At 45.0% G+C, this 108,361-nt stretch overlaps 1 protein-coding gene across 1 annotated transcript; it reads right to left on the bottom strand.

Moving 5' to 3' along the window:
• Positions 1-10,189: 10,189 nt before the first annotated feature.
• On the bottom strand, positions 10,190-92,324 carry SIK2 (salt inducible kinase 2). Its single transcript, XM_070765624.1, has 15 exons — positions 92,038-92,324; positions 67,164-67,280; positions 63,757-63,820; positions 37,039-37,200; positions 29,849-29,973; positions 27,187-27,310; positions 26,714-26,934; positions 21,320-21,472; positions 20,955-21,107; positions 20,427-20,655; positions 19,028-19,312; positions 16,539-16,702; positions 15,184-15,297; positions 14,415-14,506; positions 10,190-14,062 (listed from the first exon to the last, which is right to left on the bottom strand). Exons 1-15 carry the CDS (start codon positions 92,263-92,265, stop codon positions 13,483-13,485), a joined length of 2,811 nt encoding a protein of 936 aa, XP_070621725.1. The 5' UTR covers positions 92,266-92,324; the 3' UTR covers positions 10,190-13,482.
• Between the last annotated feature and the right edge of the window lie 16,037 nt (positions 92,325-108,361).

Below are 108,361 nucleotides of genomic sequence, written 5' to 3'. Positions count from 1 at the left end.
TTAACAGTTGCAATCCCGTGATTTGTCTGTTTGGCCAGCGGCCAGCCAGATTTGGCACAACCGGTCCTGGGTGGCAAGGAAGTTGGCTTCTCATTCTCATTTGTCGCCAGTCACAAGATCTCATTCCCACACGCAAAAGACAAGTAAGCCTTCTAGCCAGCAAGGCTGTTTTTGCCAACAAGAGGTTGGCTCTTGCCAACAGATTATCTCTTGGATCTACCAGTCCAATATGGTGCCAAGTTGGAGAAGACAAAGCCACATGGTCCCTGCAAGACCAAAGCAGAGCAGAGAGCTTTGAAGGCAGAAATAGTAGGAGGAAAGGTTGCTGGTACTATGTACATAACTAATTGGGTTTCGCAATACAGTACAGTGTTCCCTCGATTTTCGCGGGTTCGAACTTCGCGGAAAGTATACCACGGTTTTTCAAAAATATTAATTAAAAAATACTTTGCGGGTTTTTTCCCTATACCACGGTTTTTCCCACCCGATGACGTCATATGTCATCGCCAAACTTTCGTCTGCCTTTAATAAATATATTTTTTAATAAACTTTAATAAATAAACATGGTGAGTAATAATCTAAATGGTTGCTAAGGGAATGGGAAATTGCAATTTAGGGGTTTAAAGTGTTAAGGGAAGGCTTGTGATACTGTTCATAGCCAAAAATAGTGTATTTATTTCCGCATCTCTACTTCGCGGAAATTCAACTTTCGCGGGCGGTCTCGGAACGCATCCCCCGCGAAAAGCGAGGGAACACTGTATATAGAATTAACCAACAATGTATGCCTACATGTATTGGAACATTATTGCTTTAAGAGCTAGTGTTACGGATTGCCACAAGAGGGAGCCAGAAGCGTGATTCACTCTCGGCTACTCTGCTATTTCTCTTTTGTCTTTGTGACTATGCTGTAGTAAGAACTGTGTGTTCGAATGATGGTTTATGTATTTGTAGGCTGGAAAAGTAAGCTTATGGTATTGTAAATTTAGTGAGATATATTAACTGATTTAAATGTGTATGACTAGGACTGTTTTTTATATTTGCCAAAGTAAATAACATTTTATGCACTCAACGTATCTGGATTGTATTACTGAATTATTACTCATATATCTGCGCTACCCGATGGATATCTACAAGACCTCCATGTTTCCTCTGTGTACATGTATCTTTCTCCATTCAGATATAACTCTGCACTTAATAAATATCGCACAATGTTTTAAGTTGATGAAATTCCTACCTACCCTGTGTAGGGCTGCAAAAGGTTTTACTACCACACGGTGGGCGTGGTTTATTTTGTGGGTGTGGTTTGCCAGCCATGTGACCAGGTGGGAGTGGCTTGACGATCATGTGACCAGGGTGTGGCTTAAAGGTCATGTGACTGGCTTAAAGGTGGCCAACTTGATGTCACTCACATCAAGGGTTTGGGTTAGAGTGCCTGGCCTCTCCTGGCCTCAAAGAGAGACAATTTCCCTCCCTATTTACTATTACTGAACATCCAAAATATACTATTTAGTTCTATGTATACTGCTCAGAAAAATAAAGGGAACACTCTAAGAACACAATATACCTCCAAGTAAATCAAACTTCCGTGAAATCAAACTGTCCACTTAGAAAGCAACACTGATTGACAATCAATTTCACCTGCTGTTGTGCACATTCAACTTTGTACAGAACAAAGTATTCAAGGAGAATATTTCATGCATTCAGATCTAGGATGGGTTCTTGGAGTGGTCCCTTTATTCTTTTGAGTAGTGTATAATGCCATATGTGTACATACATATTACACACAAGCACTCACAAAAATATACATTATCTATTATATAAACTGTATGTGAATGTACGCACATGCACGCACAGCTCTTCTAAAATTATACACATTCAACCTCATTTACAGCGGTAGGAAAAACATGCCCAGAGCCCAGAACGGCAAAAAAAGAAAAAAGAAAATCAAACTTTTTGTACCGATACTGCGTACCTGATCATATCCCTAGGAGCCCATCACTGCGCACAAACACACCCAAAAAAAGCTTTTTGAAGCAACCATCTCTTTGACGGAATCAGCACCATCCTTACAGACCCTGGGAAAACCTGCTGTCAAAGAAGTGGGAAGCGGGCTTTGATCCCCGGGGGAAGAACTGTTGGGCAGCCGAGGTATCTCGGCAAGAGGCTAAAGTCCGCTTTTGCCCGGCGCGTGGTCAGATTGTGAATGGGGAACCCACAAAACCAGCTGGTGCCAATGTTGGCAGCCATTGAGGGCCTTGCGTTCCAAGTGCGTCGGTGGAGCAATTTGAGCAGCTGCGGAAGACAATTATCTGCCTATTTCCAGAAGATGGAGAGACCCAACCATTCGCAGTCAAGGACTAGAGCCAAAAAAAGAGGGGAGGGATGCTGGATCCTGGAAGCAATTTCTTAATGTAATAAGAGTTTGGTACTTTGGGTTGATGTTGATTCACGCTGCCTTTGTATAAGTCAGGTGGGTCGCTCCAAGTCACCGGAAAATTGGCTGAAGACGTGGTAATTTCCAGGGCTCCCACCCTCTTCTGCTCACCACTGATTGCCCCGTAGACCCCAAAGGTCATTTTGGGGAAGTGGGAGAAGCAAGGAAGAGATCCCGGAATTTAGCCCGAAGCTTTTGGGCTGAAACTGACCCAATTTCTCTTAGACAAAGTGTGTTTTACAGCAAGAAAAGTTGCAAATGTTTTTGGGCTTTTTTGCAGCCAGGAAGGTATTTTTCTCAGCAAGAAAAGTTGCAAAGAATTTTTTATTTTAGCAAGAAAAGTTTTCATGCACACAGAACGGGGCAAGGCACAAAAAGCAGAGGAGCAGCGAGGAAATCAGCAACTTGCAAAGATGCAGAACTTCAACTCCTAGAATTCCCCAGCCAACTATAACCAGCTAATTCTGGGAGTTGAGAATTTATCCCACTGTTTAGGAGCCAAACCTGAGTTCAACACAAAGAAGCTGCCAAATTCTTTTGCTACACAACCTTTGTTAAGGAGTGTGCAGAGTTATCTCTGAATGATTAAAGATACATGAACTCAGAGGAAACCTGGAGGTCTTGTAGATATCCAGCTGATAGCCCAGAGATACGAGTAATAATTCAGTAATACAATCCACATATATTAAGTGTATAAAATATTATTTACTTTGGCAAGCATCTTAGTGAAAAACAGTCCTAGTCAAACACAGTTAATCTGTCAATACATCTCAATCAATAAACAATAAGCTTACTTTTCCAGCTTACAAATACATAAACCATCATTTGAACACACAGTTCTTACTACAGCATAGTCACAGAGACAAAAGAGAAATAGCCGAGAGTAGCTGAGAGTGAATCACGCTTCTGGCTCCCTCTTGTGGCCATCCGTAACACTAGCTCTTAAAGCAATAGTGTTCCAATACATGTAAGCATACATTGTTGGTTTATTCTATATATTGCCAAGCCCAACTAGCTATGTACATAGTGCTAACAAGGTGCATTAACTAGCTAGCAATCCACCACTGAGGAACTAAATACAGGGGAAAACTCATCTCTCATCGCTCCATTGCTGGAGGTTTTAATAATAATAATTAATAATAGACTCAGGGTGGCTAACAACAATAATAAAAACAACATGTACAATCCAATAATAAAAAAACAACTAAAACCCCTATTATAAAACCAAACATACACACAAACATACCATGCATAACTTGTAGTGGCCTAGAGGGAAGGGCTATCTCAACTCCCCCATGCCTGGCGGTATAAATGAGTCTTGAGTAGTTTACGAAAGACAGGGAGGGTGGGGGCAGTTCTAATCTCCGGGGGGGGAACAGGTTCCAGAGGGCCGGAGCCGCCACAGAGAAGGCTCTCTCCCTGGGGCCCGCCAAACGACATTTTAAAGAAGAGAATGGACAGCCATTTGTCTGGAATGATTTAAGGTCTCCAATCTTGGTAACTTTAAGCCTGGAGGACTTCCACTCCCAGCTGGCTAGGGAATTCTGGGTATTGAAGTCCACCAGGCTTAAAGTTGCCAAGGTTGGAGATACCTGGTTTAGGGTTTCCTGTTTGAGCAGGGGGTTGGACTAGAAGTCCTCGAAGGTCCCTTGTTATTCTGAGCCTAGAAAACACGTGACTTCTCATCCTCCTGTAGACCAGAAGTGAATTTGTGCAGGGTGTCATTTTCTGCAAACAAAAGTCCTCTCTAGCCGCCTCCCATGTATTTCTTTCTCACGAATCAACGTGGAGTTCTTCCCCATCATAAGAAAGTCTTCTCTAAGCCCTCCATAAACAAACTGCTAGATCCGGACTCCAGGGCTGGGTTCCAGCAGGTAGAAACGCCATCCAAACAAACGCAAGCGAAATAAAGCAAAACAATGAAAATGTCCTGCAGAAATGCTAACAGCTTGTTCGGAACAGCAAATATTGATGGATTAAACTCCAGAAAAAAAGAAAGAGAAAGAGAGAAAGAAAAAAAGAAAGAGAGAGAAAGAGAAGAAAGAGAAAAAGAGAGAGAAAGAGAAAAAAGAAAGAAAAGAGGAAAAAGAAAAAAAGAGAGAAAGAGAGAGAAAAAGAAAAAAGAGAGAGAGATAGGGATTATCTTTTTCTGTATCTCATGCACAACTTGAAATGCATCCCATGGTCTCTCCCCCCTCCCTTCAATACCAACAGCCAGAAAACAGGCAGCCCAACCCTGCTGGACACTTACCAAAAATGTGCTTGGTTTTTGTTTTGTTCTTTTTTAAAATGTGGCAGGATTTGGACTTTGAATAAGAACAAGGGGGAATAAATAGTGGATAACGGAACAGGAGGGGCTGCTGGAAAGCTTTGAAAGGGTCCCCAGGCATCGGCAGAGGGAGAGAGAAAGAGGCGAGGCAAGAGAGAGGCTGTCAAAATATTTTGCATGCACAATTAGAAGACTGTTTCACACACATACACACCCCAACACACCCACACACACTCAAAATAAGAAAATACCCTTGCTTCTTTTGGCCTCAGAAAAGATCCCAAGTAGTTTAGGAAATACAGTGGTACCTCTACCTAAGAATGCTTCTACTTACAAACTTTTCTAGATAAGAACCGGGTGTTCAAGATTTTTTTGCCTCTTCTCAAGAACCATTTTCCACTTACAAATCCGATCCTCCGAAACTGTAACCGGAAAAGGCAGGGAGAAGCCTCCGTGGGGCCTCTCTAGGAATCTGCTGGGAGGAAACAGGGCCTTCACCCTCCCTGTGGTTTCCCCAATCGCACGCATTATTTGCTTTTACATTGATTCTTATGGGAAAAATAGCCTCTTCTTATTTATTAGATTTGTATGCCGCCCCTCTCCGAAGACTCTGCAAAGTCTGGTAGTGAGTTCCATGCATCAACTACTACTACTTGGTTACTAAAGTCGTATTTCCTGCAGTCGAGTTTACTTTGAGTTTGTATCTGTTTTAGTGCTTGTGTGTTGTTGTGGTTGAAGCCGAAGTAGTCTTTGACAGTAAGGACGTTGTAGCAGATGATTTCATGGGCGACGTAGTTGAAGGCGACGTAGTTCTAAGCTTTCTAAACCTAGGATTGTGAGTCTAGCTGCGTAGGGGATTCTGTTGCGAGTGGAGGAGTGGAGGGCTCTTCTGGTAAGGTATCTCTGGAGGCTGAGGACAGGTCGGGTTCTGCAGCTCGAAAGCAGGAGAGCGGGGGCTGAACTCGAACCCAGAACCTCTGGTTCCTCCAAGAAGCCCGCCCTGTGGGGAAGGTATCGGAGCTCCTTTTCTTTGGCACGCAGAGTGGCAGAAAGGGCAAGAAGAATGAATAATAATTCTAATAATAATAATAAAATCAATTTGTGGGGGGAGGATGGAGCAGGAGGGGAGGATGGCATCCCACCCCACCCCCATTCCAGGTGATGACGGGCACATGCCCTGCGGTCTCCTTGGAGATGTTGCCATGCCAACGCCTCCGCTCGGCTGATGTGTCACTTGCTGAAAGTTTGGACCTCTGGAGGAGCCCAAAAGCTACGCATGAAGGGTATTGGATGCTCACCATTGGCAAAGGGATTGCGCACATCATCTCACCCTGGCCAGGGCTTAACACACCGATGGCAAACCTATGGCACGGGTGCCACAGGTGGCACGCGGAGCCACATCTGCTGGCACGCGAGCCGTTGCCCTAGTTCTGCTCCAACATGCATGTGTGTGCCAGCCAGCTAATTTGTGGCTCACAGAGGCTCTGGGAGGCCGTTTTTGGCTTCCAGAGAGCCTCCAGGAAGATGGGGAAGGGCGATTTTGCCCTCCCCCATCTCCAGGGAAGCCTTGGGAACCTGGGGAGGGTAAAACACAAGCCTACTGGACCCACCAGAAATTGGCAAACAGGCCGTTTCCAGCCTCCAGAGGGTCTTTCGGGGTGCGGGGGAAGCTGTTTTCACCCTCCCCAAGCATTGAATTATCAGTGTGGCTCTCGTGCATACACTCTTTCGGAAAAAAAGGTTTGCCATCACTGGCTTAAGAGGCAGTTGCTTCACTCACACACAAATGTCAAGGGGGTTTCTAACACAGGAACATGCCCAGGAAATGTGCCAATGAGCATCATGTCCAAACTCTCAGGATCAAACCCAAACCTTCAGCACTTCTCATCTTTTGCCATCGGTCCAAGGGGCCCATTTGAGCTTTGCCAGCTGCCCATCCTGATGGTTTATTTTTTTTATTTTTTGTCAAGTACCGGTGTTGTGGTTAGTTCTGGCCCAGCTCCTGCCCCAAGGACTGTGGATGTGGGGGAGACATCCACATGCTGCAGGCCTGTTTTGCCCCCGGTGGAATCTGCTGATGAAGGCTCCTGTGACCAAGAAGACATGAGTGACAGGGAGGAGGAGAGTGTGGCAGACAGCTCAGAAGGAGATCAATTATCTAGCTCCTCCTTGGATTCAGAACCAGAGTTAATGATACAGCCACGCATGCGGAGAGCGACGCATAGGCAGCAACAACTGAGAGATTATTATCAAAGAAAATTAGGCCACCTGTGGTTGGGTGGGGCTGTGGTCATTAGTGAGGCTGCTATAAAGAGCAGCCTGTGGGTTTGGCCATTGTGGAGGATTATCTGAACGTTGTGTTTCGTGACTGCTTTACTGACTTTGACCTTTTGTGTGCTGATTTTCCCCCGCTTTGAAACTAAACCAGAGCAAAGTGTGTTTCACTTTGTGAAAGAAGAAGGACTGTGAATTGCCTCACAGCTGCAAGCTAAGTATCACAGAACTGATAAGGGACTTGTACAAATTATCAGTTTGTTTGGAGACAAGTGCTCTTTGCTATACAAAGAGTGCTCTGTTTATTTGCATTTTTGGTATAAAGAATATTGTTTTGAATTTTCAAACATGTGTGTGTCTGAAATTGTATCTGTGCATTTTTGGGAGGATTCTACCAGAGAGCCCGACAGAACAACCTATTGGTAGTGTACAAAGATATAACTATGTTTATATACATGATACTAGTAAAAGAGAAACATTAGGACAGGGGACAGAAGGTACGCTGGTGCACTTATGCACACCCCTTACTGACCTCTTAGGAATCGGGTGAGGTCAACAGTGGACAGTCTAAGGGGAATGTTTTGGGGGTTTGATGATGATACTATAAGGGAGTGAGTTCCAGGCATCAACTACTCGGTTGCTAAAGTCGTATTTCCTGCACTCATGTTTGGAGCGGTTTACTTTGAGTTTACATCTGTTGTGTGCTTGTGTGTTGTTGTGGTTGAAGCTGAAGTAGTCATTGACCATAAGGACGTTGTAGCAGATGATTTTATGGGCTGTGCTTAGGTCGTGTTTAAGGCGACTTAGTTCTAAGCTTTCTAAGCCTAGGATTTCAAGTCCGGTTGTGTTGAGTATTCTGTTGTGAGGATCTGCATCAGTAGGGGGTCTTTTTTAACCCCCCCAGCCCACCCCGCGATAAAGGGTCAGAGGATGCTCAGCAGAGGAGCAGCTATGTCCAAAGGGAAGAGTCACCTCCGGCCAAAATCACACCTTTTGCCAATTCAACCTTCCCTAAATGCCTTTAGCTTGCAGCTCAAATGTGCCTTTCCTATTCAGGGATTAAAATGCAGTTGCGGATGTGTGTGTATATATGTGCGCGCACTGGTTTACCCATCACGCAAAGCCACAATCCAGAGCCTTCTCAAAACAGGGGAAGCCTCTTCCAGGCTTGGAGGGAGGGAGTTCAAAAGCCATTCTTGGTGCGTTATTTCCCTCTTCTTTTTTCCCCTTCTGCAGTTCTCTTTCTGCCTTGTTTTATGCACGTTTTTGCAGGCGCCAAAATTTGCAAAAACATGATTAGGAAGGAAAGAGCAGGAAAAACTGACACAGCCAGGCAATGACTTCATGCAGCGCGAGAACAAAAGCCATTGGTTGTCGCTAAGCTTCCTTTCCACACTCGGCCTATTTCTCTCTCTCTCTCTCTCTCTGTGTCTTGATCGCTGGCAACGGCCTGAACAAGTTCCTGCATTTTTGGAAGCGTTTGCCTTGGCTTTCGGAGAGAGAAGAGCCGCAAACTAGGGGGCTGGAGGCTAAAACATACGAAGAACGTTTGCAGGAACTGGGCCTGGCTGGTTTAATGAAGAGAAGGACCAGGGGAGACATGATAGCAGTCTTCCAATATCTCAGGGGTTGCCACAAAGAAGGAGGAGTCCACTTATTTTCCAAAGCAGCTGAGGGTAGAACAAGAAGCGATGGATGGAAACTAAACAAGGAGAGAAGCGACTTAGAACTAAGGAGAAATTTCCTGGCAGTCAGAATTGTTGATCAGTGGAACAGAAGTTGCCTCCAGAAGTTGTGAAAGCTCCAACACTGGAAGTTTTTAAGGAGATGTTGGATAACCATCTGTCTGAAGTAGTGTAGGGTTTCCTGCCTAGGCAGGGGGTTGGACTAGAAGACCTCCAAGGTCCCTTCTAACTCTGCTGTTATCATCATCAAGACACGAACTCTCCTCCCATCTTTTATGTACACTGAGAGCATCTGCACCAAAGACAAATTCTTTCTGTGTCCAATCCCACTTGGCCTATAAAGAATTCTATTCTATTCTATTCTAAAGCACTGCGAAGTGGTATATAAGTCTAAGTGCTATTGCTATTTCCCTTCCCTTCACAGTGGTTAGAACGTAGTATTGCAGGGTAACTCTGCCCACCGCCAGGAGTTTGATCCTGACCGGCTTGAGGTTGACTCAGAGGTGGGTCAAATGAGGACCCAGATTGTTGGGGGCAAGAGGCTGCCTCTGTAAACCACTCAGAGAGGGCTGGAAAGCAGTGTAAAGCAGTATATAAGTCTACGTGCTATTGCTTCCCAAATCAGAATCTTAATCCACCTGCAACAATGGGCCTTCACAGCGGTCACGGCATCAAGGTGGGGACCTGTTGCTTCTTGCTGCTGGACCTTTGATTTATAACTTTGGTTTATAATTTACAACTGCCTCTGTGAGCAGATTCTGTAAGATCTGTAAGAGGGAGGCTGCCGATGTCACGGAGCTCGCCGAAAAAATGTATATATAGAAACATAGAAGACTGACGGCAGAAAAAGACCTCATGGTCCATCTAGTCTGCCCTTATACTATTTCCTGTATTTTATCTTAGGATGGATCTATGTTTATCCCAGGCATGTTTCAATTCAGTTACTGTGGATTTACCAACCACGTCTGCTGGAAGTTTGTTCCAAGGATCTACTACTCTTTCAGGCAAATAATATTTTCTCACGTTGCTTTTGATCTTTCCCCCAACTAACTTCAGATTGTGTCGCCTTGTTCTTGGGTTCACTTTCCTATTAAAAACACTTCCCTTATTTAACATATTTAAATGTTTCAATCATGTCCCCCCTTTTCCTTCTGTTCTCCAGACTATACAGATGGAGTTCATGAAGTCTTTCTTGATACGTTTTATGCTTAAGACCTTCCACCATTCTTGTAGCCCGTCTTTGGACCCGTTCAATTTTGTCAATATCTTTTTTGTAGGTGAGGTCTCCAGAACTGAACACAGTATTATTCCAAATGGGGTCTCACCAGCGCTCTATATAGCGGGATCATAATCTCCCTCTTCCTGCTTGTTATACCTCTAGCTATGCAGCCAAGCATCCTACTTGCTTTTCCTACCGCCCGACCACACTGCTCACCCATTTTGAGACTGTTGGAAATCACGACCCCTAAACCCTTCTCTTCTGAAGTTTTTGCTAACACAGAACTGCCAATGCAAAAGGGAGGGGGGGAAGGTCCAAGTTCTTTATTCTGCATTAATACATTGCAATTGCTTTGACAGAGTCCGGCACGTAAATACTACGAGGGGAGGGAGGCCCCTTAAAAGAGGCGTCTGCAACCTTTGGAGAGGTTCCCCCCCCAAAGCAAAGGCTAAATCCTTTAAACTCTTTTTGTTTTGTTTTGTTTCCTTAAAAAATACATTAAAGAACGTACCACACACATATTGCACTTGTCTCCAGAGTAAAAGGTTGTGGGAAACGCACACCCCCCCCAAACCCCCCCCCTCACCAAAGTCTCTTCAGAGGGACCTGCGTTTTTCAACAGATAAAGCTAGTCGTTTCCTAAAAAAAAAAATAAGGAGAAACCCCCACTGTAGCGTTCACATGAAACCCCCTCGGATAGGACCCACGCGGTCGACTGGACGAAAAGCGGCTAGCGGGAACACGGGAGGGGTGAGAGGCGGCGTTGGCGTCCTGCAGGCAGGGGTGAGCCCGCCTGGGAAAATGCCCGTTCCTTGGATCGCTGTTGTTGGGGGGGAAAACACACCAAGGGGTGAAGAAACAGGCTGTCCAAGCAGATATGGGAGGAGAGAGATGTCTGGACTAGCTTTGCATTCAGAAGCTCGGTCCCAACACGGGTGGGGAGGAAAGCAACCCCTCCCGACAAGGGAATGAGGATGGGTCACTCGGTGTGGCCCCTGAATCTGCTCCAGATGACCACAAGCTGGGTCCTTGGGAGCACAATTGGGAGCCAGACGAAGCTTGGTTGCCTGGTCTTGGGCAAACCCATGGTTCCCTTCCTGCGAGCCCTGGTGGAATAGATCTCTAGTAGCCTGTCGCAGGTTTGCTACCTCTAGACAGGGAGTGGTGTGTGTGTGTGAGATTTGCACGACACCAGCAGCCTTCCGCACCCAGGGAAGCCCCTACCTGGATGCCATAAGAAAGTGTGTTGGCTCCACAGAAGGCCGGACAGCAACAGAGCTGCCGAGTCCAGCCCAGGAAGGATTCTTGCTACTCAACCCGGTCTGCTGTGAAGGGACCAGCTACGGGGGGTCTTCCTCCAGGGTTCAAAGAGGGGAGGAAGGGCTGACCTGGGCTACGTTCACCCCACCACTATCCCTGTTCCACCTGAGCCCCCCCCCCCCCCAAGACGGCGAGCTGGGAAAGGCTGATGGGTTTCCTTAGGCTGGAGCGGTGTCTCCTCACTTGTGAAACATTGACCTCTACAGAAGGAGTGGGGTGGTGGTGGTGGTCAAAAATTGACCAAGGAAGAAGAGGAGGGGGACAGGTGGCTTTCATGCTCCATTGGGCGTGAAAATGCCTAGGAAGGAGAAGGGAAGCGCCTTCCAAAGCCACTGGCCCAGCACCATGGGGGCACAGATTCTTTCTCCAGGGGGTTTTGGAGCTGAGGAGGAAAGGAAGCCACATTGCCATGAATATGGGTCCTCCGTCCACTCCGGGGATTTCCCCATTTCAAGTCGTCCCCCGTGAGATCCGGTGGCCGGCGTTAATGCTTATGGGACCGATTTCTTATTGCAGGTTTTGGGAGACAAACTCCAGGGCCGATTGTCGCTGCCGGTGGACATCGTCTTCCCCAAATTTTATTGCGGTTACCCTACAGTTAGATTTTTCAACCTTGGTCCATTTCAAGATGGGTGGACTTCAACTCCCAGAATCCCTAGCCAGCTTCTGGCTAGGGGGAGTTCTGGGAGTTGGAGTCCACCCATCTTAGAAGAGACCAAGATTTGAGATATGCTGTCACTACGGCATCAAATGGGCCAGAAGATCCCCGGGATGGATCCCCAGAACGAAACCAGAGGCCTCTTCCCCTTGCTAATTTTGCCGAGTTACCCTTTTTTTTGTGCTTAAAACAATTGGAGGTTGTGCTTCAATTTTTAACCAGGTTCCAACCCTCCCCAAGGCTGAGCCCCTCCCTCCTTCTGAAACAAATCCGAAGTATATTTGTGTCTTTCCTAGAGAGGCAAATGCTTTTTATACAACAGACGCCCGTTGAAGGGATGGACAGGTCAGTGGTTACCCATCCTAAATATTGCTGTAATACTTCTTCCCCCCCCCCAAGGAAAATTAAAACCAGGACTATAGAAGGAGCGAGTGAGAAAGAATTATGGGAGGCAAAGAAACACGAAACCCGCATTCCACATGGTGGAACTCGGTCTCCGAAGGGACTTTGGTGTCAGCCTAGAGAAGAGATGGGGGTGGTTTAAAAAAAGGGGGGAAAAAAAGAAAAACTTCAGAATTATTATTTTTTTTTAAAAAAAGGAGAGAAAAGGGTCTTAGGGGGGAAAAAAAAGGCACACCACTATCACTTCACATGGGTTTTCTGATAAGCTTTGTCCTTAAAACACTACACCCCTAAATAGTTGCCCAAATATGCAAAGCCTAAGAACAACCATCAACACACGCTCTCGAAGTCCGAGTAAATTTGCTTCCTCTAAAAAAGGAAAGGAAAAAAAGGCTACAAAAGGGCAGCTTAGAAGAATTCAGTGTCCAGGGATCACGTTCTTCCCAAAGGTGGCTTGGAGGCTGCTTTCAGACTCTCGGGTCGCCTTCCTTGTTGATTGGTTGACCCCGAAATGGATTCCAAGGTGGACCGAGGAGGGGAGTCCTCAAGATGTGCAAAGGTTCAGCCTTCCCTGCAAGTCATCGGGTCAACAGAAAAAGTCCAAAGCGTTCCTGCAAGTCCTTCTGGAGAACATCTACACGGGGTTAAGAGACGATGGCCCTTTTGTAGACTGGTGGACTTGCCACTCCCAGGAAGTCCACAGGTCCTCAGAGAGCCACGTCTCCCCACCGCTGATCTACAGCCTAGCTTAGCAGGCCAACATCTCGAGCCCTGGGCATCCTACATTCCTGACCGGCTTTCCGTGCCGACATTGTCTCGGCCAAATTTCCAACGGGGGAAATAAAAATTAAAAAAACAAAACAAGGTATTGCTTTTATTGCCAAGTAGAGTAAATCCGCTCCTCCTTCCTGAATTCTCCCTCTGACGGAGGAGGATCGGAGCGGCGAGTCGGACACCCAGGTTTCCTGGAAGGACTTCCTGCTTTCTCGGACGCGGTCTGCCTCCTTCCCTACGGGAGAGTTCGTTGTTCTGTGCGCAAAGGTGCAGGGCCTTCCTTCAGCCCTCCTGCCCCGTCTTCTCCGCTAGTACCAGTTCAGAGCGATGGGATCCAAAAACCGGAGAAGCGGCTGTGGAGCCCAGATGGAGATCCGCAGCCACGGGGGGCGACTGGACTTCGAGCCAACGTTCACCAGTTCTCCCACCACCACCACCACAACGCCACTAGTTCACCAGGACGTAGCCTCCGTGTTGGGGATCCACCGTCTCCATCATTTCACAATCCAAGAGCCCGGGCAACTGGGCCAGGTTTAAGGTGTCGTAGGTGGGGTGAGAACCGGGGGGTTCCGAGCCCCTCTGGATGCTGGCCATGGCTACTACGGTGCTCTGCTGGGTGGTGGGGTCCAGGGGATACGGAGGTTGGCCGGCGTAATCGAGGTCGGGCGAGAGGCCCAGCGGCCCTTCGTGAGTCTGGTAGGGGTATTGCTGCTGGGGGGGAACCTGCGGGGGTCCGTGGAGGGTGGCAGGGGGCTGGAGGTCGAGCTGCAGCTTCTGATACTGGCAGAGGAAAGGGTCGTATTGCATGTCTTCGGCGGATGGCGGCTCCAGCACGGGGCTCAAGGGCTGCACCAAGCCGAACTGGGAAGGAGTTGGGGCAGGAGGAAGAGGAGGAGAGGGGGGTTCCTCGTGGCAAGGGAGGGGCAGCTGGCTGGGCCGGGGGTAGGTGCTCTCGGCGATCTGCATCTGGTTGAAGTAGGTCTGCAGCTGGGACTGCTTCTGCAGGAAGATGTGCTTCTGATACAACCTAAACCCAGAGGTGGAGAACAGAACAGTCAGTCGGCCCGCTTTCCCATAAGCCACCTGTGGTTGTGGACTTCAACGCCCAGAATTCCCCGGCCCAGGTTGGCAAGAGAATTCTGTTACTTCAGGACGTACTGATTGGGAAGGGAAGATCGGCCCCACAGAGTCGGCCTTCTCCGGGTCCCATCAGCAAGACAGTGTCGGCTGGCGGGGCCTAGGGGAAGAGCCTTCTCTGTGGCGTCCCCGGCCCTCTGGAACGAACTCCCTCTGGGGTCCTCCTGACCTTGTGCCGCTTATTCAGTCTTTGCAAAGGGGGCTTTCTGGGATCCTGACCCTTCCCCGAGCTTAGGGCTCACCTGTGCTCCTGCAGCTGCTGTTCCAGGCTCCGAGGTAGCTCCTTGCAAAACATCTGGCAGGCGTGCTGGGCTTTGGAAAGCAGGCTGGGCTTCTGGCAGGAGAGAGGAGGGGGAGAGAGAGAGTGAGCTGGGCCCAGGCGCAATACAGGACACTTCGATTCTGTCATTGGAGGTCTTGACAAGTTTTGACAAGGGAGGGGGAAGCAGGGGCAAAATCCAGCAGGATCTCACAGGTTCTGGCGAACCGGTAGTGGAAATTTTGAGTAGTTCGGAGAACCGGCAAATATCGCCTCTGGCTGGCCCTAGGAATGGGGATTTTGCAGTATCCTCCCCCCTGGAGTAGGGAGGGAAGGGGGATTTTGCAGTATCCTTCCCCCAGGAATGAGGGGGGAAGGGGGATTTTGCAGTATCCTTCCCCTGGAGTAGGGAGGGAAGGGGGATTTTGCAGTATCCTTCCCCCAGGAATGAGGAGGGAATGGGCATTTTGCAGTATCCTTACCCTGCCCCACCCTCCAAGCCCCGCCCACAGAACCGGTAGTAAACAAAAATTGGATTTCACCACTGGGAAGACTGAATTTGTGTGCTGGATTTATGTTCCCCTTCCACCCGGCCTTCTGACATGGGGAGGAAGCAACGGGCTTTGCAGTGAAGACCCGACCCCTCCCCTCCTGCCCTTTCCCCCTAAGTGGGTCTGAGCAGGAGGGGCAGCCTTCTCCCACTGAACCCCTCATTCCCGTTGAATTTACGGATTTCCGGGAAGGCAGCCTACCTGAAGGCGGTGCTGCAGATACTGCGTTTCTAGGCTCTGGCGCCTGGAGAGCAATGGAGGATGGAGGCCGCTGGGGAAGGTGGAAGCCCCCTCGTGGGGCAAGGACGCCTCTTCCTTCAGAGATAAAGAAGGGGGAGAAGAACAGCTTATCGGTCAAATGATCTCCCTGCGGTTGGGAGGCAAAAGTGCAGGAAAGCAAATGGCTACGACGCCGGACGACCGTTTGGATTTTTTCTTTAGTTCTCTAATTCTGTTGCGGATTTCAACTTATTTGTCTTCAATAAAATATCATTGTATCTCAGAATATTATTCCAGTCTATTCTGCTTGGGTGTGTCAATATCTCTATTATCGATATCCAAGGGGGTGTTTTAGAATAGTGTTTAGTTTTTAGTCTTTCCCAAAGTCCTTATACTATGTCTCTGGAAGTAGCTATGTTATTTTATATCCTCCATACCAAACAAATATGTGCCATCCAATTTGCAAACCATGTCCTTCCTGTATCAGAAGTCTTTTATTTCTAAGCATGTCATTCGCTGTTGCTTGATACAACTCCCAATTAGGGAGAGCATTCTTGCCTCTTGTAAGAATTTCAAACTACCGGTAATCCTCGGTCTTTTCCCATTCCCAATAAATCTCGTCACTATCGTATTAATCTGACTTTTTAAAAAATTCTATTTTTATTATTGAAAATAAAAAATGTTCATCTTAGTTTATGCAATTCTGCCCATCAATGATAACAGAAGATTTTTCCGTTTCTCCAAGCCGTTTTTTTAAAGTATAAAGTGTTGATCAGACTCCTTCCAAGGTAGGCTTCAGGGACAGCGTAGGACAGTGATGGCGAACCTATAGCACATCTACCACAGGTGGCACACAGAGCCATATTTGAGGGTACGCGAGGCACTGCTCTGTGTTAGCTCCAGTGCACATGCTGCCCAGCTGATTTTGGGGGCTTCTTTTCAGCCGTTTTTGTTCTCCCCAGGCTTCTCTGAGACCGCCTTCTGCCGCATGAATACCAGCGACCGCTAAGGTCCCATGGAGTTGGCCTCTGTAGGATCCCGTCGACCAAACAATGTCGTCTGGCGGGACCTAGGGGAAGAGCCTTCTCTGTGGGGGCCCCGGCCCTCTGGAATCAGCTCCCCACGGAGATTCCTACTGCCCCCACCCTCCTTGTCTTCCGAAAGAGTTTAAAAACTCATCTTTGCCCCCAGGCCTGGGGTTCCTTAGACCTTCCCCCTGGACCAATGAATGCTTTAGTTTGATTGTTGAATGAATGGTATTGATACTTTTTTTAAAAAATTAGAATTTTAAGATTATTTTTTAATGTATTGATTGGATTGTTATTGTATTTCTGTACCTGCTGAGAACCGCTCTCAAGGTCTTGCAAGTGAGGAGAAGCGGATTCCAGAGAAGGTTCGTCTTCTGGCCTCATCTGACCGTACAACAACTGGACTTTGTTCAGCTCCAGGATGCCTTTGGTTCTCGCCAGGTTCTGGAGGTGCTGCCTGAAGGCTACAATTCCTGTTGGAAGGTCAAAGAGCACAACGTCTAATGGAGATGGTCAATCATCCATTTCCCAAAGGTGCCTTTTTCGGGGGGCAAAATTGACTTTCTTTGAAGATGTTTTGCTTCAAATCCAAGAAGCGTCTTCAGTTCACTGAGCTGAAGAAGGTCTTGGATGAGAAACGAAACAACTTCAGAGAAAAACCAGAAAATCCAGTTGCCTCTTGAAAAAAAAAATCCACCTTTGAGTAAAGAGCAGAGCAAATGTGGGACCACCTTCTGCCACACGAATCCCAGCAACAGGTGAGGTCCCACAGAGTCGGCCTTCTCCAAGTCCCATCAACTAGACAATGTCGTTTGGCTGGACCTGGGGAAGAGCCTTCTCTGTGGGGGCCCCGGCCCTCTGGAATCAGCTCCCCCCAGAGATTCACACTGCCCCACCCTCCTCGCCTTTCGTAAGAGTCTTAAGACTTATTTATGGGCTTGGGCCAATTAGATCTCAGCCTCCTAGCCAACAAATGATTGTATGATTGCTGTACGAATGGGTGCGATTCATTTTTTAAAAATATAATTAGAGATTTTAGATTCCTATGCAATTTTAATTTAATTGGATTGATTTTATTGTAGTTTACTAGTTTTGAGTCTTTGTAGAGAGGCGGTATAGAAATCCAATTAATAAACAAATAATAAATAAATAATTCCAAGCGATTTAAAGATTAGAAACATAGAAACATAGAAGTCTGACGGCAGAAAAAGACCTCCTGGTCCATCTAGTCTGCCCTTATACTATTTTCTCTATTTTATCTTAGGATGGATCTATGTTTATCCCAGGCATGTTTAAATTCAGTTCCTGTGGATTTATCTACCACGCCTGCTGGAAGTTTGTTCCAAGGATCTACTACACTTTCAGTAAAATAATATTTTCTCATGTTGATTTTGATCTTTCCCCCCAACTAACTTCTTCTTTCGCAAGCAAGTCATGATGTTGACCAATGTCCAAATTCACTTTTGATTCCTAGCTGCGAGTTTGCAAGAGACAATTCCCAACCCGGTTTGGCCAAGTCAACCCATCGTGGCCCCCAAATCCTGCAGCCAAGGGCAACAAATCCTTTGGCCATCCAAGGCTGCCTGTCCAGAGAAAACTCCAGAAGGCTTTTTGCTGGGAATATTCCACCGAAACCTAGAAAAATGTCAGGTATATTTGGTTATCCATATAACTACGGCGGCTAGGTTAATATATGCCCAACACTGGAAAAAGGAAACGATAACCTCAGGAGGGAAGAGATTATAGAAAAGATTACAACTTGTGTGGAGATGGATAAATCAACGATGGAAATTAAAAACAAAGAAGAGTCTGATTTTTATAAATGTTGGGATATGGTTCTACCCGGTGGTTAGGAAAAAGGACAAAGTAATTTAATGTACATTGGAATAATACTTAATTGATACAGTTATTGCCTGGTAATTGAATCTATAGTTAAATGTAAAGATATAAGATGATATATATGTGTTCGGAAACTTCAGATCGTGCAGAATGCAGCTGCGAGAGCAATCATGGGCTTCCCTAAATATGCCCATGTCACACCAACACTCCGCAGTCTGCATTGGTTGCCGATCAGTTTCCGGTCACAATTCAAAGTGTTGGTTCTGACCTATAAAGCCCTTCATGGCACCGGACCAGAATATCTCTGGGACCGCCTTCTGCCACACGAATCTCAGTGACCAGTTAGGTCCCACAGAGTGGGTCTTCTCCGGGTCCCATCGACTAAACAATGCCGTTTGGCGGGACCCAGGGGAAGAGCCTTTTCTGTGGTGGCCCCGACCCTTTGGAACCAACTCTCCCCAGATATCAGAGTTGCCCTTAAAACCCACCTCTGTCGTCAGGCATGGGGGAATTGAGACTTTCCCTCCCCCTAGGCTTATAAAATGTATGCATGGTATGTTAGTATGTATGATTGGTTTTTAAATTGGGGTTTTAAATTAGCTTAAACTTAAATATTGGATTTGTTTATATTGTATTATTATTGCTGTGAGCCGCCCCAAGTCTGCGGAGAGGGGCGGCATACAAATCTGATTAATAAATAAATAAATAAATGACTATACATATGAAAAGATTTGTATTTTTTTTCTTAAAATCTGACATATATGACTAATTTAAGAATGTCAACATAGTTAGAACCGTTTTTTAAAATATGCTACATTTTCGTCAAATTTTCTGGTTTTTTAAGAAATGTCTTTCTGCTGTTGTATTGTATTTTTTTACGTATTTAAATAAAAGTTAAATTTTAAAACAAAACGACCGCCTGTCCCCCTCTTGACGCCCCTCAACCCTTGTGCAGTTACCTTGGGTCAGGGACGTGTCGGATGCCCTGCGCCCCTCTCGGAAGCTGACCGGGGAACGGTTGTGGGCTTCCCGTTTGTGGGCCGCCAATGCCTGCATGGCCGGATTCGGCGGTCTCAGGCCGATGAAAGGGGGGGTCATCCTGGGCACTGGCGGGTTGGCCAGAACCATTTCCTTCAAGGAGGAGGTGTCTTCCAGGAAGTTCAGATCCCTCTGGATGGATCCCATGTCGTATTCCGAGTCAACGCTGCTCAAGGATTGGTTCTCACCCACCGAGAAGACTTTTCCTTCGGGACCCGAGAGGAAACAAGACAAGGGACAGGATTAGCCACTGCCCACCAGGATGGTTGGGCCTGAAGTCCTAGAAGGTGGAAGAGATCACTCTGTGGGGCCTACAGAATGCGGCCAAGGTTGCTCCTCTATGGCTTCCTCTAGTGCAGGGTTGTCCGACCTTGGCAAGTTGAAGACTTGTGGACTTCAACTCCCAGAATTCCCCTGCAAGTCCTGCTTCCTCCTGAATAGAGCAGAGAGCAGCAGGCTTCCACCTGCTCATCCTGCATCCTCTGGAGCTGTCTCTCTCCACCGGGACTTTTCAACCTGGCTTTAGTTTCCACCCTCTGTGACCGGACATCCCGTTCCAGTCGGCTCTTCTCTCTCTGGGGCCTGGAAAATCCAGAGTCTACAGGAAACGCAATAGACACCCATGGATTGCTTTGGAGGAACGGCCCTCCCAAAGGAGTCATTGATTCCTTTAGGAGAGTGATTTTGGTAACTCCTTCCTTCCTTCCCTCCCTTCCTCTTCCTTTTCTTTCTTTCTTTCTCTTTCTCTTTCTCTCCTTCCTTCCCTCCCTTTCTCTTTCTTCTGATTCTTTCTTTCTTTCACTTTCTCTCCTTCCTTTGTTCTTTCTCTCTCCTTCCTTCCCTCCCTTTTTCTTCCTTCTCATTCTTTCTTTCTTTCTTTCACTTTCTCCTTCCTTTCTTCCTCTCCCTCCCTTTCTCACTCCTCTCTTTCTTTTTTCCTGTTTTTCTCCTTCCTTCCTTTTTTCTTCCTTCTTTCTCTTTCCTCCCTTCTCTTTCTCTCTTCCTTTCCTTCCTCCCTCCCCTCCTCTCTCTCTCTCTCCTTCCTTCCTCCCTACCATCCACCCCCCTCACTGGACCCTTTTAAGAAGAGATTGGCTGGAATGGACTAAGATCTCCTGCTTGAACAGGGGGTTGGACTAGAAGACCTCCAAGGTCCCTCCCGACTCTGTGGGTTCTGTTATCAACCTTCCTCAACCTGGTGTGGTGGGATCATCCCTCCAGAACTTCCCAGGGAGCAATGGGGGGGGGGGAAGGTTGGATCAGAAACGACCCCTTTGTCTGATCCGCAGCCTGGACCCTCGCAGCCCCCCCATTGCCTACCTGGGCCCGGCATGGCCAAGAGGGGGTTGGTCACTTCCGCCAGGGTGTGTCGCCTCTTCCCACTGCGAGATCCTTGCAGCGCCGCAAAAGCCTGAGCGGGATCGGCCTCGGATTCCCCTTCGCCTTCGATCCCTTCGTCGATGGAGGTCTCCATCATGCTGGTCGGGAGTGACTGGCACCCCTTCCTCACCATCATGGGGGGCACGGGATCCAGCAGGCAGCCGTCCACCTGGTCCGGAGGAGAAAAGAAACCGGGGTGGGGCTGCGAACCCAAACGCAGGTCGTTCCTTTAGTGACCAGGTGACCACTGACAAGTCGCTCATTTAGTGGCCGAACTTAAAAAACGGCACCGAAAAGAAGAAACATAGAATATTGACAGCCAAAAAAGACCTCATGGTCCATCTAGTCTGCCCTTATCAGTCACTGTGGATTTACCAACCATGTCTACTGGAAGTTTGTTCCCGGGGACCAAAGCATCACGCCCCACACACCCTCCCCCTGCAGAGAGAAAAGGCGAGGGGCCCTTACTTTGGGGGTGTCGATTCTCTCTTCCTCCATGAAGGCCGTTTCCGCCTGGCAGACGGATCTGGGAAAGGAGAAGGTCTCTGCTGTGGGTGGGAGGCCAGGAGACCTTCGGAGGCGGACGTTTTGAGAGTGCAGGTTTACGGGCGCAACAGAAGCCTGCGAAGGGCGAGAGAAGAGGATGGTCAAAAGAGGCAGGAGATTTTCACGAGACAATCGCGACAGATATTTGAGTCAGATCTGTTGTTTCCTGCAGCCTTTCAGCTGCCTCTTATCCCCCAGTTTTACTCCCAAGGAGACCTCCTCGGGAGTAAACCATTCCTGTCTCTAGAACAGAACCCATTGTGTGTGTGTGTGTGTGTGTGTTTTACCTTGGCAACTGTTTGCTCAGCGATGGTGCTGGGTCGTCGCTGGCGGGAGTCCAACCGCTGATCGATGGGGAAGCTACTGCGGTGGGACTTCAGCCTCTCTACCAGCAGGTAGTAGATAGCAGCAAAGTGGTTGTAACTCTTATCCTGCAGAGACTGAGAAGGAAACAAGCACCCGAGAGTTAATTCAGGGCATCGGTTCATCCCCGGCGTCCTTTGGGGCAGTGATTTTCAACCTTTTTTGAGCCGCGGCACATTTTTTACATTTACAAAACCATGGGGCACATTGAGGGGGGGGGGGGTTTAAAAAAGTTTGGACAAAAAAATTATCTCTCTCTTCCTCCCTTTTGCTCTATTTCTCTCTCCCTCCCTCTTTCTCTCCCTTTTTTTTTCTCTCTCTCCGTTTCTTTCTCTCTTCCTTCCTTCCTCTTTTTTGCTCTTTCTCTCCCTACCTCCCTGTCTTTCTCTCTCCCACCTTCCCTCCCTCTCTCTCTTCCTTCTCTCTTTCTCTTTCTCTCTCTCATTCTCTTTCTTTTTCTTTCTTGCTTTCTTTCTCTTTCTCTCGTTTTCTTTCTTTCTCTCTCTTTCTCTCTCTCTCTCTCTTGCTTTCTTTCTCTCTCTCTTGTTTTCTTTCTCTCTCTGAGCTTCGCGGCACACCTGACCATGTCTCACGGCACACTAGTGTGCTGCGGCACACTGGTTGAAAAACACTGCTTTGGGGCATCAGATCCTGCCCCAATGCTTTGCCCCCTCTGGATGGTGCAGAATTGCCCTGAATCAGGGTGTAGTCCTCAAGATACAACCATCCATTTAGTGACTGTTGGAAGTTGCTGAGAGAACATGACTCATCCACGAAGCTTCTTCAGCTCTGACTGGGGAAGGATTTATATTCCTTGCAAGACAGCATGTCACCTATATCCTTTTAGAGGGTCCTAGAAGCACCTGGAGGTTTATCAATGTCCATTCCTATTCCCATGCCATTCAAAGGGGCTCAGAGTAGGAATAGGTTTCCAGAGGAAAAACAAATGCACATTACAGTTACCAGGTGAGCCTGAGGATACAGATAAATTTATTTATTTATCCGGAGAAGACCCACTCTGTAGGACCTAACTGGTTGCTGGGATTCGTGCAGCAGAAGGCGGACCCTGAGATAATCTGGTCCGGTGCCATGAAGGGCTTTATAGGTCATAGCCAACCCTTTGAATTGTGACCGGAAACTGATCAGCAACCAATGCAGACTGCGGAGTGTTGGTGTGACATGGGCATAAACCTCCAAGAGCTTCAATGAACATCTAAGACAGTGGTTCTCAACCTGGGGGTCGGGACCCCTTTGGGGGGGGATCGAAAGTCCGTTTCACAGGGGTCGCCTAAAACCACGGGAAAAGACACATTTCCTATGGTGTTAGGAATAGAATTCTGGGGCCTTGGAACATATTTTTACAATCTAGAGTTGCATGGACATTGCTGTTTTTTCTACTGGTGCGCAACGTGGCTAGTTTCCGGTCACAATTCAAAGGGTTGGTTATGACCTATAAAGCCCTTCATGGCACCGGACCAGATTATCTCAGGGACCGCCTTCTGCCGCACGAATCCCAGCGACCAGTTAGGTCCCACAGAGTTGGCCTTCTCCGGGTCCCGTCAACTAAACAATGCCGTTTGGCGGGACCCAGGGGAAGAGCCTTCTCTGTGGCGGCCCCGACCCTTTGGAACCAACTCCCCCCAAAGATTAGAATTGCCCCCACCCTCCTTGCATTTCGTAAGCTGCTTAAAACCCACCTCCGCCGCCAGGCATGGGGGAATTGAGATACTCTTTCCCCCTAGGCCTTTACAATTGTATGCATGGTATGTTTGTATGTATCATTGGTTTTTATATAATGGGTTTTTAACTGTTTTTAGTATTGGATTATTGTCATATACTGTTTTATTACATAGAAACATAGAAGTCTGACGGCAGAAAAAGACCTCATGGTCCATCTAGTCTGCCCTTATACTATTTCCTGTATTTTATCTTAGGATGGATATATGTTTATCCCAGGCATGTTTAAATTCAGTTACTGTGGATTTATCTACCACGTCTGCTGGAAGTTTGTTCCAAGGATCTACTACTCTTTCAGTCAAATAATATTTTCTCATGTTGCTTTTGATCTTTCCCCCAACTGACTTCAGATTGTGTCCCCTTGTTCTTGTGTTCACTTTCCTATTAAAAACACTTCCCTCCTGGACCTTATTTAACCCTTTAATATATTTAAATGTTTCAATCATGTCCCCCCTTTCCCTTCTGTCCTCCAGACTCTACAGATGGAGTTCATGAAGTCTTTCCTGATACGTTTGATGCTTAAGACCTTCCACCATTCTTGTAGCCCGTCTTTGGACCCGTTCAATTTTGTCAATATCTTTTTGTAGGTGAGGTCTCCAGAACTGAACACAGGATTCCAAATGTGGTCTCACCAGCGCTCTATATAGCGGGATCATAATCTCAATAATTGAGATTATTTTAAGAGAGATTATTTTTAATTGAGATTATAATCATTACTGTTGTTAGCCGCCCCGAGTCTGCGGAGAGGGGCGGCATACAAATCCAATAAATGAATGAATGAATGAATGAATGAATGAATGAATAAACCCAGTACTGCCCCCACTTAAAAAACCCTAACCTTTTGCAGAAGGGAGTTCAACCCCACCAACTCAGGCCTTCTGGTCTCTGCGAAAGCGAAACCCAACTCCGTCTGTGTCTTTCCCATTCTGAGGCCCGGAGAGAAGCGAAACTCCAAGTTTCATTGACGTACATCCTCCCACCCACCCCTACTAACCTCTCCCACCCCCCCACAACCCCCTGCTGGAGTTAGCTGGCAGGAAGCATTAATATCGCAGGCTCCACACCAGCTAAAAATACCGGCCGCTCTTAGGAAGCGATGGCGCTGCAGTCCAGAGGGAGCAGTTGGAGCATTTATTTCTGGAAAGGAGCTCTGCTTGGAATCGTAGCCCAGAAGAGACCGAAAATGTTTAAAAAAGGGCGACTCTGGATGCTTTTTAAGCGGACGGTCCCGTTCTCGGGCCGGGCCGGAGCTTCGATGCGAAAAGAAGGTTTGGATTTCCTGTTTTCGATGCGCAACTTTCCAGAACTTCCCCAAACTTCCTGGACAAACAATGCCCCGCTTGTCCTTTGGATGCTAAACCTTGGAATGTGGAACTTTTAAAGAAGCGTTTCTGCGTTTAAGCGGGAGGGATAAATGTTTATTTATTTGTTTGTTTATTTATTTGCTTACTTACTTAGTTATTTGACTCAGGGCAGCTTACAATGGTATAAAATGAAAAAAACAGTAAAAGAAGAATCCAAATATAGAACCTGAACTCTAAAGCCATAATTAGAAGCCATAGTAAACTAACCCAAATGTTCCTGCAATAATGAGAATCGGCTCTTTTGAAAGGAAGCAAATAGCGATGGGTGGAGGGAATTTCCAAAAGATGTAGGAGTTTTTTGGTGTGTGTGTGGGGGGGAAGTGAAAGGAAAATCACCTCCCCCTCCCCATTTCAATATATTTCCCTCCCCACCCCAGAATTGCACCTTAAAATAGAAGCAACAATGGAAACCCACAGTATTAAACCAACCTGTCAAGGTTCCAGGTAGCATCCAAACTAAATCGGAGCCCGACTCAAAGTGCTCCTCAAAATTCCAATTTATTGCCCGAGCCATCCTGGCACCCACACTGGGAAAACTGGATCTGAGCTTCCCACCCAGTTGAAAGTTCACATTCCTTGTTCCCCCACTCACGAACTTGTCACGCTGCCCACTCAGATTGTGCCAGCGTGGCCAGTCCTCCTTCCACTTCCGCCCAGGTGGGTGGGCCTAGGATGGCCTTGAACCAAAGAATGCTTTGTATCTGCTCCTTCATGAAAATCCCCCCTCCCAAGTCCCCATAAACATCAGGCCTTCTATAGATAACATTAATTTATCACCAATTTCTGCACTGACTTGACACAAACCCTCTTCCCTGACAGGACCTGATTACTTGTGGGACCGCCTCCTGCCGCATGAATCCCAGCGACCGGTGAGGTCTCACAGAGTCGGCCTTCTCCAGGTCCCATCGACTAGATAATCTCGCTTGGCAGGGCCTAGGAGAAGAGCCTTCTCTGTGGTGGCCCCGGCCCTCTGGAATCAGCTCCCCCCGGAGATTCGCACTGCTCCCACCCTCCTCGCCTTCTATTAAAGTTTAAAAGACCTATCTGTGCCACCAGGCTTGGGGCCATTAGACCCTCGCCCCCCTGGCCGATGAGTGTAGTATCTCTTGCCGTGTGAATGAATGATTTTGATTCTTGTTAGAGTTTTAAAAAGTTTTTTAGCTGTATTAATTGGATTTTTCAGATATGTATATTTTATATAGTTTTGATATGTTGTGGGCCACCTCAAGTCCTCAGAGAGGGGCGGCATACAAACCCAATAAATAGATAGATGGATGGATGGAGATAGATAGATAGATAGATAGATAGAGAGACAGACAGACAGACAGACAGACAGACAGACAGACAGACAGACAGAAAGACAGATAGTGTTGTGGTTAGCTCTGGCCCAGCTCCTGCCCCAAGGACTGTGGATGTGGGGGAGACATCCACATGCTGCAGGCCTGTTTTGCCCCCGGTGGAATCTGATGATGAAGGCTCCTCTGACCAAGAAGACATGAGTGACAGGGAGGAGGAGAGTGGGGCAGACAGCTCAGAAGGAGATCAGTTATCTAGCTCCTCCTTGGATTCAGAACAAGAGTTAATGATACAGCCACGCATGCGGAGAGCGATGCAGAGGCAGCAACAACTGAGAGATTATTATCAAAGAAAATGAGGCCACCTGTGGTTGGGTGGGGCTGTGGTCATTAGTGAGGCTGCTATAAAGAGCAGCCTGTGGGTTTGGCCATTGTGGAGGATTATCTGATCCTTGTGTTTCGTGCCTGCTTTACTGACTTTGACCTTTTGTGTGCTGCTTTTTCCCTGCTTTGAAACTAAACCAGAGCAAAGTGTGTTTCACTTTGTGAAAGAAGAAGGACTGTGAATTGCCTCACAGCTGCAAGCAAAGTATCGCAGAACTGATAAGGGACTTGTACAAATTACCAGTTTGTTTGGAGACGAGTGCTCTTGGCTATACCAAAAGAGGGCTTGGTTTAAGTGAATTTTCATTATAAAGAACATTGTTTTGAATTTTCAAACGTGTGTGTGTGTGTGTCTGAAATTTGTACCTGTGAATTTTTGGGAGGAGTCTACCAGAGAGCTCGACAGAACAGATAGATAGATAGATAGATAGATAGATAGATAGATAGACAGACAGACAGACAGACAGACAGACAGACAGACAGACAGACAGACGGACGGACGGATAAATCAACCAGGAATGCTGGAGATGGCCGTTACCTCGATGGTCTTTTGCTGGTCAATTCCCAAACTGTGCATCAACCTCAGGACCTGCTCGTTGTATTCTCCGATGGGAGGTCCATTCTCTTGCCCCTGGGAATAGAGAGTGGGTCTTTGGACCGGAACCTCTATTAGCATCCACTTGTGCTCCTTAATCTGAGCAATGCTCAGCCGCTTGGATGGATCCAGAACCAGCATCCTCCGGATGAGATGCTCGCACTCTGCGCGGGCCCCAAAAACGAGAAAGAGAGTTGGATACAGGAAAAGGGAGCGTCCCGATATCATATAGAATCATAACTTTGCTGGGCTTCATTTCCTTTTCAACGTTGTTTTTAAAATGTAAATAAATTCAATAAAAATAAAAAAAGAATCATAACTTTGCTGTGCTTCGTTTTCTTTTCAATGTTGTTTTTAAAAGTAAATAGAGCAAAGAGCGGAGAGAGCCCGAAAGGAAGGAGGGGAGGGGGCTGTACCTTCAGACATGAAATAGGGGATGCGGAACCTCCCTTCCAGAACTCTCTGGCGCAGGATGGGGAGGGTCGGTCCGTCGAAGGGCAAAGCTCCACACACCAAGACGTAAAGGACCACGCCCATGCTCTGCAAAAGAGGACGGGGTGGTCTCAGATTGGGGGGACACACACACAAGATGTCTTCACCACAACCCTGCTCCAAGCACAGGAGTCATTGTTACATGCTTTCCTTCCTTCCTTCCTTCCTTCCTCTCCTTCTGTCCCCTTTCTCTCCTATTCTCATCCCCTTCCTTCCTTTCCTCTCCCCCATTTTTCCTTTATTTCTCCCCCTCCCATCTCCTTCCTTTTCTTTCCCTCCCTCCCTTCAACCCCCATCAATTTCTTTTCTTTCACTCTTCTTTCCTTCCTCCCCTCCCATTTTCCCTCCCCTTCTCTCCCTCTCCTTCCTTCCTATTTCCCTCCCATTCTCATCTCCTTCCTTCCCTTCCTCCCCGTCCCACCTCCTTCTTTTCCTCTCCCTTCCTCCCACTCCCACCATTTTCCTTTCCTTTATTCTTTCTTCCTTCCTTTCTTCCCAATTTTTCTTTCCTTCCCTCTCCTTTCCTTTTTTCTTCTCCCCTCCTTCCGTTTCCTTCTTTCCTCATCTCTCCTCTCCTTCTGTTTCTTTTCCCCTCCTCTCCTTTCCTTCCTTCCCAATTTTACAACATCCTGTCGAGTCCTTCTCTGACCAGCTCTGGTTCATCTCAAAGCCACCATTAGGGACCAAATGTCCACAGATTTTGTCAGCAAAGCCTGCCCGGTCCCACCGATGATGATCTCCTCTCCATGCACATTCTTTCCTTCTGGGAGCCACAGGCAGGATGTTTTCGTTAGCAGCCCGGCCGGAGTCAACAGCTCCTGCCATCAATCCCCGTTGTTTTAGCACGTTCGAGCCCTTGGGTGTGTGTGTGTGTGTGCAGAGGGTTTATTTGCAAGTGTGGGGTGGGAGGGAGGGGCAGCTGCTGCTCATTACGGAGCCCAGCTGGATGAAAGTGGGAGGGGAGGGGCCGCTGATGTTGGGACCCTGCCATGCATCCGGAGGAGGAACTTCAAAGGAGGCCTTCGGTCCTTAGGGGACCCTCCCTACATCCGCCCGTCCAGGCTTGAGATCGCATGAGCAGATAGGCCTGACCCCTTCCTGTCCTTCTGTTCTTCTCCCCTCGCCTTGCCTGACCCAAAAGCAGAGGTCTTCAAACTTGGCCACTTTAAGAGGTGTGGACTTCAACTCCCAGAATTCTCCAGGCAGCTAAAGTTGCCAAGTTTGAGGACCCCTGGATTTAGCCTCCAAACCCACAAGAGTCCTGCAGAAGCAGTTGCAGAAACCTTGCTAATCCCAGCAGCCCTCTTTCAACGCACTGTTTTCAACGCACTGTTTTTGTTACCACGATATTAAAAAACGGGGTGACCAGGGGGGAAAGCATTTTGAAATTCCCTGACATTTCCCTGTAACTTGCGACCTAGTTAACTTGCGCGGTCATAGATGACATCATACCAAACGGCTAAGCCATGGAGAAGTATCGGTAGCTGAGGATGTGAGTTGTGGCCATAGTTATGCTCGTTTTTGCTTGACTCTGCCAGGCAGCGCGATCCAGTTTTTTTTTTAACATGGTTTTCCCCTGACTTTTAAACAGTTTGGGTTTCCCCCCTTGATTTATTCCGGGTTTTCTTCACAAATTCCCTAATAATTCCCTGACATATCCCGAACTGATTTCCCTGATAATTCTCTGATGGACACCCTGGAAGAAAGAGAGAGAGAGAGCGCAGGAGAGAGAGAAAGAAAGAAAGAGAAAAAGAAAAAGAAGGAAAGAAAGAAAAAGAGAAAGAAAAAGAGAGAGAAAAAAGAAAGAAAAAGAAAAAGAAAGAATGAAAGAGAAAGAGGGGAAGAAAGATAATGAAAGAAAGAAGAGAGAAAGAAAGAAAAAAGAGATGAAGAGGGAGAGAGAAAAAATTAAGAAAGGAAGAGAGAAAGAGAGACAGAAAGAGAGATGAAGAGGGAGAGAGAGAAAAAAAAAAGAGAGAGAGAGAATGAAAGAAAGGGAGAAAGAAAAAGAAAGAGAAAGAAAAAGATAGACGAAAAGAAAGAGAGAGAGAAAGAGAGAAAGAAAAAGAAAGGATGAAAGAGAAAGAGAGAGAAAGAAAATGAAAGAAAGAAGAGAGAAAGAAAGAAAGAAAAAAGAGATGAAGAGGGAGAGAGAAAAAATTAAGAAAGGAAGAGAGAAAGAGACAGAAAGAGAGATGAAGAGGGAGAGAGAGAGAAAAAAAGAGAGAGAGAGAATGAAAGAAAGGGAGAAAGAAAAAGAAAGAGAGAGAAAGAAAAAGAAAGGATGAAAGAGAAAGAGAGAGAGAAAGAGAGAAAGAAAAAGAAAGGATGAAAGAGAAAGAAAGAAAGAAAGAAGGAAAGAGGAAAACTGGAGTCCGTTTTCTGCATCAGCTGAGTTGCTTCCTTTCTTGCAGCTTTCAGCAGGGGATCATTTTTTCGGACTCCGAGCTCTCCCCTTGCGACATGAAGGTGGTATTTTTAGCAAGTTAGAAAAACAAAAGTACACAGAAAAGAAGGAACAGGGTGGTGGGTTTTTTTAAAAAAAAGAAGAAGAAGAAAGTGCTTTGTTTAACATTCTGCAGATACCCAAATGTCCAGCTGCGGCCCCTCGTACTGCTGGCCTTCAAAGACTTCGGGGGCTGCGTAAGGGGGGCTTCCACACCACGTGGTCAGAGGTTCGCCGCTTTTGTAGAAGTTTCCAAACCCAAAATCTGCAGAGGAAGAAGAAGGAGGAGGAGAAAGTAAACCCAGATGGACCGATAGAGAACTGCTGTTTTACCAGGCGGGTGTCAAGTGAAAACACACGGAGAAGATGACACCGAATTGATGTCCTAGTGAGGTTCTTCTCAGGGCTGCTGGCTTAGGTGCCGGGAGAAACAGAAGGAGGCTGGTTCAGAAGAACCTTTCGTGGACCCAGCCCAACTCCTGGGCTCTGGATTAGTTTTGTGGAAAGAGGCTCCTTCCCTTCCTTCCCTCCCTCCCTTCTTTCCAATTCCATTTCCTCCCTCCCTCCTTCCCATTTTTCTCCTTCCTTCCTTCCCATTTTTCTCCTTCCTTCCTTTCCTCCCTCCCTCCCTTCTTTCCAATTCCATTTCCTCCCTCCCTCCCTCCTTCCCATCTTTTTCTTTTCCTTTACTCTTCCTTCCCTCTCTCCCTCTGATTTTTCTCCTTCCTTCCTTTCCTCCCTCCCTTCTTTCCAATTCCATTTCCTCCCTCCCTCCTTCCAATCTTTTTCCTTTCCTTTTCCTTCCCTCTCTCCCTCCCATTTTTCTCCTTCCTTCCTTTCCTCCCTCCCATTTTTTCTCCTTCCTTCTTTTCCTCCCTCCCATTTTTTCTCCTTCCTTCTTTTCCTCCCTCCCATTTTTCTCTTCCTTCCTTTCCTCCCTCCCATTTTTTCTTCTTCCCTCCCTCCCATTTTTCTCCTTCTTTCCTTCCCTCCCGTATTTCTCCTTCCTTCCTTCCTTTCCTCCCTCCCATTTTTTCTCCTTCCCTCCCTCCCTCCCATTTTTCTCCTTCTTTCCTTCCCTCCCGTATTTCTCCTTCCTTTCCTCCCTCCCATTTTTTCTCCTTCCTTCCCTCCCATATTTCTCCTTCCTTCCTTCCCTCCCATTTTTTCTCCTTTCTTCCTTTCCTCCCTCCCATTTTTCCTTCCTTCCTCCCTCCCATTTTTCTTTCCTCCCTTCCTCCCATTTTTCCTTCCTTCCTTCCTTCCTCCCTCCCTCCCTCCCTCCCTGAATAATTTTGTGAAAAAAGCCTTTCCTTTCTAAACTTTGGCACGTCCTGGGTTTTTTTTGAACCTCTGGGATTTTTGAAGCCTTTCCTAATTGCAGCCAAACTGCTGCTTTATGACTGGTGGAGCTTACGCTCAGTAGACTTCAGCAAAGCTGGCTGAGGACTTCTGGGCGTTGAAGTCCCCAAGTCTTAAAAGTTTGCCGAGGTTGCAGACCCCCCTGGTTTAGCAGACCTGAACTGACCCCTCGTCCTTCCTCTTCCCTCCCCCTCGCTATTGGATTCCAAAAGCTAAGCCCAGCCCAGCTGGCATTATCGAAAAGCAGTCGTCCCGAGTGTCCTAGATGGGGAAGTTGAGCAAGCATCTGGGAACGGGAAGGAAAAAATAATAATAATCCCCTGTTCCACCGTTGCTAAGAAACCGCGTGGGGCATCTGAGGAAGTCACAGGTCATCGGGCTTGGCTGGAGGTTGACTCCATCTCCTCCCTCTGCTTCTTATTCTTCCCTGCCTGGTTTGACCGCTCCGAATTGTAAAGGGCCAACGTAGAAGCTGTTAATCAGCTGGCCGAACGGAGCCTTTCTGGTCCCAGATATAGGTTGTTGCTGCCAATGCACAGCACACAAACACACACACACACACACACACACGCCTTCTAAGGAATGGTTGAAATCCCCACCTCCTGGAGGGCCGAGCATTGCAAAATATACACTGCTCAAAAAAATTAAAATAAAATAAAGGGATAAATGTTTTGTATTGTATGTTGTGTATGTACACGTATATTTATTTTTAATTAAAAAAAATAAAGGGAACACTTAAACAACACAATATAACTCCCAAGTCAATCAAATGTCTGTGAAATCAAACTGTCCACTTAGGAAGCAACACTGATGGACCATCAATTTCACCTGCTGTTGTGCACATTCGACTTTGTACAGAACAAAGTAGAAACATAGAAACATAGAAGATTGACAGCAGAAAAAGACCTCCTGGTCCATCTAGTCTGCCCTTATACTGTTCCCTGTATTTTATCTTAGGCATGTTTAAAATTCAGTGACTGTGGATTTACCAACCACGTCTGCTGGAAGTTTGTTCCAAGCATCTACTACTCTTTCAGTCAAATAATATTTTCTCACGTTGCTTCTGATCTTTCCCCACAATTAACCTCAGATTGTGCCCCCCTTGTTCTTGTGTTCGCTTTCCTACTAAAAACACTTCCCTCCTAATACTTATTTGCAAAGTATTCAATGAGAATATTTCAAGAAGAATCTGACTATTACAAAATTTGGTATAAGTTTTTTTATGAGTGGCTCAATAAAAGAATAATAATAATAATAATAATAATTAATAATAATTTATTAGATTTGTATGCCGCCCCTCTCCGAAGACTCTATTGCAGTGTTTCCCAACCGTGGCAACTTGAAGATATCTGGACTTCAACTCCCAGAATTCCCCAGCCAGTGAATGCTGGCTGGGGAATTCTGGGAGTTGAAGTCCAGATAACACTGTAACATTTAGTAAATGGTACAAAACTCGGTGAACGTTTGTAAATAGTAATTAGTGACAGTTTATACATTTTTCTTCCTTTTATGATTCTTTTTTATCACCTTTTCTTAATATGATCTACAAGACTTGTATTTAAATTTCTTAGACTTCTAAAAAATATGTTATGTGTTTTTATATGTGTCTTTGTCTTGTCTTGGAACTAAAAATCAATTTAATTAAAATAAAAAGAAAAAAAGAGAATACTTCATTCATTCAGACCCAGGATGTGTTCTTTGAGTGTTCCCTTTATTATTATTTTTTTGGAGCAGTGTATATATAATTGGCGGCTTGGAAAAGGGCAGAACTTCTGAGCAAAGAAGGAGCCGACTGTGAAGGGAAGAGGAGACAATGGAGGAACCAGAAAGCCCTGTTTGTCTCCATTCACGTGGTTTAACGGGTCACCTGCCCAACCAGCCTCTAGGCAACAAGGCAGCCGGAGGGAAGGAGGGAGGGAGGATGGGGTGGGGGTGGATTCGAACTAGCGCAGCACAGTCCTGGGTGGGAAAGCCTCCAGGAGACACGGGGGAAGTGTGGGTTCCATTTGTCCCTCCGCGGCCTGTCCTTTTGCCCGCTGCCTGTCAAAGGAGTCGCCCGCCCGCGTGGTGGTTGATAGGGCAAGAACTCTGGGCGGCCTTGCAGATCGGGAGTCTTCCTTTCTGAAGAGGCTGCCCTGGTTTTTCTCTTGCACAGAGAACAGGAGGGGGACCAATAAATTCTCTTGCAACCAGTCCTTTCTAGGGTGTCGAATGCCTTTTGTGTGTGTGGGGTGAGTGGGTGGGTGGGTGGGTCTGATCCCTGGTGGATTTCAGGAGAACCTGTTGGGTAGATTTCACAGAGCCAGTGGGGTCCTCGGTGCTCTCTGAGAGGTTTCATTACCTGACATGGTAATAGAATCGGCACTAAAAGGCTCTTGCATATAAACCCCTCTCCCTTGTAGCACTGATGATGTTCCCCACTTGGGTGGTGAAATGTCTGCAAGAAAATAACCAAGCTCAGAGAGCATCAAGGATCAGTCGGTCTTCCTTCCTCCCCTTCCTTCTCCTCCTCTCCTTCCTTCCTTTTCCATTTTCCTTCCTTTCCTTCTCCATTTCCCCCCCTTTCTTCATTTTCCTTTCCTTTCTCTTCCTCCCTTCCTTCTCCTTCTTTCCTCCCTTCCCTTCTCCATTTTCTTTTCCTCCCCTTCCTTCTCCTCCTCTCCTTCCTCCTCCTTCCTTCCTTTTCCATTTTCCTTCCTTTCCTTCTCCATTTTCCCTCCTTTCTTCATTTTCCTTTCCTTTCTCTTCCTCCCTTCCTTCTCCTTCCTTCCTCCCTTCCTTTCCTTCTCCATTTTCCTTTCCTCCCCTTCCTTCTCCTCCTTTCCTTTCTCCTCCTTCCTTCCTTTTCCATTTTCCCTCCTTTCTTCATTTTCCTTCCCTTCCCTTTCTCTTCCTCCTTTCCTTCTCCATTTTCCTTTCCTTCTTCCATTTTCCTTCATTCCCTTCCTTTCCTTTCTCCTCCTTCCTTCCTTCCTTCCGTCCTTCCATCCTTCATTTTCTTTTCCTTCTCTTCATTTTCCTTCTTTCCTTTCCTCTCCTTCCTTATCTATTTTCCCTTCCTTCCTTCCTCCCCCTCCCCCACTGCATTCTATCAATGAAGATTTTCCCTACTTGGGTAATGAAACCACGTCTCCAACGAAACCACGGAGCTCAGAAACCACCAAGGACTCCACAGTTCCACCCTGAGCTACGGATTCTCTCTTCTACGGGGTTTGCAAAGCTGCTTGCTTGGGTTTAAACTCAACAGTGCAAGGCCACATGGCCTTATCAGCAGAGGCGGGGTGATAATTATACCGCCATTACAAGACGTCTTGCAGGCATCATCAAGACTTCACTTCGCATTAAGCAAGGAAGAATTTATCTCATTAGGCAGCAAAGATGCCCAATGGATTTTGCTGTTCTTGATACAAGGAAGTGGATTATTTTGTTCAGATCTAAGACTAAACCATGTTTTAAGGCTACAAGGAACAGCTGCTGGGTGCCTTGATTTTAATCTCCACCTATACAGCATGCATTTCACCCAGATCTCCGCCCTAAATTATCTTCAATCTCTGCTAGGATCAGCAAAAATGCTGGCTGGGGAATTCTGGGGGTTGAAGTTATCTCCGGGACCGCCTTCTGCCGCACGAATCCCAGCGACCAGTTAGGTCCCACAGAGTGGGCCTTCTCCGGGTCCCGTCAACTAAACAATGTCGGTTGGCGGGGCCCAGGGGAAGAGCCTTCTCTGTGGCTGCCCCGGCCCTCTGGAACCAACTCCCCCCAGAGATTAGAATAGCCCCCACCCTCCTTGCCTTTCTTAAGCTCCTCAAAACCCACCTCTGCCGTCAGGCATGGGGGAATTAAGATAATCTTTCCCCCTAGGCTTCTACAATTTATGCATGGTATGTATGTGTGTATGATTGGTTTTATAACAAGGGTTTTTAGCTGTTGTAGTATTGGATTTTTACATTCTGTTTTTTGCCACTGTTGTTAGCCGCCCCGAGTCCACGGAGAGGGGCGGCATACAAATCCAATCAATCAATCAATCAATCAATCAAGTCCAGATATCTTCAAGTTGCCAAGGTTGGGAAACACTGAACGAACGAACGAACGAACGAACGAACGAACGAACGAACGAACGAACGAACGAACTAACTAACTAACTAACTAACTCTCAGAAGCTCAAACATCTTCCTGCTTGTCATTTCTGTCATTAAAAAAAAAAAATTGGCCGGGCCATCCAAGAATCCTCTGCATTATAGAGAGGCAGAGGGAAATTATCTTACTGTGGCAAACATCTGCTGCATTTAAATTTGTAATTAAAACGGAATCGGGCGTGCTAAAATAACCCGAAAGTTTCCATTTTTGAGCGGCTTCTTCTATTTCAACTTCTTTCTAACCCTCCCAAATTAATTAATTTCATTGTAACCTGCACATCTGGCAGAAGGGGTAGGGGGTTGCTACGGCGCTGCAAATAGGAGTAAAAACCCTACTGCATTCAAAATGCCTCTGGTTGGACCAAAAAGAGGGGGGAACTGAGACATCTCCCCCGGGCCTATACAGTTTATTTATTTATTTATTGGATTTGTATGCCGCCCCTCTCCGGAGACTCGGGGCGGCTAACAGCAACAATAAAGCAGTGTACAATAGTAGTCTGATGCTAGAAACAATTAAAAACCCATTAATATAAAAAACCAAACATACATACATACATACATACATACCATGCATAGAATTGTAAAGGCCTAGGGGGGGGGAAGAGGATCTCAATTCCCCCATGCCTGACGGCAGAGGTGGGTTTTAAGCAGCTTACGAAAGGCAAGGAGGGTGGGGGCAATTCTAATCTTTGGGGGGAGTTGGTTCCAGAGGGCCGGGGCCGCCACAGAGAAGGCTCTTCCCCTGGGCCCTGCCAACCGACATTTAGCTCCAAAGAGAAAGATAACTCCTTCTTCCTTACCATTTAAAATCTGCCTTTCGTTATGCGTGCTTTTCTCAAATGAAGAGTTTGGTTTTATCATAAAACAAGGGATTGCTGAGTCGGTGGGCTGCTCCGAGGTCTGTGAACTGAACAGGATGAGGAGGGGCTATTGTTTTTACTCCTTTGATATTGGGGTTTTTTAAAAAAAATTGTAAGTTGCCTTAGTCATCGAAAGTTATGAATTTATTTATAAATAAATAAATAAATAAATATTTATTTATTTATTAGATTTGTATGACGCCCCTCTCCGTAGACTTGGGGCGGCTCACAACAATAACAAGAACAATGTAAAAAACAAATCTAATAATTTGAAAAAACACTAAAACCCCCATTATTAAAAGCAAACACACACACAAACATTCCATGTATAAACTGTATAGGACCGGGGGAAATGTGTCAATTCCCCCATGCCTGACGGCAGAGATGGGTCTTAAGAACTTTACGAAAGGCAAGGAGGGTGGGGGCAGTTCTAATCTCCGGGGGGAGCTGGTTCCAGAGGGTCGGGGCCGCCACAGAGAAGGCTCTTCTCCTGGGTCCTGCTAAACGACATTGTTTAGTCGACGGGACCCAGAGAAGGCCAACCCAGAGAAGGCGGTCCCGGAGGTATTCTGGTCCGATGCCATGAAGGGCTTTATAGGTCATAACCAACACTTTGAATTGTGACCGGAAATTGATCGGCAACCAATGCAGACTGCGGAGTGTTGGTGTTACATGGGCATATTTAGAGAAGCCCATAATTGCTCTCGCAGCTGCATTCTGCACGATCTGAAGTTTCCGAACACTTTTCAAAGGTCGCCCCATGTAGAGAGCGTTATAGTAGTCGAGCCTCGAGGTGATGAGGGCATGAGTGACTGTGAGCAGTGAGTCCCGGTCCAGATAGGGCCGCAACTGGTGCACCAGGCGAACCTGGGCAAACGCCCCCCAGGTTCGCCTGGTGCACCAGTTGCGGCCCTATCTGCGGCCCTATTGCGCCCGCCCACCGCATGCGGAAGCCGTTTGCGTCCGGAATACCTGCTATCTTAATATTCATGTTGTTATCGAGCAGGAGGTTCTCCGCTTTTAGATCCCGGTGCACGATCTTCCGTCCGTGACAATATTCCACAGCCGAGAGGATCTGCCAGAATTTGCGCCTGGCGTCCGTCTCGCTCAAACGTCCCCGGTTGGCCAGGTAATCTGCGGGAAAGAGGAAAGGCGAAAGGTGAGTTGGGCAGAGGGCAGCTCAGGTGAAGGCGCTTCCCGTGGGCCTCTCTTCTTTTCCCAAATCCGGAAGTTTTAAGTTTTATTGGATTTATATGCCGCCCCTCTCCGAAAACTCGGGGCGGCTAACAGCAATCATAAATGGTATACAATAATAATCCAATACTAAAAGCAAATTAAAACCCCTTAATATACAAAACCAAACACACGTACAAACATACCATGCATACCATTGTAACGGCCTAGGGGGAGAATAAATCTCAATTCCCCCATTCATTTGGGGCATAAATAGAGACAATGACAAGAGGTTTAGGCTCTATATTAATCTGCGCAATTAATATTCTACCTTCTTGGTCTGCATATAATTGTTTGGAGTTTGTGGAGTTCTCAACATACATCGCAATCCCTCTTTTTCTTTGATCTGCCAATGCAGCATACATATTTCCAATTTTTGGATTTAATAATAATTTTCGGTTTGTCTTTTTTATATGAACTTCTTGTAATATTACTGTTTGAGCTTTTTGATTTTTAATTTTTGTGAATATATGTTTTCTTTTTCTCAATTCGTTTTAAGCCATTCACATTTACGGAAAAGATTTTCAAATCTTTTAACATAGTCATTTGTAGTATTTTTTGGTATCTTTAGTTTCGTGCTGAGGTTGTTTTCTTCTTGCACCTAGGTCCTCCTCTCCTCCCTGTGCGGCACTCCCCGTGTCCTCCTCCCTTCTTTCTGGCAGTTCTTTCATTGGTTGCTCCAGTTGGCGTATTCCACTAGTTTCATAAAAGTCCTTTGCTTCTTCCATGTTTTGTATTTTATATCTTTTGGTTTGCCCTCAATTCCCCCATGCCTGACGGCAGAGGTGGGTTTTAAGTAGCTTACGAAAGGCGAGGAGGGTGGGGGCAATTTTAATCTCTGGGGGGAGTTGGTTCCAGAGGGCCGGGGCCGCCACAGAGAAGGCTCTTTTCCTGGGTCCCACCAAGCGGCATTGTTTAGTTGACGGGACCCGGAGAAGACCCACTCTGTGGGACGTAACTGGTCGCTGGGATTCGAAGTCGAGAGCGGCATCTCCTGACGGACAACCGGAGGGGAGGCTTTGAGCTGCGAGATTTGTAGCTAGGCGGAAGTCCCTGCGTTCTTATGAGCCACGGTGGGCTGCTCTGCTCTTCCTGGCCTGATGGAAACCAGAAAGGAGACACGGCCAATTCCTCCCTGGAAAAGCGAAATGTCCCAGCCTTTCTTCCGAGGACATTCTGTCCTGGCTCTCTGCAAGAAGCAGGAGGCTGGAGTCGTTGCCTGGAGACCACCTGGAATTTCCTATGTGGGTGAGGTGGGGGGAAGAGAGAGAGAGAAAGAGGGAAGGTGAGAGGAAGGGAGGAAGAAAGAGAAAAAGAGAGAGGGAGGGCGGGAGAGAAAAAGAGAGAGGGAGAAAGAGGGAGAAAACGAGAAAAGGAGAGAGAGAAAAAGAGCTAGAAAGAAAGTGAGGGAGAAAGAGGGAGAAAGAGAGAGGGAGGGTGGGAGAGAAAAAGAGAGAGGGAGAAAGAGGGAGAGAGAGAAGAGAAAAGATAGAGAGAGAAAAAGAGCTAGAAAGAAAGCGAGGGAGAGAGAAAGAGGGAGAAAAGGATGGGGAGAGAGGGAGAGGGAGGGAGAGAAGAGAGAAAGAGAGAGGGATGAAGATAGGGAGAGAGAAAAAGAGAGGGAGAGAGAGGGGGAGAAATAGAGAGAGAAAAGGATGGAGAGAGAGGGAGAGAGATAAAGAAAGAGAAACAGAGGGAGATAAAAAAAGAGGGAGAGATAAAGAGAAAAAGAGAGGGAGAGAAAGAGAAAGTGAGAGGGAGAAAGAGAAAGAGAGAAAGGAGAAAGAGGGAGAGAAAAAAGTGGGAGAGGGGTAGAGGGAGAAAGAGAGGGATAAAGAGAGGGAGGGAGAAAGAGAGAGAAAGGGAGACGGGAGGGAAGAAAGGGAGGAAGACTTCAATGCTTCCAGCCCTCCTTAATGCTGTGCAGGTATCTTTATATATATATACATATAAATAAAAAAATTGACTGCAAAAAAACAAAATTCATGCAGGTTGTCAGGAAGTCAGGGTTAACCCAGCCATCTTGCACCTTCTCTTACGAGTTTCAGGATTCGAGATCTGCGGAACAAAGGAGACTTCTGCTACAAGTGAAACAAATCTTTTTCTTCAATTTTTTTTATTAAAAAATTATTATTATTTTGCAAGCTTGGGACAGCAGTCAAGTAAGAAATGCCCCCAGATGTGCTGGCTTCCCCCTGCTAGAACTGCCTACTTCCATGTTCCGATAGTGTAACCATGGTGAAATCACAAACAGGAAAGACACATCTGATGCTAGAGTGAAGAAGGAAAGATTTGGGTTAGGTTTTCACACCTGGTTATAAGATTTATTATTATTTTTCTGAATTATTCCAAAACTGTAATCCCTAAACTACACCCCAAAAAGCAAGTTTTTTAAAAATTTATTTATTTTCACATGAATCCCAGCGACCAGTTAGGTCCCACAGAGTGGATCTTCTCCGGGTCCCGTCAACTAAGCAATGTCGCCTGGCGGGACCCAGGGGAAGAGCCTTCTCTGTGGTGGCCCCAGCCCTCTGGAACCAACTCCCCCCAGAGATTAGAACTGCCCCCACCCTCCTTGCCTTTCGTAAACAACTTAAAACCCACCTCTGCCGCCAGGCATGGGGGAATTGAGATCCTCTTTCCCCCTAGGCCTTTACAATTCTATGCATGGTATGTATGTATGTATGTATGTATGTTTGGTTTTTATATTAATTGATTTTTAATCATCAATACCAAATTACTATTGTACACTGTTTTATTGTCGCTGTTAGCCGCCCCGAGTCTCTGGAGAGGGGCGGCATACAAATCCAATAAATAAATAAATAAATAAATAAATAAATAAATAATAAAAAGGACAAAATAAATTTTATAAATTTCCACAGATCATAACCTGTATCTATTACATTTTGTGTTTATAATTCATTACGCAGTATCTTCAGTTCAATACAGTGATACCTCGTCTTACAAACGCCTCGTCATACAAACTTTTCGAGATACAAACCCGGGGCTTAAGATTTTTTTGCCTCTTCTTTCAAACTATTTTCACCTTACAAACCCACCGCCGCCGTTGGGATGCCCCGCCTCCGGACTTCCGTTGCCAGCGAAGCACCCGTTTTTGCGATGCTGGGATTCCACTGCTGGGATTCCCCCGCAGCATCACAAAAACACAGAAGTCCAGAGGTGGGGTTTCCCATGGAGGGGAGCCTCAGGGGAATCCCAGCAGCGCAAAAACGGGCGCTTCGGCTGGCAAAAGGGGTGAATTTTGGGCTTGCACGCATTCATCGCTTCTCCATTGATTCCTATGGAAAACATTGTTTCGTCTTACAAACTTTTCGCCTTAAGAACCTCGTCCCGGAAACAATTAAGTTTGTAAGACAAGGTATCACTGTATATGACCTTTATATATATACATTTGTAATATAAGCAATAGAAACAAAGAGGAAAAGTAATATCTAAGCCAAGTTTTAAGGTCCTTCTGGCCTTGATCTCGTTTTAAGACGAGCCAAAAAGGCAGCTGCACGGCCTTTATTATAAAGGTCAGCCTTTTATTTCAGAAAGCTGTCCTTTAGATTTATTTATTTTGGGAAAAACTCGCTCCTGCCCTTTATTCGGGCCGTTTGCAAATGGTACCACTTAATGCGCGCTCTTTCCAATTCATGCGAAACATGTGAAAAGGGAATTGCCCTTTAAAAAAAAAAAACAAGCTTACATCATACGCCGTTTGATTTTAGCTTTATTAGAACAAGCCTTTTTGGGGGGGGGGGGTGGTAAAGTTTGCCCTTAATTTTTTTCTTGCAAAGAGCTAAGTTTTAAACGTAAACAATTAAAAAGAAAAATTATCCTGTTTTAGATCCGGCCCCCCCTAGGTTTCTCCTTTATTTCTACCCCCAACAAAATAAAGCCATATACCGAGAATGTCACAATATGAGGCTAGTTGGGGGAAAGATCAGAAGCAACATGAGAAAAATATTATTTGACTGAAAGAGTAGTAGATGCTTGGAACAAACTCCCAGCAGACGTGGTTGGTAAATCCACAGTCACTGAACTGAAACATGCCTGGGATAAACATAGATCCATTGTAAGATAAAATACAGGAAATAGTATAAGGGCAGACTAGAGATGGACTAGGAGGTCTTTTTCTGCTGTCAGTCTTCTATGTTTCTATACAGAAAATAGTATAAGGGCCGACTAGATGGACCAGGAGGTCTTTTTCTGCCATCAATCTTCTGTGTTTCTATACAGTATATCCATCCTGAGATAAAATACAGGAAATAGTATAAGGGCCGACTAGATGGACCAGGAGGTCTTTTTCTGCCATCAATCTTCTGTGTTTCTATACAGTATATCCATCCTGAGATAAAATACAGGAAAAAGTTTAAGGGCCGACTAGATGGACCAGGAGGTCTTTTTCTGCCGTCAACCAACCAATATTTTAAGTGACCCTCTTGTAAAACCAAAAGTACAACCAGACTGGGTTTCTATTCATCACCCAGTTGCAGCAAATACAGGTAGATTTATCTTTGAAGTGACGACAGCCCTGAAGAATGTGACTTATGATCCTTGCAATACACACACACACACACACACACACACACACACACACACACACTTGACCGCCTGCCCCAACCGAATGAAAATCCACCCCCGGGAGTTTGCGTGCCCCCCTCTCCCCTTGCCAACAACGCCTTAGTAACCCCTCCCCTTGCCAAGAACGTTTTAGTAAACGTGGAGTTTGCAAAAACGCTCTGCGGCCGCGGCCTCTTTAAGATGATTTACACAGATCGGGTGGACACGCAGCGGATGGGAGTGGAAAAAGTCGTGACCTTCTACAGTACATGCGTGTGAGGTGTGTGTGTGTGTGTGTTTCTTCAGAAACGGACAATGAACACAGCCGCCTGGCAGCTACACAAGAGGGTGGGGGAGAAAGACAGCGGCGAGAATCCAGATTTCACCGAAAACTAGCAAGCAGGCGAACGGAAGGGAAGGCCATTTCAAAGGCACCTGGAGGAAAAAACCTTCGATGATTATTTCAAATTGCTTTTTGGAGAGAGAGAGAGAAAAAAAAAAACCCCAAGATTTTTGCAGGACCCGCTTATAACATGAAAAAGGCGCTTTTGTTCTTTTAAAACCGACGTCCTTGGCTCGAGTGGTGGGGAGGAGAGAGAGAAATTAAAAGTGTTTTTCTTTTAAAAGTTTCTTTATTGAAGAAAGAGCACCGCCACAATATAGATGTGTCTCATGTACAAACCACAAGAGAGGAATATAAAAACAACCAAATACAGATACAGTGCTCCCTCACTTTTCGCGGGGGATGCGTTCCGAGACCGCCCGCGAAAGTCGAATTTCCGTGAAGTAGAGATGCGGAAGTAAATACACTATTTTTGGCTATGAACAGTATCACAAGCCTTCCCTTAACACTTTAAACCCCTAAATTGCAATTTCCCATTCCCTTAGCAACCATTTAGATTCTTACTCACCATATTTCTTTATTGAAGTTTATTAAAAAAAATATTTATTAAAGGTGGGCGAAAGTTTGGTGATGACATATGACGTCATCGGGCGGGGAAAACCGTGCTATAGGGGAAAAAACCGCAAAGTATTTTTTAATTAATATTTTTGAAAAACCGTGGTATAGACTTTTCGCGAAGTTCGAACCCGCGAAAATCGAGGGGACACTCTATATATTTTTTGCATTGAACCTCTACCATAATAGGTAGTTACTGTCTTAATTGAATAAAAAGGGGAGAACAGAACGACACACTATTTTTTTTTAAAAGTAGAGAAGAGTTAAAAAAGAGAAGAGGAAAGAGAAGAAGAAAAGAAGAAAGAAAAAGAGAAGGAAACTGTGCATAGATACAACATATATAATATAGTGGTTTTTTAAAGGTATTTCATATGTATCTTTATGGAAAAACAGGGGTAGGAAACTGGACAGGCGCTCAAATTTAATTTCCTTTTTGCACCGAATTGCAAGCCCCCAGAAAGAGAGCAAAGTGGCTGGAATTCTCCCCCCCCCCCCAGCCACCCCCAGTATAAACAAAAGGAGATGATGTAACCGCGGATGCCAGGCCCAGCTAGCTTGGCAATAATCTCACCGTCAGATCTGATTAGTGGTTTTACTTACGGATTTTCAGTCTAACGGTTATACAATTGCCAGGTCACCCAAAGGAAGCTGGCCTAGAAACCTCGGGTCTCTGTAAGAAACGGGTTTGGGGAGGGGGAAATACCCGCCCCCCCCCAAATAAGCAGTCTGGTTGGGGTGGGAAGGATAGAGCACCCTCGTTTTTTGGATGCTTTCCAAGGTTTGTGGTTTATGCAATAAGTGGCATAGTTGGGTGAGTTGCATATGTATTTGTACGGGATGCAAAGGGTGAGGGGGGGGGATTTGAGTTGTGTTCGGGTTTTTTTTTGCAGAGGGTCAAAGGGTAAGAAAATAAGCTCTGAGCCAACTTCCCCAGGAAGGGGCATTGAAGGGCTGCATTTGGGCATTTGGGCAAGTTGATTATAAACTTTCTTTCTTTCACGTATCTTATATATTCTCTTCCTTTCATATATCCTCTCCTCTAAGTTCACTTTCACCCTCTTTTATATTATCACATGTCTATTTTTCTTCCTATGTATCTGTGTATTGGACAAATGAATAAATAAAATAAATAAATAAATAAATAAACTGCAAAAAAACACAAAAACATTGCTGCCAACCTGCCTTCCATGGAGGAGCTGGATAAAGCACAAGTCAAAAAGAGGGCGGTGAAAATACTTACTGACCCCTCACATCCTGGACATAAACTGTTTCAACTCCTACCCTCAAAACGTCACTGCAGAGCCTTGCACACCAAGACAACTAGACACAAGGACAGCTTTTCCCCAAATGCCATCACTCTGCTAAACAAATAATTCCCTTAACACTGTCCAAGTATTTTACTAAGTCTGCACAACTATTACCACTAGTTTTTTCTCATCATTCCTATCACCCATTTCCTCCCACTTATGACTCTATGACTATAACCTGTTGCTTGCATCCTCAAGATTTTTATTAATATTGTTTCTTCATTGCTTATTTGACCCCTATGCCAATCATTAAGTGTTGTACCTCCCGATTCTTGACAAATGTATCTTTTCTTTTATGCACACTGAGAGCATCTGCACCAAAAACAAATTCCCTGTGTGTCCAATCACACGTGGCCAATAAAGACTCCCAGAATCCCCCAAGCTGTCATTGCAGAGAAGCACTGAATTAAGAACCAGGGTGGTGCAGTGGTTAGAATGCCTCACTCTGCAGGCTACATCAGCTAACTGCTAGCTGCAGTTCAGCAGTTCAAATCTCACCACCGGCTCAAGGCTGACTTGAGCTTTTGCTGGCTGAGGAATTCTGGGAGTTGAAGTCCACAAGACTTCAACTTGCCAAGGTTGGAGACCCCTGCCCTACGAGGTCCCCACAGCCCTAACAGATGGCCAGGATTTTATTTGTGTAGCACCCTGTTGCAACGACACATATGATGCTACTGCATCCAACCTTCAGAAGGTTTTCTATTGAATCATCCGCGGCCTCTTCTTTTGAGAAGAAATTCAAAGTGTTGGTTATGACCTATAAAGCCCTTCATGGCATCGGACCAGAATATCTCCGGCACCGCCTTCTGCCGCACGAATCCCAGCGACCAGTTAGGTCCCACAGAGTTGGCCTGCTCCGGGTCCCGTCGACTAAGCAATGTCGTCTGGCGGGATCCAGGGGAAGAGCCTTCTCTGTGGCGGCCCCGACCCTCTGGAACCAGCTCCCCCCAGATATCAGAGTTGCCCCCACCCTCCTTGCCTTTCGCAAGCTCCTTAAAACCCACCTGTGTCGTCAGGCATGGGGGAATTGAAATTCACTTCCCCCTAGGCTTATAGAATTTATACATGGTATGCTTGTATGTATGAGTGGTTCCTTAAATTGGGTTTTTTAAGATTATTTTTAATATTAGATTTGTTTATATTGTCTTTTTATATTGTTGTTAGCCGTCCCGAGTCTTCGGAGAGGGGCGGCATACAAATGAAATCAAATGAAATCAAATGAAATCAAATGAAATCAAATGAAATCAAATGAAATCAAATCAATAAATAAAATCAGATTAGCGGCGCACCAGTCGGATTTTAATTACAGTGATCCCTCAATTTTCGCGATCTCGATCTTCGCGAAACGCTATATTGCGATTTTTCCACCCAATTACATCACTCTCTTCCTTCCTTTCTCATCTTTCTTTCTCTCTTTCTCTATCTTGCTTCTTCCTCTCTCACACTCTCTTCCTCCCTCTCTCATCTCTTTCTTTCCTTCTCTCTCTTTCTCTATCTCTCCCCCTCTTGCTGGTGGGCGGCGGGCGGCGGGCGGGCGGGGGCATCAGCGAGGAGCCGGGGTTTCCCCTTTGCGTGGGCGGCTGGGAAACCCCGATCTTCGTCTGCTCGCTGCTGCTGCGCCGAGCAGATCAGCTGCTGGGCGGCCGAAGGAACCTTCCCTGGGTCTTCCCCCTCTTGCTGGTGGGCGGGCGAGCGGCGGGCATCAGCGAGGAGCCGGGGTTTCCCCTTTGCGTGGGCGGCCGGGAAGACCCAGGGAAGGTTCCTTCGGCCGCCCAGCAGCTGATCTGCTCGGTAGCGCAGCAGCAGCGAGGAGCCGAATCGGGGTTTCCCCTTTGCGTGGGCGGCGGGGAACGCAAACTCCACCATCTACGCATGCGCGGCCATAGAAAAAAAGGGTGCGCATGCGCAGATGGTGTTTTTACTTCCGCAACCCTACATCGTGAAAAATCGATTATCGCGAGGGGTCTGGGAACGGAACCCTCGCGATAATAGAGGGATCACTGTACTACCGGCAGCCCGAAAACAGTTGTGCGCTTCTAGAAGGCTTCTGAATTCAGGGGATGGGATTAAAAAAACAACAACCTCTAATAAAGTCATTACGACACTGTTGAAAGGAGAGATACTCAAATCAACAACATGTTTCTGCAGCAGAAACATTCTCTCCTATGTGTGGGGTAGCCGGTCTAAAACCATTGTCGGCAAACATTTGCTTAACCTCTAATGTACATACACAACCAACGGAAAGCAAAATTCCCTATTGTTGCCAAGAAAAAGAGACGGGGGGATGTCCATAAAATGAACTCAAAGGACAAACGTTGACGGAGTTAGCAGAGGTGGCTAAACTAACTGCTTCAATTAAGGGAGGTGGTGGGGACACAATTACTTTTGTTCCAATTTGGAAACCGCTTCTGGACTTTGTTCAGACTTAGCCCTTCCAAAATTATACACATTCAACCTCATTTATTGCGATAGGAAAAACATACCCAGAGCCCAGAAGGGGGAAAAAAATATCAAAATTTTTCTACCAGTTTTGCCTACCTGGTCGTACCTGTAGGAGCCCATCACTGGACTAGATGACCTACAAGGTCCCTTCCAATTCTGTTAATCTCTAATCGCCCCTTCCCTTTTTTCTCCTCTATTATAGAAACATAGAAGTCTGACGGCAGAAAAAGACCTCATGGTCCATCTAGTCTGCCCTTATACTATTTTCTGTATTTTATCTTAGGATGGATGGATGTTTATCCCAGGCATGTTTCAATTCAGTTACTGTGGATTTATCTACCACGTCTGCTGGAAGTTTGTTCCAAGGATCTACTACTCTTTCAGTAAAATAATATTTTCTCATGTTGCTTTTGATCTTTCCCCCAACTAACTTCAGATTGTGTCCCCTTGTTCTTGTGTTCACTTTCCTATTAAAAACACTTCCCTCCTGGACCTTATTTAACCCTTTAACATATTTAAATGTTTCGATCATGTCCCCCCTTTTCCTTCTGTCCTCTAGACTATACAGATGGAGTTCATGAAGTCTTTCCTGTGATACGTTTTATGCTTAAGACCTTCCACCATTCTTGTAGCCCGTCTTTGGACCCGTTCAATTTTGTCAATATCTTTTTGTAGGTGAGGTCTCCAGAACTGAACACAGTATTATTCCAAATGTGGTCTCACCAGCACTCTATATAGCTGGATCATAATCTCCCTCTTCCTGCTTGTTATACCTCTAGCTATGCAGCCAAGTATCCTACTTGCTTTCCTACCGCCTGACTGCACTGTTCACCCATTTTGAGACTGTCAGAAATCACTACCCCTAAATCCTTTTCTTCTGAAGTATTTGCTAACACAGAACTGCCAATACAATACTCAGATTGAGGATTCCTTTTCCCCAAGTACATTATTTTACATTTGGAAACATTAAACTGCAGTTTCCATTGCTTTGACCATTTATCTAGTAAAGCTAAATCATTTACCATATTACAGACCCCTCCAGGAATATCAACCCTATTGCACACTTTAGAGTCATCGGCAAATAGGCAAACCTTCCCTACCAGACCTTCCCGTATGTCACTCACAAACATATTAAAAAGAATAGGACCCAGAACAGACCCTTATCCCTATTGCTTTTTTTTTTTTTTTGGCCTTTTTGTATTATATATCATCAGCTTATAACGAAATCAGGTTTTTAATGCATTAAATTGTCAGGTCTCCCATTTCGTCTGTAAAAATATGAATAGAATCGAAGTTCTTCTTAAAAAAAAAAAAGGGAATCTCCCCTGGGATAGGATTGCTGGGTGTGAATTTGTACCGTATGACAACAGGGCAGGATTTCTGACCGAAAAAATCCGGCTACTTGCTCCTGTTCACCAGGGGCCGTTGAAAACACCAGCTGGACTTCCCTCTAAGAAGATTTGGGAGGACTGACCGGATAATAATAATAATTTAAGAGGCAGCTTTCCCCCAGAGTGACAGCTCATTGACGAGGGATAGTATGAGATCATGTCAAAAGGACAAGCGAGGACCGGGTCAGCCCGGGAGAAGAAACAAACACCATCCACTGACCCATCGGCTCCACAACAGCCTTGCTATCTTTATCTACACAGGGGGAAATATCTTAATCCCTCTGCATTTTTCTTTTCTTTTCCCCTCGTTTCTCACTTCTCTTTTTTTTCATTTTTCTTTTCCTATTATTCTTTTCTGGTCCTTCTCTTCGTTAGATTAGCCAGGCCCAGTTCCTGCCACTGTTTGTTGTATGTTTTAGTTCCCCGTCCCCTAATCACCCTGGTTGCTCTCCTCTGCCCGTTTTCTGGAGTCTCAACATTTTTTATAGTCTGTCTGTCTGTCATCTATCACCTACCTATATCTCATCTATCATTTATCATGTCTCTCTGTCTGTCTATCTATCTACCCATCTTCTCTACTATCTATCTCTTTTATCTATCATCCATATATCATCTCTATCATCTATCATCTGTCTGTCTATAGCTTTATCTATCTCTATATCTGTCTATCATATCTGTCTATCTTGTATGTCTGTCCGTCTGTCTGTCCGTCTACCAACCAACCAACCATCCATCCATCCATCCATCCATCCATCCATCCATCTAGAATTTTATCTATCATCTATATATCATCTCTATTATCTATCTATCATCTGTCTATCCCTTTTCTCTATATCTGTCTATCTTGTCTGTCTAACAAATCAATCATATATATATATATATATATGTCTGTCTGTCTGTCTGTCTACCCACCTACCCCTCCTCCCTCCCCAATACACACAGAGGTCACACTTGACCTACAATCTCCTGAACTCATTTTAATTAGGCTAATTCAGAAGAACTGGAAACCACCTCAGTTTCAAACAGAACAATTGCTGGAATAAACAGATCTTTCACTTGGAAACGAGGCCCTTTCCTGCCCTGCTTACAGCAGCAGCCCTCTGGGTTCTCATTTGCAAGAAACCCCAAACATTTGGAACAGGCTTATATCCCAGGGAGGATGACCAAACAGGAGTCCAGTTCAATGGAGATACCAGCTGTTCGGACTTTCCTTTCTGGAGAATTTCCAGGGTCTTTCCTCTCTCTCTCTCTCCCCCCTCTTATTACTACGTCTTTGCCAGCTCAGAAATCCTGGGGAAAAGTTTGTTAAAAGCTGAAGCTAAGAAAATTAAAATGCATGCACTTGGGAGTCTCTTTATGTGCTGGGAAGCTGGTAGGAAAAGGTCGCCAGGGAATCACTTCTTTTACAGGATCTTCTGATCCTATTATCTCTCCCCCTCCCAAAATATATCCCAGTGGCTGCAAACATTCAAGGCAGCGGTCCCCAAACTACGGCCCGCGGGCCCACCGAGGCCATTTATCCGGCCCGCCGGTGAGTGACAAGAGCACGGGGAAAAGAGAGAGAGAAAGAAAGAAAAGGGAAAGAGAGGGAGGGAAGGAGAAGTGGAGAGGAATGAAGGAGGGAAGGAAAGAAGGAGAAATAGAGGGAACAAGGAAGGAAGGGAGAATGAAATGAATGGAGGGACAGAGGAAGGAAGGACTGTTTTGGGGTGGTGGTAATTTTTTAAAATTTTTCTCTCAACATACATTCAAACAACACAGTGTACCATCTAATTTCCCAGGAATAAAATGCAGTATTTTGTTAGTAACTAATATCAGTCATCAAAAAAGTTGCAAAAGTTTTTTTCTTCTAATTTTGTCATCCAGTTTTATACATTTTCTTTTAATTAAATTCCCTCCTTAATGTTCCTTCAAAAAGTACAACGCCAATTGTATTTCTAACTTATTAACCATTATGCCAAAGTGCTTCTTTCTTTCTTTATACATTTTTCATAAGCCAAGAAAACCTTGTATAGCCAATCAGATGTCAACAAAAGAAAATTAAAAACAAAACATAAACATATATGAATTTCAGCCCTTCTCCCCCCCCTCTAAATAGTACATTCCCATTTTGTTTTTTACTTTAAAACAAGGTATGTGCAGTGTGAATAGGAATTTGTTCATAGTTTTCTTTTTATAGTCCAGCCTTCCAACAGTCCGAGGGACAGTGAACTGACCCCCTGTGTAAAACATTTGGGGACCCCTGCTTCAAGGGAACGGTGGATGGCCAAACTAGCCTGGGCTGAAGTCCGTGTTTAGTTGGGTGCCAGCTTGTCTCACAATTCATGCTTCGCGGCAAGAAAGCAAAGCCCTTAACTTAGCGTGCTTGGTACCGACGATGGGTCGGATTAAATAATCAGGTTCTTATGAAAGCAAGCAACGTTTTAAGAGGCTCCACGCGCAGCTGGGGCTGGTGTCCCAGCAACGGAGGCCTCGCTCCTGCTTCACACTCACACCAAGAGCACAAAGAATTTGGCGAGCCAACTCTTTGCTATTTAAGGAAGGAAAAGAGCCCCAGCCAGAATCGAGTGTTTTTCTAACTTTAAGAGGTGTGGGCTTCGACTTCCAGAATTCCCCAGCCAGTGCTAACATTAGAAAAACATTGAATTAGACCAGGGCCCCCCAAACTTGGCAGAAAAGCCCTTCACTCCTCCACTCGAAACAGAAGACCCTACGAGACTAGACTTTCAATCCTGGACCTAGAAAGTTTAGAACTAAGACGCCTTAAACAAGATCTAAGTATTGCCCACAAGATCATATGCTGCAACGTCCTGCCTGTCGGCGACTACTTCAGCTTCAACCACAACAACACAAGAGCACACAACAGATTTAAACTTAATATTAACCGCTACAAACTTGACTGTAAAAAATGTGACTTCAGTCACCGAGTTGTCGAAGCGTGGAACTCATTACTGGACTCCATAGTGTCATCCCCAAACCCCCAATACTTTACCCTTAGATTATCTATGGTTGACCTATCCAGATTCCTAAGAGGTCAGTAAGGGGCGAGTACAAGTGCACTAGAGTGCCTTCCGTCCCCTGTCCTATTGCTCTCCTACATCTCCTATCCCTTTCTTCTATTCCTATATCTCTCCTTCTATTCTTTCATTGATATGTTCTATTACTTTATCTTCTTTTCTATTATTTCTTAGATATATTTTACTATGAGTATCTCCTCTATAACCTTCATCATGTATTTTACTATGTGTATATAGATATATACCCACTAAAACCCTCATTGTGTATTGGACAAAATAAATAAATGAATAAAATAAATAAATAAAACTTGAAGACTTGTGGACTTCAACTCCCAGAATTCTCCAGCCAGCTATGCTTCAAGTTTGTTTGTTTGTTTATTTATTTGATTTGATTTGTATGCCGCTCCTCTCAGTAGACTCGGGCGGCTAACAACAGTAAAAAGACAACATGAACAAATCTAATATTAAAAGTAATGTAAAAAACCCCAATTTAAGAAACCAATCATACATACAGACATATCATGCATAAATTTTATAAGCCTAGGGGGAAGGGAATATCTCAGTTCCCCCATACCTGATGATAGACGTGGGTTTTAAGGAGCTTACGAAAGGCAAGGAGGGTGGGGGCAACTCTAATATCTGGGGGGAGTTGGTTCCAGAGGGCTGGGGCTGCCACAGAGAAGGCTCTTCCCCTGGGTCCCGCCAAACAAAGTTGCCAAGTTTGAAGACCTCTGAATTAGATGAACGCGAGTTAAGGCATGGCCCGTAACTCTGATTTAGCCGGGAGAAGATGGGTCCTGTGGTCTCCCATTCTTTATAAAAGGGTCATTCTTTGTCAAGTGGACCAGGTATCCCCATTCGACCACCTTCAATTTCAATGAAACTTTTGCACATATATTCCTTATGGTATAAAGAGACCCTCTTCCCCCTAGGCCTTTACAATTCTATGCATGGTATGTATGTATGTATGTATGTATGTATGTATGTATGTATGTTTGTTTTTTTATATTAATGGGTTTTTAATTGTTTCTAACATCAGACTACTATTGTACACTGCTTTGTTGTTGCTGGTAGCCGCCCCGAGTCTCTGGAGAAGGGCGGCATACAAATCCAATCAATCAATCAATCAATCAATCAATCAAACTGAGGTGTGCAAAATTTTGGATGCCGTACTTTAAAGGGGACTAAGATGCTTAAATTGCTGTGGCTTACTTTCCGACAGAAGTAGCAGGAGAAATACAGAACCAGGAATTAAAAACGTCTTGCTTAATTAAGTGCTTGGTGTTTACACAGTGTCCTCCAACTATTTGCTTTCTGGATGTGGTTATGCCCTTAGCGTGCCTTGCTTTGCAAAAGGGTACATTTGGCACCAATGCCCAGAGGTTCTTCTCTGATACCATGTTAGATAAAACAAAATATTAACCAGGTTTGGGGTTCCCCCCCCCCCCTCTCCTTATCACTTGTGAACATTTGCAAGAGTCTTGGGAGAAAGGCAATGGGAGAAGTAGCTGCTGCGGTCACCAACAGAAACTTGGAACAGAAGGGGCTGATATAAGTGACCTTACGCACAACCACAACCACATGGTGCGTTAAGTGGCCGGGGAGGCACCCTGGCAAAGAGAGAGCCCCACAGCTTTGCTCAGGGTATTTAAACAGGTGACGGAAGGCCAGGATCACGTGCGGTTAGAACAAGAAAGGTGGATTTAATATAAACCCAACCGGGTGTTGACGGGGAAGAAAAGGAAAAATTTCCCCAACGCGAGGCAGGTCTATTATTTATTTCTGCTGACTTTTATTATCAACAACGTCCCTATTCTGGGCTCTTATAAAACGTCTTTGTACGCATGTTGCTTATCTACCTTCCAAGCAATGGAAATTCTACTTTCGTGGTAATGCTGTTGAGGAACAAAGCAAATGATAGAATGAGAGAATTAACCAGAGTCGGAAGGGAGCCTTGGAGGTCTTCTAGTCTAACCCCCTGCTCAGGCAGGAAACACTAATATCTCAGAAAAATGATTGCCCAATCTCTTTTTAAAAACCTCCAGTGTTGGAGCATTCTAATCTAATCAAATCTAATGAATTGAATTGAATTGAATTCACAACTTCTGGAGGCAAGCTGTTCCACAGATTAATTGTTCTAACTGCCAGAAAATTCCTCCTTATTTCAAAGTTGCTTCTCTCCTTGATTAATTTCCATCCATTGCTTCTTGTCTAAGTGTTCTTCTCCCTTTCAACCCTACTTTATTGGCGTTAAATGGGGACGTCCTTCAAGGCAAGAACTTGGATTGCCAAGTGCCTCAATTAGAGATAGTCCCCGACTTAACGATCATTCGCTTAACGAGTGTTTGAGGTAACCATGGCACTGAAAAAGGTGACTGAGAAAGACAATAATCCACATCATAGCCTACTGGTGTCACTTCAGTTCTTCTGTGTTATTCTTTTGCAAAATAACAACAACAACAACAACAAAGAGCCTTCTCTGTGGCGGCCCCGGCCCTCTGGAACCAACTCCCCCCCAGAGATTAGAATTGCCCCCACCCTCCTTGCCTTTCGTAAGCTACTTAAAACCCACCTCTGCCATCGGGCATGGGGGAACTGAGATATTCTTTCCCCCTAGGCCTTTACAATTTTATGCATGGTGTGTTTGTATGTATGTTTGTTTTTTTATATTAATGGGTTTTTAGTCGTTTTTAGTATTGGATTATTTTGTATACTGTTTTATTATTGTTGTTAGCCGCCCCGAGTCTCCGGAGAGGGGTGGCATACAAATCCAATAAATCAAATCAAATCAAATCAACAACATGCCAAAATAATTTCGGACTTTCGAATTCAAACTGACAAGGTTTTGAAACACAATACATCGGACCCCACGATTGTGGAAAAGAAAAAACTGTGGATCATTGATGGCGCCATATCAGGTGACAGTCGAATTGATGAGAAACAACAAGTAAAACTTAGCCGGTATCAGGATCTTGAACTACACCGACTCTGCCATAAACCAGTACAGATGGTCCCAGTGGTAATCTGCACACTGGGTGCTGTGCCAAAGACCTCAGCCAGCATTTGAAAACAATAAATGTTGACGAAATCACGATCTGTCAGTTGTCCACCGCACTTGAATCTGCGCGCATCGTATGATGTCCTAGACACTTGGGAAGTGTTCAACTTGTGATATTGTGATACAAAATCCAGCATATCAATCTCATTTGCTATGTATTACTGTTTTTTGTGAATAATAATAATAATAATAATAGTAATAATAATAATAATAATAATAATAATAATATCTAATACTGGCGACACAAGAACAGGCCATTAGAACAAATGCTGTCAAAGCCAGAATTGAAAAATCAACAGACGATCCAAAGTGCAGACTCTGTAAAGAAACAGATGACACAATCGATCACATACTCAGCTGCTGCAAAAAGATCGCACAGACTGACTACAAGCATAGACATGATGCTGTGGCACAGATGATCCACTGGAATTTGTGCCAGAACTACCATCTACCAGTGGCAAAGAACTGGTGGGATCATAAGCCCGAAAAAGTGGTCGAAAATGAGCAAGCAAAACTACTGTGGGACTTCCGACTTCAGACTGACCGAATTCTGAAGCATAACACACCAGACATTGTGATCGTGGAGAAAAAGAAAGTATGGATCATAGACATCGCAATCCCAGGAGGCAGCAGAATTGAGGAGAAGCAGCTAGAGAAATTAGTGAAATACGAAGATCTAAAAATCGAGCTGCAGCGACTCTGGCAAAAGCCAGTGAAAGTGGTCCCAGTGGTCCTTGGCACGCTGGGTGCAGGACCAAAGGATCTCAGCGGACATTTGAAAACCATTGGAATTGACACAATCTCCATCTGTCAATTGCAAAAGGCCGCTTTACTGGGATCGGCAAACCTAATTCGCCGCTACATCACGCAGTCCTACTGGTGATGAAATAACGAAATCCAGCATAGTGATCTCGTTTGCTGTGTTGTACTGACATAATAATAATAATAATAATAATAATAATAATAATAATAATAATAATAATAATAAATTTATTTGCAAAGAAAGAAAATGCCTGTTTTTCTTTTAGAGTTGAAACCATTTCTAAAATCAGCTTACAAGGGATATTTTATGCAAAACCGGTGACTTCATACATTCCGAGCATGGCTCTGCATAATTTTTTTAATACCAGGGAAGACTTCCGATTCACATACATTATGTATGTAATTAAAAATATATGCAAATTCTACCGCGTATTCCAAGATCAGTTCTTTGAATCGTGGCCCTTGACTTTCAACTGAAGCATTACTTGCGTGGAATTCCTGGCGGGCAATTTTTTTAACGTCTTTAAAAGAGGACACATTTTTGGAAAGCAGGTAGAATTTTCACAGGAGGAAGGCCCACAGTTTGTTCCTTCCACAATAGCAGTACCAAGAGATAGCCCTCAACTTATAACCATTCATTTAGTGACCATCCCAAGTTACAACGGCAATGGGGGAAAAAATGACTTGCAGCTGATCCTCGGAGTTATGACCGTTGAAGCATCCTGGGCTCATGTGATCACCACTTGGGACCTTCCCATTCGCTTAATGACCGTGTGATTCACCTCTGCGGTGATTCGCTTAGCAGCCGTGGCAAAAAAGGTCATAAACCCGGGCACAAAACTCCCTTAATGTTGTGGTTAGCTCTGGCCCAGCTCCTGCCCCAAGGACTGTGGGTGTGGGGGAGACATCCACATGCTGCAGGCCTGTTTTGCCCCCGGTGGAATCTGCTGATGAAGGCTCCTCTGACCAAGAAGACATGAGTGACAGGGAGGAGGAGAGTGTGGCAGACAGCTCAGAAGGAGATCAATTATCTAGCTCCTCCTTGGATTCAGAACAAGAGTTAATGATACAGCCACGCATGCGGAGAGCGATGCATAGGCAACTACAACTGAGAGATTATTATCAAAGAAAATGAGGCCACCTGTGGTTGGGTGGGGCTGTGGTCATTAGTGAGGCTGCTATAAAGAGCAGCCTGTGGGTTTGGCCATTGTGGAGGATTATCTGATCGTTGTGTTTCGTGACTGCTTTACTGACTTTGACCTTTTGTGTGCTGATTTTCCCCGCTTTGAAACTAAACTAGAGCAAAGTGTGTTTCACTTTGTGAAAGAAGAAGGACTGTGAATTGCCTCACAGCTGCAAGCTAAGTATCACAGGACTGATAAGGGACTTGTACCAATTACCAGTTTGTTTGGAGACCAGTGCTCTTTGCTATACCAAAAGAGGGCTTGGTTTAAGTGAATTTTCATTATAAAGAACATTGTTTTGAATTTTCAAACGTGTGTGTGTGTCTGAAATTTGTACCCGTGAATTTTTGGGAGGAGTCTACCAGAGAGCCCGACAGAACACTTAATAATCCCTGTGTCCTGTTCGCATTTAATATATAGTTGTTTCGGGTCAATATGACCCGACCTATTAAAATGTTGATTTTAGCTACTGTGGGTTTTTTAAATACCTATTTTCATTAGTAAACTGTACGTGAAGATGGTTGATCATAAACAAATGAAAAATGAAATTAAAACTTAATTTTTATTGATTTACTTTTTCAGAAAAAGGTCAGGTCATTTGCAATTATGTTCACTTTATATATAGACTAGGCTGCAAATTCCAAATTACATCTTTGTTTTTAGAATGGAATTGTTGCATCTGACTAGCTGTCTGGGTATCATGTACTTTTTCAGGTCAATATGACCCAACCTATCCTATATCAGATATTCTTGATAGAGCATACCTAGTAGGACCAGGAGTAGCTTTTATGATATTTTCAGTGGCCAATCTACCAGCATGACAAGGCAGCAAGTTCCAATTACATTCTTGTTTTTAGAATGGATTTCTTCCATCTGACTAGTTGTCTGGGTATCATGTTCTTCTTCATATGTTATGTAGGTCTGGCTTCACCATTCACTTTTCTTATCAGAAGGTCTCGTCTGACCTCGGGGACAAAGTGACAATGGTAAGTACGAAATAGTTGTCAAACATCCAAATATAAATCGTTTGACTGCAGGGGGGATGCTGCAGCAACCGTGTGAAAAATGATCATAAGTCATAAGTCAGGGACACAGGATGTCCAGGGGGGAAAGCATTTTGAAATCCCCTAACATTTCTCTGTAACTTGCAATCTAGTTAACTTGCGTGGTTGTAGATGACGTCATAAGAACCTAAGAAGAACCCTGCTGAATCGGGCCAAAGCCCATCGAGTCCAGCATTCCGTGTCCCACAATGGCCCCCCAATTGTCCTTGGGGATCTTGAGCAGAAAGAGAAGGCAAACCCCTCCCTTTCCCTGGACCCCCAACAAGGGAATCCTGTCTGCCTCAACCAACATAGAGGCGGCACATGGACATCACCATCATACCATCATACCAAACGACTAAGCCATGGAGAAATAGTGGGAGTTGAGGAAGCAAGTTTTGGCCACAATTATGCGCGACCTGTGGTGGTGTTTTTACATGATTTTCCCCTGACTTTTAAACATTTTAATACAGTTTGTTTTTTTCTCCATGATTTATTCCGTCTTTTTCACAAATTCCCTGATATTTCCTGAACTGCCAATTTCCCTGATTTTCCAGGTCTGCCAGAAGTTGGGAAACAGGCTGCTCCCTGCCTTCAGAGGGTCTCGGGGGGGGGTAGGGGAAACTGTTTTTGCCCTTCCCAGGCATTGAGTTATGGGCGTGGGCACTCTCGCATGCTCGATAGCGCACGCCCATGCTCTTTCAGCACCCGAGGAAAAAAAAGGTTTGCCATCATTGTTATAGATTATCCCAGAGCAAGGGCAGGCAAAGTTGGCTCTTCTATGACTTGTGGACTTCAACTGGGGAGTTGAAGTCCACATGTCACAGAAGAGCCAACTTTGCCTACTCCTGTCCCAGTGGAACAAAATCCAGAGAAAGGTCCTGCAGAAAGAGAGCAACTGACCGTGAATAAATAATTTTTTAAAAAAAAACCTCAACACACAGATTTTGTTCTCGCACGCAAGCGGATACCCCAGTGAAGAATTTCCTCTTAAAAGAAATCTCTCTTAAGCTCTGGAAATACTGCACAATCATGCATGCAACACGCACACATACACACACAAATGCTCGGCTCTTTGGGAAGCCAAAACCTGTCAAAGCACCCAGGGCCTGTTTTTCTAAATGGCAAAACACAGAAAGACTCTTTTTTTTAAAAAAAGGAGCAGTACAATAATCTTTATCCACCAAAGATGATTAAAACGGGGAGCAACGAGGGGGCCTCCCAGGAAATCAGCCTCTGAAGGGCAGCGCACCATGGCCTCCGTTGATGAGGAAGTGAAGCATGAACCAAAATAGTCCCCAAGTCAGCCTTTCTCAGCTGTGAACATTTTTCAGATGTGCAAGGCTGGCTGGGGGGAGAATTCTGGGAGTTGAAGTCCACCCATTGGAAAGTTTGAGAATAATAATAACAACAGAGTTGGAAGGGACCTTGGAGGTCTTCTAGTGCACTGTTTCCCAACCTTGGCAACTTGGACCGGGAGTCACTGCTCACAGTCACTCATGCCCTCATCACCTCGAGGCTCGACTACTGTAACGCTCTCTACATGGGGCTACCTTTGAAAAATGTTCGGAAACTTCAGATCGTGCAGAATGCAGCTGCGAGAGCAGTCATGGGCTTCTCTAAATATGCCCATGTTACACCAACACTCCGCAGTCTGCATTGGTTGCCGATCAGTTTCCAGTCACAATTCAAAGTGTTGGTTATGACCTACAAAGCCCTTCATGGCACCGGACCAGGGTATCTCCGAGACCGCCTTCTGCCGCACGAATCCCAGCGACCGATTAGGTCCCACAGAGTGGATCTTCTCCGGGTCCCGTCAACAAAGCAATGTCGTTTGGCGGGGCCCAGTGGAAGAGCCTTCTCTGTGGCGGCCCTGGCCCTCTGGAACCAACTCCCCCCAGAGATTAGAATTGCCCCCACCCTCCTTGCCTTTCGTAAACTCCTTAAAACCCACGTCTGTCGTCAAGCGTGGGGGAACTAAGACATCTCCCCCTGCCTATGTAGTTCTAGTACATGATATGACTGTATGTATGTTTGTTATATTGGGATTTCTTGCTTTTAGATTTTAAATGTGTAATTGTTATCTTAGATTTTTTAATTATTAGATTTGTTAATATATATTGTTTTTGTTGTTGTTGTGAGCTGCCCCGAGTCTGCGGAGAGGGGCGGCATACAAATCTAATAAATCAAATCAAATCAAGATATTTGGACTTCAACTCCCAGAATTCTCCAGCCAGTAAATGCTGGCTGGGGATTTCTGAGAGTTGAAGTCCAGATATCTTCAAGTTGCCATGCTTGGGAACTAACTAACTAACTAACTAACTAACTAACTAACTAACTAACTAACTAACTAACTAACTACTGCACCACTTCAGGCAAACGGTTATCCAACATCTTCTTAAAAACTTCCAGGGTTGGGACATTCACAACTTCCGGAGGCAGGCAGTTCCACTGGTTAATTGTTCTGACTGCCTGGAAATTTCTCTTAGAGAAACAACAGCCTAAACCAGTGTTGCCGCGTGCCGAAAGCACCCATAATGCAATGCGTGACTCCACCATGCCCCGCGTATGTGCACGCGCCCCCTACCTGCGCGGACATCTCCCAGATGTGCCCCGCTCCCCATAGAGAGAGCTCTGCATGACACCTGTGGCATTTGTGCCATAGATTCACCATCACGGGTCTAACCTCTCTCTATTTTATGCTACACAGAAAACGGGCTAAATATGAGAAAAAAAAGATATGTGTAATGCTACATATCATAACCGCGGCAAGCATAGCGTACGCCCAGAAATGGAAACATAAAGACATTTCTACAGAAGAAGAAATTTGATTTAAAATACTAACATGCCCAGAAATTGACAGATTGATGTTAAGAGTTAAAGGACAAATTGGACACGGATTATTACGAAACTTGGAACAAATTATATAATTGGATAGAGAGGGGAACCAAGATCAAAGATTAGAAAATACGAAGAAGAAATTACAAATAAACCAAAATTAGAATGGATATTGGGAAAAAAATAAAAGGGAGAAAAAAGGGATAATTTATGTTTGGTATGTATGTGTTGTTTGGTTTTAATATGATAGGGTTTTAGTTATTTCTTTTAATATTAGATTTGCGCCACTGTAATATTGTTTTTATCATTGTTGGGAGCCGCCCCGAGTCTTTGGAGAGGGGCGGCATACAAAACTAATAAATTATTATTATTACTACTATTATTATTATTACTACTACTATTATTATTATTATTACTATTATTATTACTATTATTATTATTTAATGTAAATACTGAATAGACCGTCATGTACCTTTTCCTTTTTGTTATCCGCCTGTACTGTGATGTATGTGTTATGTTTTTAAATGTTTTATAAATAAAAAATCTTTTTAAAAACTTTTAAAAAAAGAAAGAAAATGAGCTAAACCGAGCCTGTGAGAATACCATATTTTTCGGAGAATAAGACGTACCAGAGTATAAGATGCACTCTACTACCATGTATTGATCTAGCTAGCATCCTTAGTCTGTTCAGCTTCAGCACATTATTTTATTCCCTGGTTAGGGCTGAAAAAAAACTTTTTCAGAGGGAGCAGGAATGAACACAAGTCTGCAAAAATTCAGGGCAGGAAAAACTGCTTTGGAAGGAATAGGAATATAAATAAATGCTGCAAATCGTTAGCACTGTGTTAGGGCTGAAAAAGTATTTTTCAGAGGGAGTAGGAATGGAAACAAGCCTGCAAAGACTTAGGGCTGGAAAAAACCTTCTTTGGAGGGAGTAGAAAGGCGGGAAGATCATTAGCACTTAGTTAGGGCTGGGGGGAAAAAAAGCTACATTTGGAAAATAAGACGCACCCAAATTTTCAGCCCCTTTTAGGGAGGAAAACGGTGCATCTTACACTCTGAAAAGATATTTTTATATATATTTAACGAGTATTTGGACTTTTAAAACCCGCCATTTGCATGAAACAGTCATTCTGTAATGTTTCTCAGCTGGAACAACATGTGATATCCTACCAGTTTCTTTACTAGAGTACAGTAGTAATGTAGAAGAATTTTATGAATTTTTAATGGATTTAAAATTTTCAATGGATTTAATGGATTTAAGCCCCCTTTGAAAACCCGTGAAGTAGCAAATTTGCAAAAGATGAACTGCAAAGTAGGGAGGGATTACTGCATTCCAAGAAATGTGACATTGGAGGAATGTAATTGGCCATATAAGTGGACACGTGCCAACTTTCTTTTGCACAATCCAACCCCAGAACTGGCAACCTTATCGGACGACAGCTCAAGATAAAGCTGGCTCGTTAGATTAAAGGCAACCTTTACGTCCCAGCTCTTAAAAAAGACTTCTAGGGTTGGCGTCTTACTCCCTACGTCCTTTGCAAAGCTTATCTGGCTAAACACTTCCAGGACGTTCCAATTATTGTGATTGCCCAGTGGGTAACTTGCACATGTTCTTTCTCTAATGTGCTATCGTTAAGGCTGTAATCATCGGTCAGCAGCGTCCTTCGGCAGTTGTTTCTCAACCTTGACGGCTTTAAGATGTGCGGGACTTCAACCCCCAGAATTCACAGCTGTCTGGGGAATTATGGGAGTTGAAGTCCGCACATCCTAAAGCCGTCAAGATGGAGAAACCCTTTGGGATTCGGCGTGGAAGAAACAAAGGCAAACTTTTTCCAAAAGAATGACGCAATGCAATTTCAACCATGAGGATTCCAAATAAGGGCAAAAATAATATTCGATTTCCAAAGGAATTCCATGACAGCTCTGAGTAGCCATTGGCAGGAAGAGAAAGAGTAACAGCAACATTGAGTGAGAAATTGCTGATGCATCAAACGTTTCAGGCTATCTCAAAAAGGTCTCAACAAGTCCAGTGGGTTTGTTACAAATGACAATTGACAAAATAACATTTTTTTACATACAGCCCGTAATTGCAAAATTATCCCAGTTCTGCAGATTTCTCTCTTCCAACACTAAATCCTACATCAGTTTGGCCACTTCGGACAACTGATGAAATGAGTTATTCCTCACAAAAGTTTCTACCTTTTAATAAAATACATTGATCCAAAAATGTGCTCCCTCTTCCTTGGGAGTTTGGTGACACAAACAGGAAAAATATATCTTTCCAGGGAAGAGAAAGTAAGCGAGGAACGGCTTATTTGGGTTTTTAAAATAGGTTTTTTTGTTTTTTAAATAAGAGGTTTTGGAGAAGGGCGGCATACAAATCTAATAAATTATTATTAATTATTATTATTAATTATTTCTGGCCTGAATGATCAGCATTCTATCACTTTTTCAGTAGGCTTTCTCTTTGGAACGACGTAGCTGTTTATGCTTAGCTATGAACCAAGGTTTATTGTTACGATCTACAGTGTTCCCTCGATTTTCGTGGGGGATGCGTTCCAAGACCGCCTGCAAAATTCGAATTTCCGCGAAGTAGAGATGCGGAAGTAAATACACCATTTCCAGCTATGGACAGTATCACAAGCCATCTCTTAACACTTTAAACCCCTAAATTACCATTTCCCATTCCCTTAACAACCATTTACTCATCATTATTACTGGTACTCACCATTGAATAAGACACTTAGTGATCCTGATATTTATAAACATAATTATTTATTAACAATAATTATTATTTTTGTTATTTATTTGCAAAATTTATTAGTTTGGTGATGACGTTCGACGTCATCGGGTGGGAAAACCGTGGTATAGAAAAAAACCCGCGAAGTATTTTTTAATTAATATTTTTTGAAAAACCGTGGTATAGGCTATTCGTGAAGTTTGAACGCGTGAAAATTGAAGGAACACTGCATTTGCAAGTTCCTGTGTTAGAATATCTTCCGTGTTTGCAAGTGAGGTTACAGTTACTTAAAGAAATGTTCTTTAATTCTTAGTAGGTCAAGTGAGTATGAAATCCATAGAGAATCGCAGAGAATAATAGAAAATAAAGAAACCACTGGAGAGCATTTTACCGAGGCAGCCTTCATCGGCACCGTGTTGTATCCTAAAAAAATGACCAATGAGATTGCCCCACTACCCCTTTGCAGGTGTATAATTTCAAACTTCCCTTGCTCATCTTGAATTAAGGAGTGGAATGAACTTTTCAAAGCCACGCAAAACTCAAAAAAGTTGAATTTAAGATTGCAACAACATGTGCAGAACAGATTATTGCAGGGCATGTCGGTCTCCTGAGAAATTATTCTGTAGTCCCAACCACTGGTTGGGTTACAAACAATTGTTTCTACAATTGTTACAAACAATTAAGAAAAAATTGTCCTGTTTTAACTGTTGATGCCAGACAACAAAAACAAATTGTGTTGACAGTGAAATGTTTGCCATTTGCCCTAAAACAGGGCTGGAATGTAGGAATTTGTGTTGTTATGTTCTCGTTGTCATCAACTTAGCCAACATTGCCAATAATCTAAGAGAAGGGAAATTGAAATTGATGAAGCCTGAACTTCCTTCCCCTTCTCAAACCGAGCAAGAGAAACACTTGCAGGATACAGCGGGCCAATGGAAAGAGGAACCATCATAATTTGGGGACTGAAAATCCCTCAAGAGGACATACTGGAATGAATAATCTACTATCCAAAATCCCCCGTCTTTGTTTCTGGACGGCTGAGCAGAGAAAAGCTTCTATTTTCAAGAGCAAAGATAATTTCCAAATACATTACGATACGCCACTGTTGGAAGAAACCAATGAGCTATTTTTATAGTTGGGAAGCTTACCAAATATTTCTCCATTTTTGGCATATTCCGTCACAAGGTACAGCATGCTTTTGGTCTCCATCACCTGTGAATAAAAGAAATAAAGATCATTTTAACTGGCATTTTGAAGGTGGGAACTATCTGGCAGTTCCCTGGTGCTGCAGGATCTTTGAACGATATAGCTCAGTGGTTCTAAAATCTCATCTGCCAGTTCCTCCAGGATCTTGGGGTGTAATCCATCCAGTCCTGGGGATTTGAATTCATCTAGGGTAGACCGGTATTCACTTACCATTTCCTTCCCTATTTTAACTTGTGTTCCTAATATGTTTTCTGTGATGCATGAAACACCATCCAACCCGTAAGCTGGGAGGCTTCTGCTAAGTGTATTTATTGGTGAAATCATTCGACGGATTTGGATAATTGGGAATCAAAGAAAGTCTCAACTGCCCCATAACTTTGAAAAGTGTTTGGAAACTTCAGATCGTGCAGAATGCAGCTGCGAGAGCTATCATGGGCTTCCCTAAATATGCCCATGTCACACCAACACTCCGCAGTCTGCATTGGTTGCCAATCAGTTTCCGGTCACAATTCAAAGTGTTGGTTATGACCTATAAAGCCCTTCATGGCACCGGACCAGATTATCTCAGGGACCGCCTTCTGCTGCACGAATCCCAGCGACCAGTTAGGTCCCACAGAGTGGGCCTTCTCCGGGTCCCGTCAACTAAACAATGCCGTTTGGCGGGATCCAGGGGAAGAGCCTTCTCTGTGGCGGCCCCGGCCCTCTGGAACCAACTCCCCCCAGAGATTAGAATTGCCCCCACCCTCCTTGCCTTTCGTAAGCTTCTTAAAACCCACCTCTGCCACCAGGCATGGGGGAATTGAGATACTATTTTCCCCTAGACCTTTACAATTTTATGCATGGTATGTCTGTATGTATGTATGGTTTTTATAATACAGTAATGGGTTTTAAATCGTTTTTAGTATTGGATTATTATTGTATGCTGTCTTGTTATTGCTGTTAGCCGCCCCGAGTCTCCGGAGAGGGGCGGCATACAAATCCAATCAATCAATCAATCAATCAATCAATCAATAACAAAAGCAAAGACTTTTTAAAGATGACTAAAAGAATATTGTTGACAGCTGGCGTCTTTTTCTAGAAGATCTCAGACCCATGAAATAGGATTATGTTGGGTTTTTTTTATGATTTGGATCCTTCTCTCATTTCTAAATTCCAGTTCAAATAAGTAAGCTGTTCGTTTTATAACACTGCTATTAACTGCTTGATTTATAGCGTGCTATGAATATTGAGACATGATTTAATAAAAGCCCGAGCCAAACCTCGTTAAACCAAATGTTTCTCCTTTAAATGGCATGGAGGTATCTTCTCCCTTGAGCTTCAGCATTTAATACCAGTAATTTGTTAATGACTTTGGGTAAACTAATAAAAGATAGTTCTAAGCAAGGCCTTTACATCAAGTTTTACAATGAATGTGGTGGCATCTGGTGCTGCTTCTGAAAAACTCTGTTCATGTGATAGATTAATGTCTGGGGTTCCCTCCTGAATTACTGCCTTCCTTGTCGGCACTTAAAACTTCTGTCCTTGAATTTTGGCTCACTCCATGGTGAAGTCTCAACTACTTCCTACTTTGGTTCCACAATGAGCTGTCATCATTGCTAACATCTGGCTCTGTCTAATGAGAAAGACTTGCGTTCCAATTCAAACCATCCTTCTTTATCAGACAGATCAACATATGAAAACATAGAAACATAGAAGTCTGACGGCAGAAAAAGACCTCATGGTCCATCTAGTCTGCCCTTATACTATTTTCTGTATTTCATCTTAGGATGGATAGATGTTTATCCCAGGCATGTTTAAATTCAGTTAGTATGGATTTATCTACCACGTCTGCTGGAAGTTTGTTCCAAGGATCTACCACTCTTTTAGTGAAATAATATTTTCTCATGTTGCTTTTGATCTTTCCCCCAACTAACCTCAGATGGTGTCCCCTTGTTCTTGTGTTCACTTTCCTATTAAAAACACTTCCCTCCTGGACCTTATTTAACCCTTTAATATATTTAAATGTTTCGATCATGTCCCCCCCCCCCCCCTTTTCCTTCTGTCCTCCAGACTATACAGATTGAGTTCATGGAGTCTTTCCTGATACGTTTTATGCTTAAGACCTTCCACCATTCTTGTAGCCCGTCTTTGGAAACATAAATTCATATTTGTGGAATAGACTTACACTTTAGCATTAAAGGGTCAGCAATCCAAATATTTAATACTGAGAATCAACAGTCGCTGCTCAGAAGTCAAAGGAAACTCTACCTTCTTAGTCTTCAGATCAAAGCCGGCAACTATGGCCCATTTATGACCTGTGGACTTCAACTCCCAGAATTCCCCAGCCGGCTGTGCACTGCTAACTCAGGAATTCGGGGAGTTGAAGTCCACAGGTCATAAATGGGCCACAGATGCCATAGGTTTTTGAAATCCTGCCCTTCACTGTCCCACGTCAGGAAACTTTCGGCGTAGGGTATCTCTCTGTTGCAAAACTATTCAGGTCACACTGCAGATTACATAAACTAAGGCTGCCGATCAGTTTCCGGTCACAATTCAAAGTGTTGGTTATGACCTATAAAGCCCTTCATGGCACCGGACCAGAATATCTTCGGGACTGCCTCCCGCTGCATGAATCCCAGCGACCGGTTAGGTCCCACAGAGTTGGCCTTCTTCAGGTCCCGTCGACTAAACAATGTCGTCTGGCGGGACCCAGGGGAAGAGCCTTCTCTGTGGGGGTTCCGACCCTCTGGAACCAGCTCCCCCCTGAGATTAGGATTGCCCCCACCCTCCCTGCCTTTCGTAAACTCCTTAAAACCCACCTCTGTCGTCAGGCATGGGGGAACTAAAACATCTCCCCCTTGCCCATATTGTTTTGCCGTTTGATTGATTGACTGTGTGCCTGTTTTTTTATACATATTGGGATTGTTTTATGAATTTTTTAACTTAGATTGGTGGGCATTGGATTTGTTACTATGTACTGTTTTTTGCTATTGTTGTGAGCCGCCCCGAGTCTGCGGAGAAGGGCGGCATATAAATCCAATAAATCTAATCTAATCTAATCTAATCTAATCTAAACTGGATCCCCTTAAAGAGGAAATCCCACTGATCCATCTGACTTCAGCGAGAGCCAATAGCCTCACTGCATTCCTAAAAGACTCTAAGCCAGGATTCTTCCCCCAACGTGGCTTGTTAGTCAGAGAGCAGGCTGATTAATGTTTGCTTCCTGCTCCCACTGGACTGTTTCTTCAAGCAGAGGCACCTAAAGTAACCAGTAACCAGCAATGGAAAACTTCAGCATCCGTTAAAAAGGTTCAGTTCCCTGTCGCTTTTTAAACTTTCCTATTCGACAGGCCGAGAGAGGGCTACGTACCTGATAAAGTTTGATAATATGTGGATGGTCCAGCATTTTCATGATCTGTACCTCGCGGTAAATTTTTTCTAGGTTGACAGAATCGAGCTGAGATTTGTCGATGATTTTTATCGCCACCTAGAAAGAGACAGAAACAAGGGATGAGGCCAACGCTGCCTTCACAAACCACAACCAAGCCAAGTACAAAGGAACTTGCTACCCACCACTTTTAGGCTTGATGCTATAACATCACGAATCCCAGCGACAGAGTGGGCCTTCTCCGGGTCCCGTCAACTAAACAATGTCGGTTGGCGGGCCCCAGGGGAAGAGCCTTCTCTGTGGCGGCCCCGACTCTCTGGAACCAGCTCCCCCCAGAGATTAGAACTGCCCCTACCCTCCTCGCCTTTCTTAAGCTCCTTAAAACCCACCTCTGTTGTCAGGCATGGGGGAACTGAGATATCTTCCCCGGGCCTATTCAATTTATGTATGGTATGCTTGTATAGGGTTTTATACGCTTCTTTTTAATGTTAGATTTGTTTCACTATAATATTGTTTTTTATTATTGTTGTGAGCCTCCTCAAGTCTTCGGAGAGGGGCAGCATACAAATCTAATAAATTATTATTAAATTATTATTATTATTAATAATAATAATAATAATAGAGCAGATATAGAAGACTGAAGAAACCACTTTCAGCTCCCCACACAACACTGAAAAGTGCCATTCGTATCACACTCGGGCCGCACTAACATTAAACTTTGATATTGAGGTGGGGGCCGCAAACTATTGTCCCAAGGGCTGCAGTTGGGCCATGAGTTTAAGACCCCTGCTGTAAACCACTTAGAAAGCACTGTGAAGTGATATATAAATCTAAGGGCTATTGCTATTTGTCCAGAAGATTTGTATGCACAGGCTACATTAAATTAAGTTTAATCGAACCTAATCTGGAGCATTACACTCTTATTGTGTTTGTGCTAAAAATGGAAGAGAATGCTTTAAAGTGAGACTTAAGTATCGACCCTTTATCGTGGTAGCTGAGGACCACAAAGAGGAGTCTGAGGTTTATCATGGAAAGGAAGGATAAGCAAGCAAGGGACCACGGCCGAGAAAGACCACAAATAAATAAACCAGACATTGCTTCACACCAAATGTGCCTCAAAGGTTGCTCCTATTAAAAGGACATGACTAATATGTCGTGCATTAGTCATACGTTTAACTCACATTCTCTGGGCTTGGAGGAGGAATCTCCCCACCTACTAATCCTCAGAGACAGGAAGAAAAAATAGGTTATTTAACCTAAAACTGTCCTTTGACAAAGTGCAACTAGAAAGCAAAATCAATAGGGTGGATTTATTGCATGTTTTCCTCTGTAACTATGATTAATGTTTCGGATACTTAAAAACCCACACAGGTAATCCTAGAGCAGAGGTCTTCAAACTTGGCAACTTTAAGACTTGTGGACTTCAACTCCCAGAATTCTCCATCCAGCTATGCTGGCTGGAGAATTCTGGGAGTTGAGGTCCACAAGTCTTAAAGTTGCCAAGTATGGGGACCCCCATCCTAGACTTAAAATTCAGTCCAACATTTAAGTTGTTAAATGAGTTTTAATTACCTTTAATTTATTTGACTATTATTATTATTATTGTTTGTTGTTGTTGTTATTATTTGTTGTTATTATTATTATTATTTGTTGTTGTTATTATTATTATTATTATTATTATTATTTATTAGATTTGTATGCCGCCCCTCTCCGTAGACTCGGGGCAGCTCACAACAGTGATAAAAAACAATGCATGGTAACAAATCTAATACACCACCCAATCCCATGGGACTCACAGCGACTTACAACAATAAGATAAAACAATACATAAGAAGTCAAACAAGAACAGTAAAAACAGTAAAAGCCCCATTTGAGTAAAAAATACCCAGAAATGCACTATACACTCGTACACACATACATGGCAAGCAAAATCCTTTTGCCCCATCTTATAACTTTTCTCACCCCGTTTGTTAAAGAAACCATGTGAAAAATAGTCCTTTCTTCCTGTTATAATGCTTTTTTTTAATACCACTGTAACATTGGTCACTAAGCAAAACGTTGTAAGTGGAGGACTCCTGTGTATTATTCCACAACAGCTTAGGAAAAGCTAAACCACTTAGCTTAACACAATTCAAACTACCTACAAATCTGTGTCAAATACACCAAGAGACATAACCGTTTAGAAACATTGAAATTTAAAAATGTAGGTATGAATGACTGAAAAGAAATTACTGTACAGTGGATTGTGAGTGAAGAGTCAGACAAGAGCAGAACGACCTCTGAAATAATACAATATGAATTGTTTTCTCTTTCTCTCTCTCGTTGGCAGGCAGATTTGGCTCATAATTACACAGTGTGGTTTATTTGGTTTTCCCCTTTATCAATCTTCTGAGTTTTTATGAAGTTGCTTTTTATCCAGACAGCATTATTCCAAACTTTTACAGTACCTTTTTTTTCTCTTTTGTATACTGGACAGTACATCGTAGAGGCAAAGTTTGAGTATAAAAAAACCCAAAATGGCTCTAGCAGGTATCTCCCTCCAGTATTTAAAAGCTGCGATCCATTCGAGAAAGAGAAATGGCGAAAATTGACAGGCGAGCAAAGAAAAATGTTTCTTCATGGTGCATGTAATTTAACTGGCTTCATTTGCTGTCTGCAAGGACAGTGTAAAAACTACACTGCTCAAATATATATATAAATATATATATATAAAGGGAACACCTCCAAGAACACATCCTAGATTGGAATGAATGAAATATTGTCATTGAATACTTTGCTCTGTACAATGTTGAATGTGCTGGCAACATGTGAAATTGATTGTCAGTCAGTGTTGCTTCCTAAATGGACAGTTTGATTTCACAGAAGTTAGATTTACTTGGAGTTATATTGTCGTCGTCTTCTTCTACTTTCTTTCTTCCTTCCTTCCTTCCTTCCCTTCTTCTTCTTCTTCCTTCCCTTCTTCTTCCTTCCTTCCCTTCTTCTTCTTCTTCCTTCCTTCCCTTCTTCTTCTTCCTTCCTTCCCTTCTTCTTCTTTTCTTCTTCCTTCCTTCCCTTCTTCTTCTTCCTTCCCTTCTTCTTCTTCTTCCTTCCTTCCCTTCTTCCTTCCTTCTCTTCTTCTTCTTCTTCCTTCCCTTCTTCTTCTTCCTTCCTTCCCTTCTTCTTCTTCTTTTCTTCTTCCTTCCTTCCCTTCTTCTTCTTCTTCCTTCCTTGCCTTCTTCTTCTTCCTTCCTTCCCTTCTTCTTCTCTTCTTCTTCCTTCCTTCCCTTCTTCTTCTTCTTCCTTCCCTTCTTCTTCCTCTTCTTCCTCTTCTTTTTCCTCTTCCTCTTCTTTTGGGCTTATGTGAGGAAAGTACTTCTCTCTCAAATCACATCTGCACCTAACCATCGAAGGCCGAGAGGCTGCAAAGCAACTGTGTCGAGCACCCAAGGCTGGGAACTGAAAGCCAACCTCTCTGGGGGAAGCCTCCAACCCACACTTGTCTTGTTTACCCAACAGATAACCAGCTTATGAAAATGTCACCACATATAATTAAGATGAGCAGGGCTTCCAACGGAGACAAAAAGATGAATCACCAGAAACGTTAGAAATAAAAGAGGAGAGACGCTTATTCATTGCCCCCCACCCCAAAAAAACCAAGAGAAAAACGGAGGGGAGGGCAGGGGGGAGGAAAAAGAAGGCCCAGGAAGCAGCTTGCATCATTCAAACAAAACAAACCCACAACGATGCAGAGCCACTTGTGAAGAGACACACAACAGATGGACCCGGCTTGTGTTTTGGCAGCAGGATGTCATTCTGCCGGCGCTATCGAATTATTTCCAAATAAAAGAGAATAAAGATCTCTGTTCATTTTCCAACTAGGATGTGACACCTCAAGAGAGGATTTCCCAATCTTGACAAGGGTTAAGACCTGTGGACTTCAACTCCCAGAATTCCCCAGCCAGGGGAATTCTGGGAGTTGAAGTCCACAAGTCTTAAACTTGCCAACGGACGAAGGCAAATAGAAACATAGAAACATAGAAGTCTGACGGCAGAAAAAGACCTCATGGTCCATCTCGTCTGCCCTTATACTATTTCCTGTGTTTTATCTTAGGATGGATATATGTTTATCCCAGGCATGTTTAAATTCAGTTACTGTGGCTTTATCTACCACGTCTGCTGGAAGTTTGTTCCAAGGATCTACTACTCTTTCAGTAAAATAATATTTTTCTCATGTTGCTCTTGATCTTTCCCCCAACTAACTTCAGATTGTGTCCCCTTGTTCTTGTGTATAAATTATGTGCATTCCCAGGATAAGGTTGCAGGGTCCAAAGTGGGTCGCCAAGGCTGGGAGACCCTGCCTTAAGGGGTCAAAGATACTATTCGGTCCTGATCCCAGGATCTTGGCTACTCCAGAATGTGGTTTTCTGGGTGGCAGTTTTACGAGACTGCTTGTCGTTCATAAACAACACAACTAATCCTCTGAAAGTTGTTTTGTCGGGATTATAAGCATCAGCATCCCAGCTATGAGCCGTGGGCCAACTACGAAGGCCAACCCAGCCTTTGGCCGATATTATTTGGAAGGGAAAAAAAGAAATGGACAATTCAGTTTTGAACTGAAGCATTGCACCCTGCGGACCAAGGCTGCAAGGCGATCCAACTGGTCAACCGAAGAGGAGATCATCCCTGACTGCTCTTAGGAAGGCCAGATCCTAAAGTTGAAACTCAAATACTTTGGCCACCTAATGAGAAGGAAGGACTCACTGGAGAAGAGTCCAATGCTGGGGAAGATGAAGGGCAAAAGAAGAAATGTTATGAATGCAGCTGCGAGAGCAATCATGGACTTTCCCAAATATGCCCATGTCACACCAACACTCCGCAGTCTGCATTGGTTGCCGATCAGTTTCCGGTCACAATTCAAAGTGTTGGTTATGACCTATAAAGCCCTTCATGGCATCGGGCCAGGTTATCTCCGGGACCGCCTTCTGCCACACAAATCCCAGCGACCAATTAGGTCCCACAGAGTGGGCCTTCTCCAGGTCCCGTCAACTAAACAATGTCGTTTGGTGGGACCCGGGGGAAGAGCCTTCTCTATGGCAGCCCCGGCCCTCTGGAACCAACTCCCCCCAGAGATTAGAATTGCCCCCACCCTTCTTGCCTTTCGTAAGCTTCTTAAAACCCACCTCTGTCGTCAGGCATGAGGGAATTAAGATATTCTTTCCCCCTAGGCTTCTACAATTTATGTAAGGTACATTTGTATGTATGATTGGTTTTTAAAATAAGGGTTTTTAGCTACTTTAGTATTGGATTGTCGCATGTTGTTTTTACCACTGTTGTTAGCCGCCCCGAGTCTACGGAGAAGGGCGGCATACAAATCCAATAAAATGAAATGAAATGTTAAAGTTTGGAATTTTATTTTTTTTGGTATACTAGACAGTATATCGTAGAGGCAAATCTTGAATATAAAAAACAAAATGGCTTTAGCAGGCTTTTTTTTTTTAGCATTTAAAAGCTGCAATCCATTCGAGAATAGAATATCCTAAAATGACATATTTGTAACATGAAAAGGGAAGACCCAACATAATGATTAAGTAACGAAATAGGCGTTGATTGCTTACCTGAACGCCTCTTCTCGTACGGTGAGCGGGTACAGCAGTCACATGGGTTGCTCATGTCCAATCCGGTGGAACTGAGCCTAGTATTAAAAAAGCTTGCCGGATCCGCCCCTTCCCCAGAATTCGCGAATCCATAGACTAGGCTCAGTTGTGAAGCTCTGTAGTGTTCAACTCTCATTGTTAGAGGAAGAAAGATATAGAAAGGTAAAGAAGACACATACAAGGGCGGGAAGTGACTGCTGTACCCGCTCACCGTACGAGAAGAGGCGTTCAGGTAAGCAATCAACGCCTATTCTCCGTACTGAAGGAGCGGGTCCAGCAGTCACATGGGACATACCCAATAGATGGTCCCTAGGGTGGGATTAGCTTGCTATCGTGTGAGATAACGGATTGGAGTACCCTTCTGCCGAAGGCAGCGTCCGCTGAAGCGTAAGAATCAATCTTGTAGTGCCTGATGAAGGAATTTGGCGAGGCCCAAGTGGCTGCTTTGCAGACCTCCTCCAACGGGGCTTGAGTCGCCCAAGCGGCCGAGGTGGCTGCGCTCCTGGTGGAATGCGCTGTGATGTTCCTTGGAACTGAGAGGGAGGCCGACTCATAGGCCTTAGATATAGACCCTCTGATCCAACGGCCTATTACTGTTGAAGACACTTTGGCCCCCATGACTCTGGGATGATAGGCTACAAAAAGTGCTTCTGACCTCCGAAAGGGTCCTGTGCGTTGGATATATATTCTCAGCGCTCTGGTGAGATCCAGGGTGTGCCATCTAATTGCCAAGGGATGGTCTCGTTGGAGGCAGAAGGAAGGTAGGACAATATCCTGAGATCTGTGGAACATGGAACTGACCTTGGGTAAGAAGGTGGGGTCCAGTCGCAAGACTACCTTGTCCTGATGGAATTGACAAAGGTCCTGCCTGATTGAGAGGGCAGCCAGCTCCGAAATGCGTCGGGCAGAGGTAATAGCCACCAGGAATGCTACCTTAAAGGATAGGTACCTGAGGGACGCCGATTTTAGGGGTTCGTATGGTGCCTGCATGAGGGAATGGAGAACCCGTGGCAAATCCCAAGAAGGATACCTGTGGACCTTGGAAGGTCTGAGATTGGCTATGCCCTTGAGGAATTCCTGAACTTCAGGGAAGGATCGGAGAGGCTGTCTGCGGGGACCCCCTAGGACAGATGAAATGGCTGCCAGATGACGCCGGAGGGTGCTGGTGGAAAGTCCTTTATGGAAGCCTTGCATAAGGAAGGAAATAATTCTGTGTATGGGGATGCACAGAGGGGAGAGACCTTCCTGTAGACACCACTGGTGAAACTTGGACCACGTGTGGTCGTAGATTCGATTGGTCGAACCCCTTCTGGCCTTTAAAATGACCTCCACTGAATCGGGGTCATGACCACGCAGTTCTAGATCTCTCCTGATAACAGCCAGGCGGTGAGGTGGAACCACTCCGGGTCTGGATGGAAAGAGGCCCCCTGCCGCAGCATATCCCCCGAAACGGGGAGTCGCCAAGGGTCCTGGACGGACAGCTGTTGGAGATCCGCGAACCAGGGCCGGCGGGGCCAATGAGGGGCGATTACGATTACTCGGGCCCTCTCGGTGAGGACCTTGTGAATCACGTCCGGGAGGATTGGAATTGGAGGAAATGCGTAGAGTAGGCCTGGAGGCCATGGACTCCGGAGGGCATTGATTGCTTCCGCTCCCGGGGATGGAAATCTGGAATAGAAGCGAGGGAGTTGGGCGTTCGCATTGGTCGCGAAGAGATCCAGGATTGGTAGGCCGAATCTGAGGGTGATTTGATGGAACAGGTCTTGATGGAGGTTCCACTCTCCTGGGTCTATCGTTGCTCGGGATAGCCAATCCGCCTGGACGTTGAGACTCCCCGAGATGTGATCGGCTAGGAGCGACTGGAGATGTTTTTCCGCCCAAAGGCCCAACTTGAGGGCCTCCCTCATGAGAGCCTTGGATCTCGAGCCCCCCTGTCTGCAGATATGGCTTTTTGTGGCAATGTTGTCGGTGAGAATGAGAACGTGCCGGTTGGGAATGCGAGGAGAGAAATGCTTCAGAGCCAGGGAAACGGCTCTTAACTCTAGCCAATTGATTGGCCTGGAAGCTTCCTCCGGGGACCACGTGCCCTGGGCTATCATCCCCTGGGCGTGGGCGCCCCATCCCGATAGACTGGCATCTGTGGTGATGACAAATTGATCCGGGCACCTGAACGGGGATCCTCTGTCCATGGCCGGAGACTTCCACCACTTGAAGGATCTGCGAACACTCAGTGGGATGACAATGCGTCGATTTGAGTTGCTGTGCCCCGATCTCTGAAAAGGCAACAGGAGCCACTGGAGTTCCCTAGCATGAAGGCGAGCCCAGGGAATGATGCCTATGCATGACACCATCTTCCCCAAAAGGGAAGATAGAGTAACTATGGATACTGAAGCATTAGATAAAATGTTAGAAATTAACTCCACTATACTGAGTTTTCTCTCGGGAGAGAGAAAAACCTGGGAGGATTCTGAATCAATAATGGATCCCAGGTGAGAAATGGAAGTGGAAGGTTGGAGGTGACTTTTATCAAAGTTGATGGAAAATCCATGGTCCTGAAGGACTGACATGGTGACAGAAAGGTCTGTTTTCACTCTCTCTAGGGAGTTCCCATGAATCAAAATATCATCAAGATAACATAAAATGTGGATGGGAGACGCCCGGATATAGGCCGCCAGGGACCCCAAGAGCTTTGTAAAGACTCGAGGGGCCGAGGAAAGGCCAAATGGCATCGCCCTATACTGGAAATGCCTGCCTTGAAAGGAAAAACGTAAAAATTTTTTGTGGCATTTGGCTATAGGAATGTGAAGGTAGGCCTCAGTGAGGTCTAAGGAGACCATGAAATCTCCCGAGTGAATGGCGGCCAAAATAGAAGACAAGGAGTGCATCTTAAACTTCCTATATTTGATGAATAGGTTTAGTTTCTTTAAATCCAAAATAGCTCTCCAACCTCCGGAGGACTTTGGAACCATAAACAGGATGGAGTAAAAACCTAGGCCCTTCTGACCGGCAGGGACCGGTTGAATGGCTCTGATGGACAATAGATGAGAAATGGCCTCCTCCATACGGTTACAATCTGAGGATGACCTGGGAGAAGGGCAGGAAATAAACCGTTTAGGGGGAGGAGAAATAAATTCTAAAAGAAGGCCTGTTTGAACAGTGTCAATGACCCAAGGGTCCTTGGAGGTGAGACGCCAATTTGAGGCGAAATGAGCTAGGCGACCCCCTATGGGAATGGAGGCAAGATTACCATCTAGGTTTTTTTGAAGCCCTGTTAGAGGAAGCTCCCCTTTGGAAGCGAAACCCTCTACCCCTGGAGTTCCTACCTTGGGAACGAAAGCGGGGGGAATACTGACCTGGAGATCTCTGATAGGAAGCCGCTTGATCTTGCTGGCGCCCTGGGCGACGAAAGGACTGCGTTTTGGTAGCCTTTTTTGTGGTTGGACCCAAAACTTTCTTCTTGTCCGTGGTCTCCGTGAGGAGTGGATCCAGAAGATCACCGAAGAGAAGGTCGCGCTTTAAGGGGCCCTGGGATAACTGCCACTTTTGGCGAACTCCCGCTTGCCAAGGGCGAATCCATAGGAGTCTTCTTGCCGTTGTAGAAGCTGCAATAGACTTAGCAGAAAATCTAGTAGATTGCAAGGTTGCATCAGCCACGTACTGGGCAGCTGCAAAGACCTTGTTGAAGTCTTGTTGACCTCTCAAGTCATCGGGAGGAATATGCTGTTGAAGTTGGCGAAGCCACAGCAGCATGGCTCTGGAGAAAAAGGAAGCCGCTGCAGAACTTTTAATAGCCCAGGAATCAGCGGTGAATCCTCTTTTGAGCATTTGCTCAATGCGCTTGTCCTCTGGGCGGAGGACTTCCTCCGCCTCGCCTGGCACAGCCGCTGCCGAGTGAAGAATCTTGACAGGTTCATCTGGTTTGGGAAAGGATAGAAGCTCTTCATAGGAAGAGGAAAGTTTGTACAACTTTCTATCCTTGGTGGAGGGATTAAGGCCAGATGCTGGAAATTCCCACTGTTTGAGTAAAGCATCTTTAAACAATTTAGGCATAGGAATTACCTCGTTATCCTCCTGTTCCTCTGTGAAGAAAGGTAAATTCTCCTCTGGGGGATCAGTGGAAGTGGAGGTTTGTTTCTCCTGGGCCGCTAATCCCGTAGAAATTCTAGCTTTGAGGAGGAGAGATTTGAATAATTGAGAGGGAAAAATAGTAATTGGAGGAGGAACCTTTATTTGGGATTCCTCATCATCTGATAAGCCTTGAAAAGCATCCTCATCATCCTCTATATCCTCATATTCATCCTGGGAGGAATCTGAATCATCCTGAATAGGAGCTCTGACCGCTGGGGAAGAACCCAAGGGGTGGGAGGAACGAGAAGGAGGAAGAGGTAAGGGAAGCTCATTGATGGTGGAGAGTTTGGCATCAATGGCTTTGGACAGCACAGCAAATATAGACTGGAACTCAGGAGGTAAACTGGAAATATCAGCAGAAATGGCAGAAGAATCCCTAAAGGCCTGGGAAGATCCTGGCTGGGGGGAATCTTCAATAATATCTGGTTCCTCTGGACCTATGCCCCATAGGTTAGGTTGGGGTCTGTCTAGGTTTGGCTCATCCAGAGATAACACAGGGACCCCAGAAGGAGGTAGACTAGAAGCCTCTGGGGGGTCTTGACTACTGATTACTTGGGCCTGCACTTTCAAACGTTTTGCTGATTTGTCATGGATTTTTTGTAGGGCTAGGTCCCTTCTCTTCTCGGCCCTGGTGACCTTGGTCGAGGGGCGGGCCCCTGGAGAAGAGGAGGAAGAGGCCTGGGGGATACTAGTAATCTCATCGCCTGTAGGCCTGGCCTCTCTGGGACCTTTAGTTGTGCCTCTCTTGGGAAAAGTAGCCATAGTCTGACAATTAACAGAAGACAAGGCTGAGCCAATAACTGAATAATAAGGAGAAGAATTTCAAGGACTTCCCAAGAGGAATGGATCCTGCTTCGAGGCCTCGAAGCTGCTGAAACTTGAGGACAATCTGGGCAAACCCAGAGTTCGTGCCCCCAAATCCAGCGGGGCCAGCCTCCCTAAACTTTGTAATTAAGTAAACCAAGGCACTCTGGTTGGAGGCTTAGCCGGTGGAGAATTTAGCCTGGGACCCCCAAGGCCCGCTCCGGGATCCACGCGGTGGACTGAGGCCTACGCGGCTGGCAGGAGGCCAACACGAGAGGCCTAGATTTAAAAAGGGCGCGAAGGCCTTCGCGCCGAAAAAATCGCTCCGTAATTACTTAAAGGGGAAGCGATCGACTAAGTCCAGGAGACTAGAAGGCGTCTCACTCCGCAGGAGGTATTTCTTAAGCCCTTAAATATTTTGTATACAATAAATAATCAATAATTCAATAGATTAATACTTGCACCAGGACCTCCAGGCCAAAGGATTAGAAGAATCCACAAGCGGCCGCAGGAATCGTAACCGGCAAAACCGCCGGGGGAAAAACGAAACCGCAACTTCTCCAAGGAAAAAAAGCCGAGCCGCAAACGGCTGGCGCTATAGTGCAAGTAAATAATAAAGATAAAACAAATCTTACTACTTTTGAAGAAAAGGATCGAAGGGAAGGTGTTAGTATGTTGAACGAGCTATCACAATACAACCGCAGGATATGCGAACTGAGCGAATTCTGGGGAAGGGGCGGATCCGGCAAGCTTTTTTAATACTAGGCTCAGTTCCACCGGATTGGACATGAGCAACCCATGTGACTGCTGGACCCGCTCCTTCAGTACGGAGAAGAGGTTAATGTAATTTAAGCTGTGTAAATGTACATTGTTTTTTCCCTGTGTTGTTAGAGATAGACATAAGGCACGAAAAAGTTGATAGGAATTGATATTCATTGTTTGAAGATAAGTAAATGTTCTTTTCTCAAGGGCATTTACTTATAAATAAGGGTTAAGAAATATGAATGAAATAAGTAAGGATATAAGGAAATGATTGAAGCACTATGGTTTAGATTCATTAGGCTAGAGAAAATAGCTAACAGAAAACTTAACAGCTAACAGTGTCTTAAATGTGAATAAGAAAACAATCTCTGTACCCAAGTGACAAAACTAGAAAAGGAGTTAGCATGAGATAAATGATGTACAGTGTTCCCTCGATTTTCGCGGGTTCGAACTTCGCAAAAAGTCTATACCACGGTTTTTCAAAAATATTAATTAAAAAATACTTTGCGGATTTTTTCCCTATACGTTTTTTCCCGCCCGATGACGTCATATGTCATCGCCAAACCTTCGTCCGCCTTTAATAAATATATTTTTAATAAACTTTAATAAATAAACATGGTGAGTAACAATCTAAATGGTTGCTAAGGGAATGGGAAATTGCATTTTAGGGGTTTAAAGTGTTAAGGGAAGGCTTGTGATACTGTTCATAGCCAAAAATAGTGTATTTACTTCCACATCTCTACTTCACGGAAATTCGACTTTCGCGGGCGGTCTCAGAACGCATCCCCCGCGAAAATTGAGGGAACACAGATATGAATTAAGAATTTTTAAAGATTATATTTGGTGATTGATATTATATTGTTTTGTATTGAAGATTGAAGGTACAGTATATGTAGGCGTGGAGAAAAATTAGCCGCTCCAAGTCTTCGGAGAGAGGCAGCATACAAGTCTAATAAATTATTATTAATTATTATTATTCTGCATCACACAGTGGCCCACCAATTGCCCATGGGGATCTTGAGCAGAAGGAGAAGGCAAAACCTTCTAGCATTTCGTTTGGCTGCAGTGTGTATATAACTTTTCCAAACAATGACAAAATAAATTTATTCTCTGCAGTTCCAAGAAGTTCACTTCTCGGTAAGTCAGATGCTTCACACCAAAGCCAACGCGGTCTATGCCACGGACGTCTTCAGCTTTTGAAATCGGAAAAGGAACTCTATGCTACATTAACACCAAAGCCTTCTGATTACAATCTGACGTTCTCGCCAACTACTTTACCGCGAAGGAGGCCACCCAGCGATATTTCTACCTTTTTTTTTGCTTTTAAAGGGCATCCTACCAAGTTCGTCCAGGGCTTCAGTATATTGTAGGTTTCTGTTAGGAAGTTCTGCTGGGCCTCAGCAAAGCTCAGCTTGATAAGACAGCAAAAAAGCTACGAATCACTTTATACCTGTGGTGCCCTGCCAAGCTTTTCCACTTGAAACGTTAGTGGACAGTCATGATCTAAACCAGGTTCATCACCGTGGCATCAAATTCCACTGCATGGACTATTTTATCCAGCGAATCACCCCCTTTCCTGAGGTTTGTCTGTGAGAGAACTTCAGAAATCTCTGGTCCATCTAGTCTGCCCTTATACTATTTTATACTATTTCCTATATTTTATCTTAGGATGGATCTATGTTTATCCCAGGCATGTTTAAATTCAGTTACTACATCTGCCCTTCTATTCTACTAGTTTTTCTCATCATTCCTACCACCCATTTCCTCCCATGTTGACTGTATGGCTGTAACTTGTTGCTTATATCCTAAGATTTTTATTAATATTGCTTCTTCATTGCTTATTTGACCCCTATGACAATCATTAAGTGTTGTACCACACGATTCTTGACAAATGTATATTTTATTTTATGTACGCTGAGAGCATCTGCACCAAGACAAATTCCTTGTGTGTCCAATCACACTTGGCCAATAAAGTTCTATTCTATTCTATTCCATTCTATTCTATTCTTCTACCATTTTTGTAGCCCGTCTTTGGACCCGTTCAATTTTATCAGCATCTTTTTGTAGGTGAGGTCTCCATCTGGTCTCCACCTAGTCAAATGTCTATGGCACCCTTGACCACATTGACTTGATGGGAATTGGAAGATCTGTATTAATTAAGGAGAAAATTTGTAGCTCAGGGTTGAAACGAGGGGTCCCGGGGGCTTCTCTTAGTATTATCTGCACCTCTATAACTGTCTGGTTTGGTGCTGCAACCCAACAGGACCGACACAGACGAGAATCAGAACTGCAGAAAAAACAATTGCTGCCAATCTGCCTTCCATTGAGGACATGTAGACTGCACGAGTCAAAAAGAGGGCGGGGAAAATATTTACTGACCCCTCACATCCTGGACACAAATTGTTTCAACTCCTACCCTCAAAACGTCGCTACAGAGCACTGCACACCAAGACAACTAGACACAAGAACAGTTTTTTTCCCGAACGCCATCACTCTGCTAAACAAATAATTCCCTCAACACTGTCAGACTTTCTACTAAATCTGCCCTTCTATTCTACTAGTTTTTCTCATCATTCCTTTCACCCATTTCCTCCCATGTTGACTGTATGACTGTAACGTGTTGCTTATATCCTAAGATTTTTATTAATATTGCTTCTTCATTGCTTATTTGACCCCTATGACAATCATTAAGTGTTGTACCACATGATTCTTGACAAATGTACAGTATATTTTATTTTATGTACGCTGAGAGCATCTGCACCAAGACAAATTCCTTGTGTGTCCAATCACACTTGGCCAATAAAATTCTATTCTATTCTATTAAAACTGGATTTTCAAACACAACCTATAGTTAAGATCAAGCAGCATTCTGAACCCCCAAAGCGGAAACTCCTGAATTTTGTTTTCTTGACTGCACAGCTAAAGTGTGGGGCAGAACATTTATGAAAATCCATTTCTGTAAACCTCATCCCAGGCTAATGTTTAAGATGACATAGCAACATTCTTCTTGTATATAAGAGGATGCTAAATGAGGCAGCACATAGCTTTAAACACACGCAATCTCTGTTCCGGGCAGAGCAATGAAAAGCGTGGTGCGATTTAATGCTCAAAAAGTCTACTTGAGTGGGAATTCTACATTGGAAACGTACGAATAGAAAGCAGATAAAACCAATCCCCACTTATGAATCCCTCCTGTCTAAATGAACCAAGGGCCCTGGAAGAAACATCACGATTATTTATTTATTTATTTATTAAATTTGTATGCTGCCCCTCTCTGCACACTCGGGGCGGCTCACAACAGCAACAGAAAACAATACATAATACAAATTCACAAGGGAGTAACCTTGAGGTCGACCTCTGACCCCCCACTAACACCGACTGCAACCGACCGGAGAGGTAGGAGGAGAACCACTGAAGAACAGTGCCTCCCACTCCCAACCCCTCCAGCCGGCGCAGAAGGATACCATGGTCGATGGTATCGAAAGCCGCTGAGAGGTCAAGAAGCACCAGGACAGAGGATAAACCCCTGTCCCGGGCCCGCCAGAGATCATCCATCAACGCGACCAAAGCAGTTTCCGTGCTGTAGCCGGGCCTGAATCCTGACTGCTGAGGACCTAGATAATCCAAGGGCCGTTGGAGTTGGAGCGCCACTACCTTCTCAACAACCTGGCATTGGGCCAGAATACACCCGGAACCGCCTTCTACCGCATGAATCCCAGCGGCCGATAAGGTCCCACAGAGTTGGCCTTCTCCGGGTCCTGTCGACTAAACAATGCCGTTTGGCGGGCCCCAGGGGAAGAGCCTTCTCTGTGGCGGCCTCGGCCCTCTGGAACCAACTCCCCCCAGAGATTAGAACGGCCCCCACCCTCCTTGTCTTTCGCAAATTACTTAAGACCCACCTTTGTCGCCAGGCATGGGGGAGTTAAGTTATCCTTTCCCCCTAGGCTATTACAAGTTATGCATGGTATGTTTGTGTGTATGTTTGGTTCTTTTTAATAAGGGTTTTTTAGTTGTTTTTATTAATTGGATTGTTCATGTTTTTTTACCACTGTTGTTAGCCGCCCCGAGTCTGCGGAGAGGGGCAGCATACAAACCCAATAAATAAATAAATAAATGAATGAATGAATGAATGAATGAATGAATGAATGAATAAATAAACCTTCCCCATAAAGGGAAGGTTGGAGACTGGCCGGTAGTTGTTAAGAATGGCTGGGTCCAGGGAAGGCTTCTTGAGGAGGGGGCGCACAAGTGCCTCCTTCTAGGGATCCGGAAAGGACCCCCTCCCCAAAGAAGCGTTGACAATCTCCTGGACCCAGCTCCGTGTCACCTCCCTGCTGGCAGAGACGTAGATAGTAAACCAGCATGGCCTCTCCTTATGACTACAGGACCAGTTGGAAAACTTTTGCTTCTCTTCCAAAATATCCATCTTCCGATGGATTCCGCTTTAGGGACCAGCGATGGAGCGACAGGCTGTAAACCAATTTAGTCATTAGTCTTTATGCCTTGGCTAAAGGCACCGCGGCCACAAACTGCTATTTAAATGCCAGCGCTCCTAAAAGGAAAGATCAGCCCCGATTAAACGGCGGGATGTAAATGCCAGAGAATTGTTCTTTTTGGCCACCAAAAAATGGACCTTTTCCTCCACAGCTCAATGCAGATCACTTTACTTGACGCAGTTTTCTGAATGAATGGAGAAGTGATATCTGTAGAGTTCCCATTGGAAGTAGTGACGCTGTCAGGGTTTTTTTTCAAGGTCATTATTTATTAAATCTGTATTACTTTCAATAAATTGACCAGCAATCTATTCAATCTTTGTTTGGGTGTTTGCATTAACTGGTTTCTACCAGGAACCTTTAAAAACCCCACTGGATGTCTCAATTTAATGTGACTGCTTTTAATTGTTCTTGCAATGTTTAACACAGCCACTTCTTTATCTAGCACAGTGTTTCCCAACCTTGGCAACTTGAAGATATTTGGACTTCAACTCCCAGAATTCCCCAGCCAGCATTTGCTGGCTGGGGAATTCTGGGAGTTGAAGTCCAGATATCTTCAAGCTGCCAAGGTTGGGAAACACTGATATAGCAAATCATAGGTAGTGACCCACGGTGGTGCAGTGGTTAGAGGGCAGTGTTTCAAGCTACTTCTGCTGATCCCCGGCTGCCAGCAGTTTGGCAGATCCAATTTGGGTAGGCTCAAGGTTGACTCAGCCTCCCATCCTTCCAAGGTCAATCAAATGAGGACCCAGATTGCTGGGGGCAATCAGGCTGATTCTGTAAACCGCTTAGAGTGGGCTGTATAGAGCGCTGGTGAGACCCCATTTGGAATAATACTGTGTTCAGTTCTGGAGACCTCACCTACAAAAAGAGATGGATAAAATTGAACGGGTCCAAAGACGGGCTATAAAAATGGTGGAAGGTCTTCAGCATCAAACTTATCAGGAAAGACTTCATGAACTCAATCTGTATAGTCTGGACTGGAGGACAGAAGGGAAAGGGGGGGACATGATCGAAATATTGAAATATATTAAAGGGTAAAATAAAGTTCAGGAGGGAAGTATTTTTAATAGGAAAGTGAACACAAGAACAAGGGGACACAATCTGAAGTTAGTTGGGGGAAAGATCAAAGGCAACATGAGAAAATATTATTTGACTGAAAGAGTAGTAGATGCTTGGAACAAACTTCCAGCAGACGTGGTAGATAAATCCACAGTAACTGAATGTAAACCTGCCTGGGATAAACATAGATCCATCCTAAGATAAAATACAGGAAATAGTATAAGGGCAGACTAGATGGACCATGAGGTCTTTTTCTGCCGTCAGACTTCTATGTTTCTATATAAATTGACACTTGTGACCCCTAAGAAACTGACATATATACAAATCAATTGCCAAGAGTGTGAATTCACATGGTTGTAAGTCACTTTTCCCCCAGCGCCGTTGTAAGTTCGAATGGTCACTAAACAAACTTAGTTGTAAGTTGAAGAGTCCCTGTATGATTACACCTGTCCTCTGTATGCCCCCAAAACCTTCACACTGAACATAACAGACCGTTTGCCTTTCCAAAACAACGTCCTTAAAGCAGGATTTTTCAAACTATGACACGCACTAGTGCAGGGATAGGCAAAAGTTGGCTCTTCTATGACTTGTGGACTTCAACTCCCAGAATTCCTGAGCCCATCATTCTAGCTCAGGAATTCTGGGAGATGAAGTCCACATGTCATAGAACAGCCAACTTTGCCTACCCCTGCACTAGTGTATAAGATGCACCAGGATTTCAAAGAGGTATAAGAGCCGGGGTGGCGCAGCAGGTAGAGTGCTGTACTGCAGGCCACTGAAGCTGACTGTAGATCTGAAGGTCAGTGGTTCAAATCTCATCACCGGCTCAAGGTTGACTCAGCCTTCCATCCTTCCGAGGTGGGTAAAATGAGGACCCAGGTTGTGGGGGCAATAGGCTGGCTCTGTTAAGAAGCGCTATTGCTAACAGGTTGTAAGGCGCCCTCAGTCTAAGGAGAAGGGCGGCATAAAAATTGAATGAATGAATGAATAAACAAATGAATAAACAAATAAATAAATAAATAGCACTCTGCAGGCTTCCCAAACACCCTGCTTGCCCCATTTTTTTGCAAAAATAGGCCTCTCTTTTGTAAAAACAGGGGTGTTTTGCCTTCCCCAGCTCCCAGGAACACCCTGCAGGCCTCCCAAACCTTCTGCGCACCCCATTTTTGCGAAAATCAGGCCCATTTTTCATAAAAATGGGGTGCAGGGTGTGGCTTCTAGTGGCTATATTCAGTGCATAAGACCCCCTGACCTTTCCACCCTCTTTCAAGGGGGGAAAAGGTGTGTCTTATACTCTGAAAAATACGGTACTCTGCCAATGCTGGATTCTGGAGAAAGGAGGTTGCATTCTGCGGAAAACCGCACCATTAACATGTGAGGTGTGATTTTATGATAGTTAACAAGTGGAACCACAAAGCTGCTCCCACAGCTGTTACCACACTTGTCCAAGCAGTTTAAGGGCTGGCTGAGACAATCCATCCCTGCTGCGTACAACAATCACACTTTGAATACCTGCCTCCAGATTAGGCCCCGGGGCTAAGGCCTCCGGAGAATTTTCCTGCTAATCACAAAAGAAACGGAGGTTTCTCGAAAAGCTGCCAACCAGCTTTTTTGCACTTTGGAAGAAAAGGGGCAAAGAAAATGGTTCTCTTTCCTTTATCTTCCTTTCCAAATAAGCAAACGGATTTACTAGCTAAAGAAAGACAGAGAGGGTGCAGGATTAGGACAGGCCCAGACTAGCTGTTCTCCTTTTCTGATGCAGGGATGGCAAAAAAAGAGAGATAGAGAACAAAAACCATGCAACCCATTCTATTAGAAACATAGAAACATAGAAGACTGACGGCAGAAAAAGACCTCATGGTCCATCTAGTCTGCCCTTATACTATTTCCTGTGTTTTATCTTAGGATGGATCTATGTTTATCCCAGGCATGTTTACAATCAGTTACTGTGTATTTACCAACCACGTCTGCTGGAAGTTTGTTCCAAGGATCTACTACTCTTTCAGTCAAATAATATTTTCTCATGTTGCCTTTGATCTTTCCCCCAACTAACTTCAGATTGTGCCCCCTTGTTCTTGTGTTCACTTTCCTATTAAAAACACTTCCCCCCTGAACCTTATTTAACTATTTAACATATTTAAATGTTTCGATCATGTCCCCCCTTTCCCTTCTGTCCTCCAGACTCTACAGATGGAGTTCATGAAGTCTTTCCTGATACGTTTTATGCTTAAGACCTTCCACCATTCTTGTGGCCCGTCTTTGGACCCGTTCAATTTTGTCAATATCTTTTTGTAGGTGAGGTCTCCAGAACTGAACACAGTACTCCAAATGGGGTCTCACCAGCGCTCTATATAAGGGGATCACAATCTCCCCTTTTCTGCTTGTTATACCTCTAGCTATGCAGCCAAGCATCCTACTTGCTTTTCCTACTGCCCGACCACACTGCTCACCCATTTTGAGACTGTCAGAAATCACGACCCCTAAATCCTTCTCTTCTGAAGTTTTTGCTAACACAGAACTGCCAATGCAATACTCAGATTGAGGATTCCTTTTCCCCAAGTGCATTATTTTACATTTGGAAACATTAAACTGCAGTTTCCAGTATTCTCAGCTACTGCGAGCAAGGGCTGCAAGGGCAAAGGCCTAGCAGTGAAAAAGTGGATTTGTGCCATCTAAGAGTCACCAGAAATCAGAAACTGTTGGGAAAATGGACCACGCTTCTGGTTAGCAGTTAAAAAACTGGCATCATTGTAGTTGTCGGCTCGTATCTCCAAAGCTCAAGTAGTTGTTATAAGGGGTCACGTCCTCTTTCCTGAATCCAGATTGATTTTCAAATTATTTTTATTACGAGATTTATTCATCCACTTATTTATTTTCCAAAGCACCAAAAGGCGAGAGAAGATATGATAGATGGAAATTAATCAAGAGAGAGAAGCAACCTGGAAGTAAGGAGAGGTTTCCCGACAGTGAGGACAAGTGGAACGGACGTTGTCTTCAGAATTTGTGGGTCTTCCAACACGGGAGGTTGTTAGGAAGAGACTGGGCAGCCCACTCGTCTGTCTCCTGCTTGAGTAGGGGACTGGACTAGAAGACCTCCAAGGTCCCTTCCAGCAAATATTCTGATTGAATTCTTGGAAAATTACAGTATTTTTCTACCACCACCATCCCTCCAAATTTATCTCATTTCTCCAATAGGTTTCTCGAATTTCCTCTCCAAAATGAATCATAAATCCCCACCTCTTTATTCTTAATTCCAAATCTCTTTGAAGAGTCATGTTTTCAAGCAACTTCATCTCAAGATCATCGGCGAAGAAAATCCCTTTTCAGAACCATCAACTTGTCTTCAAGATGCTTTATCACCCATCTCAACTCATGACATTGATCTCACAACTGTTGCTCTTGGGTTGTTCCTTCCTCCGCCTTTTTTGGCAGTTGGTTCTAAAGTTCCACATCCTCAGGATACCATTTCTGATTCCCCCAAGGTTCCTCACTTCTGTCCCTTTTGGAGGAAACTCTTTGAATTTCAGAAAGTAGGTTCAACATTTATTCTTCTGAAGAACATCCTGGATTTTAGCTCTTTTTGAAGCTTCTTGATATCACTGGAGTTTCCATGGGAGGGTGGTTTAGATCAGGGGTGTCCAACCTTGGCCACTTTTAAATTTGTGGACCTTCAATTCTGGGAGTTGAAGTCCCACAAGTCTTAAAGTGGCCAAGGTTGGAGACCTCTGGTTTAGTCTGTCACTCAAAATGGTAGAAATGGTGGTAGATTTTAGGAGAAACCTTCCCATCCTACCACCTCTCACAATACTAGACAACACAGTATCAACAGTAGAGACTTTCGAATTTCTAGGTTCTATCATATCTCAAGACCTAAAATGGTCAGCAATCAATAACGTCATCAAGAAAGCACAACGAAGGATGTTCTTTCTGCACCAACTCAGGAAGCTCAAACTACCCAAGGAGCTGCTGATCCAGTTCTACAGAGGAATCATTGAGTCTGTCATCTGCACCTCTATAATTTTCTGGTTCGGTTCTGCAACCCAACAAGACCGACACAGACTTCAGAAGGGAATCAAACAATGGCTGCCAACTTGCCTTCCATTGAGGACCTGTTTACTGCACGAATCAAAAAGAGGGATGTGAAAATATTGACTGACCCCTCGCATCCTGGACATAAACTGTTTTAACTCCTACTCTCAAAATGTCGCTACAGAGCACTGCACACCAAGACAATTAGACATAAGAACATTTTTTCCCTGAATGCCATCACTCTGCTAAACAAATAATTCCCTCAACACTGTCAGACTATTTACTAAGTCTACTAGTTTTTTCTCATTGTCCCTATCACCCATTTCCTCCCACTTATGACTGTATGACTGTAACTTGTTGCTTGTGTCCTAAGATTTTTATTAATATTGTTTCCCGACTGCTTATTTGACTCCTATGACAATCATTAAGTGTTGTACCTCATGATCCTTGACAAATCTATATTTTCTTTTATGTACACTGAGAGCATCTGCACCAAAGACAAATTCCTTGTGTGTCCAATCACACTTGGCCAACAAAGAATTCTATTCTATTCTTTTTCCTTCGGATAAGGCTCATTTCCAAAATATACTCCACTTCCGAAGGATCTGGCATAGCAAGTTCCACTAGAACCCATCCCTGGATCTACACCTTGGAGGAAGCTATTTTCATGTCCATGGAGCTTTCCCTGAATCGAGAGCCAAAGACCATCCAGAAATGAAGCAAAGAGTGGAGGCCCTTTGATCTTGGAAAGATGTCTTTCTTTTTGAAGACTTTCCTTTCAGTCATGTTCATGCACAAAGTGTGAGAAACATATTCAGCTGCCACCAGAGAGCATTGTCATCTACACCAGTGTTTCCCAACCTTGGCCACTTGAAGATATTTGGACTTCAACTCCCAGAATTCCCCAGCCAGCATTCGCTGGCTGGGGAATTCTGGGAGTTGAAGTCCAGATATCTTCAAGTTGCCAAGGTTGGGAAACACTGATCTACACCCTGTGGGTGCCATAGTTCCCTCTAAGCTGAGCAGTGAGCAATCGCTCACTTAAAAATCATCATCAACTCAGAGTTTTCCAAACCTGCCCAGAGGCCGAGAGGGAAAGAGTGAGAGGGAAGGAGAGAGAGAAGAAGAGAGGAAGAGAGAGAAACAGATAGAAAAAAGAGAGGAAGGAAAAGAGAAAGAAAAAGAATGGGAGTAAGGAAGAGAGAAAGAAAATCAAAATCTAGTTTGAAAGTAGCTCCACTATTTAAGTGGCATTTTGATATTGACAGAGTTGCCCTATTATGAGCTCACTGTTATAGACACACAGTACAGTATTTTATTTTGAAATTCTCTGAGGCAAAACAGGGTGGGTTTTTTATTTGTTTGTTTATTTGTTTGTTTATTATTTATTATTTTTGTGCTGCCCAGTCCCAAAGGGACTGCCGCTCAGACACTACACTTTTCCACCCCCCCCCAAAAAAAAAATTAGAGGGAACACTGGTGGGTGCACCCTAATTATTTGGAGATAGGAGGAAAGAGGGCCGGGGATCTCCAATGTGAGAAAGACCTCCCTCTCTCTTTTCCAAAGGAGCTGCTTATCGAGGTGGTGGTCCTCACATCGTCTTTGGCAGCCTCCCACGTTTTTCCTTGGAGCACCTACTACAATTTCTCATAATCAGGAGAGGCAGTAGAATACTGTATTTTATTATTATTTACCTTTTAAGAAAGAAACACAAAAGCTACAAGGTTTCCAAAGCCCCTTACAAGTGTAGCGCACACAGATTCAATTTTTGTTTATGTCATTCCAGGTTTTACATAGTCAACATCCACAAACAACCATTTTTAAAGTAGTAGTAGTAGTAGCAAGAAAACAAAGGCAACACCGATAGTGACAGGTGCCTTGGCTGCAATCCCGAAAACAAATGGAGCGGCCCACGAATACCTTCGGCATTGACAAAAAAAATCTCCATCAATCAATTGCAATTTGGATCAGCCTATATATATTCTGTGACCCCCTTTAACACCATTAAACCACGTTTGCCAATGTCAGGTGCTTGGAAAGGAACCGAAAGGTGGATAAAAAATACCAAATCCAGTTTGAACATCTGGCTGACTGACACATAAAATGCGTACGCTCCCCAATTGTAGAAAAAATACCCTGGGTGGCTCACGACAGCCCAGCCAAGAAATTACAACAAAGCATAAACAAGGAAGGAAGAAAAAGAATAAATAAAGTTTCTCAGTTCTTGACTTAAGAGTTGTGTGAGGGTTCCGTGCATCGAGGAAAGAATCCCAGGTAGAAAAGCCAACGTGTTTGAACCTGCCACTAATCTCCTGTCTGCTACCTTCTACGAGGGTCTCCTTTGAATCTAGGGGAACCTTCCCCCAGATGATCTTATCATGGGATCCACAGAGATCTCTGAAAAGGTCTGAAGCAGCGTTTGTCACGAGAGCCGGGAGGAGACCAAGGGCACCGCTTCCAAAGTCAGCCGAGCTCCACACATCTGGGGGGGCACCTCTGCACCAGGCAATCGGCGTGTGTGTGGGGGGTCCCCCTTTCAGGGTCTGCACCCCCTCGCTGTCCCAAAGCTGCTTCCCCGTCCAACCCCCCTCCCCCCAAAAAGGCTACTGGATTGTCTTTGCTTTTGACCTTCGGGACAACCTGGATGACCGAGAACCCTCACAGGTGCCCTGTTTGATCTTTTCTTTCGGGGAACCCTGACCCCGACAGCTCACCCCCCCCCCCCCATTAATTAATAATTATTATTATATTTGTGTTGGTGTTGTGTGTATTCCTTCTGCCCTGGGCCAGGTGGGCAGCAGAGCCGGTCGATCTGCAGCATCACTGCAGTCCCAACTCGGAGGGGGGTGTGCATGTCACAACATCACAGGGGAGGGGGACCCCCCCCCTCAAGCTATGTGGGTGCCCCTCCTCTCCCCCACCCCCAATTTAGGGACAGGGTATGGAGTGGAGGCATATTGAAGAGCCGGATCTCCCCCTCGGAGGGGATCTGCTTACTGGATCCCTGCTTCAGATCCCAAAGGGTGGAGAGGCAGATCGAAGAGCAAGATTCCCCCTCCCTCCCCAAAGCTATGGGGATCCCGATTGATCCTCTGCCCCCACAATTTAGGGTCCCAAATGTGAGGCAGGGTCGGGAGGGGGAAGCCGATTGAAGAGCGGGATCTCCCCCAAGCCAAGGGGATCCACATACTGGATCCCTGCTTCCCCCAACTTCACACCCCAAATGGTGGGGAGGTATATTGAAGAGCAGGATCCCCCCTCCCCAAAGCTATGAGGATCCCCTGACCGATCCCCCTCCCAAATGTAGGCTCCCAAATGTGGGGCAGGGTGGGGAGCCAGATTGAAGAGCAGGATCTCCCCCAAGTCGAAGGGGATCCGTTTATTGAAGAGCAAGATCTCCCCCTCCCCAAAGCTATGGGGATCCCCTTAATGATCCCCCACCCACCCAATTTAGGGTCCCCAACATGGGACAGGGTCGGGAGGAGGTGGAAAAGCAGGACCTCCCCCCAAGCCATGGGGATCCACTTACTGGATCCCTGCTCCAGATCCCAAAGGGTGGGGAGGCAGCTTGAAGGGCAAGATCCCCCCACCCCCAAAGCTATGGGGATCCCCTGACTGATTCTTTGCGCCCTCCCCTCCATTCAATATGAATGTGCAGGATTCGTGTGCATGCATGTTGTTGTGTCCATTTTATACTAGTTTTATTAGGATTTTTCATATTTCTGGACTTCTTTTATTGTCCTGTAATTCTTTTCTTCTTGAGCCCTTCGGGATTGGGCGGCAAAGAAGTCAAATTAAATGGATAAAATAATTCATTTCGGGAAGCCCCCTCCGCTCCTCACCTTCTTCGGCCCCCTCCTCCCTGCCCCCCCCCCCCCGCCACACAGACACGTGTCTCCGGCGCCGCGTCCCCACGACCTTCCCTGGCTTTCTCGCTCTCTCACCTCGCTGCGCGTGATGCGGTGCCGGCCCAGCTTGACCACGGCGAAGTTGCCCTTGCCCAGCGTGCCCTCGATCTCGTAGAAGCCGACGCGCACCGGCACCGAAGCCCCGCGGGGCGGTTGGGGCTGAGGCTGAGCCGCCGCCGGCGACGAGCAGGACGACGGCGGCGGCGGGGGCTGCAGGAGCAGCGCGGCGGCCGGAGGAAGCCGCCGGGGCTCGGCCATCACCATGCTGCCCGGGCTCGGCTCCCGCGCCTCACCCGCCGCCGCCGCCGCCGCCAAGGACGGAGAAGCCGCTGAGGGGAGCCGCTGAGGGAGGGGGGCAAAGACGCGGGAACGCGCACGCGCGCTCCCCCCTCTCTCGCTCTCAGCTGCCCGCCCCTCTCGCGTCACCGGGGGCGGAGCGCGTCGCCCCGGCAACCCGAGCGACTGCCGCCAATCTGGACGCTCGGCTCGAGGGGGCGGGGACGCTCCCGCCAAATAAAAGGAGGGGGAAAGCAAAAAAAGCACAACAACCCAGCAGGAGAGATTCCCGTCATGCCCCGCGCGAGGCAGTCCCTCGCACGGGGCTCGGGTCGTGAGGGGGAGCGTCGTCCTTTTTTTTCCCCCACCTCCCCTTTTCTTTCCTTTCTCCTCCCCCTCATTGAGAGCCCCCCCCCCCATGAGAAAGGCGTCGGTCCCGATAATTGTGTCACGGACACAAAATTCGTGTTTGGTCCTTGAGCTGCTCCCCCCCCTCGTTAGGTTTGGGTCGACACGCGTCCTTTGGACGCGCGTTCCCACGTGCTCGGGCGAGCACCGCGCTCAAGTCGCTTACGGCTCCCCCCTCCTCGTTCGGCTCGTGCGCCCCGCTATATCTCTTCTTCTATTCTTTCATTGATATATTTTATTCCTATATCCCTCCTATATCTTCTCTTCTATCCCTTTATCTTTTCCTGCTATTCTCTCATAGTTATATTTCACTCCTTTATTTTCTCCTCTATTCCCCCGTTAATGCATTCTACCTGATTATATCCTCTATAACCCTCATTGTGTATTATTGTGTATTGGACAAAACAAACAAGTAATAAATAAATAAATAGATATACAGTATCTTCTTTCTTAGATATATTTTACTATGTGTATACCCACTAAAACCCTCATTGTGTATTGGACAAAATCAATCAATAAACAACTCTACATTCCAATATTCCTATTCTATAGGAATAGAATAGGAATATTGGAATATAGAGAGTAGACTAGAGTAGAAAGAATAGAATATAAAAAATAATAGAATAGGAATATTCTAATAGAATAGAATATTGGAATATAGAGTAGAATACAATTGGAATACAGTGGTCCCTCGACTTGCGCGTTCTCGATTAGCGCGAAACGCTGCAACGCGGTTTTTCAAAAAATATTATTTAAAAAATAAAATATTAAAATATTATTTAAAAAAAAAAAATTTAAAAAAATTTTTTTTTTTTTTTAAAAAAAAAATTTTTATTCTGTTCCCTGAATGGAGACCGCTGGCCGCTCAATCGGGCCGGCAGGGAACAGAATGGAGCCTTCCGCGGCGGGGCTGGGGGAGCCGAGCCCAGCCCCGTGACATTCGCTTTCCTGCCACCCGCAGCCGAGTGATCGTGGGCTCCTTCGCAACCTCAGAGAGCTTCCTGGTTTTCGTGAGCTTTCATGCCCAGGAAGCTCTCCGAGGTTGCGAAGGAGCCCAGGATCACTCGGCTGCAGGAAAGCGAATGTCACGGGGCTGGGCTCGGCTCCCCCAGCCCCGCCGCGGAAGGCTCCATTCTGTTCCCTGAATGGAGACCGCCGGCCGCTCAATCGGGCCGGCAGGGAACAGAATGGAGCCTTCCGCGGCGGGGCTGCTATGGGGGGGGAGACGAGCCCAGCCCCGTGACATTCGTTTTCCTGCCGCCGGCAGCCGAGTGATCCTGGGCTCCTTCGCAACCTCGGAGAGCTTCCTGGGCATGAAAGCTCACGAAAACCAGGAAGCTCTCTGAGGTTGCGAAGGAGCCCACGATCACTCGGCTGCAAGCGGGAGGAAGGCGAATCCCACGGGGCTGGGCTCGGTTATCCCCCCGGCTCCCCTCCTACCAGCCCCGCCGCGGAAGGCTCCATTCTGTTCCCTGAATGGAGACCGCGGGCCGCTCAATCGGGCCGGCAGGGAACAGAATGGAGCGTTCCGCGGCGGGGCTGGGGGAGCCGAGCCCAGCCCCGTGACATTCGCTTTCCTGCCACCCGATTGAGCGGCCCGCGGTCTCCATTCAGGGAACAGAATGGAGCCTTCCGCGGCGGGGCTGGTAGGAGGGGAGCCGGGGGGATAACCGAGCCCAGCCCCGTGGGATTCGCCTTCCTCCCGCTTGCAGCCGAGTGATCGTGGGCTCCTTCGCAACCTCAGAGAGCTTCCTGGTTTTCGTGAGCTTTCATGCCCAGGAAGCTCTCCGAGGTTGCGAAGGTTACATCTTCCGCTGCCAGCCAGGCCATGCTGGCGGCAGCGGAACAATCGCTGGCTGTCAACTTTTCTTTTTAAAACTGGGCAGGAGCTGACTTGCCTCCCCAGTGCTAAAAAGAAAAGTTGACAGCCAGCGCTGCGAAACCGCCGAAACCGGAAGGGGCGAGGTGGGGGAGAACGGGAGGCTCAGCATTCCGTCAGCCGCAGCGCTGGCTGTCAATTTTTCTTTTTAAAACTGGGCAGGAGCTGACTTGCCTCCCCAGTGCTAAAAAGAAAAGTTGACAGCCAGCGCTGCGACTGACGGAATGCTGAGCCTCCCGTTCTCCCCCACCTCGCCCCTTCCGGTTTCGGCGTTCGGCAACGGAGTCCGGCGCTGGGGCCATGCGGGGCCGCTCATCCAGGGGGGCGTGGACTGGCAAGCGGCAAGTGATCTGGCGGGAAGACCAAGGGAAGGTTCCTTCAGCCACCCAACACCTGATCCGCTCCGCAGCGCGGCAGCAGCGAGGAGCCGAAGATGGGGTTTCCCCTTTGCCTTTACCCCATCTTCGGCTCCTCGCTGCTTCCGCGCTGCGGAGCAGATCAGCTGTTGGGCGGCTGAAGGAACCTTCCCTTGGTCTTCCCCGCCGCCCACACGCAAACTCCACCATCTGCGCATGTGCGGCCATGAAAAAAATGGCGCACATGCGCAGATGGTGGTTTTACTTCCGCATCCAGTATAACGCGGAAATCGGTTAGCGCGGGAGGTCTTGGAACGTAACCCCCGCGCTAATCGAGAGATCACTGTATTGAAATATAGAGTAGAATAGAATATAAAAAAGAATAAAATAGGAATATTCTGATGCAATAGGAATAATAATAATAATTTATTAGATTTGTATGCTGCCCCCCTCCAAAGAATATTGGAATGTAGAATAGAGAAGTACTCTATTCTATATTCCAATATTCCTATTCTATCCTATTCCTATATATAGAGTAGAGTAGAATAGCATAGAATTGGAATATTGGAATGTAGAGTAGAACAGAACAGAGTAGGAAGGGACCTTGGAGGTCTTCTAGTCCACCCCCCTGCTTCACTATCTGTCCTTCCAAAGGCCACTCAGGGTTGATTTTCTTTAGGGTTGGCTGACGCGATTTCACACTCCTAGGGACACCACAATCTCCAACACCACAATTTGACAGTATCAATTCTTCAGTGTGTTTAGTTACGGACAACACAGAGTTCCCAGCAAATACATCCATAGGCTTTGCATCATGCCACATAACTTACATGCCCCGCCACCCTGTCTTGATTTAATGGGAGAGAAGCAGACATCGGCCAAAGGGGATGGTTGCCTAACGAAGCCAGCTCGTCCCTGAGGTGCCGCTGTTCTTTTTTTGATCTCCGATGTGATCCTATAATTCACAAAAACAATTAAAGGCTCCCAGCCTTTGCGACTCTCACTTGGGTGATTGCAAAACTCTTCCCAATTATACAGTAACGCAAAAGCACTGGTGACTTGGGACTTGGCTTGTAACTAAAGATTAGCTGGGGAGCATTACGTTTAAGCAAAGTAAAACCCAGCAGAATAGGAGACATATATGAAACATAGGCTCCCTATTTATATACTGGATGCTACTTACGTCCAGTCGTGAAATAAGTATTGCTTTGGGTTTAGTAGGTTTCATAAATACGAAGCACTAGCTGCAATTGCGAAGTGAAGAATTCTGTTTTTAAATACGTTTTTTATTTAAAAAATAAAATAAAAAGTAGATTAAAAACATTCAAGTGTAAAGTAACAAACGGGAGAAGAAAAAAGCTAAAAATTGCAAAAAAAAAGGAAAAAAAATAGAAAAAAGGTCTTTACAACAATTAATCAGTATAGTTTTTTATTTACATCTTATTCTATGGTTACAACATAACTGTTTTCTTTCTGTAATCTAATCATCATCATAATAATTGTTCATTTTGTTTCAATTTTAAGCAAAAAATCCACAAGGTGTTTCCAGTCAGCAATAAATGGAGATAAAACTCTTGTATACAACTCGGAAAACTATTCATTAACTGCTAAATAAATAGAAACATTTTTTAAAAAGTCTTTGGAGAGGGGTGGCATACAAATCTAATAAACTATATAACTATAGCTATAGAAGATTGACGACAGAAAAAGACCTCATGGTTCATCTAGTCTGCCCTTATACTATTTCCTGTATTTTATCTTAGGATGGATCTATGTTTATCCCAGGCATGTTTAAATTCAGTGACTGTGGATTTACCAACCAAGTCTGCTGGAAGTTTGTTCCAAGCATCTACTACTCTTTCAATAAAACAATATTTTCTCCAGTTGCTTCTGATCTTTGTGATTAATAAATGAATAGTATATTTGCTCTGATCAAACAAGTCAATTTTGCCACCTCAGTAAATTTTCCCATCCTCAACCTCCATTCTTCCATTGCAGGGCGTGCTAAATCTTTCCATCTTTCTGCAGAAAATGGTCTTGTTCCTTTTATCACCTACAAAAACAAAGTTTCATGACTTTTTTCCAACTATTCACCCATCAGCCCCAAAAAGAAGATTGTGCATTAATACAATATCTCCCTTTTGTAAATTTCAGAGCCATTTTCTTTTCGTAATTCATATGCTAGCTCCTTCCCTGATTCTTCTGCAAAGTCAATTGTTTTAGCAGTATACAACTGGTATTTATACGCTGAACAATTCTAAAATACAAAGTTATTTACATATTTGTGATCCAGCCATTGATTTTGTTCCTTCTCCCCCACCCAACTCCACCCCAACCCACTGGGTCAATTCCTTGTATTCTTTCATGCCATGCTTAAGTTTTCTATAATTAAATTTGACAGGAGGCCAAATCAATTCTTGGCAACAGCTGTTTTTGCCTTGCAAGTATCTTAAAAGGGATAATTTAGACTGGGATGGGAGGGCAGTCAGTAACATTCACATTGGATTTTTGCATGGAAGAAGCTGCACTCCATCATTTCTACTTACTCATTCGCTTTCTCCAAAGAGGAGTTAATTCTGGGATGGTGAGATTCCTAGGACTTTTAGCGGCGATTTTCAAAACCATCCTGACGCTGAGCGCTTAAGGCAGCGGTCCCCAAACTACGGCCCGCGGGTCACATGTGGCCCACTGAGGCCATTTATCCGGCCCGTGGGTCAGTGACACAACACAGTGTTCCATCTAATTTTCTATGAATAAAATGCGGTATTTTGTTAGTAACTAATATCAGTCATCAAAAAAGTTGCAAAAGTTTTTTTTTCTAATTTTGTCATCCAGTTACATTCATTTTCTTTTAATTAAATTCCCTCCTTAATGTTCCTTCAAAAAGTGCAACACCAATTATATTCTAACTTATTAACCATTATGCCAAAGTGCTTCCTTCTTTCTTTATACACTTTTCTATAAGCCAAGAAAACCTACAATCAGATGTTAACAAAAGAAAATTAAAAACAAAACATAAACATATATGAATTTCAGACTTCTCTCTCCCCCTCTAAATAGTACGTTCCCATTTTGTTTTTTACTTTAAAATAAGGTATGTGCAGTGTGCATAGGGATTTGTTCATAGGGTTTTTTTTATAGTCCGGCCCTCCAACAGTCTGAGGGACAGTGAACTGGCCCCCTGTGTAAAACGTTTGGGGACCCCTGGCTTAAGGCCACGATGTCCAACCTTGGCAACTTTTGGGACTTGTGGACTTCATAGCTGAACAGGGGAATTCTGGGAGTTGAAGTCCACAGGTCTTGAAAGTTACCAGGGTGAGATACTTCTAATTTAGAAGCTTTTTGCAAACTCATCTGCAACATGCAATCTTCCTGACGGCTTGGGTGTTCCTCCCATCCTCTTTGCCAGGAGGTTTGGCTCCTCTGAGGATGGGATTAGCGGCTTGTCTGCAGACAAGAAGATCGGAGGTGTGGTCCATGCTGTGAGAAGGAACAGCCACCTGGTTCACTTCCAAGCTGGGAAAAAGATGCTAGAAAACAAATATGGAGGCTGATTGGAAAGGAAGTTTAGAAACATAGAAACATAGAAGACTGACGGCAGAAAAAGACCTCGTGGTCCATCTAGTCTGCCCTTATACTATTTCCTGTATTTTATCTTACAATGGATATATGTTTATCCCAGGCATGTTTAAATTCAGTTACTGTGGATTTACCAACCACGTCTGCTGGAAGTTTGTTCCAAGGATCTACTACTCTTTCAGTAAAATAATATTTTCTCATGTTGCCTTTGATCTTTCCCCCAACTAAATTCAGATTGTGTCCCCTTGTTCTTGTGTTCACTTTCCTATTAACGATGAGCAACAGAACCAACAGCAGTTCTGGCCACAGTAATGGGTTCCATGGTGCCATTATGCACGCCCCTGACCTCTTAGGAATCGGGAGAGGTCGACAATGGATAGTCTAAGGATAAAGCTTTGGGGATTGGGTGATACTACAGAGTCTGGTCGTGAGTTCAATGCATCAACTACTTGGTTATTTATTTATTTTATTTATTTATTGTTAGAGTTGAAAGGGACTATGAAGGTCATCGAGTTCAACCCCCTGCCCAAGCAGGAACCCTATAGTACACCAGTCAAGTGGCAGTTCAATCTTCTCTTAAAAATGTCCAGAGTGTTGGAGTTCACAATGTCCGCTGGTAGGTTGTTCCATTGGTTGATCGCTCTGACCATCAGGAAGTTCCTCCTTATCTCCATGTTGAATCTCTCCTTGGTCAGCTTCCAGCCGTTGTTCCTCGTCCGGCCCTCTGGTGCCCTGAAGAATAAAATGATCCCCTCCTCTCTGTGACATCCCCTCGTATACTTGTAGACTGCTATCATGTCCGCTCTGGCCCTCCTTTTCTCTAGGCTATCCATGCCCAGTTCCCTCACTAAAGTCGTATTTCCTGCAGTCGGGTTTGGAGCATTTTACTTTAAGTTTGTATCTGTTGTGCGCTCGAGTGTTGCTGTGGTTGAAGCTGAAGTAGTCGTTGACAGGAAGAACGTTGTAGCAGATGATTTTATGGGCTATGCTTAGATCGTGTTTAAGACGACATAGTTCTAAGCTTTCTCAACCTAGGATTGTCAATCTAGTTGGGTAGGGGATTCTGTTGCGAGTGGAGGAGTGGAGGGCTCTTCTAGTGAAGTATCTCTGGACATTTTCTAGAGTGTTTATGTCCGAAATGCGGTGTGGGTTCCCGACAGATGAGCTGTATTCAAGGATTGGTCTGGTGAAAGTTTTGTATGCCCTGATTAGCAGTGTGAGATTACCAGAGCAGAAGCTACATAGGATTAGGTTAACAACTCTTAAATTTATTTATTTTTATTTTATTTATTAAATTTGTATGCCGCCCCTCTCCGCAAACTTGGGGCAGCTCACAACAGTAACAGAAAACAATATATAATACAAATTCAATAATTAGAAAGCTAAAAACCCATAATTTAAAAAAAACCCCATGCACACAACATACCATACATAAACAGTATAGGCCTGGGGAAGATATTTCAGTTTCCCCATGCCTGACGGCAGAGGTGGGTTTTAAGGAGTTTGCGGAAGGCAGGGAGGGTGGGGGCAGTTCTAATCTCTGGGGGGAGCTGGTTCCAGAGGGTCGGGGCCACCACAGAGAAGGCTCTTCCCCTGGGACCCGCCAAACGACATTGTTTAGTCGACGGGACCCGGAGAAGGCCAACTCTGTGGGACCTAATCGGTCGCTGGGATTCGTGCGGCAGAAGGCTGTCCCAGAGATATTCTGGTCCGGTGCCATGAAGGGCTTTATAGGTCATAACCAACACTTTGAATTGTGACTGGAAACTGATCGGCAACCAATGCAGACTGCAGAGTGTTGGTGTGACATGGGCATATTTGGGAAAGCCCATGATTGCTCTCGCAGCTGCATTCTGCACGATCTGAAGTTTCCGAACACTTTTCAAAGGTAGCCCCATGTAGAGAGCATTACAGTAGTTGAGCCTCGAGGTGATGAGGGCATGAGTGACTGTGAGCAGTGAGTCCTGATCCAGATAGGTCCGCAGCAAAGCTTTTCTGGCGACGTTGTTGCAGTGGGCTTTGGCACTTAGGTTATTTGAGATGAGTATTCCAAGGTCTTTTTTGGAGGGAGGGTTGTCTGCAAGGCCTTGTGTATTCAGCTTGTATTTGGTGCTCAGATTCCTTTTGCCAATGCAAAACTGATTTTATACCTGATTCCAAGGGGCCCAGGTTTCCCACGTTGCAATGAAAATAAAAGTTTTGGATCCTGCTCCACCCACAGTTCTCCAGACCATGCGGAGCTGGTGATATGCCCTTCGCATTTCTGTCCATGGTGACTTATTCCGTTACGCTCACCGGTTGTTTTATTGCCTTCCTGATTTAGCTATTTTAGAAAGTTCCGGTGAATGAGCAACTGCAGAGCGGATTAGTCAGCATTCTTCCCCCAGAGATGCTGGAGACAACCAAGAAGCGGCTAAGAATAGTTTCAGCAGACAATGATATCCTACCCGTCTATTCATAAACCCATTCATTATTCCTTCTCCTGGAAAAAAAAAGAAAAAGAGCATTTCACTCATTCAAGGCCCTGATCTGAACTCTATAATTAGCATGAATGTATACACAGACGCAGATTAACAGAGGTGGAAGGGACCTTGTAGGTCATCTAGTCCAACCCCCCTTTGCCCAAGCAGGAGACCCTACACCAGGCGTCCCCAAACTAGGCAACTTTAAGACTTGTGGACTTCAACTCAAGACGGACTGGCTGTGGGTCCTGCCTCCCAGGGACAATTCCATCTGTCCGTCCATAACCCTGGGGGGGGGGAATTATTGACCCCCTCAGAGAGGGTCCGCAACTTGGGCGTCCTCCTCGATCCACATCTCACATTAGAGAAACATCTTTCAGCTGTGGCGAGGGGGGCGTTTGCCCAGGTTCGCCTGGTGCACCAGTTGCGGCCCTATCTGGACTGGGAGTCATTGCTCACAGTCACTCATGCCCTCATCACCTCGAGGTTCGACTACTGTAATGCTCTCTACATGGGGCTACCTTTGAAGAGTGTTCGGAAACTTCAGATCATGCAGAATGCAGCTGCGAGAGCAATCATGGGCGTTCCTAAATATGCCCATGTTACACCAACACTCTGCAGGCTGCATTGGTTGCCGATCAATTTCCGGGCACAATTCAAAGTGTTGGTTATGACCTATAAAGCCCTTCATGGCACTGGACCAGAATATCTCCGAGACCGCCTGCTGCCGCACGAATCCCAGCGACCGATTAGGTCCCACAGAGTGGGCCTTCTCCGGGTCCCGTCAACTAAACAATGTCGGTTGGCGGGCCCCAGGGGAAGAGCCTTCTCTGTGGCGGCCCCGACCCTCTGGAACCAACTCCCCCCGGAGATTAGAACTGCCCCTACCCTCCTTGCCTTTCGTAAGCTCCTTAAGACCCACCTTTGTCGTCAGGCATGGGGGAACTGAGACATCTCCCCTGGGCATAAACAATTTATGAATGGTATGTCTGTATGTATGTGTGTTTAGAAAATGGGGTCTTTTAAATATTTTTAAACAGTAATTTAGATTTGTTGTAAATTGTTTTCACTTTGTTGTGAGCCGCCCCGAGTCTGCGGAGAGGGGCGGCATACAAATCTAAATAATAAATAAATAAATAAATAAATAAATAAATAAATAAATAAATAAATAAATAAAAACAATGTGACAATTCCAATATATTAGAAGACATCTAAAAACCCATTATTAAAACCATGCAACACAATCATACCATACATAAACAATATAAGGCCGGGGGTATCTCAATTCCCCCATGCCTGATGACATAGGTGGGTCTTCAGTAGCTTACGAAAGGCAAGGAGGGTGGGGGTGGTTCTGATCTCTGGAGGGAGTTGATTCCAGAGGGCTGGGGCCGCCACAGAGAAAGCTCTTCCCCTGGGGCCCGCCAGACGACATTGTTTAGTCGACGGGACCCGGAGAAGGCCAACTCTGTGGGACCTTATTGGTCGCTGGGATTCGTGTGGCAGAAGACGGTCCCAAAGGTAGCTCCCACAACTTCTGAAGGCAACTTCCGTTCCATCAGTTGATTGTTCTCACTGTCAGAAAATTCTTCCTTATTTCCAGGTTGAATCTCTCCTTGCTCAGTTTCCATCCATTATTCCTTGTCTGGCCTTCAGATAATTTGGAAAACAGCTTGATTCCATTCTCTCTGTGGCAGCCCCTCAAATATTGGAAGATTGCTATCCTGTTTCCCCTGGTCCTTCTTTTCATTAAACTAGCCAGGCCCAGTTCCTGCAACTATTCATTGTATGTTTTAGCCTCCAGTCCCCTATTCATCCTGGTTGCTCTCCTCTGCACTGTTTCTAGAGTCTCAACATCTTTTTTTATAGTGTGGTGACCAAAATTGGACAACCTGTAGTCATTAAGTGCTGTACCTTATGATTCTTGACAAATGTCTCTTTTCTTTTATGTACACTGAGAGCATCTGCACCAAAGACAAATTCCTTGTGTGTCCAATCACACTTGGCCAATAAAGAATTCTATTCTATTCTATTCTATTCTATTCTCCCTCGATTTTCATGGGGGATGCATTCCGAGACCGCCCGCGAAAGTCGAATTTCCGCGAAATAGAAATGCGGAAGTAAATACACAATTTTTGGCTATGAACAGTATCACAAGCCTTCCTTTAACACTTTAAACCCCTAAATTACAATTTCCCATACCCTTAGCAACCATTTAGATTATTACTCACCATGTTTATTTATTAAAGCTTATTTTTTTAAAAAATTTGTTAAAGGTGGACGAAAGTTTGGCGATGACATATGACGTCATCGGGTGAGAAAAACTGTGGTATAGGAAAAAACCGCGAAGTATTTTTTAATTAATATTTTTGAAAAACCGTGGTATAGACTTTTCGCGAAGTTCGAACCCGCGAAAATCAAGGGAACACTGTATTCTATTCTATTCTATTCTATTCCTTGTGTGTCCAATCACACTTGGCCAATAAGCATTTGCTGGCTGGGGAATTCTGGGAGTTGAAGTCCAGATCTCTTCAAGTTGCCAAGGTTGGGACATACTGGCTTAGATATCCTATCTGCTCTTTGGGAAGACAGGCCAGTCCATCAAATAAAGAGCCTTTAATTATTTCCAGAGCATCTTTGAAAGGAATATATGTATGTATGTATGTATGTATGTATGTATGTATGTATGTATGTATGTATATATATATGTCACTTGTTTTTTTGCTGAATTTGAAAATTAAGGGAGACTCTCTCTCTCTCTCTCTCTCTATATATATATATATATATAAAAGGGCATAGCTGCTTTTCCAATAGGGTTTTAATGAAACCTTTTTCCCATACAAAGTCTGCCAACTATTTAGAAAATGCAGGTTGCAGCTATTTTAAGTACAAAATAAATGGCGCCCTCTAGTGATGACGTGTTTTTTCCCCCCAGGACATTTTGGGTGTTGCAAAAAATAAAACCAACGACCCACCAACCTCTCAAAAATGTCCTATTTTTAACCGTGAATTCATATTAACATTAATGGATTAATGTTAATTAAATTAATTAATATTAAATTAATGCTGAATTTGCAAGTATGCACTGCTCTGGGCTTGTGCACATCCATTCTTTTATCGTAGTTCCAAAGTTGGAATCCGTCTTCATTTCCGGCTGATGTCTTCACCCCACTTCAGCTTAAAAAAACAAAACAAAACAGTTTTATGCTCTTGCTTTGCAGCTTCTTGAAACCGCTGGTTTGATCTTTGCAGGGGCCAACCCGTCCCCAGCAGCATCCAAAAATGTGATCATCCTGGCGTGACAGTGATTGATACGATGCGAAAAGGTTGGAGCCAGGCGTTTTTCCAAACACAGCTCATTTCCTCTTTCTCCTAAATCAACAACAGATGATTCTGTACCCGCTCGGAAAGGAAAGGAACTGAGAGCCAAGCAGCCGTGATAACACCAGCAACTCATCCAACAGCTTTGCAGAAAATATAACCAATAAAGAAGGGAAAACTGGAGAATCGTTGGCTATTATGGCTTAATCCACTGAAGTTTCGCAACTTGCTTTGTAAACATTTCTCTGTCTCCTAATCCCATCTCCTTCACACTTCTAGGCTGCATTAAGAGAGGGATAGGATCAAGGTCACGCGAAGGGTTAATGCCACTTTATAAGGCCTTGGTAAAGCCACACTTGGAAGACTGCAGTCAGATTAGAGTCTTTGCACCGAATTGACTTCCGAATGGTATTGATTGATGTTAAATAGTGAATTGTTGAACCAAATGCTTTGAACTTTAAAGACAGTTTTGGAAATCCCTCCATATACTTCACTTTCTTCCAGAGATTTTGGTGCGCATCTTGGGTTCTGAGTGCTTAGGATATAATTTTTTAGTTTAACCCTGTTAACGTTTAGCTCTTTCTTAGAAAATGAAAATGAGATCTGATGTTATGAAGGGTGCCAATATCAAAAGATAAATCTGCATCTTGCCACAATTCCCTACTGTACATTCCCTCTAGCTGCCCAGCCCTCACTAGTTGATGAAAGAACGTCTTATAATAATACAAGAAACTTCTTTCAAGCTCAAATTCCACAAATAAGGAAATTATTTCCCCTTGAGCAAATACTGCTGGTGAAAATGAATTGCTTTACAAAAATAAATTACAGAAAACACCAAGCAAGAAAAGAATCGAAGTGCATTTAACTGCTGAATGATGGATGTGTCTTAATAAGATACTAGGAAGACTGATAACTGCCACAAAGCAACTCTTGAATAGTTATTATTTCTCTACTATAATTAGCCTTTCATTGTTCGTTATCATTCCAACTGCTGCTAACGGAAGTCCTGAATAGCTTTGTTTTTGGATAATTAACATGTACATTTCTCACTCCAACATTAGGTTATGAGTTACCACCATTTATATTCTTCAGTGTAGGAAGCTCATAAATTCTGCTGGAGATACCCTTTGCAGTGGTTCTCAACCTGGGGGTCGGGACCTCTTTGGGGGGGGTCAAACAACCATTGCACAAGGGTCACCTAAGACCACGGGGAAAAGACAAATTTTCCATGGTGTTAGGAACTAAAGCTTCTATTCTGGCGCCTTGGAACGTAGTTTTACAATCCGACCAATCAGGCCTTTACAGTGGGTGTGTCCCTCTGACCTTCCTGCCAATCAGCTGAAAGCTTTGGTGGGAGAATTGGGGCTAGACTTATGGTTGGGGGTCACCACAACATGAGGAACTGTATTAAGGGGTCGCGGCGTTAGAAAGGTCGTCTTGACTATTGCAATGCGCTCTACATGGGGCTACCCTTGAAGAGTATTTGGAGCTAGTGAAAAATGCTGCGGTGCATGCAATAACGGGTATACCTAGGTATGCCCAGGTTACTCCATCTCTACACGACCTGCACTGGTTGTCAGTCAGTCTCCGAACGCAATTCAAGGTGTTGGTTATCACATTTAAAGCCCTAAATGGCTCAGGGCCAGACTATTTACAGGACCATCTTTGACCTCATACCTCATTGAAGCCAGTAAAGACCCACAAAGTCAGCCTTCTCCAGGTCGTGTCTGTCAAAAAATGTTGTTTGGTGGGGCCTCGGGGAAGAGCCTTCTGTGTGGTGGCTCCGACCCTATGGAATCAATTGCCCCCCAGAGATTCACACTCCCTACCGATCTTCCGGAAAGCCGTTAAGACCTGGCTTTACCGGCAGGCCTGGAATTAGATTAACTGCTGTGTGTGCATTGTTCTTTTAAAGTTATTATTTATCCTTATTACTGATTTTATTTTGTATTTGTGATTGTGAGAAAAACCCAATGCACAACAGATGCAAACTTAAAGTAAATCACTCTAAACTGCAGGAAATACGACTTTAGTAACCGAGTAGTTGATGCCTGGAACTCACTAGCTGCCTCTGTAGTATCATCACCTAACCCCTCAAAACTTTACCGTTAGACTATCCACTGTTGACCTCTCCCGATTCCTAAGAGGTCAGTAAGGGGCGTGCATAAGTGCACCAGCATGCCTCCCGTCCCCTGTCCTAATGTAGATGCTTGGAACTAACATCCAGCAGACGTGGTTGGTAAATCCACAGTCACTGAATGTAAACATGCCTGGGATAAACATAGATCCATCCTAAAATAAAATACAGGGAATAGTAGAAGGGCAGACTAGATGGACCAGGAGGTCTTTTTCTGCCATTAATCTTCTATGTTTCTCTTTTACTACCGGTAGTACGTATATAAATATTATATCTTTGCATACCACCAATACCTACTAGACAAAACAAATAAATAAATAAATAAAAAAGAAGCCTATAACCAATCATCTGTACCAAACACCTTTATTTCTTTGCTCCAGAGATTTCCAACATTTCATTCAATCATGCCTAAGAGAAACTTGGCATTAAGGCAATACCGAAGTGCAGGAAAAAAACCCACCTGGATCGAAAGGAAAACAGTACAAACGCCGGTGGCTTTTTCTAGCCACAGATGCTTGGCGGTCTGTCAATCATGACATGGGACTATGAGTAAGGTTCTTCAGACCCACCCCGACAAGCAACCACAAGCTGGGCCTCACCTCATTTGGCCCCATGTAGTCATTCTTTGGCGGTTGGTTCTCATGATTGAGAGTCATAACATGGGACACTGCTTGGTTTGTGCAGTAGAGAAAGCCAAGGAGAAGAGTTAGACATCTGCCAGTCATGTGGCATCAGGAGGTCATGCCCAACCACAGTCTTGAAACACCCCCCGCCCCCCTTGGTGTGTCTTTTTCACCCTGCAACGTTGCATAATCCTTGAGTGAGCCAAATCTCACTGAGCATCAGGAGTTTTCTCTAGCCCAGGGATGGCACGCAAAGCCATAGGTGCTGCCATGCGAGATGTTGCCCTAGCTCAGCTCCAATGTGTATGTGTGTGCCGGCCAGCAATTTTTGGCTTGCACAGAGATTCTGTGAGGGCATTTTTGGCTTCCAGGGAGCCTCCAGGGATGGGGGAGGGCGTTTTTACCCTCCCCCAGCTCCAGGGAAATCTTTGGCACCTGAGGAGGGCAAAACACGAGTCTACTGGGCCCACTAGTGGTTAGGAAACAGGCCATTTTCAACCTCCAGAGGCCCTCTCGAGAGCAGGGGAAGCTGTTTTCACCCTCCCCAGGCATTGAATAATGAGTTTATGTGCAATAGCCTGGGCCCACACTCTTTTGGCACCCAAGGAAAAAAATGTTTTGCCATCGCTGCTCTGGCCATTGTTTCTTGGAGTTTCTCCTCTCCAATCTTTGGAGACTTTCTCCCCCAAAAGTTGAGCTTTAGAAGGGAAAGCACCAGGAAAAGTTCGAATCAAGCTAGACTTTTGGTCCTTTCGAGGTTCTGGCAAACGTTCCACAATGTCCTAGCAATTCAACCGCGGTGGTTACAGGCTTCATGCATTCAAACCCCAGAACAAAAACCTCAGCCCATGACAATGCAAGATGGCATCACATGCACATATCCAAAGCTTTTGAAACATTGCAGAGCAACGCATGCACAGAATATCACACAGACTTGTTAAATTTTTTTTTGAAAGTTTCACATACACACCCTTTCATCTGTCACACATCAACTAACAAAGGACGGCAGTAGAAAATATTTCTATGTCTTATTTTGCGGCTTCTCTGCCTGGGCAGCCACAGAAGGAGTTGACATTTTGAGCTGAAAAGAGCAATGATAAGGGTATCAAAATACACAAATAGTACATTGCGTATTTGCTCTTAGTTTTTTTCCCTAAGAGTAGGATATAAGAGTAGGAGATTGTGATCCCACTATATAGAGCACTGGTGAGACCACATTTGGAATAATACGGTGTTCAGTTCTGGAGAGCTCACCTCCAAAAAGAGATGGATCAAATTGAACGGGTCCAAAGACGGGCTACAAGAATGGTGGAAGGTCT

The sequence above is a fragment of the Erythrolamprus reginae genome, chromosome 12, assembly GCF_031021105.1.
Source record: "Erythrolamprus reginae isolate rEryReg1 chromosome 12, rEryReg1.hap1, whole genome shotgun sequence".
NCBI classification, from domain to species: Eukaryota; Metazoa; Chordata; class Lepidosauria; order Squamata; family Dipsadidae; genus Erythrolamprus; species Erythrolamprus reginae.
This window is presented reverse-complemented; position numbering and strand designations above follow the sequence as displayed.

Coding starts and splice junctions, on each gene's coding strand:
- SIK2 (XM_070765624.1), bottom strand. CDS start 92,265: ATGGTGATGGCCGAGCCCCGGCGGCTTCCTCCGGCCGCCGCGCTGCTC. Junction 67,281..92,037: donor ACCGCATCACGCGCAGCGAG/GTGAGAGAGCGA, acceptor GTCTCTTTCTAG/GTGGCGATAAAAATCATCGA. Junction 37,201..63,756: donor CAAAAATGGAGAAATATTTG/GTAAGCTTCCCA, acceptor TCTTTCCCGCAG/ATTACCTGGCCAACCGGGGA.